At 39.0% G+C, this 141,019-nt stretch overlaps 15 protein-coding genes, 2 non-coding genes and 1 pseudogene across 17 annotated transcripts in view; 7 read left to right on the top strand and 11 right to left on the bottom strand.

Moving 5' to 3' along the window:
* The window catches only part of LOC103437969 (histone deacetylase 15-like), a 7,104-nt gene extending 1,883 nt beyond the window's left edge, over window positions 1-5,221 (bottom strand). Inside the window, exons 1-10 of the mRNA XM_008376503.4 lie at window positions 3,105-5,221; window positions 2,515-2,773; window positions 2,215-2,385; window positions 1,995-2,103; window positions 1,311-1,381; window positions 892-967; window positions 676-740; window positions 341-396; window positions 130-253; window positions 1-19 (exon numbers count right to left, since the gene is read on the bottom strand). The exon at window positions 1-19 is cut by the window's left edge and continues 107 nt beyond it. Of these exons, the coding sequence (XP_008374725.3) occupies window positions 1-19; window positions 130-253; window positions 341-396; window positions 676-740; window positions 892-967; window positions 1,311-1,381; window positions 1,995-2,103; window positions 2,215-2,385; window positions 2,515-2,709 (886 nt within the window). The 5' untranslated portion in view covers window positions 2,710-2,773; window positions 3,105-5,221. The remainder of the gene's footprint in view (window positions 20-129; window positions 254-340; window positions 397-675; window positions 741-891; window positions 968-1,310; window positions 1,382-1,994; window positions 2,104-2,214; window positions 2,386-2,514; window positions 2,774-3,104) is intronic.
* Window positions 5,222-11,342: 6,121 nt separating this feature from the next.
* Window positions 11,343-17,453, top strand: LOC103437982 (uncharacterized). Its single transcript, XM_008376515.4, has 22 exons — window positions 11,343-11,484; window positions 11,605-11,712; window positions 11,848-11,924; window positions 12,008-12,085; window positions 12,200-12,331; window positions 12,467-12,517; window positions 12,598-12,738; window positions 12,850-12,972; window positions 13,125-13,202; window positions 13,357-13,449; window positions 13,521-13,643; window positions 13,793-13,876; window positions 14,251-14,349; window positions 14,470-14,658; window positions 15,322-15,397; window positions 15,535-15,638; window positions 15,722-15,981; window positions 16,069-16,155; window positions 16,231-16,464; window positions 16,566-16,644; window positions 16,750-16,813; window positions 16,989-17,453. Exons 2-22 carry the CDS (start codon window positions 11,628-11,630, stop codon window positions 17,105-17,107), a joined length of 2,376 nt encoding a protein of 791 aa, XP_008374737.1. The 5' UTR covers window positions 11,343-11,484; window positions 11,605-11,627; the 3' UTR covers window positions 17,108-17,453.
* Window positions 17,454-18,219: 766 nt separating this feature from the next.
* On the bottom strand, window positions 18,220-19,363 carry LOC103437980 (uncharacterized). The gene is made up of 2 exons (XR_003774176.2): window positions 18,640-19,363; window positions 18,220-18,476 (listed from the first exon to the last, which is right to left on the bottom strand). It is a non-coding gene; the product is annotated as an uncharacterized protein (transcript).
* Window positions 19,364-23,384: 4,021 nt separating this feature from the next.
* On the bottom strand, window positions 23,385-27,500 carry LOC103437979 (uncharacterized). The gene is made up of 9 exons (XM_008376514.4): window positions 27,091-27,500; window positions 26,790-26,963; window positions 25,848-26,253; window positions 25,475-25,758; window positions 25,308-25,376; window positions 25,155-25,211; window positions 24,995-25,047; window positions 24,829-24,904; window positions 23,385-24,640 (listed from the first exon to the last, which is right to left on the bottom strand). The coding sequence occupies exons 1-9, from the start codon at window positions 27,132-27,134 to the stop codon at window positions 23,704-23,706; spliced, it is 2,100 nt and encodes a 699-aa protein (XP_008374736.1). The 5' UTR covers window positions 27,135-27,500; the 3' UTR covers window positions 23,385-23,703.
* A 2,375-nt stretch (window positions 27,501-29,875) lies between these two features.
* LOC103437978 (carbon catabolite repressor protein 4 homolog 3) lies at window positions 29,876-34,107 on the bottom strand. Its single transcript, XM_008376513.4, has 13 exons — window positions 33,728-34,107; window positions 32,543-32,706; window positions 32,361-32,426; window positions 32,203-32,255; window positions 32,030-32,111; window positions 31,772-31,858; window positions 31,527-31,619; window positions 31,391-31,423; window positions 31,177-31,289; window positions 30,853-30,964; window positions 30,693-30,778; window positions 30,506-30,590; window positions 29,876-30,257 (listed from the first exon to the last, which is right to left on the bottom strand). Exons 1-13 carry the CDS (start codon window positions 34,002-34,004, stop codon window positions 30,141-30,143), a joined length of 1,368 nt encoding a protein of 455 aa, XP_008374735.1. The 5' UTR covers window positions 34,005-34,107; the 3' UTR covers window positions 29,876-30,140.
* A 2,932-nt stretch (window positions 34,108-37,039) lies between these two features.
* Window positions 37,040-38,789, bottom strand: LOC103437977 (cytochrome P450 CYP94D108-like). The gene has a single exon (XM_008376512.4). It carries the CDS (start codon window positions 38,642-38,644, stop codon window positions 37,094-37,096), a length of 1,551 nt encoding a protein of 516 aa, XP_008374734.1. The 5' UTR covers window positions 38,645-38,789; the 3' UTR covers window positions 37,040-37,093.
* Window positions 38,790-40,637: 1,848 nt separating this feature from the next.
* Window positions 40,638-43,210, top strand: LOC139197232 (ATP-dependent Clp protease adapter protein CLPS1, chloroplastic-like). The gene is made up of 3 exons (XM_070824196.1): window positions 40,638-40,869; window positions 41,331-41,478; window positions 42,750-43,210. The coding sequence occupies exons 1-3, from the start codon at window positions 40,806-40,808 to the stop codon at window positions 43,009-43,011; spliced, it is 474 nt and encodes a 157-aa protein (XP_070680297.1). The 5' UTR covers window positions 40,638-40,805; the 3' UTR covers window positions 43,012-43,210.
* Window positions 43,211-43,836: 626 nt separating this feature from the next.
* TRNAA-CGC (transfer RNA alanine (anticodon CGC)) lies at window positions 43,837-43,909 on the bottom strand. The gene has a single exon. It is a non-coding gene; the product is annotated as a tRNA-Ala (tRNA).
* A 273-nt stretch (window positions 43,910-44,182) lies between these two features.
* LOC139197140 (putative pentatricopeptide repeat-containing protein At1g53330) lies at window positions 44,183-45,815 on the bottom strand. Its single transcript, XM_070823849.1, has one exon. It carries the CDS (start codon window positions 45,717-45,719, stop codon window positions 44,316-44,318), a length of 1,404 nt encoding a protein of 467 aa, XP_070679950.1. The 5' UTR covers window positions 45,720-45,815; the 3' UTR covers window positions 44,183-44,315.
* A 2,669-nt stretch (window positions 45,816-48,484) lies between these two features.
* LOC139197233 (protein ASPARTIC PROTEASE IN GUARD CELL 1-like) lies at window positions 48,485-50,380 on the top strand. Its single transcript, XM_070824197.1, has one exon. It carries the CDS (start codon window positions 48,777-48,779, stop codon window positions 50,238-50,240), a length of 1,464 nt encoding a protein of 487 aa, XP_070680298.1. The 5' UTR covers window positions 48,485-48,776; the 3' UTR covers window positions 50,241-50,380.
* A 3,737-nt stretch (window positions 50,381-54,117) lies between these two features.
* On the bottom strand, window positions 54,118-56,469 carry LOC103437973 (peptidyl-tRNA hydrolase, chloroplastic-like). The gene is made up of 8 exons (XM_008376507.4): window positions 56,098-56,469; window positions 55,861-55,945; window positions 55,432-55,499; window positions 55,297-55,347; window positions 55,082-55,155; window positions 54,878-54,936; window positions 54,690-54,766; window positions 54,118-54,605 (listed from the first exon to the last, which is right to left on the bottom strand). Exons 1-8 carry the CDS (start codon window positions 56,344-56,346, stop codon window positions 54,492-54,494), a joined length of 777 nt encoding a protein of 258 aa, XP_008374729.3. The 5' UTR covers window positions 56,347-56,469; the 3' UTR covers window positions 54,118-54,491.
* Window positions 56,470-56,952: 483 nt separating this feature from the next.
* On the bottom strand, window positions 56,953-59,178 carry LOC103437972 (uncharacterized). The gene has a single exon (XM_070823850.1). It carries the CDS (start codon window positions 59,113-59,115, stop codon window positions 57,070-57,072), a length of 2,046 nt encoding a protein of 681 aa, XP_070679951.1. The 5' UTR covers window positions 59,116-59,178; the 3' UTR covers window positions 56,953-57,069.
* A 3,479-nt stretch (window positions 59,179-62,657) lies between these two features.
* Window positions 62,658-64,965, top strand: LOC103438214 (uncharacterized). Its single transcript, XM_070823067.1, has one exon. It carries the CDS (start codon window positions 62,867-62,869, stop codon window positions 64,325-64,327), a length of 1,461 nt encoding a protein of 486 aa, XP_070679168.1. The 5' UTR covers window positions 62,658-62,866; the 3' UTR covers window positions 64,328-64,965.
* A 13,372-nt stretch (window positions 64,966-78,337) lies between these two features.
* Window positions 78,338-79,421, bottom strand: LOC103409776 (cell number regulator 2-like). Its single transcript, XM_008348567.4, has 4 exons — window positions 79,171-79,421; window positions 78,973-79,044; window positions 78,649-78,858; window positions 78,338-78,541 (listed from the first exon to the last, which is right to left on the bottom strand). The coding sequence occupies exons 1-4, from the start codon at window positions 79,331-79,333 to the stop codon at window positions 78,462-78,464; spliced, it is 525 nt and encodes a 174-aa protein (XP_008346789.1). The 5' UTR covers window positions 79,334-79,421; the 3' UTR covers window positions 78,338-78,461.
* Window positions 79,422-86,969: 7,548 nt separating this feature from the next.
* Window positions 86,970-89,032, top strand: LOC103409775 (uncharacterized). The gene is made up of 3 exons (XM_008348566.4): window positions 86,970-87,938; window positions 88,281-88,352; window positions 88,481-89,032. Exons 1-3 carry the CDS (start codon window positions 87,074-87,076, stop codon window positions 88,786-88,788), a joined length of 1,245 nt encoding a protein of 414 aa, XP_008346788.1. The 5' UTR covers window positions 86,970-87,073; the 3' UTR covers window positions 88,789-89,032.
* Window positions 89,033-89,775: 743 nt separating this feature from the next.
* On the top strand, window positions 89,776-91,703 carry LOC103409845 (uncharacterized). The gene is made up of 4 exons (XM_008348632.4): window positions 89,776-90,643; window positions 90,863-90,934; window positions 91,041-91,253; window positions 91,377-91,703. The coding sequence occupies exons 1-4, from the start codon at window positions 89,857-89,859 to the stop codon at window positions 91,469-91,471; spliced, it is 1,167 nt and encodes a 388-aa protein (XP_008346854.1). The 5' UTR covers window positions 89,776-89,856; the 3' UTR covers window positions 91,472-91,703.
* Window positions 91,704-92,085: 382 nt separating this feature from the next.
* Window positions 92,086-106,899, bottom strand: LOC103409844 (DENN domain and WD repeat-containing protein SCD1-like; annotated as a pseudogene).
* Window positions 106,900-123,244: 16,345 nt separating this feature from the next.
* Window positions 123,245-129,770, top strand: LOC103438216 (cytochrome P450 CYP736A12-like). Its single transcript, XM_029104061.2, has 2 exons — window positions 123,245-124,335; window positions 128,731-129,770. Exons 1-2 carry the CDS (start codon window positions 123,646-123,648, stop codon window positions 129,565-129,567), a joined length of 1,527 nt encoding a protein of 508 aa, XP_028959894.1. The 5' UTR covers window positions 123,245-123,645; the 3' UTR covers window positions 129,568-129,770.
* Window positions 129,771-141,019: the final 11,249 nt, after the last annotated feature.

Below are 141,019 nucleotides of genomic sequence, written 5' to 3' on the forward strand. Positions count from 1 at the left end.
GATGACCAGGAGGCCTAACCTGAGTCATTCAGTAATGGTGCGTAACTTTAATAAGAATGAGATTTTTAAAGAGTTCTCATTACATCGATAATTCCGAAACAGACGAAATAAGAGTAAAAGGTTATATACAAGGGCAAAACCATTTTTGGCACGTCCAGAAACAATTGCTTTAGCAAGATCAGCACATAAGCCTGCTGCAAGTCTAGCAGCACGTGCTGAATGTTCATTGGCATATGTGTCAGGAGTGAAATAACTGCCAACCATAAATAAATTAAAAGACAACATCGATAAATCATACTATTACAAATGCAGACAGAGAGAAATGCACAAATAAACTTACCTTGAATACATATGGCCTGTATGGTCAACTGTTTCAATATGCTCCATGGAATGGACCTTTATTTCACAAAAATAGAGACAACAATAAAAAATCAGAGGCCAAGGAAGACAATAGAAATTATAACGGCCATTTGTTTCCTTTTAAAAGACAAACTAGCCACACAAAATCTGTTCGTCATTAGCATCTTGACAGTGCAGAAAAAGGTTTGTTATGAAATGAATCACAAACCCCTTAAACTCCCAAAATCAGAACTCAACTTACAAAGATCCAATTTCCTTAGTCGTGTACATGCACAAAATAGTTACAGGTCAGATGTTTGATGAATGGTTACTTACCATCAGAAGTTCTTCGCGTGTAATTTCTCTAGCAGGAATTGGATGGCACCTTCCAGGAAATATTCCTGCATAGGATGAATTTTCCCATTTGCGTATCAGTCTAAAATAAAATAACACCAACAGCGATTACTAGACAAAGTACTAACAGCACACCAGAGTAAAAGCCCTCAATAATAACAATTGACATGCAAAAAGAACTTCAGTGAAGGTAAATACCGGCTGTAGCAAGGCTAGCAGAAATGGCTCGAATACGATCTGGTCTTTCTGGGTGAGGATGTGACTTCATTTGAACCTGCTCTAGCATAACAACCACCAGAAAAGAAAAAATAAAAGTATTACAAAAACAGAAGTGAGCAGTTTGCCAGTTTCCAACTTACCACATTAATGTCACAAAACATATGTATATTAAATGATTTAGAAAATTTATAGTACATCAAATTTAATACAGTTTGGGTTTTAAGACAAGAATTGACATGAAACTTCTTGGAAAACTGCTTTGTAGATCTCCGCTTAAGTTCTATGTAATGAAGAAAGAACACATATTTGCATCTAAACACAACATACAAACAAAAAAGAACAATAAATGAGAAAACTAAAAGAGTACGAGGAAGACATGTACTACAGCAACACCATACTTCTGAATGTAGCAACATTCTCTCATCGAATCCTACAACTGTGGAACTATTTGACGCTGAATCTTGTGAGCCTGCATTTACCAGAAAATACAAGTAAAAAACAAAACAACACTATTAACGACATATTGATACAAATTTGGCAGTCTACCAAAACTCAACATCAGTCTATTTGAAAGGAAATGCTCCACGTTTCCAAGAGTGACATACAATGCACGGCAACCAAAGCAAGCAAGAACTGGAATGGCAACATCAGTATCCAAATGGCGAAAAAAGAACACTACTGGCTGCTAATATAGCTTGATATTAGCTCTTTTATATTAAGATATTGCAAACATACTATGCTACCGCATTTGACTATGCAATGCACCGAGTCACGACAGACACAAACTTAGATTGATACTGAAACACATGAAGGGCCATAGAACATATCATACTAAACGACCCACCCGCAAACAAATATATTTGTAGGTCAGAATGATGAAATTTTGCTACTATATCTGGAAATGATACTCAAACTTAAGAGGCATAATAATCAAGATTCATCCCAAACAATAACATTAGCCACCAAAATAAGATAAGCAACAAGGCAATGAAAAATCTCATACAGTTTATTCTCGTGAGAATTTTTCAAACACTGCCACACCAACAATTTCAAATAAACTCAATATCCAATCGTGTACCGACCTTTGGGTCTTTCTCTAGTGTCAGACAGAGTCTCAGTGAGGCCAGAATCAAAGGCAGATGCAAAACACCCCTGCTTCAAGATACCAGATTCTTTATGTTCCTGACATACCTGCACAGTAATGATAGCACCATCTTAAACAACTACACCTCCTTACAATACAAAAAGATGATATATCAAGGGCAGAATAGTCCTAAAGAACTTAAGGAGGGCTGAACATACTTCGCAATGGTCAACATCACCAAGGTTGAGCATTGTACAATTGGTGCAGAACCACTTGATTACTTCTAAAGGCTGTTGGAAGGGATCCCAATCACTATCATCATCCTCATCGTCGAGGTCTTGGTTGTACATGTCTTCTAATGTCATTTCCTTTTGCTGTGCCGTCTTTTTCTACAAAACAATAAACTTTGATCTCTATTCTCTAAACACAATATTACATGCAATATAACGCACGGAAACTGGTTCAAGAAACTACATTCTTGAATGTGAGTCATAAATCGAAGTGCCAGAGCCACTTACATTTAAAACATCAGTTGGTCCATCTTTTCCGGACACTCCTATATCTCCTTCCCCACAATTTCCCTCATGACACGGTCTAGATTTGGTTCTGTGAGAACCCGAATTTCCACATCTCCCATGAGAACCCTGACATTGAGCTTGATTGTTTGGTTTGTCAAGACTTTTCTCAGCCTCCCCATTTGTTAAAGGACCCATTGAAAGTGATTCTGAGCTAAGTTGTTTTCACAGCGTACATGGGCACTTTCATCCACAATCAATCCTTCAAAAATTCCCAAAAAAGTTCAAAAATTTCATCTATTTTCCCATTTAACTAAGTTAAATTTCACATCTTGCATAATTTACTGTTTCAATTTTGAAAAATTTCTTTAATTGTATTATAAAAAGGAAAACCAAGTGAGCCTAAAGGTTCGGTTAGTAGCAGAGATACTTCAAGATTTGAACTTTCTATGCTATACAGTAAATTTTGAGTGTGGGTGTGCGAAAAACCCTAGATTGTACTGAACCCCTATATATAATACATACATGGCATATATGTATAGGTCTGAAATTTACGAACAGAAGGAGGAAGGAGGAGAGGGTGATAATGTTACCTTGGGTAGGACAAAGCGTGGGGATCTTACTGTATCAGCAAATTCCAAGGGAAAGCAAAAACTCAGGCCCAGAAGGTAGCGCCCTATGAACTATCTAAGTGACTGGTTTTTTTTGCAATTATACCCTTGTATTTTGTTGTTTTCGATTATATTTCTCATAAAAAGTTTTGATTTTTATTATATGCCCTAGTCCATGGTCTGCTGTCGGGTGGGCATTTTAGTGGGTCTACCGACCAATCTAACCAATATTAGTTGAGTTGGGTTGAGTTATAAACATTAGAAACTTATTTTTGGATAAATAAGATCACTCATTTTATAGGTGGATTGAGTTAGGGGTTGGGAAGACTCACATATGCATTTTAGCCTACCCATGGTCATCATCGTGCTATTCAACCACACCAAAAATCAAACCTAGGATGTGCTTTGTAAAATACGAGTTTGAATTTGTCTTCAATCACTGAGCCACCTAGTGGTGGTTAAGTTGAAATATTATTAACCCGATTGAAACTGACACACCCGAATGATTGTAATTGTTAAATATACATGTATATTGAATTGATATATATATATATATATATATATATATAAATTTAGTAACTTTTAAATTATTAATACTTTATTTGAATAGTGAAATTTATATATTAAGTAACATGTAGTAATTCTACAAACACCAAAATCACATGGTTTAGGCTAATTAACGTAAATATTGATCTATTTGTCACTAAAACTCATATTAGAAATAAAAAGAAACCAATTAATCCAAATCCATAGAACCTGCCCAACCCAAACCGCCTAACAATGGTTTGGATGGGTTGGTTTGCCTTTTTTCTTAGGTGACAATTGAGTGTGAAGAATTTCAACCCAAGCCTATTGAGTTGGCCACCCTAATTTCGAACTCTATTTCTAGGCATTTTGGTTGAGTTTTAAAAATTCGGAATCTATCCGATGGCCACACCTGTAAATGCAAGTATCTCTCTCTCTCTCTCTCTCTCTCTCTCTCTCTCTCTCTCTCTCTCTCTCTCTCTATATATATATATATATATATATATATATATATATTAAGGAAAGAGATTAGCCTACACCGGTCCGGACCAATCATGCAGTACAATGTATAAATGGCTAAATGCTACCAATGACATTACAGTGGCGTGTCGAGGTGTAGGTAAGTCCTTCTCCAGATTGAGAGGCCCTCCAAGCGTGTGACCAGACCCACATAGATCAAATGTGAACCTCGTGTCCTGATCGGAAGATGAACTGTCACAATCTTTACTGGCCGTTTTTTGACCGAAACAAGGTCACATGCACGAGTGCATGGTGGTGTCCCGACAATACATGCACAAGGCTAATGACTTACATGTAGTTTAAAATAAATTATTTCGTAAACTTAAAAACCTTTAACGTACTAAGTTTATTTGGCATGGATGATATTCCACATGGATGAAATGCAGCATTGACTGTATCGTGTTAGTTCAATTGATGATGCAAAACATAACTAGTATAACAAAATCACCCATAACTATGAGTTCATATCAGCAGAGAAAAAAAATGTCAGTACAGATAGTTCATTACTACACACATAAAGAGCGACCCAAGTCAACATGATTCTCCACTTTACGAAGATTAGAACGAGAATGTCTTTTATACGTAGTCTTACCTTTGCTCTGCAATAGATGCTGTTTTTACGACTTGAATCTGTGACCTTTAGATCACAAAGAAGCAACATTTCCGTTGCTCCAGGACCTTCCCTCATATAGTTAATTACTAAACACATAATACCTAATATTGAAATTGAAAAATGAAAGAAAAAAAAAACGAAGCGATTTTTGGAGGCGAATAGCTCGATTAATACACGAAACACTTTATCCTAAATTCCTAATCATGCCAACAAAGAAGCATAACAATACATCTTCTGAAAACGTAGAACCTTCCTCTTCCTTCTTTAAGAAACCCGCAAAATCCTTTACCCGAAAACCTTCTTTTCGAGGCTTCAACAGGATTACCACTCTTCATCTCCATCTCTCTATTTTCCACACAACTATTTGAACTAGTTCTCCGCTTCTTTCAATATTTTCACTCCTCTGTGTGAACTATTTTTGAATATACGGTTGGAGTTGCATGAGAATTAAGGAGGAGGGAGGAGGGTGGTTTCTTATAGGGAGAAGAAGATAGTGTGGGTTCCAGCCAGGCTCAAAAGGGGGCCCCAGAAAGAGACCAAACATGAAGGATCATCGAGGGATTAGTGAATAGATAATTAATCGCTCTATTACCTCACCGGTCAGCAGTCAATGGTCAAACACCTTGGTTTTTGGGGCCCTAGTCTCTGGGCATGCCAAGTGTCCAACCTAGAAATAGAAGGATGCACTAGGGCAACTAGGAACTACGATCATCTATACATACATATGTAGAGTGTCGATGTCAAGAAATAGATATGGCAAAATGCTGGAACGCGATTTATATGAAATGAGTTTTGTTGTTATTGTAGCGTTTTAGTCTAACAATATATTGTTATGTGGAAAGAAACTTACATAATGTAACACATTATTAAATCGGAGTGTCATGCGACATAAACTCGTCCATGCAAATCTCTCTTCGAAAAGAAGGCAAAATCTTGAGTGCGATAAGTGAGACATCCTCTCTAGTGATGAGAGATAGGGAGAAAGATACTTAGGCGATGATATAATAGAGATTAGAAAATATAGCATCTCAAACGAAAGATACTTCACTTTTTATATGTAAAGAATCATTCCACATAACAGATATAATAATTTGACTAGTGCATAAAATTTTCAGGCTATTATTTTGACGAGTGACATTTGCATGCGCACTAGAAGCTTCTTGGTTCTAAGGGGACCTAACTTAGTGTTAAGTACCATAACTAACCTCAATTATAAGTTCTTAATTGTCAACTTAAGCACTTATTGACATACTAAACTAAAACATGGATGAATTTGTGAACCAAACCCTACATGGCAAATTGACAAAGGACCCAGCTTCTCTTTTCTTTTCTGCTTTCCAATCATCAGAGGACCGGTGGAGCTTTATAAGTTGTGTGGCCACGACAATTGACAATACAGAAGAGAAGACTTACAACAACAATAATAAGTAACAATATAATCAGAATACAAAAACGACATAGCTGTATGGTACGGTCGGGGGCCAGGGCGCACGTGATATTCACCAGAGGGACATGGTCACTGTCCGTGACATGGAAGACAAACTCAAAGCTTTTATTTGGAGGTTTTGATTTGAACCACATTCACCTCTCTACGACTCTACTTCTGTTTTTGATATGAGAGCTTCGGAGCAATTTCCAATTTATAGTTCCCTATGCTTTTTCTAGCTTACCAACCAGATATGAGAAAAACTAGATACATAAATGAAAGCTGGACCCCTATCTAAAGTTGAAAGTGAGTGAACAATGGAAAATGTTCATGGTTGGATTTGAATACCGCCATAGTACTGTATAGTGGAGTTTTATATGGTTTGGGATACGTATACTGGGCACATCACTGTAGCGGTATTTCGAACGAATAACTCACTATCACATAAAAAAGTTCAAACACGTAATATGTTTTGTGTGTTTTGTGTGATTTGTTTGGGATATCAGTATTATGACGTATTACAGAGGTGAGGAAAATGTTTCTTAAGTATGTGAATTGGATGAGAGAAGAGGAAAATGTGATTCTCTAAAGGAGATGAAATTTAATTCTAGAACTTTTTAGCGAGAGATTCCCTTGTCCAACCAAGTTTTAGTTACAGTGGTGTTATCGTTCACTAAACGCTTTCTACGTGTTTAAAAGGTGTGCTGCTCGTCTAATGAACGATTACCACGTGGTGAATTAGTGACATGGAAGAAGAGAAAATCTTAGTTTGACAAGAATCCTAGCCAACTACATTCAAATAACAAATGCTGCATGCATGACCGCAAAAGCCTGATGCCAGAAACTATTCATGAAGAAAGGAGATTTCAGCAGTTCAAGTTAGGCCTACCAGTTTAATTGGATTCGGAGGGCACATTTTGTATGGCTAGACACAGAGGGTACACCTTCAACTTCCTGTCCAGTCCACGATCTTGCACCTGGTTCGAAACTGTAAATTGATGCGTGGGGTTACAAACTATGAATTCCAAGTCACTGTAAGCCGCTAAAACGGATTGAAGATGATGTGGGTATCACAGCTATCTGTTCATTTGTATATACTGTTACATGTACGGAAGATCACGACGCATCGATGCACCTTATCTTATTCTTCATACTTACTAAGACAAAGTAGCACGCCGGTTTCCGATCTAAGGAAAACAAACGCGCGACAAGCGTTACTACTTCAATATTCAAGTACTTACTTTTATACAGGGGGAGGTGAAAATTGTTAATCTTGTAAGAAAATACAAATGATTGTAGAGGGACTTCACTAGCTATGACTTTTTTTTTTTTTACTCAGAAATGAACACATCACCATTCCGAAATCTAAGATGACAGTCAAATCAATTATGTCACTCATTTAGATCATGTAAACGCTTACCAGTGTTACCACTGACATATCGATCGCTATAGTCGAAACTTGAAGGCAATATCCTTCACTAACTTCTCGTTCTCCCGACTTCCTCGCTGTGTATCAACTTGTAAAGCTGCATACCAACAGTTTGTATCAAACCACAGAGTTAGCGAAGCATTACTAGAACGGTACTATGATCCGGCTATAATAGTTACAGTGAATACCTTACTATCCAGAAATTAAATTAGCTACTTAGAAAGAACTGCTATTTTATCACGGTCCATTCAAGGGGCAACAGCTATTTACTATAACGAGTGGCGTAATTGAAAGTCTACTGCTGTATTACAACAAGCTGAATTGAAGTGAGAATTTTTCAGAAGCTGAATATGCTTCATACAAGAACTGAATCCTGACATGGGTTATAAATGGTAAAACTTGGCATGGCCTCACGTAACCAGTTATTTATATAAGAGAATCGCGCGATTTTCACGATATACTTGCAGTTTCAAGTGTGTATTTTATTATTGTTAAATACATCACCCAAGTTTGTTTCCGTAACATCCCACATCGTTCAGGTGAGTAGATCCTGTAAGCCTTATATGTATATTTTCATCTCTACCTAGGCCTTTTGGGAGCTCACTGGCTTCGAGTTCCGTAGGAACTCCGAAGTTAAGCAAGAACGGGGCCAGAGCATTCCCAAGATGGATGACCCACTGGGAAGTTCTGCTCGCATGAGTTCCTAGAAACAAAATTGTGAGGGCACATTCGAGTTCCCAGAAACAAAATCGTGAGGGCATGGTCGGGACCCAAAGCGAACAATATCGTGCTACGATCGAGCCCGGATGTGGTGGGAGCCTGGGCCGGGATGTGACAATTTAGGTATCAGAACCAATCCCTGGCCGAAAATATGCCGATGAGGACGTCGGGCCCCTAAGGGGGTGGATTGTAGCATCCCACATCGCCCAGGGGAGTGGATCCTGTAAGCCTTATATGTATATTCTCATCTCTTCCTAGCACGAGGTTTTTTGGGATCTCACTGGTTTCGGGTTCCGTAGGAACTCCGAAGTTCAGCGAGAATGGGACCAGAGCATTCCTATGATGGATGACCCACTGTGAAGTTTTGCTCCCATGAGTTCCCAGAAACAAAACCGTGAGGGGTTCAAAACGCATCCCAGGATGTGGTGGGGGCCCGGGCTGGGATGTGACAGGTTAAAAACGCATAGTATGAGATTTTCACACATCTCGTTTATCAACGAACATGAGTACTTCTGTCTAAAATGCCCGTTACACTTCCATCCCTATTTTCTTTATCTTTTGACATATTGACCTAAGGCAAAGTGCATGATAATGTTAGTGGCAGGATGATATTAAGGACTTCGGTGCATACGATTGGATTGGACCTCTCACTAAATTAAACAAAAAGAGTAATACGATTGGATTAGAACTTCCTAAACCCTAAACCCTACACACTATTGACACGAGAATTGCTCACATTTCACACTAAGGAGATTAAACACTCATAAACCGAAAAAGAACACGTTAAAATCTGCAAACGAGAGTAAGGTATTTGTACCAGAGTTGCAACTGTTAAGATCTTCGAGAGATATTGGGCCCTTATGGCGTCTCGTACACATTCCGACGATTGGCCGAGCGAATTCCTTCAACAAATGCCAGCCTTGAGTTCTTCAAACCATTGTTCTTCTCTTCTAATAAACGAATTTCATTTTCGAGGAACTGTCGTGTAGTTCGTTAGCGTTACCATTGTCAATGTCCTTCTGAAAATCTAAGCACGATGCGATAACGGAAAGCAGATGAGGTAATCGGAGAACTTACTGACGACGGTAAGCAGTCCGGTGAGTTCAAAGTGCGAGAAGTAGAGCGTCTTGGTGAGGTCGGATTCTTTGGCGGCCAGAGCGCGTTCGACATCGGAGCATTTGACGATCTCTGACTCGATCTCCCGCGTAATCTGAATATTCGCCTCGATTTCTTCGTTCACCTAATTTCACAATTGCAAGAAGTTTCTTTTTTCGATCGATGACGATTGGTACTAAAAAGGGGGAAATTGGGGGAAGTGAAGCGTTGGATGAGATCGGAAATGGAGGATGAGGAGGTAAATACCTGGTCTAGCATGTCCTTGTATGTTGAGATTTGGCAAAGGATCGCCCGGAATCCTCCATTTTTGTATCTTTTCCGGCGACTCTGCGACTCTGTGTGCGTGTTCTCAGTTCAACGACTCTCTGCTTCCAGGTTTCTCCCGCCTTTTTATATCTACAGTACGTTTAAAGTTTATCAAGCCACACGCACCGCTTTAGTATGGCCATGCACACGAAGTTTCTGGTTAACTCCTAATATTCGCTTGGATTAAAAAAAATATGCTATCCATATATCTATTTTTACTTATCACACATCCTTTTTAAGTTTCGACTGTATAGATTAAATGAACTGAAAAAGATTGATGGACAAAAATTAATAAAGTTGTGTTGGAATCCTTGGTGAATCGGTCTCCCATGGGACCTATCATTGAAGACCTATCATTGAAGACATCAAGTTCTTGCTGTCTTTGGTCGCCGAAGCTTTGGTTGCCCACATCCGCCGTCAAGCAAATTCGTTAGCCCATCGACTAGCTCGTTATGCCCTCCACACTGGAGGGGATTGTACTTGGTTCGTTGAACCTCCTCTTATCATTAGTGATCTTGTATTAGAGGATGTTTCCCTACCTTGTACTCTTTAGCCTTCTGCCTTTATGAAATATATATCGTCCTTCTTCACACACACAAAAAAAAAAAAGTTGTACAGAGGTAAAAGATAAGGTATGTGAATAACATTACTCTTATAAAATTACGTTTGTGTAGTGTTTTACACATAAAAAGGTCGATTTTTTTTTTGGTAAACTAAAAGGTCAATTTTTTACATGTGTTATTGACAAGGAAATATGTTGAAAAAACAAAAATTAAAGTTTTTTTTTTGAAATTGTTATAAATACGTAAAAGTTAGAGAGATAATCTTTTTAGTGAATGTAGCGAAGCATGTGTAAAATGTCACACTGAAACTATAGCACAAAAAGATAACAATTAAAAGGCGGAGGAATAGATGATGTTATTGATCTTTCTTTCTTTCTGTCTATATTTTTGAAAGTATACGGAGTGCTATATTTATAGAGCAACTCCAATACTGATGCATTAATTATACATTGAAAATTTACAGCACCCTTTTGGAAAATATGATCTCCTGCATCCCCAAAGTCAATTTCAATCTGTATGGGCATTGAAAATGTGTGTGTGTTTGGGCATTCTATTTCCTGCTTAAAGAATTCAGCAAGGAATGGCAGCTGGGAAGCTTTTCCTTTTATTGCAAAATGCAGTAGTTTGGGGGGGGGCTTTCAAGAGTGCCGCTGGTCTTGGGTTCCAAGATCGGCCAATTCGGCAGCGGATCTTTTGGCTTCGTGACGTTGTAAGGAAGTATGTGATCTTATTTGGGACGACACACCCCCATCTTCCCTTATTCATGTGTTGTGTAACGATGGTCTTTCATGTCTTCATTAGGTTTTTGTGGTAGTGTGAGGAGGGACGCTTTAGCACTTGGTGCGGCGTCCAGATTTCTTGTAACCTCCTTGCACTACTTTTTCTAGTCTGTGTTGTTGGCTGTTTGCCTTTGTGTAGGCCTTCTTGTAATCTTGGGCATCTTTGCCTTGATATTGCTATATCTTGTTTCCAAAAAAAAAAAAGTACATTAAGTAAAACGCAGCGTTTTGAGCTTCCCCAACCCTACGTCGAAAAAACTTGGAAGTCCGAAATTTCATACGCAGTCCCTCCTTTCTTCTTCTTCTCAACCATTCTCTCTGTTTTGGCGGCACCGCACTGAGTTATCGACTGCGGCGGCGAGTACGGTAAGCTTTTTCGACCCATCGCTTCATCTCTCTCTTTCTATATATATATATGTTTCCAACTCAGCCTTGCTGCTTACTCGGTATATTCCTAATCGTTACTGCACTCGCCGCCGCCTGCAGCGTTTCTCCCTGCAAGCGTTGCGATGGGAGGCTCGCGAGCTCAAGTAAACAAGCAGCACAAGACGCGCTTCGCTTCAAAGTCATCTCGCAATCTCCACAAAACTTCAGGTTCTCTCTCTCTCTCTCTCTCTACTTTCTCGCACTTCTTTTTTTTATTCAGCCTCCTTTTCGTCGAAAATTTGAGACGTAACGGCTATGAAATTCAATCTCTGTGTATACGTTGAGTGTTTTTTGGTGCTTCAGAGAAGAGTAGGATCGGTAAAACTGAGCGCAATGTTGCCAAGGGAGCTCGGGCGGCTCGCCTTCAGCGGAGCAAGATGGTAATTGATTTCGAAATTTCCAGTCTTTCTGTTGTTTTGGTTTTTGTTTTGTATGTCTAATTCGCAATTTCGATGCTTTGTAGCTTCGAGAGCAGAAGCGAGCGGCTCTTTTGAAAGAGAAGAGGGCTTCGAGTGGATCAGCAAGTCCTCCCCGTGTCATTGTGAGTGTTTTGTTTGCAGTTGGCATTGATAGAGAAAAGTGTTTCGAGTGGACTAATGCGCAATTAGGATGCTTTTATCAGCTGTATAATCGTTTGAAGTTCCGCTAATGGCAGGTTTTGTTCGGGCTTTCTGCTGATGCGAACCTAAATTCACTTGCTGAGGATCTTTTATCCTTGTTATCTCCACAAGGTTATGAACCCGCATTTCCAACAGTTGCTTCTCCTGAGTACAAGCTGAGAACGACGGTACCCTGCCTCTGCCGCTGTATTTTAAGTTTTTAGTCGAATGACTATCATATAAATGTTTTGTGTTGGTCGAGTAATTAACATCCATGACTGATGTGAATAATTTTAAGTATCTAATTCATGTTATCTTCTTAGGTACTGAAAGCACCTCATGGCGATCTTCCAACATGTATGGAAATGGCCAAGGTAAAAAAGTCTGTCACTTGTGTATTCTTCCTAAGTTTTTGCTTGTGTTGCTTCTGACATAAAAACTCTTTGAGTTGTAGGTTGCTGATCTCGTCGCCTTTGTGGCATCTGCGAGCTCTTCATGTGAAGGAAGCACGTCTGACTACATTGACTCGTTTGGAAGTCAATATCTTTCTGTTTTTAGGTCCCTTGGTTTACCAAGCACTGTGGTGCTAATTCGTGTATGTTTGTCTATCTGCTTTATATATTCCTGGAAATACTCGCAAAATAGGAAAATTAGGTGTGCGCAATTTGACATAGGATTTATTCTCCTTTTTGCTTCGTGCTTGTAGGATCTACCTGCTGACATGAAAAGAAGACATGATTCAAAGAAAATATGTACGTCTAGTCTCGCTTCTGAATTTCCTGAGGATTGTAAATATTATCCAGCTGATACAAAGGATGAGTTGCACAAGGTAACTGTTGACTCTAGATTCTTTATCTTAGGCTTATGCTTTCTATGACAAAACTCAGAGTGGGTTATAATTTTAATGAAGTTATTTTGTTTTGTATGTACATGATATCGTGCCTCTCATAGATTTCCTTTGTCATCTTACTATAATTGCAGTTCATGTGGCTCTTTAAGGAACAAAGGCTTTCAATTCCTCACTGGCGAAGTCAACGGGCTTACCTGATGGCCCAGAAGGTGCTCATTTTGAACCTATCTAAGTACTTCATTGTCATTCTTTGTTAGGTAGAGGTGGAAACCATTAGGAAATTATAGGGGAGAAGTTTTTCTAGTTTGGCGAGGCATGCGTGCCTTGTAGAAGAACAACTATTCACATTTTGTATTTTTATAGGTTGATATGGTAGCAGATGATTCCAATTTGGGAAAATGCACCCTTCTCCTTACTGGATATATACGTGCTCGCAGTCTTTCAGTGAACCAACTGGTAATTAGTTCATCCAAAGACATGTCCTTGGTCACATGATTTGGAAGTTGTCTTATTTTCCTTTATATCAGGTTCATGTTTCTGGTGCGGGGGATTTCCAGCTGTCCAAAATGGAAATTCTCAAGGATCCATTTCCTTTGAATGCAAGAAAAGAGCAAGATGCCATGGACTCGGATGAAGTGGGTGATGCAGAGGTATTAGCTGTTTTATTTGAATATAAGTACAATGTCTATAGAATAAGTTATTTCCTTTTTAATGATGAGATTTGATGCGATTAATTTATTTTGTGAAGTATTTTACATTTGAAATTTTGAAATATTATGTGCTCTTTTTCTTCTTCAAGGTCCTTCGTTCTTTGGTTCCCGATCCTTTGAAGCAGGAGGCTTTACTAGTTGAGAATGTTCCTGATCCCCTTGCAGGTGAACAGGTAACAAGATTACCTTTCTTCTATTAATTATTTGTCTTACTCATTTCCATTAACATAAATATGGGTTGATATTAAGAATATGGCTTGCATATTGCTAATCCAAGAATGAATAAAACAAAAGTAGGGGGATTTGAGTGGAATTGCATGAACTATAAAAGTAGAATGTCATGCTAGTAAAATTTTGCACCAGAGCATTAATTACTTCAGAGGTATGGTTTTGACATGCCAGTCAGCTTTTTCCAATGCTCCTATTTCGCTCGGCTAATGTGATATACTTTCAGATTTTCTTACTTTATTATGAAGTTTGGTGAATTATTGGACTGGTTGTGGGACAAGTTACAACTTCACACAAACCTAAATTCTTTTTTTGTCAGACATGGCCAACAGAAGCAGAAATGGCTGAGGCTGAACAAAGTCAGAAGCAAAAAAAGAAGAAAAAGAGGGCTCTTCCTCGAGGCACTTCAGAATACCAGGTCTGCATCTTTTCTTGTCAATTCCTTTAATTCTGAATGTTTCTTTCTTATATGTTGGTCACATATTTGTTTGTTGATGTTGAGAGGTGACGGACAGAGGCATGATTTCGGTTCTTGCAGGCTGCTTGGATTGTGGATGATACAGATGAAGAGGAGTCAAGTACTGATGATGAAGCTGATGGTATGATATTGGATGAGAGGGACGGTGGTTATCCTGGTCAAGATGACAATAATTATTCAGATGAGAGCGACGATCAAGCTTCAATAAGGGACTCTGATGGAGAAACTGATGTTGATTCAGTGATGATGGTGAGCTTAACACATATATTATTTGTGCATCAAGTGATCTTTATTGTATTACAAGAATTAGTCGGTCTATCTGTTCTCATTGAGAGGGTTTCTGATCTAACATGAAGACTCACCAATTAACATGGAATACTCACCAATTAACATGGAATACTATCATGTTGTTATTCATTTTCAAATGTAAGGAACATTAAGATTTAAGAATACCAAAATACCAACCACATCCTCTAATCATGGATCACAAAGGTAAATTGTGGTCAGTTGCTTTTGGTCAGATATTAATTCTCAATGGTCAGAATCCTAGTGTTTCTCTAGGGTAAGCTGAACCACTGACATAGTACTTCAGACAATAGGTTTTAAAAAAGGTGCATAAACCACTCACCTTAATGGTTTGAATTAGAATGCTGCATAGGAGGTTTCGCTCATGAGTATCTATTTGCAGCACTTTCATTAATAAGTAAAGAATTCATCTGCGAGCATTTAAGGTTTATGGGAATTTTTCAAAAAGGAAAAGGACCCAGTGTTTATTTCTCTGTAAGAATTCAATTGTCGCTGTACTTGTACTGGTCAGAATGGTAATATTTATGTGCTGTCATTAAGAATTTTATTTTGTTTGTTCAAGTTCTGTACATTATAAGAATTAACTTTTTAGTCTTTGTTTTACAGGAAGGTGAAAACTTGACCAAGGAACAGTTGGAGAATGAGATTCGAAAAATAAAGCAAGCACATGCTGATGATGAGGGTACTAGTCTTTTTAGCAATGTTCTTTCTGTCGCTATATGATTTATATTATAAAAACTATATATGTAGCACCTTTCAGTCAATGTATTGGTGCTGCATTACCTAGTTGGCTTATAATGGTTATTTGTTATGTTTCAGAATTTCCGGATGAAGTCGATACACCATTAGATATTCCAGCAAGAAAACGTTTTGCAAAGTATAGGGGACTGAAGTCCTTCAGGACCTCTTCATGGGATCCCAAAGTAATATTCATGTAATTGTGCAATAGTCGTTCACTCTATTTGTATCAATTGTCAAACTGACGTATGTCTTTGATGAACTTCAGGAGTCTTTGCCTGCAGAGTACGCCAGAATCTTTGCATTCGATAATTTTAACAGAACACAGAAAAATGTTCTTGCTAAAGCTTTAGGAATGGACCAAGAAAACAGCGATGACTGCGCCACAGCGGGCTCATATGCAAGGCTGTATATCACAGAAGTGCCAGCTAGCGTTGCTTCTAAATTATGTATGCATGCGAAGACAATTCCTGTTGTAGCATGTGGTCTTTTGCAGCATGAGTCCAAGATGTCTGTACTTCATTTCAGGTATCTTCTAGTTGAGAAAAATTTGCATTTCTGTGGTCTTCTGAAGGGGAGGTTTTCTCATGATTGTTGGTGATCTATGTTTTGCAGCATAAAGAAGCACGACACGTTCAGTGCTCCTATCAAATCCAAGGACGAATTAATATTTCATGTTGGCTTTCGCCAATTCATTGCCAGGTAGTATCTCTGATGCCATCAACTCTTATACTTATTGAATTTTAGTGATTGACGCTTTTGCTCATCACTTTGCAGGCCAATATATTCAACTGACAACATGAACTCGAACAAGCATAAAATGGAGAGGTTTCTACATCCAGGACGTTTTTCCATGGCTTCTATTTATGCCCCAATCTCTTTTCCTCCACTTCCTTTGATAGCTTTGAAGAGTTCTGAAGGGGTAGCCGCTCCACCTACAGTAGCTGCTGTTGGTGCACTGAAATGCATTGACCCTGACAGAATTATACTAAAGAAGATTACTTTAACCGGGTACGATTCATTCTTTACTGTTGGGGGTGGCGACCTTTTGTAGTACAAATGTTTTCCTTCGAAAGTTTTGATTTATTAAACCACAAACATATTTGATGCAGTTACCCTCAACGAGTATCAAAACTGAAAGCTTCTGTAAGATACATGTTCCATAACCCAGAGGACGTTAAATGGTTCAAGGTGAGATAGCAGATAATCTTTTAATTTTTAAATTTGTTTTGTATTGTGTCGAGAAAATTCACTAGAATCATTACGGTATGTTTTTAATGTCCTTGGTGGTGGCAGCCTGTTGAAGTATGGACCAAATGTGGTCGTCGTGGTCGCATCAAGGAGCCTCTTGGTACACACGGTAAGATTACAGAGCAATTTATTCTCTTTTTCTTTCACCCCTTCCCGCTATATCGATTTTTCAAGTCACTGAAATCTCTGACGTACCCAAATAGTTCGAAACAGATCGTGCTTTGTTGTTGCATTTAGGTAGCTATTAAGTGCCTTTTTTTTTTTCCATATGATTTTTGTTTCAGGGGCATTGAAATGCATCTTCAATGGGGTCCTCCAGCAGAGTGACACCGTATGCATGAGTTTGTACAAGCGTGCGTATCCCAAGTGGCCGGAACACCGCTTCCCAATTCTCGATGCTTGATACCCCTGTGTGCGGGCGCGCGACACTCATCCTTAAGAGTGCTCCCCGATTCTTGATGCTTGATAAGATGGCGTCTTGGACGCGTGAAACTCTTTCTTCAGAGACGGCTTTCAAGCTCTGAAGAAAGTCACGCGTCTTGTATATGGGAATGAAGCTCTGGTTCAGATTGTTGATTCCAGTTTCCAGTTTTGCCTGCTCGGACACCCGAAGTCTAGTGTCGAGGACGTAGTTGTAGAATCGCTGCTACTTTCTCTTCTTTGGAGAACAGAGATTTGTTTGTGTTGTGTAAGTATTGATTCTCCATTCTAATTTTCTAAGTTATACCAGCTTGCCATTTTATGTTTAATGTCGGGGCTATGCAAGAAATCGCTTTTAAAATGATTGAAAGCGTTTTTGGTGAAATTGAATTTTAGTTTTACTTTTAAGTGCCTTTTGGAAGAAACATCAGATTTGTGTTTTTTTTTTTTTGCAAAAAGCACTTAAAAGTTTTTCTTTATAATTCACTTGAATTTTTATTAGGGAGTAGTTTTAAAAATATTCATAAAAGTGTTTTCAGTTATTTTAAGAACATTTTGAAATGAGTTCTTATTTTACTGAAAATGTATTTATTTCAAAAGAAAATTAATGAAAAGGGTTTGAAAATTTTGAGTTTTAACGATAATGACAAAATAAAGGGTAAAGTAAATAGTACTAAGATTGATTTTTTAGTGTAAAAATATGGTTTCTCGTTAAAGTGAATTGTACGGGAACTTTTCGTTAATGTTCTCTTATTTCAAAGCCAATTACGCATTCTCTTGCATTTTAATAGGATGGTGCTATCTACACACCCATTTTTACCTCACACACCATTCTCAATTTCCGGTCATCCGATTGAATGAATTGAAGAAGATCAATAGATCAAAAGTTAACAAAGGTATGTGAGAGGTAAAATAAGATGTGCGTATAGCACTACCCTTTTAATATTCTAATATGAGATTGATTTGAAATACTATTATAATGACATTTTGATGCATGAAAGTACGTATTGTAGTGTTATCACTCTCACTCTAAGGTCGATATTTCAAGTTAATTACGCATCGTATATCGTCAGAATACGGACACAAAACAAAAAATTTCTCATACAAACGTAACACCAACTCTTAAAAATGTGGTTCAAAATTTTCAATTTCTCAACAAAAAACAGGAGCAAAAATTAAAAAGAACAAAAACAGCGAAGCTAATCACCTTATCCTCAGGTTGTACGTATTTCAATCTTCGATGAATATAGCACTCCTTTCAAAAAAATCTACAGAGACTCTTCAACCTCGTCCAATTTCTCTCTCTTCTTCATTTCAATTTCATACTTTCTCAGCCTCTCCCGCACTTTCTCCTGCAATCACCCAAAAACCGACAAATAAATCAGAAATTCGAGTTCACGCTATTATTCCAGTGTTTGGCAGCTGAGAAAGTTGTAATTTTCTTTTCTGATGAATTTTTCCGGAAACCAAACAGAGACAAGAGAGCTAATTAAAGAATATGAATGTTCGACTGACCTTGTAGCTTTTCTCGGCGCGGTCCATGACGTAGAAGCCGAGAATGCCACCGAGAATGGTGCCGGAGATGATCCGGACGTAGGCCCAAGTATTCCCTGCCATTTTCCCTCTCTTTCTCTCGCTTTCTTTCCTTGATTTTCTCGGGAAAGTTTCAAGCGGCGCCCAGACGGTGGGCGTGGATCCATCGACTTGTAAATGCGTTGAGTCGGACGGGTCAGTGAACCGGTTAATAGATCCAATAGGCTTGCGATGGTTGCGGGCTTGGAAGAAGGTTTTCTTCTGTTGTGGATTTTGCTTCTTTGGGCTTTCTGCAAATTTTATGGGCTCTCATTTGAGTTAGCGGTGCCATTTCGGTATTTATGTCACGTGCTATTACAGCTACAAACAAAATGTTCCCTTGACAGTGCCACAAATCAGAAGTTTCATTACTTGTCTCTTGTATTCATAACATGACACCGGTATGTCATGCAAGCCATGAGCCATAGTTTGAGTGGATACTGACACCACTTCGGCATGCATGTCACGTGGTGTTGTAGTTATTATTAAAACATTTCTGTGTTAGGATTGTAAATCGTGCGTTCATTATTCGTTTCTTGTATTCATAACACGACATCAGCATGTCACGCAGGCCATGAGTTATAATTTCAGTGGACACTGACACCACTTAGGCATGTAAGCCACATGTTAATATGAGTATAAAAAGTTTCTTTGACAGTACTATAAATCGTAAGTTCATTATTCGTCTCTCACATATGGAAATCAACATAAAGGCTGTATCTCCTCATATTTGGTTTTCAATATTTCTATATTTCATTACCCAAAATGCTTCAAATCTTTTGATTCATTTTGTAATTCTCATGTATATTTCAGTATATAAACTAGGGGTGAGGATGTATGTTTCTAAACATCTCCTAGTTTCTTGCTCACAACACACCTACAAAGAAGTGTATAATCACAGTTTAATTCCTAGTATGGTAGAATTTCGAATTTCTCTTTCCTATGTCAAAAGAGATCTTAGGTTCGAATTATCTATCTCTGACTGATCAAAAGAAGAAAAAAAAGGCACTTCTTTTTCTAATGTTGAAAGAAACGTCAAATTTGAATTCTTCGTCCTCCTTGATAAAAAAGAAAATAAGATAATTTGATTTCTATAATGTAATTTCGTGCCATTATTTGATATAATGTGTTTGTACGTCTTATTGTATTTTTTCTATTTCTTTCACTAATTTAATTACTTACATATTTGGTATATAATTTACTCTCTACTTTTCTGAGAAAGCAATTGTCAACATGAAGTAATAACTTATGAGAACAGAAAACCCATGATTTCTTTCAAATAATGAGATAATTTGAAAAGCTAGAAACCTTGCTAATTTCTTTTTTTTTTTGTCATTTTTATTTATATAATTAAAAACTAATTAATGTACAAGTCGGGCTTCTTGTAGTTGAACTAAATTGTTAATTATGTGAGTATAAAATTGATGATAAATGCAGAATTGGAAGAGTGGAAGTATATATTCGAAGCTGTTTACTGCAAAGGGAGTGTTTTGCGGGATGAAGTTGAGAATATAGCAGACGAACTGCGGCAAGTGTAGTTTGGTCATGTACTAATCTGACAGAACTTGCTGATTAACACACAATCCGCTGAATACTCCCTACTTACGTACGTTACACTTAGTAATAATATACGCATGTACGAGTATTTGGCGGATCTGAGCAAGTTTTGTCAGATTTTTGCATGGCCACATGCCACTCGATCGGCGCAGTTCTTCTGCCATTCTCAACTTCCTCGAGCACTTCTTTTGCAGTAAATAGCTTCGAATACTTCTAGGCTTCCTCCAACTCTGCAGTTGATTCCAGAAGAGACCTCTTTAGCTTCTCCCGGTTCTTACACTACCATACCTACAGAATCCCCCAAAATTAAATTTCTGTCCAAATCCAAGTATCTGATATAAATTAGTCCACCTATGCATGTTCTTATGAAGACATTTTCGGTGTACCTAGAGCACGATCACATGAAGTTACTATTTTATTCAAACCATCACATGTGTATCTGGTTTAATTAATATAACCTTTATATAAGTGGAACTTTATATATCAACTATATCGTCCACCCTTATTATAACACGTGAAATGATACATCACGTGACTTGTGTTTTCGATACCTATATCTCGTCCTCTTGGTCATATATAGCCGTTACATTTACCTTGAAACATGCCTAATAACAAGAGTGAGGTGGCAAAGAGCCATCCACCAGGCCCCACCTAGTGAATAGTGCACTGCACAGAGGACGAGTATATAGTGAGAGAGTGAGAGCTTTGAAAACACAAACCAAAACCTCTACTTATCTCTCAGTAATGAGTCGGGAGTCACTGAGTCAGTACGCTTAGATCTGATCAGAAGAGAGATAGAGTAGTCAGGCTTGTCTTTCATATTTCTGTGCAGGTTTCTTCAGGTGATCAGAGAGAAGAATCAATGGCAGCACAAGCAGCAAGGTATCTAGTCATGGTGGTTCATGGAACAGCAGCCATGGGGCCCTAATGGAACACCGCTCTCTCAGACTACCTTGAAAAGATCTGTCAGGTTCTTCCGTTCCCATCAGCACGGACTAAATCTTGTTTTGAGTTTTGGAACCTAATCCTCAAGGAAAATCGCGAGGAGAAAGTCAAGGACACCAAACAATGCCTACCGGGAGACTCCATGAGAGCTAGCTATCACAAATATCAGCTCAGGAATACAAAACGCTGATGGCGGCTATAAATGCTGCAAGTCGCATCCAAACATGGAATACGTAAGCGTTCCGCAGCCCTTTTCAGGTACTCAGAAGACCAATAGGCCTTGGTCCCCTGTGCCCCTAGAGTGAGCCAAAGAAATTTCTCGGGACAGCGTGGGACAAACTTAATTGGTGCCTTTGTTGCAGGAACCGCAGTTGCAATAGTGCCTCACAGATTATATGGTGGGCTGGAGCTTGCAGCTAGTTCTACTTCTAACCAAACACCCCAAGACGAAACCTATGTTCCAGCATGGGAGGTAAAAGTACAGCTTCATGCATAGGATAATCAGTGTAATTTTGCCGCAGTTCAACAAAATTTATCATTTTTTGAGTTTCCTGATTAAGTATATGTGATCAGACTTGTATGTTAATTTACCTTTGCCTGCTTTCAGGGAACAATATCCTCTATGAATCACGATCAACTAATTCCGGTAAACCGAGCCAAGGTATGATTTAGTAATCATCTGAACTTGTTCATCTCACACACAGCCATAACAGATTATTTCGCTAAACATTTGATACGAGACTTTTTTCCTTACACTAACAGGCCTATAGGAAGGCCTCAACACCGCAACGGTAAGTCCAACATCCTCTCTCTGTGTTCCGTTTATCTGGCAACTTGAATCACTCTTTGAGGCTTACAGCGGATTGACCAGAGACACTGCAGATGGGCAATGTTCTGCGCAGTCCGCTTTCAACAGACTGCGAGTCTAACAACAAAAGCCACTCTTTCCTTGTTCATATCAATGTGTGAGTGTGTACGTATGCCTCATCTTAATACGTATTTATCTTCCGGTGTACCAGATCATGCCAAGGTCACACACATCCTCAGATTTGAAGTTATGAATCATCACCCAATATTTGATAATCTGAGAAATAATGAGCTGGTAAGCCGTCTCCTAATGAAAACAAATTTTCAGCGTTTTCTCTACTCTTTTGTGCTCATCTCAAGTCTATTAATTTGGATTTTCAGTGTTCTAGAATCGGCTTCCCATCTCAATGGATGATCTTCCCCCTGCCGAAAACCACACCTTCATCGAGACTGTTTTCCCTTCGGTGAGTGAGAAAAGATATATTTTACACCCCCAAGGGGCTATAATTGGAGATACTATTGTTTCTGGTGCAGAAGTTCCGATAAAAATGGGAAATGCCCTACCTTTGAGTGCTGTTTGAACTAATTGGAAAGGAACTTGACTGCAAGACCCACCCGTCGAGCAGGGATGAAAGTCGGCCTTAGTGATCCGACGGTGCCGAGTGGAAGGGCCGTCGTTCAATGGATAAAAATTACTCTAGGGATAACATGTTGATCTTCTCCAAGAGCTCACATCGAGGTGCACTCATTGGAGAGGAACTTGACTGCAAGACCCACCCGTCGAGCAGGGATGAAAGTCGGCCTTAGTGATCCGACGGTGCCGAGTGGAAGGGCCGTCGCTCAACGGATAAAAATTACTCTAGGGATAACATGCTGATCTTCTCCAAGAGCTCACATCGACGGGAAGGTTTGGCACCTCGATGTCGGCTCTTTGCCACCTGGGGCTGTAGTATGTTCCAAGGGTTCTTTTTTACAAATTCGCTATATGTATTTCATTCGAGGATACTAGGATTAAGTCAATCAACGTTTCAACTAAGCTACCTTTAACCACTTAGGAACCCTACCTTCCTCAACATATTGGCGAAACATCTGGCGGTTTGGAACGGCATCATCTGCTTCATCAACAACATCAACATGCCCAAACACATGGTCTGCAACAGCATCCTCTGTTGCATCACCTACAACAGTATGCTCCAACAGAAACAACGATTGGGAGGATACCGAATCCCTACTAGCTTTCGGGAACACAAAAACGGGTTCCGACAATGATTTGTACAATCTAGTCAGAAATAGTACTCAGTAGTACACCACACGAAATTATACCAAAACAATGTACACAACTTCTCATGGTACAAATATCAAAAGAAAAGAAAGTTCAGTTGATGAAACATACTACGCTGTTATTTAACGTTACATGATAGAGACATGATTCCCAGATCCATTACAACATATACACATCGGTTTTTGTACAAAGCTCAATCCAAGGTATATATATACAAGCCTTTGGACAGTTAACTTCCGGCGAAAAAATAGAGGGGGAAGAAAACGCAGCAGTAAATCTTCACAACTGATTGCCCAGGAGTAAAGACTTACCTGACATATTCAATCATCTACAACAATAATCTGCACCTGAGTATGTAGCACATGCCAAATCCTGAAGGAAAAAAGACGGAAATGCATGGGTTTTCTCGAACTCGATCAACTAGTAGCTGGGGTTCTCTTCTTCAACTTTACGGCCTTCTGACTGGATTGCTGCTTTGGAGTTGGCTCAACAAGCAGCAAGCGTGACATGACATATGCCAAGAGTTCTTCTCGGTGTGAAAATGTGAAGTCCAGATGGGCGTACTCAAACTCATTGTAGGATACGTCAACATCAGATTCCTTCATCAACTTATAATGTTTTCTGACCATCGATGGCCGTATAACCTTGTCCTTTCTTCCAGCAACCAGATCAACAGGAACATCAATAAGCCCATAGTACTCCCCCAAGTCGAATGGCTCTGGACATCCGTACACCTCCATATTAGCAGAAGCACTCCCATAATCAAACATTCTAAACTTCCCTGCACGCTTCATTTGTGCAAGATGGAGAGCCACTCGGAATGATACCCCCGGCATGTCATTCATGTTATAATGTGGTAACCCTAACACGCCGACCCAATTTGAGCTATCCCCACCAACAAAATAACTCATTAAGGTCTGAACCAGTCCCCCAACAGCGGGATAGTTATGGAAGTCTCGCGCCAACTTGTTCAGAAGCATGCGAAAGAACCTGGTTGGTATGTAAAAACCAGGCACAAGAGGAGCCAGAAGAGGAGCCAATAAAAGAAAAACATGCTCCATAATCGTAAACATAAAGGTGGAATCACCATGGAAGCCAGCAGGTGATAGTAAAACCAATCTGGAGAGTCTGTGTGGTTTCTCTTCTATTCTCTGTGTTATAACGTACATAAGTACTGCTGCTCCTCCCAAGCTATGGCAAATTGCACAGAGTTTGTAAGGTTGACCATCATTTGTTTCTTCATCAAGATCAGGTTGACTAAGTTTCAATTCAGCAGTTTTAACTTGGTGAATCTTCTCTATCATTGCAGGAATATCCTGAGTCCCGTGCTCATTAATGGAGTACTGCCAATACCTGCATTGGTTTCTATGTTCAGTAACTTTGTTCATACTAAGGTACTCTATGGAAACTGCTACTTTGTGCTTAGAAAATCCAAATATATTGCAACCTCATTCCACCCCCTTGATAATTTGAGTTCGAGAAGGAATCAAGGATGAATATTTCATATACAATATAGCATGCGGGTCACATAAGCAACTTACTGTCGTGAGGAAATATTTTTGTTAACATGTTCCCTAGAAACCAAGCCACGAAAGTTCCCAAGGAAAACATCATATCCTGCAAAAAAAAGTGCCATTAGCATATTTCTAAGCCAATACAGCTGTCTGTACTGCAAGCTGTATATGCTTTCAAAGGAAACATGCTAACCTTGATCGTAAGCTGCAAATGCTGGTGAACCAACCACCCCATTAGACACCCATCTGGAAAAAGGAAATAACCCATTAGAGATATTGTAGCAGGAAGGACAATGCATCACTCTGATAACCAGTTCTAGAGCACTTGAAAAAGGATAGAAGAAATAACTTACCCCATAGATGAATCAAATACTCCATGTTGAAGATAAACAGCTTTCCGGGAATCACGTCTGCAGCATCACAATACAATATTAGACACCGCAATTTTTAAACAAAGTTATTCACCAGGGAAGGAAAAAAAAAAAGCCAATACATCGATTATATACCTCGGGAGTCTTTCCAAGAGAAGAACATAGCCATCATTGGTGATCACATGAATAGCTTCATATGGGTACCTAATAGAGAAAAAAAGAATGAGCAATTTGCAGATCACGAAATATTCAAACAAAAAGTGAAAGGTTCTTCAATCAAGTAAGCAGTACCAAAGCCTTACCCAAGCTCTGTTATGACATCCTGACAAGTACGAGCATCGGTATTTAGCGAATGCTGAAAAGAAGTATTCCTTTCTTTAAGAGCTGGATCATTCTCTCCAAGTGAAGCTGTGGGAACAGTAACTTCTGAATCATTACCATGACTATATTGAACACCACCGCTGCTCAGTGAACACCATCCTGATAGTGTTTTAAAAGCCACCGAAGGTGAAAGAACAAAATGTGCCGCCTTGTGAACAACATCAAAAATAGCTTCTATGAATATCTCGATTGCTAGGTGAAGATCCTGTTAGAACAAGTTAAAGATGAGAAAAATGGAAGAGAAAACAAATGTTGCATGTTATTTTAAATGGCATAATTAGCCTGTGAACAGACCTCAATGACTCCACGCCTCCTATCAGTGGTTCGGTGAACAATGTGATCCTTGAGAATCTGTACTTTACTTATCGTTTGTGAAGCCTCATTGCTTCCTGGTGCAGCAGAGGCTTTTGATGATCTAGAATAAGACAACTGCAAAATGCGAACTGGAATCCCGAGCAAAAACCTCGCGGGAAACAGAATCCAGAAAAATATGTATCTGATCCACATCCACCACGACCAGCGCCTATCGTGCTTGCTGAAACTAGAAGCCCGCGAGGCTCTTGAACATTGAGAGGATGGTGATGCAGGAGATATGTCGTAATCACTATCTTCATCTCCGTATGCATAATCAAGGTTCGAACCATCAGAATCGGAATCCACAGAAAGCTCGTGTACAAAATGATTGAAAGAGGACACCCCACTACAAACATCAAGGAAAATGGACATGTCAATCAGCAACTAATATTGATGCATCAAACGTTACAGTCTTACAAGAAGGTAGATAGATATTACATAAAAGGAACTAACTTTACATACAAAATAACTACTTCCCACCAGAATATACACACATTGATTTGAATAATCCCAATTCCAACAATCACAGAACAAACTGCCAAGTGATGGAAAAATTCCAAAATTCTGAATTAAGTCAAAATTTTCGTACAAAATAGCTACTGCCCACGAAAGAATTACACCCTATCCATTCATGTATGATGAACAATCCCAATTCCACAAATAAAAAATAAATTGCCAAGTAACATAAAAAATTTAAAATTTCTGAATTCAGTCAATTATACATTCAAAATAACTACTGCCCACCAAAAAATTACACTCATTCATCACGAACAATCCCAATTCCCACAATCACAAAACAAATTTACCGAACGATAGAAAATTCTCAAAATTTTGAATTCAACGAGCTTCCATATCTTTCCATGATCAAAACCCAAAACTTACTTCTCCATCCAGCGAGGAAATCTGGGTCCCCGAAACGTTGGCCTGAGCTCCCATCCATGAATGCCTTCGAGAATGTTCGCCTTCCCCGGCAGAAACGTCAGCAACAGAGCCGAAATTCCATTGATCAGCCGCACGACATTGTTCAGCGATTCGTACGTGAACGTCTTCACAGACCTGCAACCCACCAAAATAAAACCAAAACCCAATTTCAAAAACGATTCCAAAAAACCAAATTCGAAATCTTTTTCCAAAAACAATTCGAACTCGAATCGATTGGTAAAAAGAGAAGGAAGACTCTCACTCTTTGGTGACGGCGATGACGTTGTCAACGAACCGTTGAATCATCAGTAAAATCAAATTAAAAAAAAATTGAATTAAATTTCTGGAAAATTCGAATTCGGAAACTACAGAGTCCAAACCAAAGAGCAACGCTTCTCAAAATCTCAGAAGGAAAGCTGCTCAGTTGGAATCCCTAAACGCAAAAAATCCGACCGTCAATTGGGAAGAAAAATCGAGAGAAAATTTTGGGGACCCCGATATTTGAGGGAGTCGAAGACGGCGAAGAGAGGGAAGGTAGCGGGAGATCCTTTGCCGTACAAGGCGGAGGGGCAATACACGCGGCGGGCCCTGATTGGTGGAGTCAAACGCGTGTCGCTTTCTCCTTTTTTCTGGATTTTGTGTTGTGTTTCGCGAGAACACGTAATGGTACCAAATAGGGGCTCGTTGTACACGTGATTCCGGATAAAATAATCAGGTGGGGCCAGCATGAAATTAACGGACAGGATTTTACGACGGTCAAAGGGGTTATGCGGTTTATGCCGTGTGGCTTGCGAGTTTAGAGCAGTGTGGGACCACTTGAGCTTTACGGTGTCACGCAGCCACGGAAACACGAACGCGGCGGGTGGCGTTGCTTGGAAGTTAGGAGAAATGATTACATCTTGCCGACAAACCACGAGTTGGTGACTCAGTGGTAAATGACAGGTTACGAAATTTTCTTAAAATTAAAAACTAGAGGTTTTGGGCTCGAAACTTGCTACTTGTGTGAAAGGCAGACTTGTGGCCAGGAGAAGGCTGAAATGCCTCTGTGAATCTTCTCAGATCCCGAAAATGGTGGATAACCTTACCACCAGTGGTCCTCCTTAAAAATAAAATAAAAAGGAATACATCTTGCCGACCATTAGTAGAAGAGTGTCTAATATTTAGATCATTGGCCGACTCTAACCAAATCGATTTTGTTTCAACTTAACCATCCATTATTAGATGTTAATTTTGTCACAAAAAGTTGTTAGCAATGGAACCATACATTTATATATTGTTTTTTTTTTATTTTCTCAACCTCCTGATATGGGACATATGTTCAACATTCCCCCTCACGTGGGACCACCACGGAGTAGTGGCCACACGTGCAACCAATTCCACATGGTTTTTTTTTGTGGGAAGTGGCAAGCGAGGGTTATTTATCCCTTTCGGGCCCAGAGAGGCTATGGAGAATTTCACCATACTTATGGCCACAGTCAAATAGACTTATCAGCTCGAAGCATCGAACCTGGGACTCCCACATTTTTTTTGTTTATTGTAGAGTCGCAATACGCGCCTTTACCACTAATCAACTTGATGTGGTTCACATCGGACTTTAAGAGCGGAAGCATTGTATTACATTAAACCTTAGTAATTCGGGCACGAGATGGACCCACAAGAGACATAATCAAATCCGCTTTAATATCATATCAGATAATAAGAGCAACAAACCACTAACACACTCCTAACCACACCAACATTGTCCCAACTTAATCACTTATTGCTGGATGTTGAGTTTTGTCACAAAAACCTTGATACTATCGGGAGTGGAACCATACACTTGTATATTGTACTCTCAATTTCCTGATGTAAAACTTATGTTAAACAAAGAAGAATGCTGGCTACATTTTCATTTTGTCTTTTCTTATTGGGACCGTGCTCGAACTCCAAAAAGCTGTTTCTGCACTTCCTAAGAAGGAAGTCGTTTTTTTGGTATTGCATCCTGATGCAGGCCAAAAACTAAAGGCGTTATTACATAAAATTACTGGCAGCTGGGGATTTAAGTTTTATAATATAATACATGCATTTTTTAGAGTTATAATGCATGTATCTAGCTTTAAATTTGTGGCTTATGGAATTCCTAGGTTAATGACATTTAATGAAATCATTTAGTTTTTTAGGAGTTATATTGTAAGCCTTTATTTTTTATGTCTTTTCATATTTTTCACTTTAAGTTGTAAGCCTATAAATACTTGTATTTGTATAGAAGGGGAGAAGTTGTTTGAATTATCATATTGATATTTGATTTGTAAACTCGTTTTTATGTGTCTTTCTCTTGTTTAAGAGTTTGTTGCTTTGTTCTTTCCAGTGTCTACGTTGTAGGCTGGTACTAGAACCAAAGTTTATAGGGTTTTCAGGCCTCTCCTCGCACTAGGAGATAATGGACCCTACCTATCTATCCTATTTTTTGTTTTATTTTGTTTCTATCTGCTGGGCCCTGCATCACATTTGCTCTTCTGTTAGCATGAACATGAATTTGACCTCAACCATGAACAATTTATGAAGAAAGTTAAGGTTTCATCATAAAACTAATTGGTAATATAAATTAACTCGGTAAGTCCTTGCATGGTTTAGTCCCATACCGATGTAGGACTTGGTCTTCACATTCTCACAGTTTGAACCCTAGAAGAAATCAAAGGGAACTAAGAGGTATGCGACTACTATACATTAAAAAAGGTCGTACCCAGTGCACAAGGCTCCCGCTTTACGCAGGGTCTGTGAGAGGTGAATGTCGGCTAGCCTTACCCCCATTTATGGAGAGACTGCTCCTAAGTCTCAAACCCGAGACCTACCGCATTTATGCGACTACTATACATTAATCATATAATTAGTTTAATTTTGATCTGATGGTTAAATTATTGGTGACGATGATGTTTGTTTGTGTTTGTTTTGGTTAGCATGCAGCAGCACCAGCTTCAAATGATCGATGCTCATACATTTTAATTTTTTTTCCCGTTTGTACACAAATTTTACTTTGTTTTACTGTGTATAAAACAATAAATCCATGCTTCGCTGCTGAAACTCAGTCACAAGAGGACATCATAGTTTTCGATGTCAATTATTCAAACACAAGTCCATTTATGGTCAGCTTTTCAGCAACACTTGCCGCTTTTAATTTCGCAGCCAAGCATGCTCAATACAATACATGTTGAGGGGAGCAACAATCTAGCTTTATGTTCCGTTTTACTTGCTATTCAAGATATAAAACATCCTTCTGCGGGCGCGAAGAATATTAAGTTTCCGGATGCAAGGTATGCCAACAAGTTTCCTTCTCTAAAGCTTGGAAAACGCTGTTCTGCTTGACGATGCAGCAGTTTCTTTGTTGTCTTCGTTTGTGCCCGGTTTGAAGGCGAACTCCGTAACTAAGGCCAAGTGATCGCTTCCCACTTTCTGTGTACAAGTATGAGAAAATAGAATCAGATTTGAAGACAACATTATTTACATGCACACGCACACTCTTGATCATACTGCGAACTGGACCTATGCCCTGAGAGAGAATCACACACGCGCGCATGCACACGCACACAGAACCTCCATCAACCCCACAAATGCATCTATATGTCACTATTGACGATTTAGAAGCTTCGTAAAGTTTTAGCTCGAATGCAATCAGGTAGCAGAATCACAAGTTGCCCTACCTTGCAAGGGAGGCTACCAATCTTTTGCAGAACATCAACTGGAACGGTGTCTATAACTCTAGTGGGCACAAGTCCATCAGAGTACCTATACCAAACACAAGAATTTCACATGATTCATCTGCATTTTCATTGTCATAACCAACTCCACCAACATTAGAATCGTTGTTACGGAATTTAAGAAAAGCACCATAAGTAGTCAACGGTTCCAAGAAATTTTGAGTGGTAGGTAGTAGCTGCAGGTTCACCATTGGGGTCCCGTGTTCTTGTAGAACCCTGAAAATATGATATACTACATAAAAAAACTGGAGTATTAAACATTCAGGTGGTAACGGAATAAAAATTTGTACCTGCACCGTGGCATAGGAACTGTTAAGCTTCATCGGATGCACAACTAAATGGCTATCGGCATCTCCGGTTGCAACTCTAATTTCTTCATCTGTCCAGCAGTGCTTCAGCAATCTAAAATAAGAACGTTTAGAGCAAAATAAGACAACCCGCCTCAGTCATCTTGTTTATAGCAAATAGCCCGAATCTGTTTAGCCAAATTCTTTAATATATGATTAGAATTTAGTTGTGATGAATGTATGCACGTCACATCTGTATTAGGACATAGGAATTAAATAAAAACAGAATCGAAAATATGTATCTGCGTTAACATATATGAGACATACCCGTCTATCATTGTAAGTGGACTGCTAATTTCTTGTTTGGCACCCAAAACTTTAGCAGGATGACAATCTCTCTGCCCAGATAACTCTCTTCTGTCATATAACATGATATTCAGCTGTAAAAAAATCATACAGATTTCAAAATGAATGTTGGATGTATCGCATCCATCAGTATCCGTGTGACCAAAAAATAATATTCAAGCGGATAGCAACTCACCTCAGATTTTGACAAGAACTTGTATATTGCACTCTGTCAATAAGCAGGGAAGTAGTTCAACTTAGTTTGTCACTGTTAAAAGTAGGGTGCAATGACGATGAAATTTGTATGAATTTTGGACTTAAGAATATCCAACCTTAGGAGTGATATTGAAATCGCCGCAAAGGACAACAGGGGCATTACCCCATCTCTCTGAGAGGATTTTCGCCCTTGATATGAGAAAACGTATCTGAAACACAACACGATTTAATTACTGATCAAGCAGTTTAGCATATTGCCCCAACATAAGGTATATAAGCCTTCTTTATCTCTGTTGGGAAGCAGACATTTTTTGCATTTTATTATGCACCAGAAAATGAGCATCAGTGTAAAAGAACTTACCTGGCCTAATTTTGCTTCCCCTCGGGTTGGGTTATAAAGCACGTGGATGTTACCGATCACTACATTTCTTGATTCAGCTTTTTGCGTCTGCCTGTATGAATGAAATTAGATGCGGAAAGGATGGATACCATCTAGTTAAACAGCAGAATTGTTAAATATTTCCGTACGAAAGGGTTGATAGGCTTGATCTGAGGCCAAGTAATCTCAGAACCATGACTGGTGTAGAAAAGTATTGGCAAATGTTTACAAATGATCTACCTCAAAAACCGAGAGTTGCGCAACGTTGTCACCAAGTCCATAGCCCTTGAATTCAATACTCTCTTCCTCCAACAACCGAAAACTGACATGACGAGGTGGAAAATTATTCGATTTATTGTGCCATCACAAGCACTATAAACTGTAGGAAATAGAATAAAACACAACTGTCTTACTTATCAGGTTTCCAGAAAATAGCGCAACCATCAACGGAACCTCCAGTGCGTCTCTGCCATTGCAAGCATAGTAAAATCAACTGAAGGGAATGGTATCTAAGGTACTAGTTTTCTTCAATCTCATGGACAAAAATGGTATAGAACACGGAAATATCAACCTTATATGATCCGACATATCCCACTTTCGCTAGAATCTCCGAGAGCTCAAAATACTTGTCTACTTCCTAATAAATCACACAAACAACAAGAAGTTCAAATCCCATTTTAAGTGATTTTTTCAATAAATTACAGAATCAAGTAGCAAAATGAAAACAACAAATTAAATAGGCTTACTACTTACTTGCAAACACATTATATCAGGGTTCCATTCCGCAAGTTCATCGCATATGACCCTCCTACGATGGTCCCATTTGAGATATTTGGAAGGCACATTCCGGTACATATCTCTATGCCAGAAAGCATTTCGATCCCCCAAAATGTTATATGATGCAACAGAAAATCTATCTGCAATACAGAAGTTTATATAGTTTTAATCGGCAAAATCTTATATTTTCATCACAAATATGTATGCTATGATATAAACTAATCAAGTATGTTTGGGACTGCTCCTCTTAGCGCTAAATGCGTCTTCTAACAACCAAAAAGCTTGTATCATAAAAGTACTTTTTCAGGAAATTACTTCTTTCAGACACTTCCCAATACATTTCAAAAAGCACTTCAATAGGTTTTTAATAAAAACATTTATTGCATAAATACTTATGAGCAAAAATAAACAATCCCTAACATGCATACACACATATTATACATATACGCTATGCATGTGTCGATATCATTATCACGAACTATATACCATTGATACATTTTATGAGTAAAATCCAGAGGTGGCGTTGAGGGGAAGCGAAAGGTGCAATTGCACAGGGCCCCCAAATTTAAAGGCCCCCCAAAATTTTTTGGTATCTTATATTATATGTAATAATGTTATATATTAAAAATACTTTTATTAGCACTTTAAAATCTTATAGTGTACTTTTTATAAGTGTAATTTTTTTTCTTTCTAAATAAAAAAAATTTGAGTGCGCAATGAGATAATAGGAGAGCCAATAACAACACCTTAAAAAATGATTTTCTTTTCAATTTTATTGTATAATAATATTATATATTCAAGTGAAACTTTAAAGTTAGAGTTTTTTAAGCTTTTTGTTTTCTTTATTTGGTTGCTTAAGATTGAACTATTTTTTATTATTTAGTGAAGATTATATTTGTAACTCTTTTTACTTATTTAATGATATTTGTAAATTTACGGTAAGTTCTAAAAGTTGTTTTGATTTATGTTATTATTTTCTAGTTGTCCTACTTTTAAAAAAATAAAAACTATCTTAAAAATGGATCATTTTATAAATCTCGGACAGGCCTTCCGAAATCTCAAAGACGGCTATGCTAAAACCAAATGTCATAATACAAAAACAATTATATTATGCCAACTGAAAAATCTCTCAGAAGGAAGATATAAGTAACATATACGGACCTCGAGAAGCGAGTGGTTGATTTTCTGCTTGGATCCAATGGCGTACGACGTCCGGCGGAGCATGACTGTACTGTTCCTGCTTGTACCACGGACGACTAGTCTCGTAACCAGTAGACGACGATGATGAGGAGGACGAGCCTTTAGGAGCGGCGGTGCAGCAAGAAACGGTGGTCTTGCAGAGAAAGGAGGAGGAGGGGCTAGCGGTGGTGGCAGTCGGTGCGGTTGTTGCGACGGAAACGTGGCCACCGCAGAGCCAAGAGGAAGCGTCGCACCGCATCGTTGAAGATGAGGTGGGTGTTGTGCGAACGTGTGAGTGTCTTACGGTTTCAGAGGGGATTTGAATTGGATTTGCCTATCTTCTCAACTTGTTGACATTTTAACTTCCAAATTCCAACTGCTTATGTAAACTTTGGCGCCACTGTTATTATCTTACAGGCTGATTTTACTGTGTTATTAATTCCTGGTATTTTTAACCTTTTGATTGATTAATTAAAAAAATCAGTGAATGGAAATAAAGAAAGGTGTAAGTGTGCGGATATCGTTTTTTTTAAGGCTAATTATATTAACATTCTACAAATTGTTGAATAAATCCTACAAACTTAATACATCCCATATTTGTTTTTTCACTTAAAAATTATCTTAATACACCCCACTTCTTTCCCATAATACCCCCACACCCCACACCCCACATTCTCAATATACATTTTATATTTTGTAACATCCCACATTTTCTTCACACCCCACATTTCTCAAATCTTATAACACTCATTTTTAATTTTCAGGGATTGAATCTAACCTTATGAACACTAAAAGATGAATATGAATATAGAAGTTTAAATAATGCAACAAACACAAGATTAAATAATTATCGATGTCATCGAAATCACTAAAACAATGAAAACTATGAAGTCTTACCTCATGTGAAGCTCCTGAAACATCGATTTCGTGTTCCATTCGTCAAAAACAATTTTTCTTAATCAACATGTTTGATAGTTGAGAAGATAAATAATACGCTAAAAGTGATTTGAAATGTATTTATAAATCTTTATTTTTTTTTAAACCTAATAAGATCAAAATTGTCATTACATAGTAGAGTAAATAAGTTATTTAATATTAAATTTTAATGTGGGGTGTATTAAATATTTTGTGGTGTGTTAATATAAAAACCCTTTTTTAATCATATTTGGTATTAATTATATTCTCAATTTCTCATGTTAGACAGATAAATTAACTCGTAATTAAGATTTCAAGATAACAGTATCCTCACGAATTATTTTCAGCGCTACTCTAATTCCATGTGAAAAAGCCAATTTCAACATCAGGCCTATGACAATGAATTGGAAATGGATCATAAGTTTGATACATCAAGGGGGAGTTAAATTTCTAAGTGAATTGTAATGGTACTCATGATTTTTTTTTAAATGGATCATAAGTTTGATACATCAAGGGGGAGATAAATTTCTGAGTGAATTATAATGGTACTCATGATTTTTTTTTTTTTGGATAAACTTGATATAAGTCTAATTTTTTTTTTAGCCAATAGCAAGAGTAGTCCAGTTTATTAAAATAAGTCTAATACCTTAAATTTAATTATTTTATTATCAATAATTATCTCTTCAATGGTAAGATTTATTATAAAAATAAAATTTCCTCCTAATTATCTTTTTGATTATTTATTTGTTATTTCTTGTTCTTCCTCTTGCTTTAAACCCCATTTATAGATTTTATTTTTAATTTTTATAATCAACTATATCATAGGTTAATTGTATTTATCTACCTATATGATAGATTCTTTTTTTATAATCAACCTGCCATAGATTAATGTGTCTTACTTGTAGATATATTATGTTTTTTTACCTTTTAGTTAGGTTTCATATCTCGCTTATAGGTATAATATACATTCTTATATTTGTTACTTAGTTAGGGTATAATGTTTTGCAGATAGATTTATGTTAGAATATTAGTTTTTTTGTTGTAAATATTAATTAGATCTTTTGGAATTGGAAAATGCATAACATTAGAAGATTTTAATTGATTTTTAATATTTTTAGAAAATATAAAATGAGTATAAAAGAAATAAAAACATGTAATTAGATAATTGAACTTACTCTTAAAAACAATCTATGTTTTTGGACTTGGATCTAAAACCCTTTTTTTTCTTCAAAAAAGGACTAGCTAGCTGGTGGCTTCGTCGCGTCAATTCACTTTTTGGGAGCCAAGAAGACTAATATAGACATTTCAACCTTCGTTTAACCACCATCGTGTGATTCACGAGCTGGTGTCATGAATTTGATTATTCCTGTAAAATATGACTCTTACAACTATTAAACTCGCACATGACACAACTGCAAAAACAGTGCTATAAATTATCAACAACCCGATGTCAATATAGGGAAACTAAACTCACACTAAAAACACCAAATTACTATAAGTATCAATTGTTCCATAAACTTTGGTTTGATGGTAAAAAGTCGCGTTCGAGCATAAAAAATTACAACATTATTATGTATTTTAACTTTCTCACATCAAGCTATACGTTGATTTCTTTACGTACATAGTTACACAAAGTTAAGGGCAAGGACCACAAATTCGAAAGTAATTCTGTTTTGATCCTTCGAGTTTCAGCACACACAAACAAAAACAGAGAGAGGGAGGTGGAAAGGGAGCCAGGGCTGCCGTCGAGCTCCTCTTTGGCCATGCCATGCATTCCTTTAGCTCCATCAAATTAAGAAGCAAACAAAAACTCCAAAAGTAAAAATTAATTAATACTCTAATTAGGTGCACCACACTATAACTTTTCATCTAATTAGGTGCACAACAAAGAACGATTAGTTGTCTGGTGATGGGGAGATTTTTTAATGTGCCGAAAGCACAGTACGTCAAATGTCATAATACAAATGATTTGATATTTTAAAAAAAAAAAAATTTGCAATTACTTGTATTATGACGTTTGGTGCACCGGCCGTCTTCCGGACACAATGAAATCGGTTTCTGTAGATGTAGATTACCGATTGATTAAACTAATTCAACCAATTGATTAAAGGTAGCATTTTGTAAATTAATTAGATCTTAAGTAGCTTTATTAAATCCAAAATGGGTTTCTTTATATGTAGATTAAACCAATTGATTAAAGGTAGCATTCTTTTTTTTTTCTTTAAAAATAATGAACCAACTAGTGACTTTGTTACCATAGTTTACTTTTTCGAAAACCGAAAAGACTCTTCACGTAGATGAATAGGTTACATATTATGTAGTAATCACAGTGAAACTTTCAATTTTGACAACAAAATAGAAACACAGTGAAACTTTCAATTACACAAATGCAATTAAGATCTTATTAATTTTGTCCAATAAAACATCACATAATCAACGATCATCAGCAACACATCTCCTCCTCCTCACACTCACTGGCAGTCCACCTTTCATCCTGAGAGTCAATGACAACAGGTGCTCAGGACACGTGTCCCTATCCTGAACGTCGATCTCAAACCCCTCCATCACGGACGCAGCAATCGACTTCATCTGAATGTACGCCAAATCCTTCCCGAGACACATCCTTGGCCCGGCATGAAATATCGGATACCGAAAAACATTCTCCTGCCGACACGTGCCGTCCTCCGTCAGCCACCGCTCCGGCAGATACTCACGGCAGTTCTTCCCCCATATCTTCTCCATCCTCCCCATTGCGTAGGCATGGTACGTCACGAACCATCCCTTCCCCACGAACGTACCGTCCGGCAGGACGTCGTCGTTTAGACAAGCCTTCGTGTCGACCGGTACTGGAGGGTACAGCCGCATCGCCTCAGAAATCGCCGCGTGCAAATAGTGCATGTCTCGGAGCTCGTCCAAATCGTAAATATCGCCGATACGTTTCCCGTTTCGGACCCGAATCGTTTCGAGCTCCTTTAAAATGGCGCGCTCCACGTGAGGTCTGGACGACAGGAGCCAGAAAAACCATGTCAGAGCCGATGATGTCGTGTCTCGGCCCGCCAGAATGATGCTTATCACGATATCGCGGAGAAACTCGGGCGAGCTGTTGTTTTCGGGAATACCGATAAACAGGGACAACAAATCGGGACGATCCTCCGACCGTTCGTCGCTAATTCTTGACTTTATTATGTTATCCGCGAAATTATGGACGGTCGATATTGAATCTTTTAGCCTCCTCTCTGATCCAACGTTCAAAAAGCTCTTAATCTGTTGCATAATCCGAAGCGCATACAAAAATCTCCCAGAACTAAGCGTGGCTGCTTCTTCAAATGCCTGCATGAACTGATCTGAATTGGAATCGATATCGGCGGACTCAGATTTTCCGCCGATTGCGAGACAATTCGGGTCGACGTTAAAAGCCAACTTGCAAACGTTGTCGAACGCAAAGCGCTCCAAAACGTCTTGCAAGTCCAAACCACGTCCCGTTTCAGCGGCTGTGTCCAAACACGGGATTAGCCTCAACCCAATCTCAAACCTAACGTTTTCCATCACGAAGTTCCGGAGCGATTTCGTGCTGAAGGCGTAGCTGGCGGTCTTCCTCTGGACCATCCAGAGCTCGCCGTCGGAGTTGAAGATTCCGCCGCCGAGAAAGCCTTGAAGGAGGGATATGACCCTTTCGCCTTTCGGGTAGTTTTTGAAGTTGGTTTTCAGCATGTGCTCGACGTTGGCAGGGTTGGCGGTGATGATGCCACGGATTTTGACTGGGCGGCTGAAGATGGCGGTGCTGGTGGGGCAGTTGATGAGGATTTCGGTTGTCCATTCGAGAAACCGGTGGCGGTTTTTTAGGAATTCCGGTAGGGTTCCGATAATCGGGTAGTATTTGAAGCCGGTGTGTTTGTATTTCTTCGGCGAAGCGAAGAAGTGGAAGTAAAGGTAGATAGAGGGGAAGAGGAAGAGGAGGAAGGACTGTAGAGAGAGGAGTTCCATGGCAAACTGGGAATATTGTCAGCGTGGAGTGACACGAGCTGTTAATATAGATAGTGGCAGACATGCATACATTATCTTATTCAATATTTTGTCATACGATTAATATTTTTATTATTTAAGTAAAGTTTTTGTGAGATTTTAAATGAAAGTTAATTATTAAGTTGGAAGATTAGAAGCTGATAAATTATTAGGAAATATTGTAGTACAAGGTTGCAGAATTGCGTGGTGGTACTGATCTATTAAAAATTTGCTATATGTACAGTTAAAACACATCAGCTTTTGTCGTTAATGCTCAGTTACATATGAAAGGTCTATGTTAAATTTTTATGATCCAACGGTTAAAATTAAAGAATGATATGTAGAAAATAATCTCTTTATTTATTTATTTGTGTGTAGGTAGTTGTTGCTTTCGACTGCTAGGATGATTTGGAGAACTTCTTGTCATTGAGTCACTCTCACTCTTAGGGTGATTTCGTATTTTTAAACTTCTTTTGACTTTTAATTTGTTTGTTAGAAGCAAGATTTAAAATATCGATGATATGTAAATATCAGTAGTTCAAAAATATGAAAATTTCGATGGAAATATTGAGATATTATCGATATCGATAAAATTTGAATAAAAACCACGGAAATTGTAAGAAAATCTTGGAAATTTTTATTGAAACTTTGCACGATATTTATTTAGTCAATTATCTATTAGTTTATCACAAAAAATTGGAAGGAAATGCATTACCTGATGGATTTAACTGATTTAAGTTGATTATATAGTGAGCTGGCAAACATTGTAGTGTAGAAAATATGTAGTAATTAATGAAAGAAGTTTAAACACACCATAATCATTTATATATAATGAATTAGCACTTTATACATTGCATAGTAAGATACATGAGTGACTTAGTACCACATAGAGTTCCTATCAAGATCTAAAATATCGATAATATCGGAAATATCGGTAGTTAAAAAATACGGAAATTTCAATGAAAATATCGAGATAATATCGATATTTTAGACCTTGGTTAGAAGATAGTGTGGATGCAAATTTCTTCCTCCTTGATCTTGGACAATTTTGCACCTACAAAACAATTAACACCTTAGGTTAAGGCCAAGAGCCTCATGCGCCCACGATGAATGGGGGGGCTTTGGCTGAAGAACCTCCGATGCCAAAGTTAGAATTTAGAGAGAAAGAGTGTTTAGAGAATTTTGGGATTTTTGCCAAAGTGTTGGAATTGGCTTTTTTGGTGAGAATGAGAGTATATTTATAGGGATAGGAGGTGGCTAGGGTTTTTGTGTTTGATTTAGGTTTAATTAGCCAATTTATTTGGCTATTAAACATAAAATGAATGTTTTGGTGGTTTTTGGAATTAATTGGCTAGTTAATTAGGGTAATTAAAAAGGGAAAATAGTGGAAAAGGTGGAGAATAAGATGGTTTACTTTTCTTGATGGGATTGGCCGGCCATTTTAGTAGTTTTAGGTTTGGATGGGTGTTTCAATTGATAATTAAGGGATTGATTAGATAATTAATCCCTTAATTAGTCAATTATTATGATTTTAGGAAATATGAAAGGAATAAGTATATTATTTAGCTAATTGATTAGCTAAATAATGAAATGGGAAATATATGAATAAATTAGGTTTTAAGTTGATACCTATTTTGGGCACTTTTGACTTGGTTGAGGGATAATTGCATGCTGCTTGCGCGTAGGAATCCCGGTATACCTCAAGGGTAATTTTATCTTTTTTGTCAAAAATCCACGTATCGTTTTGTGATTATTTTTTGCTCCAGAGATAGTTCGTAGAGTTGGCTGATTCGATCAAATTAATACTCTCAAACGGATAGTCGTGTTAAAGTTTTTCTCCTTAGTTTTGGCTTAAAAACACAGTTGCTTTCTTACCGAGGTCAATAATTTACTGCTAATCCTGGCAACAGAGAGGTTAAACATCGCTTTCCATGATCATCACACACATACTTTGTCTCTCCTCCTAGAGACTTTCGGTACCACACAAAGCCCAGAACGGGATTTTTTCCACAGAATATGATTCTCATACGACGTGTCGTTAACTAACACCACCACTTACCACACAATCTGCACATGCCCCACCTTCTCTCTTCTAGTCTTTTGTGGCACAAGCACTGAGTTTGAGAGAGAGAGAGAGAGGCTCATGGCTGCCATCTGCGGTCGAGTCCCTCTTTCGACAAACCATGGATTCAATCTCACCAAATCAGGTAAGTCTTGTTTCTGAGTTCTTTCGTTTTTGAGCAAAAAGTTGAATCTTTTAGGCACAAATTTTGTATTTTGTATCAAGTTTGCATCCATTTTGTGGGGATGGATGGTTGAAACTATTTTATGCATTTGCTTAGGTTTGACGGCTGAAAGCCTGCAACTGTTTTATGCATTTTCTTAGGAGAAATATATAGGTTTTCTGCAAGTTGAGTTGTGCTATAAATTTTGAACTCTTAGCGGTGAACATTAAGAAAACTTTCATGCACATGGTGTTGCGGGAAGTGGTATCTCAAATTAATTATGCATTGTCATGTATGAAAAATAAAATATGTGGTAGTACGTGATTAACTAGAAGTACATGTTATTCGGCATACTACTATAGATAATTTTATCTCTTTAATACTCCTATGTTGCTCAGTAAACATTTGATTAACTCAAGGTTTAATTATTGATTATGTAACAGGTGATAAACATTATTTTCATAGACAAAGTCCAAATCGGAGCATCATGATGACAACATCAAGCACCAGACTTGGCACAGGTGGTGGGGTGTTGGACAAGCCAACCATAGAGAAAACAACTCCTAGTCGTGACTCCGAGTTTGACGTGAGGTAAATAAACTAGAAATCTATGGTGCGTTTAGACGAGAGATTTTAAAGTTTTATAGAATTTATGTTAAATTTGTTAGGAATGTACTACAAAAATAAAATAGAAGTTTTGAAATGATTAGATGCAATATATTTGTGATAACTTTCCAATAACACCTTGGAAAGTTTTTTGTTTAGTGTCTGTAGTGCGTAGTGTTTTAGAACTAACTTTGTCGTGTTTGAGTAGCTCATTTGTAATGTTCAAGCATTGCGTTTTTAATAATTGAGTCTAAAGTTTCTTGGTAATTTGAAGCCCCTTGTCCAAACATACTAGAGTAAAATTTGTGCGTGGAACGAAAATTCTTGAAACCCCAACATCATATCTAGCATTTTGAAGGGTGTTAAAAGTAGGACTCATCTCCGTACAATTAAGTGAATGATGTTCTCTTGCCTTGAAATTTGAATAGAAGCATGTAAGTGAAACAGTGAAGGAGGAAGAAATTTTGTTAAGGAGGGGTCAATTTTAAGTAACTATAAAATTATGATAATTTGAGTTTACATATGAAAGGTACATAAGAAATGATCATAAGTATCAACTTATTTAGCATAAAATATATTCTTAATTAGTTTACAACCTTGATATTGTTATGATTTAATTAATTACATTACAACAGGGGACGTTTTACAACGATGGCGAAAAACAATCATGCCTATACATCTTGATGAGTATTCGAATAAAAATAATTGGATATAAGTGTGAGGACACGAAGTTATGTATCTTTGATTTGATAAAGAGGCAAAGAATAAAATTATGAAATTAAGTGTTGAACTCTCAATTATGAGCAATTATATTTGTGAGGAGGGTCAACAATAAATATAGAAGCCAAGCTACACCAATATATAAATACATCATTTCCAAATTGTGAGAAGGGTCATAAGACCATCCTAGGCCTTAACTGGCTCCGCTGAGCTCCGCCAGTGAAGTGAAACACGTAAATTAAGTAGAAGTTTAAGGTCAAATTTGTATTTGGGATTGAAATTCTTCATCCCCAACCTTAACTCAGCTTAGTACAAATTAAGTAATTGAAGTTTAAAGCTTTCAAAGAAAGGAAGAAACATATCAAGTTCCAAAGGAAGAGTCGAAGGCAATTGAGCTACAAGTCTCTTGTTAGTAAATCAATATTTGAAGGTTAGAAACTGTTTTAGCAACCTTTTTCTCTATTGCATGTATAAATCATGTGATTAACATTAGAAAGTTTAATTTACTAAGCTTTGCCTTGATCAATTTTCTTCAGGAAATCAAGGAAAATGTCTCCGCCGTACCGAGTGATGCTGCACAATGACAACTATAACAAGAGGGAGTACGTTGTGCAAGTTCTGATGAAGGTCATCCCGGGAATGACGGTTGACATTGCGGTGAACGTCATGCAGGAGGCGCATCACAACGGCCTGGCGGTCGTAATTGTGTGTGCTCAGGTGGATGCAGAAGATCACTGCATGCAGCTCAGAGGCAACGGTCTTCTAAGCTCCGTTGAGCCCGCCAGTGATGGATGTTGAGGGCACTTAGAGTCGATTAGTATCATCGATCGTAATTAATAAACAAAATAATTACACAAGGAATTGCAGTTTTTAGATCACAAACCTATTAGTTATTCCATCTAGCTAAGAACAATACGATGTAGATAATGATACCAATCATTTATCAGTGAGCAGTTGATACAGGCGATATTCAATATACTATACATTAAAACTGCTAGGAGGAAGATTCAAACTTGAGTGCACAGATGGACGCAGACTGTTCTAGCAACTTGACACCAAAATCTAATTGACCAATATGTTGATATAGCTTATGTAGGGATAAGATGCTACATATAGTGTAAGGGTTGAACTTTAAATTCCGGGGACTTTGGTCCCAAAACTCCCCCTTCCCCGTCCCCGCCCCTTACTCGTCTTTTGAAACACAACATTCGAATAGAGGAGTATTTCTTATTAAAACGTGAGCATTCGACTAAATATTAATTGACAATAGAAGAGAGATCGCGGTCCAGTATCAATTAAAACTAACGCAAAGCTTCTTTTTTGACGTGGGACAACTTTCAACTCTGTATCAGTTTAACAGTGGTGGGTTAGTTGGGAATTATCAAAGAAAAAGGAGAAAAAGACTAACCAACTCGCAATAGTAGGTGAGGACATGTCTGCATTTGCAGCAGCAGCTCCACTCCCTTTCCAGCCAAAATTTGGTTCCAGAAAAGGAAGGTTCTTTGTCTTGTACGATTTTGAAAAACGTTTTTCAGATGAATATTGTGAAGGGCTCCATGAGATGTGCAGAGACAGAGAGTACCGTGAAAATATTATGTAGACAAAAAAAAAAAAAGAAACGAGTGGAGACGCGGGGAATCGAACCCCGTGCCTCTCGCATGCGAAGCGAGCGCTCTACCATATGAGCTACGTCCCCCTTGTTGACAGCTAAACATAAATTTATTTATAAATTCAACTAATATTGTCCTTCAATCATTCATTGGATGGCTAAAGCAGCCACAGCACCGTAGTATTTCAAATGGGATATCATGTAATTAAAAACAAACATTATACATGTAAAATTTTCTAATCCATATAAACACATAAAATTTTAGGTCAGACACCTAATCAGTTGGCTAGTCCGACCATACAATATCGATAACCATATCAACAACTATCAATACATCGTTCATATTAGTGATAGTATCAATGCTTCAAATACATGATTATTAATATATTTGTCGATGAATGTCTACGTGACAAGTAACTTATGATGTGACATTATATAAGAATGCCTTCACTTGTCCAAACCCCAATTTTAACTTATTGGCATGGCCACAAAATCAATTGCAACATTGCTTCACTAAATTATCAACAAGCTCAGAGACATTTGAAAGCTTCTCCTTCTTGCAAACCATATCAACCAACATTCCCCATATATCCACATGAAGAAAATTCCCCTTTCCTTTTCCCAGACTAGTTAGAACTGTCCCTAACAACTCTGCATTAGCTGCCTCACACAACCCCTCAACAAGTTTTTGTGTACTTGCAAGCCGAGGCGCGAAGCCCTTGAAGATCATCTCGTCTAAAACGAGGGATGCTTCATTGAACTGCCTCCAATCACAAAGTCCATCGAACATTGTTCGGTATGAAACCACATCGGGAGTGCACCCTCGTCGTGGTAAATCTTCGAGCAAATCATTTGCTTCCCTCCATTTCCCATCCTTGCATAATCCACCAATAATTACATTGTAACTAATAACATCTGGCTCACAATCCTTCTCCGTCATCTCATCCAAAACTCTATATGCTGCTTCAAAATTCTTCTCTTTACACAACCCGTGAATCATTGCATTAAAAGTCACAGTATCTGGTTTGCACCCATACTCACTCATTTCCTCCAAAAGCCCGGAAACCAGTTCTTTCCGACCAGCATTGAATAGCCCGCTGATTAAAGTCGAATAAACAGCTGAATCAGGTTTGATTTTCTTCATTACCATCTCCTCTTTCAGCTCAAAAGCTGAAGTCATTTCACCAATCTTACAAAGCCCTTTGATCAAAGAGGTATACACGTATTGATCAGGCACAACACCATGAATCACCACCATATCGTATTTCAACTTAAAAGCTTCTTTTAACCTGAAATTTGAACAAAGCCAGTAAATCAAAGTTCCAAACGTCACCGTAGTCGGACGAACACCCTTCCTAGACATTTCATCGAACACCTTCCACGCATCATCCAAGCATTCATTCGCACAACAAGCTTTGATCAATATATTATAAGTACACGCATCTGGAGTCGCGTAATTCTCAAAACCCACAAAAAGTCTGCTCATTTTCTCAAACTCCCCGCATTTGAAAAGCACATCCAGCAGCGAATTCAACGATTTCACCGTCCGTTGGCAACGGAAAGCGGGAATTTCATCGAACACTTGGAGTGCACGGTCGGGAAGACGAGCCCGACCGTAGAACGAAATGACATTGCAGAAGATTATTTCCGGTGGAGCGAAACGGGTTTCTTGCTTCATTTGATGGAGCATTTGCTCCATCTGGTCGAACATTTTGGCGCGGCCGAGCTTGGTGATGATGAGGTCGTAGGAAAGGAGAGAGTAGCGAAAGAGCTTTCCGGGCGGAGGATTCAAATCGGGGTTTGGGTTTCGGAAGATTTGGAGAGCGAGATTCGGGTTCTTCTCTCGACGGAGGAGGGAGCAGAGCCTGAAGGGAGATATTGGTTTTGAAGCTTTCATTTTGGTTTGCTTACTTTGTTTTAAATTCCCTCCCTTGTAGAAGAATCAAGGTAACGGCTATATTTGCAGGAAGAGGACGGAATTGATCAGCGGGCCGCAGGCCCATTACAAATTCTTAAATTAATGGATCAAGTATGTTACTGCAATCACGGCCCATTGCAACTTATAAAAATGAAACTTAGATACTCAGGTGCGGGGGTAGAACGACTTATCAACTGAGCTACAAGCCCCTTAAACTCATTATTATTTTTAAATAGTAAAACGGTTTACACTCTGGGTTTATATTGGTTTTTAAAATGGGCACATGGTTTCAGGTTTCTCACATTATCCAGTACGCTTTAATGTTTTGGACTTACGTCACTCTATGCTTTTTAATTATTTGACATCATAATCTTTAGTTAAATTGATGACATGAAAACCATAGGAGGGGTTTCTGAGTAGACATGGAAACCATTCTTACAACACAATAACCAGAATAACCATATGCATGCCACCTAACAAATGATGATAAGAGAAACTATTAAACCACCTTATTTAATGTAATACAAAAAAAAATTAATCTCAAATACATGGAAAAGAAAGGTTGCTCATTTGTGATCGAAAGGTCATGTGTTAAAATCGTGGAAACGACATTTTTGCAAAGTATGGGTTAGGCTGCATAGAATAGACGTTCCCCCCCTCTACCCGTGCCACGATTCTCACAAAGCGTGTCTTTTTTTGCTTGGGATCACCCTTTTGTAAAGATAGTAGCATTTAAGAAGGTTAGAGATCATAAGATTGAACAAAAACTGTCAAGTTCGATTTTATCATTTGGTTGTTTTTTGGTTTGTGATTTTGTTCACACGAAAGATTATGAATCGACTCGAAACAGTTCGAGCTTGTATTAAGTTCAACATGTATTTAACTCGTCAAAACTCGTGAAAGAAACAAACCAAACTTATGTTGAGCTACTAAAATCTAAAATCTTGTAATCTTGCTACCACGCCAATCATCCAAATCAACGGTGCAAACTTGCTTTGCTAATCAGTGGTCGTGCTTCATTCGCTTGAAAATATTTGTTATATATCCCTATCTGATGTGATACTGATATCCACGTCCCAGTTGCATGATTCTGCTGCATCGACTAAAATGCTTTTACATGTAATGTAATCAGTGAGTAGGACAAAGTTATTTTATGCAGAGTCTTAGAAGCATCTAGCTTAATAAACAATAATTAAGATTCGAAAATTGACCTATGATTTGATGTGATTCACAAATGAGAATGGAGTTCGATTCTCTCTCGTCCCTTTTTCATTCCCTCCCTCTCATTCTCACTCAGTTTTCTCTTCTTATTTCTTTCTCTACAAAAAGGGTAAAACAAGATGACGATGTGACTTAATCTTGAGTGTTCAAAAATGAGGGGAGAAGAAAATGGGAAGTGAGAGAATCCAAATCCAATAAGAATATGGAGTTATTAAGCTTGATGCCAATGCGCATCCATTCTTTCCTTTAAACGAAACATTTGCTCAATGAGAAGGATATTAATTTACTCTTAAGAGGCGGAAAACAAAGTTAGGCGACATAATAGGTTAGCCATTAGCTAGGTATAACACGACATAAATATATATAATACTTCATTGTGTTCATGTGAGTCAAATTTGAAATATCTTACTTACTAATAAAGTAGAATATCGTTAGACCGTACTACTAGTTTATAATAAAATGTGTGCAATTGTGTATTGATAATTATTATAACTAATAGATAATGATAAATAAGAAGATGATATATGCAAAAGTCAAGTAAAATTGAGTATTCTTCAATTAGGTTTTTACAAAATGACATCGTGTTCTTCCCTATATCACCTGTCATCGATAGGTAATTGAGACTTTATTTGCATGCAGAATCACGTAATGAGAGGTTTATGCATGTAACTAAATTTATACAATAAAATTACGTGATGAAAGATATAAGGCGAGAAAAGATTACTTCTAGTAACGCAAAGATTTATGCATGTAACTAGAGACTTATGTACATAAATAAATTATGTAATGAAAGATATACGACGGGAAAAGATTATTTCTTACGCAAAATTATTTCTTTAGCTGTATGTCTTTTGAAAAAGCAGTAGATCTTGACTTCAATTATTAATACCACCTTTAATCTCATCATCAGCTGAAACCAACCACCAGACTTTAACCTTTGCCCAAAAAGGAGGAGAAAAGAAATGCAAAACGCAACAGAAGGAAACAAAAGACTCCCGACCCTTCTGCCACTAAAAAGTAATTTTGAAAAAGACTATTTTCATTTTCCATTTCTGCAAAATAAATTAACAGATTCATAAGTAAACTCCTCCTTACCGGTAAGTCTTCAATATTCTAAACTACTGAATAGTTCGACTTTAAATATATTGAATTTACAAGTAAGTAAAAATATTATTTTCTTATTAACGACATTTGGCTCAATTGATAAAATCCGTGCCTTGTGTATCGCCTCATCAAGGTTCAAGTCTATTTGCTAGTAGTCTTCGATGGTGTGTGATTTGTAAATTTTAACGTAAATTCATACATGTGCAGCTGATAATTAGGTGGCACGTGTAAGTCATTCCGACTCAAAGTTATAAATATGTCTTGACTCTAATGAGGAGAGTAATAAGATAACGTCACGTCATAAGTTACCATGTACGTTGTCCGGAAACATGAACACATCAATACTATTGATGGTATGTTCATTAGTGTTAGTAATGTGAACAACATACTCAAAGCCGATGATGTAACCACATACTTATCGACATTCAATGATCGGACAAGCCAACTTATTAGACGCCGTGAAATTTCTATCCATTTTCACCCATGAATTAAGTAAAATTAGAGATGGACACCAGAATCCAAATAAGGTTGGCTCCTACTTTATTGCTCTTCAATCTTTACGTGAGCACACACCTCTCTCTCTCTCTCTCTCTCTCTCTCTCTCTCTCTCATACTTTCTCTCTCTAGATCTGCTGCTAAATAAAATCCAACTCCCACTCTCACTTCCCACTCATATCTCTGAGCAGCCTCAGCTCTCCGCTTTCTGCAAAAATGGCTCAGAAGACGTTTTTCTACTTGGCCTTCTTCTCAGCATTCTTCACGCTCACTTCACTCTCCCGCACCCTACCCGAATCCGAAACCGCCACCTTCCTCGACGTCTCCGCCTCCCTCCGCCAAGCCCACGCCGTTCTCTCCTTCGACCCCGAATTCCTCAAGCCCCTGGAGTCCCAATCCCAGGAATCCCGACCCCTCAACTCCTCCGCCTTCTCCCTCCAGCTCCACCCCCGCGACGCCCTCTTCAATTCCCAGCACAAGGACTACAAATCCCTCACCCTCACCAGACTTGACCGCGACTCTGCCCGAGTCAACTCGCTCCACACCAAGCTCCAGCTGGCACTCCAGGGGATCAAAAAATCGGATCTCGAGCCCATGCACGCCGAGATCCTACCCCAGGACCTCTCCACACCCGTCGTCTCCGGCGTCAGCCAGGGCAGCGGAGAGTACTTCTCCCGGATTGGCGTCGGGACACCGGCGAAGTCGTTCTACATGGTTCTGGACACCGGCAGCGACGTCAACTGGCTCCAGTGCAACCCCTGCTCCGACTGCTACCAGCAATCCGACCCTGTTTTCAGCCCCGCCGGATCCTCCACCTACAGCCAGCTCACGTGCGACGCGCCGCAATGCCAGGCCCTCCATGTGTCCGCCTGCCGCGCCAATAAGTGTCTCTATCAGGTGTCGTACGGCGATGGGTCCTACACCGTCGGCAATTACGTCACCGAAACGCTGTCGTTTGGTAACTCGGGCTCGATCAACAAAATCGCGCTGGGATGTGGACACGATAATGAGGGATTATTTGTCGGGGCTGCCGGATTACTCGGCCTCGGCGGTGGGCCCCTCTCACTTACCTCCCAGTTCAAAGCGTCGTCGTTCTCGTACTGTTTGGTGAACCGCGACTCGTCCGCGTCGTCGACTCTGGAGTTCAACTCCGCCCCACCGGCGGACTCGGTCACGGCGCCGTTAGTTCAGAACGGAAAAGTCGACACGTTTTACTACGTGGGCCTCACCGGATTCAGCGTCGGCGGTCAGCCGGTCTCCGTCCCGCCGTCGCTCTTCGCAGTGGACCAGTCCGGAAACGGCGGGATCATCGTCGACTCGGGAACAGCCATAACTCGGTTGCAGACTCAGGCGTACAACTCGCTCCGCGACGCGTTCAAGAGATTTACCAGTGACCTGCCGACCGCGAGCAGCTTCGCGCTGTTCGACACGTGCTACGACCTGTCGTCGCGGACCAGGGTGCAGGTCCCAACGGTGGCGTTTCAGTTTTCCGGCGGGAAGTCTTTGAGCCTTCCCGCGAAGAACTACTTGATTCCTGTGGACTCCGCGGGGACGTTTTGCTTCGCTTTCGCGCCGACGTCGTCGTCGCTGTCTATCATTGGGAACGTCCAGCAGCAAGGGATACGTGTCAGCTACGATTTGGCGAACAAGCGCGTGGGATTCTCGCCAAATAAGTGTTAAGAAAAGTTTAAAAACGTAGGGACGGACTCGGGTTGTTTAGGTATTAGGTTCGGATCGTGACATGAAATTATTGTGCAACTAGTTATTTATCCCTCGTAAATGTGATAAATGATAAAGAAAGTGATCGTAAAGTTGTTGCAGTATTGTGTGATACTGAAATACGAATGCACTATAACTAGTTCAGATCATGATATAAAATATCGATGACATCGGAAATATCGGTAGTTTAAAAATATGAAAATTTCAATGGAAATATCGGGATATTATCAATATCGATACCAATTGAATAAAAACCACGGAAATTATAAGCTGACAAACACTATGAGTGTAGAAAATATGTAGTAAATAATGAAAAAAAGATTAAACACACCATAATCATTTATATATAATGATTTACTACAATATTTTATACTTTATACATTGCATGGTAAGATACATGAGTGATTTAGTACCACATAAAGTTCCTATGAGGTTCAAAATTTTCACTATCTTTATCATCTCTATGTGTAGAGTAAATTTATTGCGAAGAGTATTCATCAAATGATAAATCCCTAAAATAGTTTTGCATGTAATTGTTAACATGTCACTCATATAAATATAAATATTTTAGCATATTATCACTAAAACATAAGTGATATATGGTGGTTACGGTGTTGGAGGAGTAAAATGGGAGGGGTTCAAATCTCCTTTGTGTTTTTTTTTCCTTTTTTTTCCTTTTTTTTTCCTTCCTTTACATCGATATTTTCGTTATTTTAGCGATATTACATCGATATTTTGACAAAATATTGCTGAAGTGTGAGCGAAATTATTGACATCGATATTTTCCGATTTTATCGTCGATATTGTCGTTATTTATACGATATGTACATAGATATGTTCCGAAATATCCGTGATTCAAAAAAACCGAAATATCCTCGATATTTCGTCGATATTATCGATATTTCAGACTATGGTTCAGATGTCATAAAGTTGCATCTACTTCCATATCATAATAAGCGACACTACCAATTCACGGATGTGATATAATTAGTTTACGTAATATAATATGAACGACAAATTAATTCATAGACAAAGTTTTAGTACAACTAGTCTATCTATAACAGCATGAGTAGGTCACGTGACTGTACGTAGTACTAACAAATAGAAAACATTAAACCGAGATTGTGTTTAGTACTACTAATAAGAAACATTAACGAAGTTGTTGATTAGTTATATCATCTGACTGATTAGTGTCACGCAGCAGTGTGATACGTATTATTTGGTCTCGAAAATAACATATACAGAGGACAGGTGGGATAGTTAATGTATGTATACGTATAGGTGAGAGGTGGATGATCATGAGAGTGGGGGACATCGATCCACTATACATAAATTTTGAGTAGTGTCTTTTTCTTAGGGTTTTAGTCGAGAAATATGGTTGAATTGTTGGTGTGGGTCTTAAATGAGTTCATAAAACATATTTGAGCATAAAAAATACGATTCGATATACCAAATGTTTTAATACAATTAGTTAATTTTTTTTTTAAGTCCGATCAATTATATTGTTACGTTTAGTGTTCCAAACTGTACTTACGGGAAGTTGATAAATCTCCCATATTTAAGAGCTATTAATAGGCCATACAATAATACCAAAAGTGGGGATACGTCGTAACTGGCCTGCATGTGTGCCACGTGGAATTGTTTTGGTTTGATATTTTGGTGGCGTCGTGTCCCTCTCTGACTGTGTGTTTTTGCATGTGATTTTTGGAGCGTTAGCTAATAAACGATCACACTGACAAGAAATTGTTAGTACGCCAGAAACAGGTTCAGTATATAAAGTGTTATAATATAATTAGTTGAATTTTGTTCAAAAGTGACAGATGAAGGATAGGAAAAAGCTAATCGTTTGTAAGAAAAGATTTTTTAGTGCATTGAAAATACGATTTGATATACCAAGTGTAATAATACAATTGGTTGAATTTATTTCTCTTCAAATTTCTAAACAATTATATTATTACATTTGGTGCACTAAATCTTGTTTCCAACGCACGATGCACTAAAAAATCCCTTCTTACAAATGATTAGCTTTTTTTTATCCTTCGTCTGTGACTTCTGGTGGGGTTATAGATCACATGGATCGTAGGCTCCACTTTCGCAAGTGGACGACAACGTAGGTAGATAAGCTCCTATGGAAGTAGTGGAAGACAACGTCCTCTTGGCTCCTGTGGAAGTAGTGGAAGACAACGTCCTCCGATAGAAACCTCACGCTACTAATTTACGTGTTACAATGTTCATTAACGACAGAATTGATTAGTGATGCTTCGTGCTAGTTTAGCATTTCTTGGAGACTTGGAACGTGTCGTGTGATTGGCAGGGAAAATGTGCATATGACATCATGATATTGAACGAGAACGTCACAAAAATAATGCATCTATTTTATGTAAGTTGTTCCCGTAATGTCGGCAAGCTGGTCTTTATCTAGTTGGGGCCTCCGGCTTTTGTTCAGACGAATAGGAATGCATCTTGTTGATACATGCCCAACCCAGCTTTAGTGTCCTGATTTCGAACAAAATTTAAACTAAATTAGATGATCAAAATTTTTTATTCTTTTTTTTTTTTTTGTCAATCAACTTAGATTATGTTAATCACGGTTGAACAGGTCATATGTAATATTATTGAATTAGGGTTCGTTTGGAAGTATTTTTAAAATGACAAAATGTTTCGGGTTTTAAAAGCACTTAAAGTGCTTCTTGTAAAAAACACCAGTTATGCGCTTTTTCCAAGATTCAGTTGTACATTTACTAAAAATTGGTTTCAAAAATATTTTTACAAAAAAAAAAAAAACGTTTTCTGCCATTTTAAAAACTGTTCAAACGAAACCTTATTTTTCAATTTAGAAGTTAGAAGTTGGAAAATTAAATACTTTTTGCAAGAAAAATAACTATTTCTTAATTAGTATTATTTTGATGATTAATTAGTGAAATAGAGATCAAGGAACCAGTCAAAGTACCCAGATATTTTGAAAGAATCAGGATTAAAACCCTATAGAAATTTGGTAACCTTACCTACCTTTTGATAATAGCCATCTAAACGCCATAAAATTTAGCTCAAATACAATTATATGAAGGTCCCAAGACCCCAGCAGAGAAAACCCTAGTATGGAGACGTTTTATTTGAGCAATATTCTAATTTAATTAAAACTATAAGAATGCTTTTCGAACTTAATTACAAAGAAAAAACATAGTGTTATACTCAACGAAATGAGATTCAGCCTGAATCTCTATGTCCAAAGTCAGCGGATGAAAGATCCGAACTGTTTAAAAAAGAGACATGCGGACCGTTCAATGTTTCGGTGTTTTTGTAAATTGGTTCAATTGGAATGGAATAATGATGGCCGTAAGACTAAAATGAAGTCTTCCAGGTCTCTCCGTCTGCAAAGTCCAAACACAGAGATCCGAAGTATATCTCAATCCATATTCAACTTTCTTACATTCAGGTACGGAAGCATCTATATGTTAAAAAAGCACAGTAGTTTGCATCATGAGATTCATGACAAACTTTTCATAAGTAGATGTTGGAACCCAGCACATAGATTTGAAGGGGATGAAGTTGAAAACATAGGTCAAACCACAAGACTTACCTACGGTAGGTGAGCGTTCAAAAGACTAATGAAATTACTTGGACCTCTTCCCATAAGAATAATTTAAGTAGAAAGGGTTCACTTTTAACGTAACGTCTCAGTCAAATAATGCATTGCTATGAGTAAATTTTCTTCACACATCATTACATTATTGGACAGGAATGCTGCTGTGAACCTGTTCTACGTAAATTTCTCCACCTAAACCCTTCAATGTCATGGCCTTAATTGAGGTGAAAACCCAAAACGTTGGAAAAAGCATTTGAAAAGCTAAATTTTATTTGATAAGAAAAGAATCAAAAGATTTAGACTATATAAATTGCATAGATCCAAGATATGTAAAACAAAAAAAAATGGGAAAAATAAAACAGCAACAATGAACTTCTGATAAAATTACAAGTATGCTAATTCTCAAAGTATGATAGTTCTTATCAAATGTATAGCTGCAGCTGCACTTTCAGCGAAAGGACGTTGGAACCACTCTGGACTGCATAATTCCTATGGAGGCTCTGTATAAATCTTCAGCTAGCGTTTGTGAGTTGGCGTCACCACCAGAAAACAATGAATGCAATGATTGTTCGCCAAATTGAGAAACCTTGAAATAATATGATTCTCAAGATAACAAACGAAGCAATTTAACCGCATTGTTCCAAGGGTTTGGCACTGTTAACAAAAGTTGCGCTTTTGTTGAACCCCTCAAGCAAAAGAATACGCACCGCTTCTACACCTTCTTGAAACGTAAAATTCAGCTGAAAAGTATTTCTAGTAGTTAGAATCACCAATGCAATCTATACATAAGCCTCTCTAGAGGTTGCATTAGAAACTTTACAAACCTCCTGTTGTTCTTGTTTAGTGAACGGACGAAGAACAAAGTTGATAGGATCCATTTTCCCAGGAGGGCGTCCAATGCCTATACAAATTTCACCAATTTAATGACAAAAGTAACATATGAGGTTCTTTTTCCTTAATGCGTAATATATAAAGTACTAGAGAAACACTTTTGGTGGTCTAGGGGAAGTACCGATTCTTAAACGAGGAAAATCTCGACTCCCTTTAAAGTGATCAATGACACTCCTCATCCTGCAAGAGAAAGCAGATGACAGGAACCAATCAAGAATCATTATGCCATTTTGAATTCTATTTCCCTTTACTTATTGAGTTAAATCTAACAGAAAAACTACTATATTAGCAACAACAGACTGCTATGGTGGCATTGTATAATTACCCATTGTGTCCTCCATGTCCACCTTTCGGCAACATCCGCAGTTTTCCAAAGGGAAGATCTAGATCATCAAATATCTGAAAACGGGAACCACAAACTTAGAGCATGATAGAGAAACAGGACACTCTGACTCGGGGAAGGAAAATGAGAGAGAGAGAGAGAGAGAGAGAGAGAGAGAGAGAAAATAATAGTGATTAAGTAAAGGAGAGAAACTGCACCACAAGTACTTGCTTCAATGGAATCTTGTAATACGAAACAATGGATCCAACCTTCAACAGAAGAGTCCAATTGTCAACCAATTATCACCGAAACACATCAAAGCATCAAGACAAATTTTGAGATAGTTTACTTACAGACTCACCGCTTTTATTCATGTAAGTTTGTGGTTTGGCAAATATAACCGGAACATCCCCAATAAGACCTGGAGAACATGAAAACGAAGCTCAATGAAGATTATAACTTTCCCTAACAACTGGGAATCTTGAAAACAAAGTAAAGAAATATTCATCCGTAAGCTCCATAAAGCAGCCATAAAACTCATAACAAAATGAGATTGTAAATGGTATTAAATGGTTAGAGACATACGAAAAATATATGCAGAACATTATGCGAAGGTGAACGCGTAGAACAATGTTAGCGAATTCAGTTGCGGGTTTGGTTAAGTACATCCACAATCAATCAAACAATATTTTGTCAAGTGCAGATAATCATACAATCAACATAACAAAACTTCTCCATATGCAATCTTTTGAAAATGATAACTAAATTTAAAGCAAACAAACCTTTTCCAACAAGGGCTTTGAAAGAAACACTGCTCAAAGGTATCCCTTCAGCTTCAGCAATGGCATCCACCATCTCAAAACCCACCTGCGAAAACATCACCACCATAAATTGCAAGCTTTAGATTCAAAAATTACGAAATATGAGCAATTGGGTTATCAAACAACAAGATTTAACACAAGTATGAGGATCAAAGTATTGAACTTTGTGTGTCAATTCGAAAGAGGGGCCGTACGGACATTGTGGCGGGTGCTGTTGTACTTCTTCCCGGGGTTTCCGAGGCCGACGATGAGCCACGGCTGCTTGGGCGGCGTCTTGGCTTCCACAACCGCCGTTTCCGGCGCGGCGGAGGGAGATTGCGATGACGAGAATTGGGCCATTATCCAAAGCGACGGAGATTGAATTAGGGGTTTTGAGAAGCCGAAGCAGCGGTGGCAATTGGGGAAGCGGACGGTGGCGATGGATGATAGGGAAGCAGCAACGTTCATATTTCTTGTTTAATTTGCTGAGGGTTTTGAGGAATAGAGGTATTAAACCCTACTGCTGAACGGCGAGGACGAAGATGAGGGAAAAGCCGCTCAGCCGCGGGCTTTTAGATTTTAGAATTTACCAATTGAAAATTGGGGAAATTAATTAAATAAATAAAAGTATCGATTTAATTTTTTGACAAAATAAAAAATGTAGATATAGTTTTACACTTACGAGAAAAATAGCAATCCGTTTTACGCTTTGATCCCTTAAACTTATTTCTTTTTTTCCGAACGATATTGAAATGGGGATTTGAAAAAAAAAATTCGGGTCTAAAGATAAACGGTTCTTATCACTCCTACAATGTCATATAAATTCATATAAATTTCTAGTTCATAAAAATGCACATCTTCCCTAATAATGAATGAAAAATAAAGGTCTAAACCGGTTTAATCTTCATTCATCATTAAGGTTGATACGGAATGCATTATCTTCCTAAAATCATTAGACTGGACGTGAGACGCTTCAAGAAGACTCATTATCTTTTGTAACTTTGTTGAAGCCATAAAAGATGAAATTAGAGGTCTTGCGATTTTAAGAACCAAAGATGTTATATAGAAAAAAAATCAATGTAATTTGGAATTCATATGATGGAGCCTAGAAATACAACTTTTTTCTTTGTTTTCAATTTTGCTTTTTTGGGTAAATTTTTACAATGGGAAGAGGAACATCAGATGAACTGATCAATCCAGCACAACAAGCTTCTGATATTCTTCTCCAGAGATGGCTGCTTCCATGACAAGGTCCGGGCGAACTTCCCCATCGTTGTCCAAGAACAACTTCATCAAATTCTTGGAGAAGCCACTCAACAATGCCACTCCTGGTTGGTTGCTCGGCATTGGCGTAGACTTCGAATGCCTCAGATTCCAAAAGATAATCTGCGGCACCGCATTCCCGTACCCCTTCTCAGTAAACTTCCTCTGTATAGCCTGGTAATCAGTCTCCCAATGCCTGCTACTTGAAGCCTGATCAAACTCCATGTCGCTAAACACGAAGATCCTGTTTATCATTTGCTCCGGCTTCAACTTCCCGTCCACCGCCACTCGGAGAATCAAATCAAACACCTTTTGGAAATTCGTGTTGCGTCCCCATTCCATTGTCCTTATAAAGTTGCACTTGGAGCTTAGATCATGGCCTTGTATCTGATGCAGCTGAGGGTTGTGACTGAAAGTGATGACCTTCCCCTTCCATGGCTCATCAATCAGCTCGGACACCAACAATCCCAAAGCCACGGAAACCTCCATTGGGGTCCCATTCATGCTGCCAGAGACGTCACACACAGCCAAACAGTTCTTCATCTTCCCTTGCTTCAACAGATCATCCACCATTCTCTTCCATTGAAGCTCGGCCACCTGACCGCCATCTCCATGATTCAGAGACTCTATGATCTCGTGCGGAAGCAGAGCACCTGCAGCAATGGTGGACTTTCCGGCCTTAACATCCGCCAAATACTTCTTAAACCTCTCCTCATCGTGCTTCAAGAATTTCTCCTTGTAAAACTTCATGGCCACAGAGGCCACTCGGTTGTAAGGAATCAAACCCCACTGATTAGCACCGATATAAACCTCTGGCAACTCCAACACCTTCCTCAGCGGCACCAACACCTCCTTCCTCAGCCGATCTCTCACTCTGTACGCATAATGTGCCTCTTCAACCCCTTCGTACTCCAGGTACGATTCTCTTGGGAAAACCTTATTGGCAATGCTTTCGCACAACAGAGTGGCCTTATCGAAGGAGGAATCGATTGAAGGGCACCATTTGGCTGCCAGGCTGATATTCTTGTACTGATTGGCCTTGAAATTTTCCATATCGGACTTCAAACACTCTGCGAAAAGGTCTGAAACCCTCTCATACAGAAATCGGAAATCAGGGTCGCGCTGATACCTCACAATGGCTTTCTTGGCCATGGCAGCCTTCTTCTCATTCCTCAAAAGGCTTGCCTTTTCCTTCTCCGATTGTGCCCTTTCCTTTGCCAGTTGTATCCTGGCCTCTTTAGATTGCTCATCCCCTCGACCATATTTTTTATTACTTGACTTGCGGCCGCGGCCGCCGCTGAATGGGGGTTTCAGACCCCACGGGTGCTGATGCGATGCTGAATAGAATGGTGAATTGTCGTAGGTTGATGGTGGCGGTTTGTAGCGTAAAGGCCGAGTGCGGCCTCGCATCCTCCTATCCCTCCTAGTTCGACCCGACCCGCTTTTCCTGATATTCCACTCTGCCTTTTGCTTCTTCCTCACGTCTTCGCCTTCTAGAAGGCGGTACAGGATCTCTGGCAAGTCCTTAAAGTACCCGAACTCGGCGAAGGATGCGACGTTGCAGGCGAGGGTTTTGGGGTGGTGTTTGTGGAGCCAGAACGCCGCCGTGTAGAACCCCTCCTTGTCGGACTTTCCGGTTCCCCGCACGCCGCGGAGGTTGCAGATGAGCTTGAGGGTGGTCAGGTCGTCGTGTGCCCAGGCAAGCGGGAGCTGGGTGTTGAAATAGGAGGCAGGGGTGGTGGGTACGATGTGGAAGAAGAAATCGACGCAGGGGTTGCCGGAGTTGAGGAACGTGGAGGCGCCGTTCTCGGTGTATCCCATCGGAGGTGCGATCACCGGAACCTTGGCTGCGTCGTTGTAATTTGCGACCATGAGGTCGACGAATGGGTTGCCAGAGGGGGCTGCGGGTTGGGGTTGGGGTGGTGGGGTCGGGGTCCTGAGCTCCGGAGGACCGAGGAGACTTGGAGGAGCCATTGGTGGTATGGGATTGTACGAAATTGGGGTTTGGGATGTGATCTGATCGATGGGTGGATCGATTGATGGGTTCTGGGGTTGGTGATGTGAGTTTATATAGAGAGAGCGTTACTTGGTCTCCAAGAATTTTTGAAGATCAACAACGAAACCGACCGACTTTGTACTTTTCTAAGGAAAGTAAACGCATTCAAAGATTTAAAATTCGTACAAATAAAAGATAAGGTGGAGAGGGTGGCCTCGTTAATATTTTATTTTAATCATTACGTGTAACCCTCAAAATTGTATTGTATCTTGTCGTTGCCAGCAGTATTTTACTAATTTGTGCACAAATTTATTTGCCCCTACATGAGCGTGGTTCAATTTGACTTGGCAAATCGACTTTAAAAAGTGAAACATCATTATAGCTAAATATACTTTTATAGGTTTATTACAGTTGTTCAACCTAGTTAATAAGAATTTTCTTTACAAAAGTATAAACATGACTAAGAATAGTATTATGGAACCAAGTAAAAACTAGGAATTATATTATTTGACCAAAACAAACTAAGAATTGTAATCGTAGTTGACTTGATCGATTTTTATTTAATTACAAAAAAGTTGGATATGTTGAATGTGATTTTGAGTTTTGTAATGGTTTTTGTTTTTTATTCACACCCTGCAGTTTGTTTAAAACACTCTACAATTAAAATTTCTCGGAACAAAATTTCAGCTTTACCTTTTTTTTGTTGTTGAATTCACCCCACCTCGCCTTCCAAAAACAAAAAAATCTTAGAGCCACCCATCCACTCCCATCCTTCTTCGATGACTCCATTCAATCTACCCAAAACATAATTGAAATTCATGCAGTTAGCTATACAACTAGGTTTTGTGGTTAAGAGAGACCACGATTGAATGGAGTCACCGATGACTTGTGGTAGTGGGCGGGTAGCTGTGGAATTTCATTTGTTTGTGGAAGGTGAGGTGGATTCAACAAAATGAAGGGCAAGCTAGAATTGTAATTAAGAAAGAATATTTTGAATGTGGAGTGTTTCAACAAATTGTGAGATTTGAATAATTTCTTTTGACCACATTTCTTGTTAATCCTTTGCTCATCATTTAACTTGTTTGTGGGTTTGTTTTTCCCTTTCTTTCTTGTCAAGCAATTACTAAGGAGCGGAGAAATTAAACTTATAATTTTGAGTTCAGAGGTGAATGCTCTTGACCACTTGGTTTACTTAGTCTTGTAACGACCCCAATAATTCCAAAAAGTCTCCCACTCTCCCTTATAACTGTAATACAACTTTGCTCTAATGCTTGTCTAGTCTAATTCTAATTAAACATGGAACAGCAGGATTTCTGTTTAATTGCAACATGTATAGAATCTATAGATAAAGTACAAACTTCCCTTTTTTCATATGATGATGCACCATCTTGTTCAGCAGGTTAGCTTCTGACGTCGATAGGTTTTCCTCCTAAGTTGTATGTTTGTGCTTGGAGAGTGCATCTGTAGTTTTAGGTTGCTATTTATGATTGCTTGTTTTAGTCTTTACTCGAGGATTTTACTGAGTTAAGAGGAACAGGTAATTCACTCATGCTCAAGGACCTAGCAGTCTGGTGGATTTATGCATCAACAATACGCTACTCGTTGTTCGGACCTGATTTTGCACCCATTGGGCCTATATATTTTAAGCTTTTGGATGAGAGGAATATTAATGATCAAGATTGGTTTCCAAATAAAGGTTGAATCAATTGCGTACACAATCTAGGTTTAGAGTCTTAGTAAAAAACGGTAAGACTTGGCGACAATAGAGTTTCAGCCGAGAATAATTCCGAGTATATTCAGAGAATTGCCGAAGAATTGAAATATTATCAGAATTATACCATTCGGTAGACTTGGCCATCACAGAGAGCCCATTCAACTCAACAAGCAACTCAATATGCTCTACGCGAAAAAACCTCGCTCTATGCGAAACCTTCTCACAACCCTAAGAAAAATACTAATTATTCTAACCCTCTCATCAACACATCTTCAGTTTGGATAAACAACAATATGTTGACAACGGGCAACATCTTCAGTTTGAATTAACAACATTGGAGCCATAGAATTAGGCGATTTAGGAGCATCTACGACAATGCTTTTGGTTTGTTGATTATCTATATAAGTCTTAGTTGGCGAAGAGTTTTCAATTCTTTCGCTGAAAAAGTTTACTTGATTAGCTTCCCAGCAAAGTGAGGTGTTATATTTCGGTTACTTCCAAATGAACTTCATAGTTCAGTATTCAGACTGCCTGAACCATGTTCACTATAAAAATACTCATCTTCTTTGAGTATCTTTGCCCATATGGTCAAATACCAATTTGGCGCACTTACATTCTTACGAATATAGTTGAAGCAGCCAAATCTAGTGCACAAGATCTTGAAATTCGCAATGAATTAAGTAATTTTATCTCTAGGTTTTAGAACCTTAGGCCAAGAGGTGTTATTTCATTGGTCGTAGTCGCTCAAGTGCAGAAATCAACATCACATTGACACCATCACCATCAAATCTATTATGCTCACCTGACTGAGCTCGATCATGAGTTAGCATCCCTACATTCACAAGAAGAACATAGTTAATTCAATAGTTCCACTTATTACGCACCATAAAAGTTTTGTAATTTTTAAAGTCAACACTCAACAAAGAGAGAATGCAAGTATTATCCAAATTAAATTGAACCTCCATCTTGTAAATCACATTTATCACTTTCAACATGAGATCAATTCGAGGCATGTACAGAGGTGAGAATTTGCACCTTTTAAAACATTAGTATGGATCAGATACTTGGGTTGGAGAGAACTGTTCATGATATGAAATGCTTGGCTCACAACTGAAGACCGTGGTGTTTAAAATTTGTTCCGCGTTTGTGTAACAAAGCAGCACCTCTTTCACATAAATTTGTTTTGTTAGTTTAATGAAGTTGTGAACCTTACAAAAAAAAAAAAAAAAAAAAAAAAGCAGCACCCTTTTTTTTTGTCTGCCCTTTTCGGTTGCCTCTCTTTTGTTTCTTATTTAATATAGGTAGAATTTCTAGGAACAGATTTTATTATTTAATATAAATATATTAGCAATGATGGAAATGTTACTATTCGTTTAATACATATCCTGTCATTTGGAAAATAAAAAATAAAGAACAAATTTGCATTTGAATGCTAATTAATACTCACACTTCACATTAAAAAAATTTGTGATTGAAACTAATCAATTTTATAATTTTCATTTAAGGTCATCTATATAAAAACTAATTTGAAACATACATATTGTCATTCAAATTATCAAGTAAGTTTAGTGATCCAAATGTATTAAATAAATCTCTGTCTCGAATAAACATTTGAATAACTAAACAACCTTCGTTTCAAATGATTTTTTTTCAAATCCCTCATTTGTTAATTTTAACAGGGAAACATGCATGAAGAAATAGAAATGGAGCAAAATCACATCTTAATTATGAGTCTTGGAGCCCAAGTAACCTAGCTCCTATAAAAGAGGGGTAAATATCATGAAGAGTACTCTCATGTCACCTCCTCCTCAAAACACAGACGATGGGAATACTATCAGTTATTAGGGCAAAACATACCCAAGCCGCCATTTCGCAACTCACAATCAGCAGCGGCTGCTCCTCCAACCCTTCTTCTTGGTCCTCCAGAGCTCCGATCCCCCGCCACCAGTTCCACCCCAGAATCCGTAACCGACCTACCACAATGCACCCGACCCAGCGACCCCTTCGTAGACCTCATGGTCAACAATTTCAACGACACTGTAATCACGCTAAACTCTCTTCCTTTGGGAAGGACAGAGAACAATTCGCCCACCTATCTCTCCTCCGGCAATCCCTGCCTCGATTTCTTCTTCCACGTCGTACCCGACACCCCAGCCTCGTACATCTGCCAACAGCTTCCCATGGCTTGGTCCCACGATCCCCTAACAACCCTCAAGCTCATTTGCAACCTCCGTGGGGTCCGCGGCACAGGGAAGTCCGATAGGGAAGGTTTCTACACGGCAGCCTATTGGCTCTTCCACAACCACCCAAAAACCCTAGGTTGTAACGTTGCATCCTTTGCCGAGTTCGGGTATTTCAAAGACGTCCTCGAGATTATGTACAGGGTTTTGGAAGGCCCCGACGTGAGGGAGGTCCAAAAGGCCAAGTGGTTGCGGTGGAAAGAGCGGTCGGAGTTGCAGCCGCATCGGCAGCGGCGCGGTTGGAATACTAGGACTAATTACACGATGACATCAGCTCCCTCTCCCGCTCAATCAGAAATGGAAATGATTGCAATGGAGAGAGAGAAATTGAGAAAGGAAAAAGCAAAAGAGAAGACCGTCGCCATGGCGAAGAAGGCTATCGAGACTTACGAGCGAGACCCAGAGTTTCAGTTCCTACACGAGCGGGTTTCAGATCTCTTTGTGGAGTGCTTGAAGACTGATATTGATTCCCTGAAAGATACGTCATCCCCTTCAAAGTACAAGGAGATAACCCTAGCGGCGAAGTGGTGCCCTTCCCTCAACGCTTCCTTCGACCGCTCCACGCTGCTCTGTGAGAGCATTGCAAGGAAGCTTTTCCCGAGAGAATCATACCCTGAATACCAAGGAATGGAGGAGGAAGAGTACTTGCACAAAGTCAGGCACCGGCTGAGGAAGGAGATTTTGGTGCTTTTGAGGAAGGCCATGGATTTTCCCAAGATTTACATAGCTGCCAAACAGTGGGACTCAATTCCTTACAACCGAGTGGCATCCGTGGCCATGAAGCGTTACAAGGGTAAGTTTTTGGAACATGACGGAGAGCGGTTCAGGAAGTATTTAGAGGACGTGAAAGCCGGCAAGGCCAAGATTGCCGCGGGTGCATTGCTGCCTCATGAGATCATAGCCCAGCTCAATATTGGCAACTATTATGGTCAAGCTTGTGCGGAAGAGGATTATGAAGTGGCTTCACTTCAATGGCAGAGAATGGTTGATGATTTGCTAAAGCAGGGCAAGATGAAGAACTGCTTAGCTGTGTGTGACGTGTCTGGAAGTATGCTTGGATGGTCTGGAAGTATGGGTGGATGGTCCGGAACCGGAAGTACGTATGGGATCTTGACCCATCTAGACACATCCCGTGACAATGTGAGTCCGATAGACGTGTCGGTGGCGCTGGGACTTTTGGTGTCTGAATTGAACGAGGAGCCATGGAAAGGAAAGGTTATCACTTTCAGTCGGTAGCCTCAACTGCATTTGATAAAAGGGGATGATCTTCGGTCCAAGTGCAGGTTTATTAAGGAGATGGAATGGGGCGCGAACACGGATTTCCAGAAGGTGTTTGATTTGATTCTTCAAGTGGCTGTGAATGGGAGATTGAAGCCAGAGCATATGATCAAAAGGATCTTCGTGTTCAGCGACATGGAGTTCGATCAGGCTTCGAGTAATAACTGGGAAACTGATTATGAGGCAATACAAAGAAAGTTTAAGGAAAAAGGGTACGAGGATGCGGTGCCACAGATTGTGTTTTGGAATCTGAGGCACTCGAGTTCTACACCGGTGTCTAATACACAACGAGGGGTGGCTTTGTTGAGTGGCTACTCCAAGAATTTGATGAAGCTGTTCTTGAATTACGAGGGGGAAGTTCACCCGGAGCTTATCATGGAACTAGCCATCTCCGGCGAAGAGTATCAGAGTCTGACTGTGGTAGATTGATATTTGAAGGCATAACAGGTTTCGGTCATCATTTGTCTGAAGACTGTTTTCAATTTGAAAATAAAAATGTATATGAAGATAATGAATCAAGAAAATTCCTAGTTAGGCCTTCAAGTTAGTTAATTTCCATTTTCAACTATATATGGTGTTATTTGGTCTTCTCCTTATTTTCTGTGAATTTCAGGATCATCAAAGTGCCAAAAACCCATAAGTACCGCAAACACTCCTAACCACTTGGCTTACACGCAAACACCCCCTTATATTGTAGCTGTTGATCAAGTTATACTTCTCTTGTTATGTGCATTGGCAGAGTGGTTATCAATAATTCTATTTCCAAGGCTTTGATCAGTCTCGAACAGATGTAGAATTCAAGTAAATTATCATATGAACTCAACAACTTAAGCAATGAAATTCCACTTGCAGGTCGTGACTCGTGATTAGAGAATGGACAATTGAAGAACCTAGAAGGAAGCCGGAGCTAGTTCTCTTACTCTAACGGGTCAGTGGTGCCCTGCGTGACGTATGGAGGTGCAGGATTTCAATTTGTTCATTTTCTGAGCATTGGAGATATCACCTGTGCAACATACACACACACACACACACACACATATATATATTTGTTATAAACTTTTTATTTAAGTGTGATTATGTGAATCCTACAACCACATCTCTCTCTACATTTTCTCTGTGCCGCCAGCCCCCTCTCCTTGTCACCTGTTAGTTAAATATAGGCCACCCTCTCCCTGTCACCTGTCAATTAAATATAGGCCACAACACGTTATCAGCACGCTCCTACCGCGCTTAGAAATCTGAAATTTTTCATTCGTACCAACAAAACCAAGCATATTATGTTGAGGCTAAATATAAGCGTGCTTCGATGATTGAGATTCAGTTTCATTAAGGGAAAAACACCACACTAGGGTGAATTGAGGAGATGGCAAATTCATGACTGATATTGAGGAATTGGAGAAATTTTTAATTGTGATGGATGGGAACACAAACGGTACACCGTATGTTTTAATAGAAATGGTGGGAAATTTTATTTTATTTGGAAAAATTAGTATCCGGTCCCTAGTTTTTACTGTTCATTGACTAAGACCTTATTAGTTCTTAAATTTTGATTCAAGTCCCTAGCAATAATGTGATAATGAATTTACATGTTTATTATATAATTTTTTAATATACAAATTAGTAATTAATTTAGGGTTTAATACTCACACCTCTATTAAACTTCTAATTAATTTTCAATTCAAACATTTCCAAAATAATAAAAAATTAAATTAAATTAAGTTTGTACCTATTAGTTTTTTTTATATATATAAAAAATTCTCAATTTTTTAATCTTAAATGTACCCAGTCATATTATTTTTCAATTTTTTTAAACTTAAATGTACCCATTCTCAAATATATCAATTTGTTATATGTAAAATGTACCCTTTTTTTTAATATAAAATCCATTCAAATTTTTTAATCCATGTTTAAACTTATATGGGTACATTCATTTTCGTTGATTTGAGAATGTATCCATGTTTTGGTACAATAACTTTTTTTGTTAATTTTGGTTAATGTACCCATACATATATGTATACACACACACACACACACACACACACACACACACACACAATATAATAGAGAGTATAATTTTTATTTTATTATTTTTAATCCCATAAATTATGGGTTTTATTTAAAATCTCATTAATATAAACAATTACAAATTTCAATTTTTAATTTTTAATTTAAAAAATATAGTAACTTACATTATTACATTAATGTTAGGGACATTAATCAAAAACTAAAAACTAACAAAGTTTCAATCAAAGAATATTGATAGTTAGGGACCGCATCCAAAGTGTCCCTTTATTTTTTAAGTTATTAACTTTTAGCACACATATCCCATCATTTGTATAACGACACGTGATGTACCACTCCATGTACCAGTCACACTGAAAAATCTCTCAAGGAATTGGGCTCCAAGATGTTGACTTGTGTTTTCCGAAGCCAACCCAAAACTTATGAGAGATTTTTTAGTGTGACTAACAAACGAGATGATACATTGCGTGTTACTATACAAATGGTGGGATATGTGTATTAAAAAGTTAATAACTTAAAAAATAAATTTCCCACCACTTACATAAAACACGTAGTGTCCCTGTGAACACGAAATTTTCCTGAAACGAAAGAGACAAGAACAACGTGCACAAAATAATATTTGTGTTTGATGATTTTGGGTTACAATCTCTCTCTATTTTGATCCTCTGATTCGATCTCCGTAAGTTGTGTATTTGTAGATGTGCGATTGATCCAAGGGCCGTCGATGCTTGATCTTGGATGAACTGTTGGAATTTTCTTCAAAGGGCCGTGGGCTTGATCTTTGAAGGTGGATTTGAGCGGATCTTCAAGGAGCCGTTGGGGCTTGATCTTGAGGATGAGTGTTTCTTCAAGGGCCGTTAATGCTTGATCTTGAATAACGGTGATGAACGGATCTTCAAGGGCTTTTGGGCTTGATCTTGAAGAACAGTGATGAACGGATCTTCAAGGGCTTTTGGGCTTGATCTTGACGAACGGTTGGATGTGTGGATTTGTTGATGTTGTTGATCCAAGGGCCGTCGGGGCTTGATCTTGGAAGAACGGATGATGAACGATGGTGCTTTCTTCAAGGGTCGTCGGGGCTTGATCTTGGATTGGTGGAAGTTCTTCAAGGGCCTTTGGGGCTTGATCTTGAATTGGTGGATGGTTGATCCAAGGGCCGTCGGGGCTTGATCTTGGAAGAACGATGAACGAGGAACGAAGAACACTTTCTTCAAGGGCCGTCGGGGCTTGATCTTGAATTGGTGGATGATTGTTGATCCAAAGGGCCGTTGGGGCTTGATCTTGGATGAACGGATGATGAACGATGAATACTTTCTTCAAGGGCCGTCGGGGCTTGATCTTGGAAGAACGATGAACGAAGAACGAAGAAGGCTTTCTTGATTCTTCGGGAACCTGGATGCTTGAGAGCTTCGGAGTTTCAGAGCTTCAGAGCTTCAAGGTGTAATATGAATTGGTTCCCAAATGAATGAAATTGGCTTCTATTTATAGAATTTTCCAAGGCCTAATTTTGAATATAATATTCCAGATGAAAATAAGTCGTTTCTGCCAGGTGTTGACACGTGTCCTGTTTGATGACTTTTCCGATGATTCTCGATTTTTTGTTTAGACACACGCTACGTGTAAAATTTATGTAATACATGAGCGCTGAAACTTTGATTTATCGGTTAACATTTATTTACCGAAATTTCGATGTCTACAGTCCCACCCATGTTCCCATCACAATCAAAAATTTCTTCCCGTCAGAATAAAAAATTTCTCTAGAACTTATAAGTGAATTTGGGTGTAAGGGTAAACGCTTTTAACCACATGATACAAGTGATATTGGGGGGAAGAAGATTCGTACACAGAACTTTAGGTTCAACAATAAACTTTCTTAACAAACTGAGCTATCAGCTGCTTATTTAATTTCAACTTGTTGATCAAGTTATACTATACTCTTGTTTTGTGAATTGACAGTCTTAATCAAAAATGTATCTCCAAGGGTTCGATCAGTCTCAGACAGAAATCACATTAAATCATTTATTATTGAATACGAAGTCAACGGACTTTTTATCGTTAGGTAATACTGTCGACTGTTACACATATATAAGATAGCATATCTGTAGACATCGAAATTTCGGTAAATAAATGTTGACCGATAAATTAAAGTGTCAACGCTCATGTATTACATAAATTTTACACGTAGCGTGTGACTCAACGAAAATTGAAATGAGTTGGAAAAGTCATCAAATAGGACACGTGTCAACACCTGGCAGAAACGACTTATTTCATCTGGGATATTATATTCAAAATTAGGCCTTGGAAAATTCTATAAATACAAGCCTATTTCATTCATTTTAAAGAGACCAAAAAAAATCATTAGGCAAAACTCTTGAAGCTCTGAAGCTCTGAAACTCCGAAGCTCTCAAGCATCCAGGTTCCCGAAGAATCAAGAAAGCGTTCTTCGTTCATCGTTCATCCTAAGATCAAGCCCCAACGGCCCTTTGGATCAACAATCATCCACCAATTCAAGATCAAGCCCCGACGGCCCTTGAAGAAAGTGTTCTTCGTTCTTCGTTCTTCGTTCATTGTTCTTCCAAGATCAAGCCCCGACGGCCCTTGGATCAACCATCCACCAATTCAAGATCAAGCCCCGACGGCCCTTGAAGAAAGCACCATCGTTCATCATCCGTTCATCCAAGATCAAGCCCCAACGGCCCTTTGGATCAACAACGTCGACAAATCCACACATCCAACCGTTCTTCAAGATCAAGCCCAAAAGCCCTTAAAGATCCGTTCATCACTGTTCTTCAAGATCAAGCCCAAAAGCCCTTGGAGATCCGTTCGTCACTGTTCTTCAAAGATCAAGCCCAAAAGCCCCTTTGAAGATCCGCTCAAATCCACCTTCAAAGATCAAGCCCACGGCCCCTTGAAGAAACTTCCAACTGTTCATCCAAGATCAAGCCTCGACGGCCCTTGGATCAACGAAACACCAACCAATCAACACCTTACGGAGATCGAATCAGAGGATCAAAATAGAGAGAGATTGTAACCCAAAATCATCAAATACAAAATATTTGTTTGTGCACGTCGTTGTTCTTGTCTCTTTCGTTTCAGGAATTTTCCGTGTTCACAAATTGGCACGCCCGGTGGGACAATCTCTACCTCTCATCTCTTTCTCCGTTCAAGGAATCCAAGCACACCTCAAAGTCAATGGCATCAAGCAAGGAACAAGCCGTTCTTGCAACCACTGAGGGAATGATCCTAAGCACTTCTGCCGCAAACGGACAATCCATTGGCGCCACGACCGCTCCTCAACATGCCACTTCAAAATTGGTGCCGCTAAAAGAGCAATGGGAGCATCCAAGGTGTGAGTATGTCATCAACCTGACCTCGCTGGGGGCACCGAAGCACGATGTTGGGGCACACAAGATGACATCCCAAAGCAGCCAACGACGTTCTTCATCAGCATCCTGGATGTCTAAAGGAAAGTCACGTCTATTGGTCGCACAAGTCATGACTATCGGCGTTATCTCCGTTGAAGAACAACTGGCTCAAATGAATGAAGCAATCGCAAGGCTAACCCGAATTGTGGAAGAAAAAGACTTGCAAATTGCAACACTCGTCAATCGACTAGAGGCGCAGGACGACGATAAACCCGACCCAGAGAATGATCCACTAAAGAGAAGAGATGACGAAGAAGATGAGCCTCAGGTGGAGAAAAACGATGTGAAGCCGAACCCAGACCAAGCAGCGGCACTCATGGGATCTCTTTCTATCCAGCAGCTGCAAGAGATGATCACCAACACCATCAAGGCACAGTACGAAGGGAGCTCATATACCTCCGGGTTGTACTCAAAGCCGTATTCAAAGAAGATCGACGCCTTAAGGATGCCGAGGGGTTATCAACCACCAAAGTTCATGCAATTTGATGGAAAGGGAAACCCGAAACAGCACGTTGCCCACTTCGTTGAAACTTGCAACAACGTAGGAACCGAAGGGGATTACCTCGCCAAGCAGTTTGTGCGCTCGCTTAAAGGAAACGCCTTTGAGTGGTACACGGATCTGGAGCCTGAGTCTATCAACAGTTGGGAGCAATTGGAGCGGGAATTCCTCAATCGCTTCTATAGCACCCGCCGCACTGTGAGCATGCTAGAGCTAACAAGCACAAAGCAGTGGAAGGACGAGCCAGTCATTGACTACATCAACAGATGGCGCACTCTAAGCCTCGACTGTAAAGACAGGCTCTCGGAAACCTCTTCAATCGAGATGTGCATCCAAGGCATGCAATGGGGTTTGCAATACATTCTTCAAGGCATTAAACCACGGACCTTCGAGGAATTGGCCACTCGCGCCCATGACATGGAGTTAAGCATCGCCCATCATGGGAAGAAAGAGTCGATCGCCGACTACAAGAACGACAAAGTTCTTGGGACAAAGGTGGAAAAGGCTGCATGGAAACCCACCAAGGAAGCGATGACGGTCAACACAGCTCCCGTCAAAATCTCCACACGAGGCAAGGCAATTCAAACCGAAGCTTTTCGTGATCAAGAGATGCGTAGACGCACTTTGAAGGAGCTTGAGGAGAAGATTTATCCATTCCCCGACTCTGATGTAGTTGCCATGCTGGATGACCTGTTGGACAAAAAGGTGATCAGTTTGCCTGAGTGCAGACGGCCGGAAGAGATGAATCGTACCGACAGTCTAAGGTACTGCAAATTCCACCGCTTCATCAGTCATCCGACAGAAAAATGTTTTGTGCTGAAAGATCTCATCATGAAGCTGGCTCAGAAAGGAATCATCGAGCTAGATCTTGACGATGTGGTGAAGTCAAACTATACCACCTTTACTTCTGGCTCTTCCGACTCAAAGTTTTCACCTCAACCACTGGGGGCATCCTCCAAGACAAGCAAAGTTGAAGGATGGACTCAAGTCACTCCTAAGAAATTGTACAAGAAGCATACGTCTCCTCCACAAGTTCGCCAATCGGAAAGGGGGCAAAGTAGCTCTTGTCAACCTTCGAAGCAACGTGAACGTGTTAAAGATGATGAAATTTCAACATATAGATCGTCCATCCCCATCACGATGCGTGATTTCTTGCCCGAAGACTTCTTCAATCACTCGGTCAAGGCTCCTTGCTATGAAGATTGTGAGGAATGCCTCTCCAAAATTGTTTGACAAATTCACCAAAGCTCCTTGTCTGTAAGAGCCTAAACTGCAAGACACAACGCTCATTGTCCGCACGAGCCTAAACTGTAGGACACAAAGCTCCTTGTCTGTAAGAGCCTAAACTGCAAGACACAACGCTCCTTGTCCGCACGAGCCTAAACTGTATGACACAAAGCTCCTTGTCTGTAAGAGCCTAAACTGCAAGACACAAAGCTCATCGCCTGCATGAGCCTAAACTGCATGGCACAACGCTCCTGGTCTGCACGAGCATAAAAGGCAACACCAACGCTCCTTGCCTGCACGAGCTGAAACTGCAACACATGCTCCTTGTCTGCACGAGTTGAAACTGCGAACGACACCAACGCTCCTTGCCTGCACAAGCTGAAACTGCAACACGGCACCAAATGCTCCTTGTCTGCACGAGTTGAAACTGCGAACGACACCAAAGCTCCTTGCCTGCACGAGCTGAAACTGCAACACGGCACCAAATGCTCATTGTCTGCACGAGTTGAAACTGCAAACGACACCAACGCTCCTTGCCTGCACGAGTTGAAACTGCAAACGGCACCACCAAAAGAAAATACAAAAAAAAAAATATATCTATGTATTTGAACTACGTTACGACTTGATCTCTTCTTTAGAGGGGTACGTAGGCAGCTTGAATATTCGAAATTTCGAGTTCAGTCACATCAAAGTATAAATAAATGTTTTATTAAGGAAAGTCAATTTTATTAAAAAAAAAATGATGAATACATATGTTTATGTATTTACAAAAAAAAAATATATATATATATATATATATAATATATTTTTTTTTATATTATATATGTTGAAATGTCCACTTAAAAGCCGCAATGATGGAGCAAAACAATATCAATCAAATTCTACAGCAGGCCCAGGTCCAGCTCTCGCCAAGCTCACCAAAAGCCATGGGCCGGCCCAATGCCATATCATCTTCATCTCAATCGATGCAGCACGGGTCACACCATCAACAAGTCCACCAAACGTTGGGCCCATCTCCTGTGGCCCAGTTCTTCACCTCCAGCTTGTCTTCTTCCCCTACGCCTCTCCAAAATGCGGAATCTGCTTACAGAGTGTAAAAAAAGCGGTCAGGGCACCGCCATTTTTACAGCGGAGTGCTCCCATTCCTTCCACTTCGCCTGCATCTCCGCCCACGTCAAGAAGAACAGCCTCATCCTGTGCCCCGTCTGCAGTACCGCCTGGAAGGAGATGCCGTTAATTTCCGTCCACAAACCACAAACCCCAACAGAACCACCTCCCGTGTTACGACACCAGCTTCCTAGTCGTCATCGGCATCGGCCTCAATACCAGGCCTGATCTTACCATCGAGACTTGGGCTGACCAGAAAGCCCTCGAACGGCTCTAGATCGAGCAGGTCGGCCTCTCTGTTGCCGGATCGAGCAAATCTGACTGAAATGCGATCTGGGTATTCCGAGACGGAGGGGGCACGGAAGACAAGCGTCAGCTTAGGGTTTTCATTCTCTTTCACCGGCTTTACCGCGCCCGCTGAGGATATCGCCATCCTCTTCTCCCTCTTCACCTCCGTCGCCTTGCTCGGACTCGGCACCAAGCTCCCCGACCTCCCTATGACTATGGCGCCTGCAATCAGCGGCGAGATCTCGCAGATCCACCTCCAAAAGTTCCTTCTAATGTCTTCGCCATGACAGGACCTGAGAAACAAGGCGGTTCAGATGGGTGTAGATGCTAGTGTTCAACGAATCGCCGCGCTAGAGAAGGTCGTCGACGTCAAACGACAGAGACGGAGAAGAAGCACTTGAGCAGCTAATCTTCAACCCTCACCGGTACGTTTTTTTCAGACTGACACAAACATGGGGTTCGCTTCCGACCGCTCGTCCGTTTCCTCCGCCACCAAATGGCTCTGATTCGTCACCGCCGTCTGGGTTCAAGCTATTTCCGGCAACAATTACTCTTTCTCCGTCTCCTCTGCTCCTCCCGGTAATCGCTGGATCGTTGTGTGACGTTGAAAAACAGATCGAGACAGGGGTCGCCGTACGCCTTAAAAACCTTGTTATTCTTGTTATTTTTCTTCTCCAGAATCTCCATATCCAGGTCGACAACAGCAACCGCCGAAACCGAATCGGGAGCAGCCATTGCTCTTCTTCCTTTTCTTGTCCACGTCGGGATTATTGGGAGAACCGAATGTCGGGATTGACGAGCCATTGAAATAGTTGTTAGAATTGTTGTTGACCTTGTGGGTGTAGTAAGGACAAAGAGGTTTCGGGCTGCTCTTGTCGGAATAGCAGCCGTCGTCAAACACCCTGGCGTACAAGGACTTTAGGGTACAAACCCACCACGGATTTGGGCCAGCGGGCTGAGGAAGTTCGTCAAGTGGTACGTCAGTTATTGGGAAGGAATCGGGGTCCGGGTAGAATCCCATTGGATTGGACTACAAGGATCAGCTTGGTGTTGGGTGCGGCTTGTGGCCTTGCCAGGATTCATGAGGTGTTGAGCTCTGCAAAAGTACCGCATGGCAATATCAAAACTTCCGACGTCCTTCTGGACAAGAAAGGCGTCGCTTGCATTTCCTCCCTGCACCATGTGGGGAATATATATAAAAAAATGAAAGGGGACAAACCAGTCTGGAAAGAAGAAGAAATGGTGGAATATTGGTGGATCAGCACCACCATGAGCAAGAAAAGAAAAGAAAATATAAAAAAAAAAAAAATGGATGGTGCATCAGGCACCATGTGCAAAGAAAATAAAAAAAATTAAAAAAATATAATATATATATATATATATATATATATATATATATATATATATATATATATGGACATCGCACCATGTGCCAGCAAAAAAAAAAAAAAAAAAAAAAAAAAGTATATAATAAATTAAAAAAGAGGAGAATGGAATGGTGGTGTCGGCATGGGCATCATGTGAATATATATATATATAGTGAATCCTTGGTGGCTAGCACCATGCAAAAAAAAAAAAAAAAAAAAAAAAAAAACAAAAAACAAATGCATCGAGAGAAATAAAGTCCGTTTTTTATTTATTTTTTCTGGAAATTTTACATAAATTTGCATTATACACACTTAAAAAAAAAAATCAAATTTACAAGAGGGGATCTTCAAGGACGATTAGGTGCCGCCTCACCACTCGGCAGAGCTCCAGAAATGAGAGGCGTCGGAGGTTGACTATTTGAAGCCACACCACTCAGCGGAACTCCAGGAAGAAGAGGAGCCGGAGGTTGATCATGAGGAGCTTCATTACGCGGTACAACCCCAGAAGACGAAGGCAAATGCTGCTGGAACAAACCCACAAACCTCTGATGATCAAGTAAAATCTCACCATCAGATTCCTGCATCTGGTCAATCTTCCTCTTCATGTTTGTCGCATAGCTATGTGCGAGCTTATGCAACTGTTTGTTTTCCTGCTTGAGCCCTCTAATCTCCTGTTTGAGACTCATCACTTCAGCCGCCAATGATTCAACTTGACGGGTTCGAGCAAATAGGCGTTGGGCCATATTAGACACAGAACCTGCACACTGCACACTGAGAGCCAGAGAATCCTTAACAGCCAACTCATCAGACCGTTTGGAAAGTAGTCTGTTATCTCTGGGAGTGACAAGGTTCCGGGCCACCACCGCAGCGGTCATATCATTCTTCACCACTGAATCCCCAACGGTAAGAGGACCAGTGGGGGATATGAAGGATGGGCGCCATATGTTGTCTGGAGAAGAAGGGACTGCCTCTTCACCAAGATTCAAGTCAAAACGACGATCGGAGGGGCCAGACATTTTCAAAGGTGTTAAAGAAAGAAGAGGTCGGACAAATCGAGATCTTAGAAGTGCAAGAAGGTACAAGCAAAAAATTCAAGTGTGCTTTGAAATGAACTGCCTGCCTCTATAAAAGATCAGCACTCGACGGGATTTCAGAGATCGAAGAGGCAAGCTCAGAATTCGAAGAGGCCATTCAAAAATCGAAGAGGCAAGCTCAGAAATCGGAGAAGCATCTTGCTTTTCCAGACACGTCGGCACCCGTCACACGCAAACTCAGCTTTGCGGAAATCACGGGTAATTTGTCGAAGCGCCGATCCCAGATATCGAAGAGGCGCCAGTCTTTTTCAGCCGCGTCATCACCTATCATATGCACACTTAACTTTGCGCAAATCACGGGCAATTTGTCGAAGATTTTCGGTGAAGGAGAAAGCACGTGAAAGTTTACTGTTCAATCACGCGTTAGTTGCCGACACAAGTGAAAGAATAGTACCTCTACAGGTATTAAGGGACCTCCTATAACTGTCCACCTTCACCTTCCATAGCGAGGCAGACATACAGAGCCTTTCTTCATCTCCAAAAAAATGTTTTCCCAACGAAGCCTCTCGAGTCATTCAATGTTCCTTATTCCTTGGGGTACCTCTGCAAGCCAATGACTCCAAAGCAAAAGTATCTCATATCACCAGGGTAGAAAGCAAGAGTATCTCATATCATGCGTTCTCCCTGTCCTTTCCTTTGTCCTTGTTCTTACTTACAAAGACAAGGATAAAGAAAACAATATGCCGGAACCTCCACTCAAACTCGGGTAAGGAACCGACTGCTTGGAACCCTTCCCTGATTGCCTGCCTAGCACTGCTCTCAAGTACTCGTCTCCCACTGCTGCTGTACTTCCATAGAAGCTGTCACATCTGTCTGGAGAACAGATAAGGCAAGTGAAAATGATACCTTGCAGCATGTGGAGACAACGTGCTGAAGAAACAAGCTGAGAAGACTGCGGCCTGCACAGTCAACTCAGCAGAAGGAGTCCGAGCTGAAGAACTCGAGAAGATGCCACATTCTGCCAGAAGAATAGATAAGGCAAGGGAAATGATACATTGAAGCATGTGGAGACAAGCACAAAGCACGTGCCGATTCATCCGCTACTTCTTCAAAATCAAAAGTATCTCATATCATCAAAGTTGCAATCACTCTGTGTGGAGGACTCGTTTTGACCCTCAAATTCTTGGGTCGACTTACTAGACGTTGTGAGCTGCACGGGTCGATTCACCACCCTTGAATCAAATCCTTAAAGATCAAGTCACCGACTGGAAGAAAAGCCCATCAATCTTGAAGATCATACCGTTGACCAAACTGCTCAGGTGTGAATTAGAAAGATTGAACAAAGAAACAGGTTGCCACCTTTACCTCGTGCCTGCTTGCCATGTGTTCGAGTCAACCTTCAAAGAATCAAGCCTCAACGGCCCTTGAAGAAGTTTCCAACCAAATTCAACACCAAGCCTCGACGACCCTTGAGGAAATCACAAGTCCGATTCAAGATTAAGTGTCTACCACCCTTGAATCAAAACCTAGTTCAAGAATAAGCTGTGGAAAATCAACAATTGGAGGAATCCAGAAAATCCTCCAACCCAGTTCAAGATCAAAGCTGTGGAAAGTCAACAAGCGCAACAAAATACGTGCCGATTCACCCACTACCAAAGCCAAAGATCATCTACCACATGAAGCTCCTTGTGGTCCAATTTCAACCTTCAAGATCAAGCCTCGACGGCCCTTGAAGAAATTTCAAACAAAAGTTCAAGAACAAGCCTCAACGGCCCTTGAAGAAATCTCAAGCCCAATTCAAGATCAAGCCTCAACGGCCCTTGAAGAAATCTCCAGCCCAATTCAAGATCAAGCCTCGACGGCCCTTGGATCGACATCTACAGTAGGGGACTTCAAAACGCATCTCCTACACATGACAAGCACATGTATACGACGCGCCTTGAAGTGGGGGCATTTGTAGACATCGAAATTTCGGTAAATAAATGTTGACCGATAAATTAAAGTGTCAACGCTCATGTATTACATAAATTTTACACGTAGCGTGTGACTCAACGAAAATTGAAATGAGTTGGAAAAGTCATCAAATAGGACACGTGTCAACACCTGGCAGAAACGACTTATTTCATCTGGGATATTATATTCAAAATTAGGCCTTGGAAAATTCTATAAATACAAGCCTATTTCATTCATTTTAAAGAGACCAAAAAAAATCATTAGGCAAAACTCTTGAAGCTCTGAAGCTCTGAAACTCCGAAGCTCTCAAGCATCCAGGTTCCCGAAGAATCAAGAAAGCGTTCTTCGTTCATCGTTCATCCTAAGATCAAGCCCCAACGGCCCTTTGGATCAACAATCATCCACCAATTCAAGATCAAGCCCCGACGGCCCTTGAAGAAAGTGTTCTTCGTTCTTCGTTCTTCGTTCATTGTTCTTCCAAGATCAAGCCCCGACGGCCCTTGGATCAACCATCCACCAATTCAAGATCAAGCCCCGACGGCCCTTGAAGAAAGCACCATCGTTCATCATCCGTTCATCCAAGATCAAGCCCCAACGGCCCTTTGGATCAACAACGTCGACAAATCCACACATCCAACCGTTCTTCAAGATCAAGCCCAAAAGCCCTTAAAGATCCGTTCATCACTGTTCTTCAAGATCAAGCCCAAAAGCCCTTGGAGATCCGTTCGTCACTGTTCTTCAAAGATCAAGCCCAAAAGCCCCTTTGAAGATCCGCTCAAATCCACCTTCAAAGATCAAGCCCACGGCCCCTTGAAGAAACTTCCAACTGTTCATCCAAGATCAAGCCTCGACGGCCCTTGGATCAACGAAACACCAACCAATCAACACCTTACGGAGATCGAATCAGAGGATCAAAATAGAGAGAGATTGTAACCCAAAATCATCAAATACAAATATTTGTTTGTGCACGTCGTTGTTCTTGTCTCTTTCGTTTCAGGAATTTTCCGTGTTCACAATATCATATGAAATTCCAGTTGCAGGTTGCGTCTGAGAAATTAATTCAAATTCAAAGAAATTCATGAACTGGAAATGAAACTAGACAATCAATCACACTCTTGATCATAGAACGAAACAAAGACGAAGAAGAACCAATATGGCAAGTCGGGAACTCTAACGGTACATTCCCGGTGTGACGTATGGAGGTGCAGGGTTTCCACCTTGGTTCATTTTCTGAGCATTGGCGATCCAACCTGTGTATATTAATATTCCAAAGAAAACAAATTGACATTGAAGATCAATATATTATAAGCAAAATAATCATGCATAATCGAAGCTACGAATATGAGGTTTAGGTTACCTATGGAGGGGTCTAATCCGCGGTTTTTGAGCTCCCGGTACTCCTGGGAAATAGCACAACAAGGAAGCAAGCAATGGACACAACAGTCCGCACATGGATCTTCAGGCAATGCATAGAGACCTCTCAGTTTGGATCTAAAGGAGAACGAGTACAAACAAGCACACCCCACATAGGCAAGAGCAAAGTAGATTAAACCCCCGAAAGCGCACGCTGCAATACATAGTATGTAACAAATTAATAAAATTAAGGCATGCATCATCAAATTATATTGCTAAATTACCATATGATTAATTCAACTCATTTAAGAAGTCAGGGTTGACTTACATGTTGTTCCTTTATCTATAATCTCAGCATTTTGCCCAAAGGTTATGCAGGGACAGCAGCATGTCATCATGCCTAATTAATCACAATCATATTAACATGGAAAAATTAATTAAATCAATAAGAATTAAATTGAGATTCCTAACATATTAGCAGAGATGACATTATAGATAAAAGGGTCAATTAATTATTGGGACTTACAACTGCCAGGATCTTCAAAGCAACCACAAAGACCTGTTGTCCATTGTGGCGGCCCCTGTTGTTGGTAGCCGTAAGTTGCTGCCTGTGGAGGCGCCGCCTGCTGATAACCATATGCTCCTCCTTGTGGAGCTTGTTTAGGATCACTGTTGTAATTAGGATGCATTTTGATCTTTTTGTTTAATTAAACTAAAGGAAACAAGAAGGCCCAAGTGTGAAATGAGTTGAGAGAGGGGTGGCCTTCTGCAAGGATGAGTTTAGTTCATATATAGAAAATTGCTCAACCTAGGAAGTTATTAGTGGTTGAATAACGCAGCATACGTAATTTGCTTAGGTCAATGATTAAGCAAGTTCATAGAAATAGTCGACGTACTAATATTATTGACCTTTTCAAAATACAAATCTGGATTGCGCTAGCTGCCAGCATTTTTCTGCGTTTGCAAGAATCTAATGACATTGAAGGAAAGATGAGAGAAAACCGGTTACGGTGGTTTGGACATGTGCAAAGAAGGCTTACTGACGCTCCAGTTCGAATATGTGACTACGGGACAAAGGTTCAGGGCTGAAGGGGTAGATGAAGATCTAGGAAAACTTTGGAAGAGACCTTAAGAAAAGACTTAGAGTACTTGGATCTAACGGAGGACATGACATAGAACCGAGCGCAATGACGTTCTAAGATTCATATAGCCGACCTCACTTAGTAGGAAAAAGCTTTGTTGTTGTTGTTGCAAGAGTCTAATGACATTCTGGTCAAAGTAAACTCTTATGCAATTCCATGCACTACATTATTATCCACCAGACACTAGACAGTGATCAACAGAAAGGATACAAAGAGAGTGTTTGAAAGGAACGGAATCACCAAAACCATGTATTGGTCGACCAGACATGGCCTAAGAGTAATTAAAGTAATAAATGACTTCAAATCTATATATAAAGCCAACACTAAAATGAATAGTGTTTTTTGGTGTCACAAGCTTCAACAAAAATGCCCCTCAAACAAAAAACTTCAAAGGCAACCCAAAATAATGCATCAAATGTGACAGAGGTATTTTCGTCATTTTAACAGTGTTTTTTAATAATAATTTTTTTTGTACTTTTTTAAAAATTAATTCCTCACAATGTGTTAGCAATTGTGTGATTCAATCAGCTGTTCAATTAATATTATTTTCTTTATTTTTAAACACATTCAAAACATTTTAAGAGGCCTGTAATGCCAATTATAAAAAATGTTTTTCACACGCAAATAATAATATGATTAAATTAGTTGTCAAGTGATTTTTTTTAACAAACGATATTATCTACACTAAGGGAGAGGGGGTGGGCTTAACCTTACAATGAACTAGCAATAATGTGATTCAATCAGTTGTTTATTAAATATTATTTTCTTTATTCTTAATGTAAATTTTATAAAGACCGATTTTATTATGTGGATTCAGTGCTTTAATTGGTTTATGAGGGGTTTCTTCTAGCATAATCTAAGATTATTCATTTACTTCAAATATTTGACTTTCCTTTTGTCAATTTACGCATATAAATACATTTAAAACGCTGCATGCGCTCACATTAAAGGTGAATAGTACTTTTTGGTGTCACAAGCTTCAACAAAAAATATATGGACGAAAATGCCCCTCAAATAAAAAACTTCAAAGGCAACCCAAAATGATGCATCAAATGTGGCAGGTGTATTTTTGTCATTTTAACATTGTTTTTTTAATAATTAATTTTTTTGTACTTTTTTTAATTAGTACCTCACAATAGGCTAGCAATAATGTGATTCAATCAGCTATTCATTTATTATTATTTTCTCTATTTTTTCAATTTATCAAAGCGTCATATACTGAATTGCGTTCATTTGAAACGACTTGTTAAGTAATTGAAAGTGCTTTTGTAAAATTGATTTTGGTTGCCAAAAGCCCTTCAATTGTTTGTTTAGGAAGCACCATATTTGTGCTTCTTGCAGGCTGCACTTTAAGTGTTTTTTTAGGATCTACTTGGATTTTGTACTGAGATTGGTTTCAGATTTATTTTCACTAAGAAACATTTTCAGTCATTTTAAAAGTATTTCTAAACGATCCCTAGCTTCTCCTTACGTACGTCAAAAATGAAAAATGAACCATTGACTCCAGCTCCTAGGTTTATGCCTAGGTGATGGTGACTTGAGCGAAAGGTAGATTAAAAAAAAAACCCACAAAATAGAAAATATGAACAATCAACAATAGGATAGACGGCATTGCTAATTTAGGTCATAAATTTGATCATGCAAATATTTGGTTATATAGTTTTTCTATGAAAGTTATAAATATAGTTAAGAGTATGTTTGAATATGTTTTTAATATTTGAATGAATTTTTTTTATAAAGGTGCAAAAAGTCACATCACATGTCATCTTTGATCACTTGAGTCTGATAAAAGAGAAAAATTTTAGTATACTCAAGAACACAGCCTGCACCAAATGTTACAAAATAATTGGTTAAAAGTTTTTATTTTTTAAGTATTGAACCAATTGTTTTGTGACACTCGTATTCTTAGTACACTGGAAGGCCTTTGGTTTGAAAATAAAAAATTGCTCTGTTTTTAATTATAGAGGATGAGATGAACTATAGTTTCGTAAGTTGGGTTATATTTAATTCTTTAATTATATACATAAGCACTTTAGAAGCTTTGACTTTAACAAACCCCTTATATACACAAAAATATGTGTTCTTAGTACTTACACATTTGAACATCAACGATCATTGATCAAGCTGATTAACTATTTTATTAATTTTTTTTAATTATATTCATTGCATGACTATGAACATCAACATCAATCATTGATCAAGCTGATTAACTATTTTATTAATTATATTCATTGCATGACTATGAACATCAACATCAATCATTGATCAAGCTGATTAACTATTTTATTAATTTTTAATTATATTCATTGCATGAGAATTCAACCCAAATAATGCATCAAATGTGGCAAGGATATTTTTGTTATTTTAACTGTTTTTTAATAATTAATTTTTTTTGTTATTTTTTTTAATAAAATTACTACCTCACAATAGGCTAGCAATAATGTGATTCAATTAGTTGTTCATTCAATATTATTTTCATTATTTTTAAACACGTTCAAAACATCTTAAGAGGCGTATAATGCTTGTCATAAAAAAGGTTTTTCGCACGCAGAAAATAATGTGATTAAATTAGTTATCAAGTGAATTTTTTTTAACAAACGATATTATACACTAAAGGGGAGGGGGATGAGCTTAGCCTCACAATGAGCTAGCAATAATGTGATTCAATTAGTTGTTTATTAAATATTATTTTCTCTATTCTTAATGTAAATTTTATATAGAGAGATTTTATTATGTGGTTTCAGTTGCTTTAATTAGTTTATGAGGGGTTTCTTCTAGCATGATATAATATTATTCATTTACTTCAAATATTTGACTTTCCTTTTGTCAATTTACGCATATAAATACATTTAAACCGTGTAAGTCGTGCGTAGCACACCGTGATTCAAAAAATACCTTCTGCACGCGCTCACGCGCGTGGATGAAGGCTATCTTCTATATATAAAACCAACAATAAAGTGAATAGTAGTTTTTGGTGTCACAAGCTTCAACAAAAAAATTTGGACAAAAATGCCCCTCAAACAAAAAACTTCAAAGGCAGCCTAATATAATGCATCAAATAATGCAGGGATCTTTTCGTCATTTTAACAGTGTTTTTTAATAATTATTTTTTTGTACAAATTTTTATTTTTATTTTTTATAATTAGTACCTTACAATAGGTTAGCAATAATGTGATTCAATCAGCTGTTCAGAGCCGTGTAATGCCGGTTATAAAAAATGTCTTTCGCACGCAGATAATAATGTGATTAAATTAGTTGCCAAATGATTGTTTTTTTTTTACCATACGATATTATCTATACTAAAGGGGAGGGGATGGGCCTAGCCTCACAATGGGCTAGCAATAAGTTGTTTATTAAATATTATTTTCTCTATTCTTAATATAAATTCTATAGATATCGATTTTATTATGTGGATTCAGCTACTTTAATTGGTTTATGAGGGGTTCTTCTAGCATGATCTAATATTATTCATTTACTTTAAATATTTGACTTTCCTTCTATCAATTTAGGCATATAAATACATTTAAAACGTGTAAGTCGAGCGTAGCATGTCGTGATTCAAAAACTGTCTTCTGCACGAGCATGAGCACATGCATAAATGCTAGTCTATATATAAAGAGAACACAAAAGGTGAATATTGTTTTTGGTGTCACCAAGCTTTAACAAAAGATTTGGACAAAAATGCCCCCAAGACAAAAAACTTAAAAGGTATCCCAAAATAATGCATCAAATAAAACAAGGGTATTTTCGTCATTTTAACAGTATTTTTTTAATAATTAATTATCATTAGGCACGGCTAGGATTTGTAGAGAATTCCATAAATTTTGCATGAATGAAATGTAAAATAAAACGTCAATTGCAGTTTTTAATTACCTCATTTCCATCACAAATTGAGAGGATTAAATTAATATCCATGACTTCTCTATCAAACCACTTGCATGTCTTATCACGACTTGGTATACACTTGTACTAAAAGATGTTCAAGTGGCCAACTTATAGAAACAATGAAGAAAAAAGAGTGTGAACGCTATCTTCAGTGGTAGAGAGGAATTTTTTATACTGTATATAGAATTGTTCACTCTTTGTGAATGCTATCTTCAGTGGTCAAAAGTGTGAATGCTATCTTCAGTGATAGAGAGGAAATTTTTATACTGTATACATAATTGTTCACTCTTTGTATACTCTTATCCTTACTATCTTGCGATTCCTCATTTCCTTTTGACCTTTTGCATTCCCCTGGTTAACTTTGTTCATTGATTTTTTTTTTTGAGGTCAAAAGGGGATACTCCATTAAAATAAATAAATAAATGAAAAAAAAAACCTAACTTACAACAATAAGTTCTATAGAGAAAAAAAAAAAAAAACACGCTTCAAGAGTTCAATTGGAGAAAAAAAAAAACTCATCACTTGTGCATGTTCAAATTGATAAAGGTTAACAAGAATTTTGTTTCAAAGTAGTGACTTCAAGTGTTTTTCTTTAACGTTTATTGATTTCAAAGACTTCTATAATGAGACATAGTTCAGAGCTTAAAGTCCATTGTCCCACCTCATGAAGCCACCCACACAACTGATCAAACCACCCCAGCTCCATCTAAACTCCAAACCTCTCCATTGACAACAAGACAAAGGCAGCAACGCATTGATAAGATTGAATGAGAAGTGTGCTACTTAGTACTACGGCTTAGTAGTATTTCTTTTCATTTGTAAGTAAGATGTTTTAGTTCGATTCCCGCCAAATGCGTAGTTAAACCACATTACTATGACGAGCTCATTGTAGGACTTAGCCCACTTCCCCACTCCTTAGCGAAGATATTATCGTTTGCTCCAAAAAAAAAAAGTTGAATGAGAAGAATATTCGTTAAGCATATGCTTCTAGGGTTACCAATTGTGGCTTAGTGTATAAAAAATAGGCCGTTTGTGCTCTTTTTCTTCGTTTTAGCTCGTAAACAAGTCTCTTTGACAAAAGCATAATGATCAATACAAACCTTTGAATCTGTTCAGAGACTACAAACCTAATTTTAAGTGTTCTCGTCACAGGATGTGCGAGCAGCGGACTGTTCTACGGGTTGATTGCAGCCTTGTTATATGTACCATTCATAATGCCATGCACGTACCGTACAAAGCTGTGCAGCAAGTACAAATCTAATCGAGTCCACTGCACCCGATTGGGTCACCATTTCTTCTGTGAGCCCTGCGCTATTTGCCAAGAATACAGGGAGCTCCAGTTCAGATGGATTGACTCTTCAATCGGATGGATATGAAATGTGCAAAGGAATCCAAGTTTACATCAGCAGCAGCCACCGTTTAATATGATGATGCCTCTAGGGAACCAGAATATGAATCAATGTTGATTCAAAACAAATTACTGTTTGTGATGAACTCTTCTCAACCGTTTGCAAACTTTTATGTACATCTACTGTCAGCTGGGCCGGGGTATGCATGCATGCTTGCCTCAAGGCCAACTTTTTTTGTGCTATATCGTGACACTGTTTTCCTATAGGAAAGAATAGTCTAAATCCTCATTTTTCAAAATTATCTTCTCGACTATAGGGAACTAAGAAGCATATATATTGGTTAATTAAAAGTTTTTATTTTTTTTATTTTTTTAGTTTTAGAATATTGAATATATAATGTAAGTCACGAAACATATGGATTTATTCTTTCCAGGATAGAAAACTAACCATTTGGAAATATTAATTATCCTTTTTTTTAATATTAATTAATTATCCTGACTGAAAAGAAAAGCATCCGCAACTGCAATTAATATTCGTCTGATATGCAGAACTCCAGAAATTATATATGCATTCATGAAATGTAGAATATAATGCAAATTGCAGTTATAAATTACCTCATTTCCATAAAAAAATTGAGAAAATTTAAATTAATATGTCGATGACTTCTCTATCAAACCACTTGTCTTATAAAAACCGACTTGGTACTTGGTATTAAAAGATATTTTTAGTGGCCAACTTATAGCAGCAACGGGGAAGAAAGTGTGAATGTAATACTCAGTTGTAGAGAGAAAATTGTTACTGTATGTGGAACCAATGAATATAGCGTGCACTCCTTTTTCTCCTTTGTTGCTATATATAATTTGGCCACTAGAACTCTCTTTTAATACAAGTACTATAAACATGTGTGTGTGGAAACTTCATATAAGAGGGATCTTGTTTTATTGTTCATGAAGTAGATACTCGATTCGTCATTCATTTTGTGGTTATCATGTCAATATTGTGTTCAATGATATCGATATGGACAATATATTTGGTGACAGTAATTGTAGTTTACTACACCAATGAATGTTGTTGTACCTATTGTCAATTGTCCTGATATGATATATTGTCGAGTATCCCTTTCCATTTACAGTGGAGCAGAATCCCTCTTCAAAAAATGTGCATATACATAATTATATTATAAATACATATTAGTTGAAACATTCAACTAAATTGGGTAGTTAACAAGGATCTCTTGAAGCAATATGATTTTCCCATTGATTTTAATTAGGATGTTTCGTGCGGTTGAAGAGGCCATGTGCTCAACGAATATATAAACCACTATTAAGGTCAACCTAGTTATGTTCTTCACTAGAGATTATAGTTTGGTGGGTCAACTCCTCCACTAGCAACCAAAATTTGTCTTACAATTTGTAGACACATTGCACTAGCTACCAGCATTTTTCTGCATTTTGCAAGAATCTAATGACATTCTGGTCAAAGTAAACTCTTCTGCAATTCCATGCACTGCATTATTATCCACCAGACACTATACAGCGAGCACCACGACTTTCCCACGATAAGTATTGAAGTTGAACAAATCCATATAATCTATCCCCTCTCTCACGTAAAGAAGGTATCTGTAGAAGAAAGTAAAGTCTCTATCAGAAATTTGACCAAGTAAACTTAACTTTCATTGAAGAGTTGTACTGTGTACATGTGATTAAGTTGGACATCCATGTTAAAATTATTTGTTTTGTTAGGCATTTCTTTTTTCTCGTAAGATCATTGACTTTCAATAGCTTTGTAAATAGCTGTTTGTATGTATGACTTTGATATATATCCCGATAGAAATCCGACAAGTAGGGTTTTGTTAATTAGTAAGAAGCTTCCTCCATTGCACAACATGTTCCTTTCATTAGTTGGAGTGGCACATATATTTATATACACATATATATATTAATGTACATCATGCAACTATTGTTTTCATCCGCAGCTCCCTGTCTCTATATATCTCTATTTCTCTGAGATCCCATCAAAAAGAAAATTAGAGAGGGAGTAGCTAGCTAGGCTAATGGGAAATCCAGAAGGAGAGCCGTCTGCGTTCGAGGGTGATTATGAACCCTACCAACCTCAGGTGGAGGTGGAGTATGAGTTACAAGCTGATCAACAATTTCAATACCAACAAGTGCCTGAAACCACCAGCCAAGACCAAAACCAACAAGATCAATACCAACCAACACCACAACCGCCACCCAGTGTACCTCAAAATAATTATGACCCCCAAGCACAAGCACAACCACAATCACAGCAAGGAGTCCTCCAGCAACTACCGCCATCCCAGCCTCAGCCGGTAGGGTTCCCACCACCACAAGGTCCTGCACAACAAAACCCCTACCAGACTCCAACGCCTCAGCCAGCGCAATTCCCTCCTCAAAGCCCGCAACAGTTCCCACCACAAAACCCACAATTCCACCAACAAGCAAACTATCAGCAGCCTAGGCCTGCACAGTTTCCACCCCAACCCCAGAATAATATGCAAACCAATCCAAACCCTAATCCCATGTATGCAAATGTGCCTAACCAACCTGGGGCGGCCTACCCTCCACAAGGACCACAACCAATGGGCATGGGGAACCAACGACCTCCAGCACAGTTTCCTCCCCAATCTCCAGCACAATTTCCTCCCCAATCTCCAGCACAATATCCTCCCCAGTCTCCAGCACTATATCCTCCCAAATCTCCAACGAATTATAATGAACAATATCAGAAGCCGGCAGTGCAATTTTCCACACAGAATCAACAATACCAACAACAGCAGCCTAATAATGGTTATGCTGCTCAAGGGGTTCCAATACAGCCGAGTCCTTACCAGCAGAATGTTGGCACTGAGCCCTGGAGTTCTAAGTTATTTGATTGCATGGATGATCCAATGAATGGTACGTACGTACGTACATACATACATACATATCTTAGAGCTTGTTTGTGACTGCTTTAATTTGTAAAAAACACTTTATTAGAAACACGCACGTTACTAAAAATTGAAGTTTTTTCGAGTGCTTCCCTAATGTTCTCCAGAAAGTGAAAGTGCTTTTATAACACAAAAGAAATTTTAACTTTATTTTTCCAAATGCGTCAAAAGTGTTTTATTGTCAAGCACTTTGAACTCAAAAACAGTCACACCCTTATTATTTCTCCTTCCACATCCAATGTATAGCTAGTTATCATATTTATGAAACTATGAATGCAGATTTATTAAAAACATTACTATGACATTTCAGCTCTCACAACGGCTTTCGTTCCATGCTTGACGTTTGGCCAGATAGCAGAGGTTGTGGATAACGGCACATCATGTAAGTTAAATTCCAAAACATATATCTAATATTCGAACTTCATATCATGTTACAAGATTTGACTTGATGTGAGAACTAACCCGAGTTGTGCTTGCGATATTGATGTACATATCCATATTAATGTGTAGCATGTGCGACCAGCGGATTGTTCTACGGATTGATTGCAGCGTTCATTGGGGTACCATTCATAATGTCATGCACGTATCGTACAAAGCTGCGCAGCAAATACAACCTAATCGAGTCCCCTGCACCCGATTGGGTCACCCATTTATTCTGCGAACCCTGCGCTCTTTGCCAAGAGTACAGGGAACTTCAAGTCAGAGGGATTGACCCTTCAATCGGATGGATAGGAAATGTGCAAAGGAATCCCAGCTTGCAGCAGCCGAAGGTTAATATGATGATGCCTCCAATGAACCAAAATATGAGTCAATATTGATTCAAACAAATTAATGTTTGTGATGAACTATCACAACCATTTGCAGACTTCTACTTGCGTTTACTACTTTACTTATGCATGCCTCAAGACTTTTGTTTTTCTTTCTTTCTTCTGTGTTATATTTACTTTCGTATATTGATAATTGTGGATACTATGAATATGTATGGCTTCCTTACTGCTGTAATATTGGACGATTTTCCATTTTCATGTATTGAAAATTCAAAAGAACGGCATTTTGTTTTGATGGTTGCTGGAGTCTTTTATTTGGGGAATTGAGATCCTCTCCAGATCTGTGTTTGGAGTCGATAGACTCGGAAATTCGGACCACTTAATTTAAATTTTGCAGCTCCCATTAGCCTATTCCACTGACCAATTCCACACAAAACCAAGCCTTTGAACGGCTCAAAACTCTCTCTCTCTTGAACGGTCCGAATTTCCGAGCCTGTTGACTCCAGACACACATAAATTCAGCCAGAATCACAACTTGTATTTGGGAATGTTAATAAGATTTGAATGCAACGTGTGCAGCCGCAAGCTAGGTCTAGTGGTAAGTTGACATATTCATTTTTATACAAGTTGGTAATTTCATTAGGTTAAATAAATAATTACTTGTAATTGATAAAGTATGACAACATTATGTGTCAATGATGTATAAAATTATCCAAATGAAATCTTTTATATCAAAGATGCATACGTGAATTAGACCAATTAATCAAAGCAATATGATCATCCCTTCCATATGAGTTTAATTCTCTCCATTCAAATTAGAACAAAAGGTAATTTTGTGTTTTATAATTTTCATTATCTCAGACAATTATGTATATTTAGAGGCTAGTTAGCTGGAGTCAATGCGTCTTTGCTGTCAACCGTGTTGATAATGTGTGCGTGTATGGATAGAAAAGTAAAGTGATAGGTTGTCCTTAGTTTTCTCGTCTGTATATAAAAGAGTACTTGTCGAAATTGTTTTGTCCATTGGGTACCATTGATGGTCAAACCCCTGTTCCCAGGACAAAGGGACGCCCTAGGTTGATCTCATATATAGGAAGTCCTTAAGAACAAAACGATCAAATGGAAGATCAACCAAATCAGGCGGCGCCGCTGGTATTCCACCCTCAAACGTCAAAATTAGCGGCACTACATGTACATGTACAAAAACTCCACCACCATCACCACCAACCTCAACAACTCCCCCCTCCAAATAACTCTAATATAAATTCCCACGTCAACATTATTAACATACGACCTAGTCCTGATCCCGACGCCGATAATCATCAGGCAAACCCCTCTTCCTCTTCCCATGAAAATGCCGGGACATCACGCTTTGATCATCAGGAATATCATGACCACGATCACGATCATCATCAACAAGCCCGACCATTACATGTAGTACAGTTCCCACCCTCAAACCTCAATAGTGCTAATCTCATCTTGCACCAGCAGATTAACAATTGGCCTCACCATAATTACAACGCGCACGTGCCTTCACGTTCATATTATCCTCCTCCTCATCACCACCGAGCTGCTTCGGCCGACGCATTTCACCATTATCATCATCGTCACCATCGAGATGCTTCTGCTGATGCAATTTATTATAGTTCACACCAAGTGCTTTTCCCTCCTCCCGCTGCCTACCAAATTGTTCCTCATCAGCAGCTGCAGCTGCAGCTGCAGTATTATAATCATGCTTCTACCGCAAGAAATCAACTCCTGCCGGCGTTGCATTGTAACAGTCATTTTGCTGAAACAGGAGTACCCATCCAAAACATTGAATACGTACCAGTGCTGCTGCCTCTGCCAGGCATCGATGGAACTTGGAAAACAGGGCTCTTCGAGTGCATGGAGGATCCCCCAAATGGTACTCCCAAGTCCCAATTTAATTCATCTTCATTTAGTTCCTACTACTTGTTTGAAGAATATAAACTATATATGAATTATATTAAATGGTTCCAATTCTACTTACAACGAGGTAAGATGAAAGTTTGGAGACAGTACCGGTGTGGTTAATCGTGGTCTGTTGGCCTTTCTATATGAAATTTTGACACCATCACTATATTTCTTATTGTGATTATTTCAGCTATCATGACGCTATTGTGCCCATGCTGGACGTTCGGTCAGATTGCAGAGATCGTCAATAATGGTCGAAGCTGTAAGTCGACTGAATCAATGTTCAACTTTCGTAATTAGCAATACTAACGTCTAGAATACTGGTCTGATTAACGGCTGGTGTGGTGTTTATGTTGTCATTCTTACAGCTTGTGCAGCCAATGCACTGATTTACATGTTGATCATGCTGTGCATCTTTGTGCCATGCTTGCTATCGTGCACATACCGGAAAAAGCTAAGGAACAAGTTCGACCTGCCCGAAAGCCCCGCTCCGGATTGCATCACTCACTTCTTATGCGAGTGGTGTGCTCTCTGCCAAGAACATAGGGAGCTCCAGCTCAGAGGCCTAGACCCTACTTTAGGTACCAGAGTTCAACATACTTACGAAGCAATATTCTAAACTTCTCTAGTATACGAAAATGAGATTCTAAAAGCAAACGAATTGAAATCAGGTGTTTCATATCTGAAATTTTTGTATGTTGTAGGATGGGTAGGAAACTTGGAGCAAATTCAGAGGATGCAGAAAAAGCGGCAAGCTGCTATGAGTCCGCCAACGACCCAAAGAATGACGGGCTATTGACCAAACCACGAAGTATGGCCTCATCGATCGTGCCTCATGCTCGTCGTGATTTTTGATCCACCGATGAAGAAGATGGTTCAGTTTCCTGTTTGACTTGCCTATAGAGGGGGGCAAAGAGGGATGGATCATCAATGTATATACCGATTCACACAACTGCTCCACCACAATCCAATCTCCGGCAAAATCAACAGGACATCATAATTAAAAAAAAAGTTGAGATTCCACCACAAAACCAATTGACAAAATGGAGAGTAGTACAATTATTTATAAGCACATGCAAGATCTCTTATTTCCCGGATGTGGAACCATACTTTCAACATACCCTCACATGTGGCGAATTTTCAAGCCTAATACTTGGACAACACAAATCAATTGACGTGCTGCAGGTGTGGCCGTTTGGCATTGCATATGAGACAACCTGCTCTGTCCATGAAAAAAGTGGGAGTTCCACCATAGAACTGATTGGCTATATGAGGATTAGATCAATTCCTTAGAAGTGCATGCAACGCCGCTTGCGAAAGTAATACTCAACAGTAATTTGGTGCTGGAAATGCGACTTAAAAGTACCAAACCAAGCAAACTTGCAAGCGCACAGCATCGAGCAAGAAATACTATTTTGTATAATGATGAAGAAATGGGGCAACAACAAAACACCCCCAACTTCTCTTCGTTTTTGTATTTAGCTTGAACGAGTAAATTTTACAGCTCAGAATATACGTAGGTAGGTACAACGTATAGCAACCGCAAAAGTATTTTTCTTTTTTTTTTTTGAAAAACAAAACCTATGAAATTTAATATTCGGCGTAAATACACAAATGCACAAAGAACTTGGATGTTTATGGTGGCTTCCCAAAGCCTAAGAAGTCCATTACGACCGCCACTGCATATCCTTTTCCGCTCGAGGTCCGTAGCAATACATCTTACCTGGATAGCACAAGAAAGGGATTAAAACTGGGGAAGCAATAGCCATCGACAATAAATCATCGAGACCTCTACCTAATCATTTACGATGATACGCTACACGCACAAGTAAAGGTAAAACCGAAAAAGAAAGGGATGTTTGCTTGCAGGAATAAAATGGCTCGGTGCAGGGAAAGTCAGAAATTCATACCACAGCAACTGTTCTTTGTGGTGTTCGATATAGTTGCCACCCGGCCATTTTTGATCCCGTGCCAGAGAAGCTACCAAGTCTCTCTTGAGGACGATGAAAAAGAGACATGGAATTATCAGCTGCTCCAATTCCTAACCAGTGTTCCGTAGCATTGATGGACAATACAGCAGCAGTGTGGACAGTAACATTTTTTACACATTTTATACCTCCTGCATACAAGCAACAGTAGCATTGAAAAAGGCTTTACTTTTAATTGGAATTTATGCATCTCAATCTGAAGGTAATTCGAAGGGAAACTTAATCGCTTCTACAAACTCTGACATAATTATGCGATTAAATTTACGATCTTGTAGAATCCAACCTACACCATTTTGTATTCCCTTGAACTTTTTCAATAATACAGTCGAACATGAAAGAATGAATGAAAATTCTCGAGTCCAGAGATCAAATGCTCTTACCCTCAACATTTTCCCAAAAGCGGAGTAGCCCATCAATTGAACCTGGAACAGAAATCACATGGTATAATTCCAGTAGCTCCTATTGGCACGAGTAAAAGCATTGCAACCAAAAATCTTTGGGGCAATCTAGGGAAATAACAATGCAAACAGAACAGGATGTAAAATGCCAACCTGTAATTATTCCTCTGTCAAGTGTGGAATACTCAACGCTTAATGTGGGGCCAGCATGGCATGCTAGAACCGCATCACATGTTCCTCGGGAAACAGACCACATTCTTGCGGTCCAGTCATCACTACCAGTAACAACTGTGTCTCCCACCATTCCAATCGACCTGCAAGGTTGACGTATAAAATACATTGCTACTCAAGAATCAACAATATTAACACATAATCTGGAAAAGTTATGCTACTTTAGCTTACCGAATCCATTTGGTGTGCCCTACAAGCTTGTGCATTGTCTTGCCCGCACGAATATCCCAGATGTTTGCAACGCTGATAATGCAAAAACTCAAAGGATTAAACTTTAGAAATTCATTGGATAAATTTTTAATTCATAATTTTATGAGCATGCTTAATCATCAGTGTTGATATACATACGCATCTCTACCACCAGCTGCTAAGATTCCTGTGGAGTCATCATATTCCATACATAAAACAGCACTAGAGCAACGACCAACAGTTGCCACGCAAGTGTCAGTTCTGACATCCCACATCTTTACAGTTCCATCATGAGCAGCAGTAAGTACACGTTCACCAGACAGCATGCGTGCACAGCTAACCTATGAGGATGGACCGTAGGAAGTAACTTTCAATAGGTAGTCTACATCAAGGACGAGATATTAATTTCGAAAATACTGGTCACTTTTCATGAACATCGCATCATAATGTAACAGAGTGCTTGATTTTTCATGCTCGGGAAGCTCACCGGTGCAACATGGCCTTTCAACTCTTCTAGAAGCTGAGTAGTTGGCTTATCCCATACTAAAACAGTTTGATCATCCGAACCTGATACTACCTTTCCTCGGTCAGAACTTATTGCACGGACAGCTCTGTAACAAGGCCCAGAAGGACATGACAGGAAGGACATTTAGATAAGCTGAATTGGTCATTACTAAAACGAATGGTTTTGACAAATGCACACTGCATGTGTGGGCATGCAAAAAAAGCCAACCAAACTGTAAAAAAAATTAGTAACACTAAAGTTGATTTTTAAAAGTTTAATAATAGAATATTAAACCAGAAACTGAACAAAAAACAAAACAAAATGATGTCATGATGATGTTAAGAAAAATAGAACAGTAGAAAACAACAAAACCTTGTGTGTCCTTTCAAGGTTGCCCGAAGTTCATTACCACGAAAACTAGGATCCCAGATCTTAACCTGAAAGATTGCTGAAACGAATTAATAATACCCCTTTACAGGACAGATTCCTGTGCAATGGAATTGTATGGTAAATATGTGGAGCTTACAGTGCAGTCTGTGCTTCCACTTATGAAGAAACCAGCATCTTCACGGTCACCCAAAAGATCCCAAACCTCTCTCTTAGTTACACAATGTAAAGCAGTAACGGAGCCACTATGACCTCTAAGTAAGCGAACATTGGTTTGAGTTTTCTTCTGGCCAGTGGCAGACAAATCTCGCTTACGAGGAGTCCCATTTTCATTTGCAGCTTAATGACAAGAAACTATGGTGACGTGCATGCAGATAATAAAACATCACATGCAAGCACATAATCTTAGCAACAAACATACCTGAAGAGCCACCATCAGAAGTCTATTTACGAACACGACTGAAAGAGGTGGATCTGGATGCAGGATCCCTGCTGAACATGCTCTGAACCCAGCTCCTTCCAACACCAGAAGCTTCAGCAGGCTGCTGATTCTCAACTGTAGCATCTTTTGAACGTGGAGATGCTAATCCATGAGAAAACATGGATTGACCCTTGAAATTAGTGATTCCCCAATAACCAATGAGTCGGTGCTCAATATGCGACAAGAACCCTCTCAGCTTTATCTGAAATATACAAAACCAAGGAACACCATCAGCAATGGATCGAAAAACCAAAGAAAACTTCAGGATTTGAGAGCTAAACCAATAGCCTGCATCACTGAAGACAGAACCAACAGAGAGCACCTAATATCATCTAGCCAACAGTGAGCACCTAATCTTGAGGAAATTATAATCCCATACAGAAAAATAGAAAAGGATACCAGTGCGACATTAAATAGAACTGGATAAACTGAAATAAAGAAAAAAAAATTACTTATATATTGTGTGCATCCAATGTTGTTCTTCTCTGCTATCGTTTCAATAATGTACCAAGCATCAGTATCAGGAATTCCCAACCCAGCCTTCATGTTGACATAAAAAAAACTCATAAACGAATGAAAAAGTTTGCAAGTGCTATAAAAAGTATAAATATAAAAGAAGAAACAGCACCATGTGTGATTCCACATATATTAAGTGCGCAGCCACCAAAGAGGCATAGTTGGCCGACCTGATGCAACAACAAAAAACAAACATTAAGTTGCAAAAGATTACAAATGACATGCTGCAATATAAGTTTCTTATTTCTTGTGCACCAAGTAGAAGACCAACTATATGCTACTTTGAAGTTTGTTTACTAGCTTCATTTAAGCTTATTATTTAAGTCCGAGGTACAAGGCTTGTACAAATAAAGTCATTAGCGAGTAAATCCAAAATGCATGATTAAGTAGATTTATCTACCAAGTAAAAAAATGATAAATGGAAGAAATCCATACTTGTTTGAAGACCTTTCCATTAGATAGTCAAAGTACCCTTCCCAAAAGCTGCAAAATCATAAAAATACATAATGTTACAATTGTGATTTTTGTTGGATAAAGAGCTTGCAAAATATAGATAGACAAATAATTAATACAGACAGAGAACCAACAATTCACTTGTAAGACAACTAGGTAGGACAAATGTAGTAATAAGTCAGTTTTTACAAAAAGAAATAAAAACTTGGGTGCTATAAACAACTAAACAAGACAAGAAAGCTACTATGTAGTGCAAAAGAATAGGAACTAAAATACAAATCTCAAGAATCTTATAAATTTACTTAAGGCGGCCAGGCCTATAAACAAGAGCAAGTAAAGCTTGTCAAGTACTGCAAGTATGTTACCATCAATAATGGCTTTCTTGTCATCTGGTTTATTTATTACTTTGGAATATCCACATTGTCATGATGTAAACAGTTTTACAGCTCTGAGCCTCAAGGAAGACTGGTAATTTAAGGCGTTATAACAATTCTGACTGACACATAGCGTAGACCCCTTACTTCCACTACTGAACAGAGACCTAAGTTAAAAATTGGACACAGATTATGGGAAAGCCTACAAGTGTGATAGATCAATGAGAAGAACCAACAACTTTTTGCTAAGGAAAAATAAACATCAGTATAATATATGCTCAAAATTGAGGGGCAAATGACTTGTAACCACCTACCGTAATTCCTCCCAGATGGACAAAGATATAAGATGACGCTCAATGTAGTCTGAAACATTATGTGCATCCTTCTTATACATGTCAGCGGATACTTCAAGGGCATCCCTGATGGTCGACATATCATTTCGGGAAGTTGCACAACTGATAGCTGTTTTGAGCTGAATTCAAATATGAGTTAATGTTGAAGATGATAAATTGAAAAAACAAATTATAAAAAAAAAAAAACATCTTATAAAGAGCATTAGCCTAATGACAATAGTGGGATAAAACACAGCATGCAAAACTGACTAAATAAATAGTCAACTATCTGTCTTCAGGTAAGCTTCTACAGAAATATGAATATAAAGGAGTGCTCATGTGTATGTGCGTTTTGGAAGGAAAGTAGGATATACTTGTGCCCTGAAACCGTGATCTAGTTTATAACTAAGAAAATGTTTTGTTTTATTGCTGGATTACAAAAACCATAGAAGTAAAGGTTTGGAAAAACAAAAGTTCAACAAAGGAGATTTTTATGTTACAAGATCTTCACGATTCACTATTATAACTAAATTAGACCCATCTTCTGAAAATAATGAGAGTTATTTGTATACCAATTCCTTAACAGCAAGAAATTGTTCTTCAGTCAACTGACAGTGCCATCCCTGATTTATGTGCTCCCTTATACATTCAACAAACCCACTGCCACCAATTCCCTCAGCATCAGATTCAATTAAAGCTGCAAAGCCAACATAGTAATGCTTGTTAATTAACGGGTCCATTGAACCACAAAGCAGATTGGAATTCCAAGAAATAGACATCAGAACTCTGCCTGGTCATAATACATGTTAGGGTTGAACACTCAGAGAATCATACCAAGGATTGTGCCATATTCAAATGAAGAAAGAGGATCATCAGTAGGTCCCAATTTCAGAAGACGCAGCCACAGACCCTGGTCGTCAAACACAATAAAATCATTTAACATTTAAAGTGAAAATGTCAAAAACTACATATCTGTAGAACTTAATAAATATTAATCAAGTATAAAGATTTTGTCCACCACTAATTGAATAACAGAAAAATTAAACAGGTACCTGCAGCTTAACTTTTATGTCCAAAACCATGCACTCCCTTTCCGCCTGAATGACCAGTAATTAATATAGTTAAGAAAGCTCTAAAGTAGAGTTACCACTACTACACATCATGTTGGAGTATAGAACTTACAGCCCTCTCCAGTGGAGTTAGGGTTTCTGATTTAGAGTCTTTACCACTAGAAACAGATTGTGAGCTGAGGGAGAAACATGAAAAGGACGCAAGATTAGAAGCCCCATTAAGATGTGTATAAGTTTTCAGTACTGACAAAGCAATACCCAACTTCAAATGACCAAGAATTGTTTGGTTTCATGGCCAGCCAAGATAAAAATAACTAGCCTCTAAAATCCCACTGCTCCACCGGTACTAAAGTTGCTAATCTCAAGAACAGTCATTGTTTCATGTGCAATAACATGCCATGTACATACCTAGAGGATAATCCACTTGCTACAGCCAGGATCTGCTTCCTCTTTTCTTTTTGCTCTTCTGTCCTAATGTTTGAGGGAAACCGTTCATATGTGTATTTGGCACCTGCTCCTGAAATCCAGAGAAAATGAGGAAAAAAGCAAAACCATATCAAACTTTTGTATTTTTTTTTTTTTGAACAAACGATATTATCTACACTAAGGGGGAGGTGGGGTAGGCTTAGCCTCACAATGGGCTAGCAATAACGTGGTTCAAATTTGCCCTTGGCAAGAATCAAACATAAGACCTCTCATTTACAAGTGAAGAGGAATACCACTAGACCGTAGTACTAAGTGGCCAACCATATCAAACTTAGAATCTTTAAAATCTTCTTCTGTTTAATAATTTTCAGTCTTAGATGAACAGAACATCAAATTCACCTGAATTTCTCACATCTATATCTGCAATCGTTATAATCTCAGGCTCTACTGAATTTGAAGGAAGAATTGAAACAGGATTTTGGCCCCGTCTAAGTGCATCTTGTAACTTGTCAAGTAGATTATTAGTGTTTTCTTCAGAACCCAAACCTCTCTCTAGATAATCCATGAAACCATGTGAATCCAGAAACTGTGTTAACTGTAAATACCAACACAGAAATAAGTATAACACTAGGAACCCAGTACAAGAAATGAAGACTAAAATGATACTGAAAGAAAAAATTTAGTTAACATAAACACATTGAATAAACGAACAGTACAAACAAACAATTGCCTGCTCTGCTAGAAATTCTGCAAACATGTTCAGTAGCACTAAGAATAAAAATCACAACAATTACAATAACGGTCATAACTATTGTAGTCACTGAGTACAGTACCAATACAACCAATGTCAGTTGGTATCTCGAAGACAAAGATGGGTTCAATGAAAATAAATACCATGGATTCTGGTGGTTGGCCAGTTGACCGAGAGCGCATCGTCAAGAATCCTTGAGTGTTGAAGAAATGAGTAGCAGAAATTTCCTTGGCAAAAAAAAAAAAAAAAAAAAACAAGTATACCAAATAAAATTTAAATGAATCCACAAATACAAATTATTAATTCCAAATCACGATCAAATTAGATAAAAGTTTCATACTATGAAGTTGTGGTAGCCACTTAAAAGCGATGCAAAGAACTTTAAGAACACTAATCTGCACAAGAAATCAAACACAAGGAATCTGCGTGAAAACTTAATAATCTCTGATCAGGCAGGCTTTAGAAGAACAAGTAGCCATAGCTCAGATGGAAGACATTGAGCATAACCACCGACTGGTTAACAGTTCTAAGGTGATTGCATAGCTTCAAGACCTCTCCAAAGTTTAAGTTAAAGTTTAAGAAAAAGCAAAAAGAATCAAGTGAACAACAATGACAGCAAGATGTTTGTTTGTAATCTGCAATGTTGGTCACAAAATTTAAAATCAATCGAGGCAGAATTGTGCACTTGGTCTTTTACTACAAAGGTGGAACCTCTGGAATAAGACATCAACATCTCATGTTTTACATGAATGAGAAAATGTTATTATCATTAGTACTTCATAATCATTTCCTTTGGAACCCAAGTATCACCTAAGTTGAAGGTCGTGATCCTCTCCCCAAGGTTTGTTGCCAGCTTTAGAAAATTGCTCAGATGAACTATATAAACCTTCCTTGATCTGATCTATCCCCACAACATTTGGATACAATAGTTTTGATATCTCTCCACGCAAATTGCCCAATTCTGGCTCTGGGATTGGAGGTATATCTTCTGTTGTTGTGATGCGATTACACGCAAGGTCAACAACAACTACCTAGAACCACATGAGGAAGGCAAGAAACAAATATTACATCAGTTTAACCTTCTTACATACAACAAAATTTCATCATGATTTTGTAAACTTTTGGAAGACGTGATAGAAGAAGTCACGGAAAAAGAAAATAAAGCTAACTCAAAAGAAAAAGGTAAAAAAAGAGAGCTGTAAGACAAATGTATGAAACCTAAATCAAATGGAATATGTTCCCAACATATTGTAATTGGCTATGCTGATTGGGAACCTAAGAACCATAGAATGTGTATAAGACCACGATACATATTGTTCAACCAGCACATGTAGATTATAATAACTATAAATTGACAAAAGTAGAATTTATGCAGAATGACTTACACCATCCATGGCCAAAGTAGATGTATCAACGCCTGAATGGAGACCCATCATATATGGTGTAGGCGTATCAATATAGTCTACTCCACTGAAAAAGAGTAACGGAATGTAGACTTGCTTCAGCACAATAAACATGCACAAAAGAGGCAAGAGTCAAATACAAGAAGCATAAACGATGCTACTACAGCATTAGTTATTCCATTGAACAAAAAATAAGTTTGGTAGAAACGTCGGAGCATAAGAAATCTTTCCACCACCATAATGACAAACTAAATGAAGCATATATAAAGGGAAGAGGAACATCTTTTTCTAGACCCATAAAAAGCATTGCCGGAAGATCAAAGTTTACCTGCCACCGAAATGGATAAAGTAAATGGCAAATGGCTTCCGATACAAGGGTCAAAAGTGAATATCTGCCAATAAAGGACAAGTTATCTAAAAGATGCACAACTGCACAGCATTAAATTGTCTTAAGTAAGATGCTTACTTGTTTGATCGGATCAATATTCTCCTTTCAAGCAATACAGCAGTGAAAAATTTAATCAAGTTGTCGACATCTAGGCACTGGACCAATGTGTTAAGAACCTGCTCAACCTGTACAGTGTAGCAAGGAAGATATGGAGTGGAAGAGGTAGAAGACGAGCAAGAAGCTCGTGTGAATTTCAATTAATAATACTCAAAATATTCGTCTGAGGAGCAATGAGGCCATTGCTCCATTTAAGTAGCCTTTCCACTCAGAAATACCAACTCAGCATTCCATTACATAACCAACTCACTAAAGGACAAACCCTTTTATTTAATAAATTGAAATTACAACAAAAGGAATAAAATGCATTTCCTAACATCACTCCCTCCTTAAAATCAACCTTGTCCACAAGGTTTCAGAGCTAAAATGTTGGGAATCTGGCATGAAAATCATCATAATCCTCCCAAGTAGCTGTGCTCTCTTCTTGTCCAACCCACTGTACTAGCAACTGAACACCTGCCTTGTCTTCCTTCTTGTAAATTCTCCTGGCAATGATTGCCAAAGGAGCATCTGATGGATGAGAATCCCGCATCTGAGCTTCATCTGTCAGTGTTGGCAGAGCTGTTATGGGTGAATCCACATTTCCCATGTGCCTCTTAAGGCAGCTGACATGAAAAACAGGATGGATTTTTGTTCCCTCAGGTAGTTTGAGTTTGTAAGCAACAGGTCCTACTCTCTCCAATACCTCATAAGGACCGTAGTATTGAGGGTGTAGCTTGTGATAAGCATGTGAAGCCAATGTTTGCAACTGATATGGCAGTAACTTGAGATAGACTAAGTCACCAACAGAAAACTCTCTCTCAGTCCTTTTCTTGTTTGCATGAACTGCCATTCGATTCTGAGCCATTGCTAAGTTAGACCTGAGTATGGTAAGCAACTTATCCCTCTCAATCAACTCTTGTTCCACCGAGTCCATTTTTGCAGTACTTAACTCATAAGAAGTAACATGAAGAGGAGGGTACCCATATACCAATTCAAATGGAGTAAATTTTGAAGAAGTATGATAGGAAGTATTATAGTTCCACTCTGCCCATGGTAACCATTTGACCCAATTCTTAGGTTTGTTTCCCACAAAGCACCTCAGATATGTTTCAACACACCTATTGACCACCTCAGTTTGTCCATCACTCTGAGGGTGGTACCCCGAGCTCATGCAAAGTTGTGATCCTTACAACTTAAAGAACTCCTTCCAAAAAGAGCTTAGGAACAACGGATCTCTGTCACTCACAATTGTAGATGGCATTCCATGCAGCTTGAATATGTTATCAACAAACAACTGAGCAACAGTCACGGCAGTATAGGGATGAGCTAAAGCTAAGAAGTGAGCATACTTAGTAAGCCTATCTACTACCACAAAAATGACAGTTTTGCCTTTGCAAGATGGTAATCCCACAATGAAATCCATGCTTATATCAGTCCAAATTTTTTGAGGAATTGGCAAAGGTTGAAGTAAACCAGGAGGAGATAGAGTTTCATACTTGTTTTGTTGGCAAGTATTACACTCTGAGATATATGTCTTTATGTCGCCCTTCATACCTGGCCAATAAAAACCCCTTTTTAGCCTATGATAGGTCTTCAATACACCTTGGTGCCCTGCTGCAGGTGTTGAATGATGCTCAGTTAAAAGCTTAAGCTTCCAAGTGGAATTGGGGCTGATTACTATCCTGGACTTGTACTTGAGTAAGCCATTATCAAGATGATAATGGGCTAACTTAGAACCATTGGCTGTTCCACTCCCCAAGGATGTAACCTCTGCCCTTTTCTGCTTGATCCAAGCATCTTCTTCATTGTATCTTCTTAATTCATCCAACCACCCAAAATAGGGGTAAGAGATAGCTTGACAACTCATGGATGAATGATTTACCCCATTAGAACACTGAGTGTCATGATCTGTGACTTGTCTTCTAGAGAGGGCATCAGCAACTACGTTATCAACACCCTTCTTAAAATGAATTTCATAATCGAATCCCATCAATTTGGAAACCCACTTCTGTTGGAATGTTGTATGAGCCCTTTGGTTTAGAAAATATTTCAAGCTGCAGTGATCAGTCTTGATTATAAAATGCCTACCCTGAAGATAGGACTGCCATTTCTTGACAGCATGTACAATTGCAATGAGTTCTCTCTCATAGGTGGAGAGAGCTTGATTCTTAGGTCCTCAGGCTCGACTAGTAAATGCAATTGGTCTCCCTTGTTGCTGTAGAACCGCATCAATGCCATTATTAGAGGCATCACATTCCAACTCAAATGGTAGTGTAAAATCAGGCAAAGCAAGGACCTGTGGAGAGGTCATAGTATCCTTGAGCTTCTGGAAAGCTACTTCAGCTGTTGGGGTCCACGAAAATCCATCCTTCTTAGTCATATGGTAAAGTGGTTGGCAGATTTTGCCAAAACCAAGCACAAATTTCATGTAATAACCTGTGAGACCAAGGAAACCTCTCAATTCTTTCACTGTAGTAGGCTTAGGCCAGTCCATGACAGCCTGAATCTTGGAGGGATCAGCCTCTACACCTTTGCTTGATATGACATGGCCCAAATATTCCACTCTACTTTGACCAAAAGCACATTTCTGCTTTTTAACATAAGGTTGGTGCTGCTGCAACACTTCAAAGGTCATTTTAAGATGTAACAAATAGTCTTCCCAAGTCTTACTGTAGACCAATATGTCATCGAAGAACACAAGGATGAAATGCCGCAAGTGGGGTCTGAATATATCATTCATAAGGCTTTGGAATGTCGCATGAGCATTAATGAGTCCAAAAGGCATCACTAATAACTCATAGTGACCTTCATGGGTTCTGAAAGCAGTTTTTTCAATGTCTTGAGGATGCATCAAAAGTTAATGATAACCGAACCGTAAATCAAGCTTAGAGAAAAACCGAGCACCATGTAGTTCATCTAAGAGATCATCAATCAGAGGAATAGGGTACTTATCCTTGATTGTTATGGCATTAAGCTCCCTGTAGTCCATACACATTCTCCAGGTTCTTTCTTTTTTCTTCACAAGGAGAACTGGACAAGAGAAATGACTGTGGCTTGGTCAGATAAAACCTGCCTTAAGTAGTTCTTGAACTACTTTCTCAATCTCAGTCTTTTGCAAGGGACCATAATGGTAGAGTCGTATATTAGGGGGCTTAGATCCAGGAATGAGTGGAATTTGATGATTGTGAACCCTACTAGGCGGTAGCTCAGTAGGTAAGACAAAAATGGTGTCAAACTGCCCCAACACTTCTTGTAGTTGCTTAAGTTGCAAGGGGTTTAAATCACAAGCTTCAATCATTTTATCTTCAATGGAGTAAAGGAACAAGCCTAAATTAGAGTTGAAAATCTCTTTGTCAAGCTGTTGAAGAGTCACCTCTTGAATCGGTGGAGCATGAGTGTCACTATGAATGAGTTTATACTGAGAACCATTCTTGGCAAATTCCATAGTTAGTAGCTGGAAATCCCAGAGAACCGGGCTAATTGAGGAAAGCCATTTGACCCCTAATACTATGTCACACCCTCCTACTGGCAAGGAGTATAGATCCACACCACATTCATAACCCCCAATTGATAAAGCAGCATCAGTGCAGCAACCTGAACTAATAACCTTACCCCCATCCGCAATCATCACTTCAAATGGTTTAGTGGGTTGAGTGTGCCAAGCAAATTTCTTAAGGAGTCTAGAATCCACAAAGTTATGGGTGCTTCCAGAATCTAAGAGAACTGTGACTTGTTGACCATTCACTGAACCAATTACTTTCATTGTTTTCACAGTGGTCCTAGCAAATGTGCCATAAAACGCACATTCACTAAGTTCCATTTGTAAAAATTCAGGTGGAGGTTCTTCTAACAGTGGGGTGGTGATCTCCTCTTCAGGGTAAGCTAGATCAAGCATGAGGAGTTGCTTATTAGCACAATTATGTCCCGTGCGCCACTTTTCATCACAAAACCAGCACTCACCCTTCTCCCTTTTGCGCTGAATTTCCGCAGGAGTTAACCACTTCACAGTGAAATTAGAAGGTTTAACACTAGGAGTGATGTGTGGTGTAGTAGGGGTGTGTAACACACGAGGCTGTGGAAAAGGCTTAGTATAGCCACTCTTCAAATCACACAATTTAGCATCAAGTTGTAAGGCAATTGAAATGGCATCATGCACATCAGAAGGGCGCAGAAGCTTAACATCATATTTAAGTTCACGTTTCAATCCACCCAAGAAACAACTCTTTAACAATATAGGCCCTAAATCATGGGTTCTATTTGCCAAACGCCTAAATTCAGTGATGTAATCTTTGAGAGTACCTGATTGTTTCAATTTGAAGAGCGCTTCGGCACTGTCTTCAAACTCAGAGGGCCCAAATTCTTTGCAAAATGCGTGTGTGAAATCCCCCCACCGAGGAGTGGTGCGCAAGCAATCGTGCCATCGAAACCACTGGAGTGTCTCTCCTTCCAAGTGAAACGAGACTGTTAAGACATTCTGAAGCTCAGGAATGGAATAGTAGGTGAAAAACTGTTCCGATTTATAAATCCAAGCAAGTGGGTCTTCACCCGGAGTGAATCGGGGAAAATCGATGCAAGGTTGCCAGTTATGGCGAGGCCGATGAGGATCAGGGTCGCCGGGATCGTGAGGATCGGCGATGAGTGGTTGGGGAGGAGGATCGGTATCAGAAGTGGAACCTCCGCTCCCACGAGCACAAGCTTGCTCCCGACGAAATTGTTCGAAGGAGATAGCCATTTTTGAATCGATGGATTCAGAGAGTGCAGTAACAGAAGATTCCAAAGCAGCAACTCGAGCGTCCATGTGAGATAATCGAGTGTTTGGCATACAAAGAGGGATCCAGGATCAAAATTGGGTGATACCAATGTTAAGAACCTGCTCAACCTGTACAGTGTAGCAAGGAAGATATGGAGTGGAAGAGGTAGAAGACGAGCAAGAAGCTCGTGTGAATTTCAATTAATAATACTCAAAATATTCGTCTGAGGAGCAATGAGGCCATTGCTCCATTTAAGTAGCCTTTCCACTCAGAAATGCCAACTCATCATTCCATTACATAACCAACTCACTAAAGGACAAACCCTTTTATTTAATAAACTGAAATTACAACAAAAGGAATAAAATGCATTTCCTAACACAATGGCTGAAACGATATCTGCATTAAAGAAATGCCATAGGGTTATTGAACAGCCAGGTCAAATCTTCAACAAAAGGAAGAAGCATACTCATAACGAAGCAGGAAAAAAAATGGAAACTGTACATCAACATGGGGGAGCCCATCCTTTCGTGTCATTATTCTAGTTTCTAAGCAACAACACTAACTTATGTACTAATGTTAAACAGAAAATAAACAGCTCTATATAAATTCTAAAGCTTTGTTTAAAGTTCAAACATACTAATCAGGAAAACCGCTAGCATAACGGCTCCAATGTCCTCTGAAACTTTGTGTTTCCACAAATTTCGCATAATCCTAAATGTATAAATTTGCGCATTACCTACGCGTCGTTGCTCAAGTTTAGAGACTACAACACTAAAACACTAACTTAAACTATGCAAAGCTCAATAATTTCTTCAATAAGTTTAATAACAACGAAGCGGATTCTCGAAGAATGCAGAGAGCAGAGAGCAGAGTGCAGAGCACAAAGCAAGCGTACCGGTGAGAACAATGGGGTAGCTCCGTGGAAAAGTGTACGCGTCATTGGAATCAAAACCTGACGAATAGAACAAAACACCAGCCGGCAACACACACTGCATCACAAAAAAATAATCATATCAATCACAAAAATTGGACGAGCAGAAATCGAAGCAGTGAAGATTGGGCCGTTGTGGCGGCGGAGTGGCACTTACGGTGGGGAGCTGAGGCGGCGGAGGAGGGTAGAGAGTGTGATTGGGCGGAGGGTACTGATCGAGAAGAGACGTCTGGTAATACGTGCGGAAGCCGTGGAATCCTTTGGCGCCGTCGAGGGTCCGAATCTCGGGTCCGATCCCGCACACCACGAAGTGCTCGAAGATCCGAGCCATTGGTCAACGATCGTCTCTCTCTCTCTCTACACACACAGATAGTATGAGAGAGAGAGAGAGAGAGAGAGAGAGAGAGAGAGAGAGTGAGAGAGAATGGGGAGCTGAGATCTGGTTCAATTGGATTCAATCTGTCAACAGCCGCTGAAGCTCGTGCCTTTGGATTTCAATCATTTTTTCCGGGTGAACTGAATCGTAATCATTAAATGTTACCAGAAAGAAATCCATTCTTTCTCGTGTTCCCATGCATTCAACTCTCAAATCCTCGTCTTCGTTACACTTATTTTGTGCATGGTTGTTACACTTATTTTGTGCATGGTTGATACTTGACCGCCCATCATTCCATGTCGTAAAACATTACTGATTTTATTGTTGTTCTATAAAAAATTTCTTTGAGGCATACGTACAACACATCCAATATACTTTTTCACTTCAGCCACTTTGTTTATATTCGAGTATTTATCATAAATAATCAGAATTAAGACTCTAATTTTATAAATGTCAGTTTTTTTTTAAAAACTTTCAAATATAACTAAAATCACATTTTAATAGTCTAATACCCTCCAAATTAAAAATAATACAACCCTGAAAATTCAAACCTTATATTTTTATTTTTTTTATCAAACGATAGATTTTGTTAGATTAGTCATGGATTTGAATACCGTCATGCAAACAATCATATGTATTCATCAAGAACTGAATTTCTTTTGTTTATCAATCACGGCCTCATCTCCACCTCTCCAAGAAATAAAAATGTTCTTTTATTCTTTTCTGTTTTGCAATTGAATTTTTCTTAACATACAATTTTGATGATTTTAAACAAAAGGTAAAGGTTGTGATTATCATATGATGGATGACTACCGTCGTCTCCTTCATATGATGCTCCACCCTCCTTTAACTTTGCTTCCCTTGATTTGTTAGGTTTTGAAGACAAACAGAAAGTATATAATTAATATAAGAACATAAATTATAATTTTTTTAATAAATTGAGCATTACACCATAAGAAGGACAGAGGATGGACACAGGGGGAGGGGTTGCCGCGGTGGGTGGTTCGGGATGGGGAGGAGGCAAACGTGGCTGCGATGGTGAGATTTCTGATAACCCAAGTCACTGTATTCTGGTATGTTATTGGGTTTAGAGTAATTGTGTATCAATTTTTAGGGCATTTATGTCACATCCCAATCTTGACTCTGCCGTAGCACGATATTGTCCGCTTTGGACCTCGGCCACGCCCTCACGGTTTTGTTTCTGGGAACTCACACGAGAACTTCCCGGTGGGTCATTCATCTTGGGAATGCTCTCGCCCGAACTTGCTTAACTTCGGAGTTCCGATGGAACCCGAAGCCAATGAGTTCCCAAAAGACCTCGTACTATAGGAGGTGGGCATGTACATATAAGGCATATCACCCCTTCTTCGTTGATCAATGTGAGATGTTACAATTTAGGTCTATTCATGTATTTTTTTTAACCATAATTGATAGTTTTTATAAAAACTAACATTTATGAAATTGGAGGATAAATTTTGGTTATATATGATAAATTCTCTTTATATTCTATAGTTCGGATATCAATCCAATTCTCCGTTACTTTGTAAAATATATCTAAGATAACAAAAGCCCTCACTCTTTGTAACTTTTTGATCTCTTGCCATATTAATTTCATAATTGTAAATATTTATTTTCCTATTATTTACAATTGTTTGTACAAAATAACCAATATAATTGGACATTATTTCGATTAATCTGTCAATAATTGTACCCTTTTACATGTGTCAGTTAATTATGAATGTTGTTTTTTTTTCATTTTTTTTTAAATGAGTGATAACTGGTGGCAAGCCACAGTTATCCACCATTTTCGAGGGCATGAAGACTCACAGAGACATTTCAGCCTCCCATGGCCACAAGTGTGGCTTCCACACCAGACCTCCAGTTTTTAATTTGAAGGAAGTCTCGCAATCTGTCATCTACCACTGGGTCACTAACTCGTGGTAATTATGAATGTTGTTGAACTATCTTAATTCGAGGATATATGTGGACCCATGGCCAAGATGTATTGTCAAAACGCTTTTAATGATCGAGTTGGAGGCAGATTGTCTGCCCTCCCATTATCATGCCCTTCCCATCCCCTCCTACATTGTGTGGTCACGGTTAAGCCATGTCAACATTTTATATTGATTTTTTTATAGAGATAATAAGATATGTTGACGTGGCTTAACCGTGACCACACAAATAGGAGGGGATGAGAAGGGCATGATAAAAGAATGGCAGACAATCTGCCTCCGATCGAGTTAGCGACAAATACACTTTGATTGAGTCGTGGTCCCATGATGCTGTGGATGGTTGGAAACTTGGGATGAGGGTGCCTTACTTTGTCGTTGTGGAGATGAGTCGACCGTGGTTTCCTTCTTGGCTTAGTTGTTATTGTGTATGTTTGTGCCGCATAGCAGTTTGTGTGGTCTTACTTTTAAGCAACAACTATGTGTGATCCTCAGATACGTCACTACTGATCTTTGCAATTTAATTAATTGTTTGCAATGAAGAATCAGTAGCGATTTTAAGAGAGACTACCGCGCTCCATGATTAGCGCCTATCATCTCTAGGCAAATTCTGACCTTAACTCTTTGTCATGATCTCTATATAGTTATTTGAGAAAAAAAGAAGTCTAACTATAACATTTGTATGGAGAAAATAAATCAATCATCACTAAATAAATAAGAAAGTGGACAACATGTATTTTCTCCAATTGTTTAAATGATTTAATAACAAGAACGAAACAGTTTGTATTTTGTATTATATGCCAAAAGTTGCATTTTAAGAAAAACCCGGTACCTTAATAACTCCATAAGATAACTCATTAGAAACAATGTTACCTACATTTTATTCTTCTTTTTTTTTTATATGAAATAAATAGCAATATTGGGTTTATTATTGAAAAAAATTATATATACATAATAACAAAATCATTTATATTGATAAAATACATGTAAGTATTGTAATCATATCTCATATTTACACTCAAGTATATCAATGTTACATAGGTGCAATATAAGATATTTACCCAAGTTTCATCGAAAATGTTACGCACATGCTTTAATTAGTTTTGGCAAAATTCTACGAAAATTTTACAAAACCACTTTTTTCGCAGAATTTTTTCCACACCACAAGCTTGTTAAAATTCTTGCTAAACAATGTAAAGAAGTTTGGAAACGATACTAATTAAGGTTTCCTTGCTGGCTTTACAAATTGCATTTTTCACCAACATTGTTGCTCACGTTTTTTAATCGTTTTTTTAAATAAAAAAACAATAATTCATTTTAGAACTAAGCCGATCTGTTTACACATGTGTATGTGTAAACTCCATATAGTCAGCACACAGACAATGTTTCATACGTTATCTTGAACTAGCATCTTGTCACACGCGTACGCATGCGACAATTTGCCTTTGTATGTTAAATTAAAGTTTTATTATGATTTTTTACATAATAAATTAAGAAATTCAATTTTTTTATTTATATATTTTTATTAATAATATTTTTGAAAATAAATTAGAAGTTAAACATAAACCACCCACTAACGTGGGGTTTTGCTATTTTTTTCTTTCTAAAGTTTAAAATTTTAAATTCGTTCAAAATTAATATTTGTTGAATTATTTTAACTTCTTTTAATTCAATAGTAATTTAAAAAAATTTAAAGACAATTTATGGTATTTTGAAATTAACCTGCTTGCATGCAGTTTGACTACTTTGGCCTCCCAGCCATTCGGTTCTTGTCCATTTTTTCCACCCTGTTATGAAAGTGAAATTTACCTGTACTAGCTTTCAAAAAAAAAAAAAATTTACCTGTACTGTACTACGAGAACATGAGACATGCAGTGTTACTTTCAACAGGTGGCACGCCTTGCTACCTCACACTAATCCTCCTCGAATCCATATCTACACATTCAATCAACTCTTGTGCAGTACGTACGTCGCTATGCTTTTTCAAAAGTCTCTCAATTTCATAAAAATTGCAGAGCTGGGTGTAGCTACATAAGCTGCAAAAGTACAAATCGAAATATTTATTGGTTATATAAAAGAATTCATATAACTTTGTTTGTTTATTTATTTATTTAATTTTTGTTTTTTTGCGACCATTCGGTTAAAGTTTGTTTTGCATGTATTAGGGTAAAGGGAGTATGATATTCTCTCCTTCTACTCTCTCTTCCCTTCCTTCCCATTCTATTTGAATAGTTACAATTAAGTCACATCAACATTTTATACTGATTTCTTTATAGAGAGAGAAAGACAAAGATAAAAGTGTGAGAAGAGGGGAGGAAAATGGGGAGGATTAGGGGGGAAAGAATCGTAGTCCAGGGTAAAAACTCATTCACATGCAAGATTTTACTCCATTATCAATCAGCCATTGGATCTTGAACTGTCTATAAGTATTAAACAAAATGAGTCCATCTATCTCACACAAAAATCAATAAAAAATGATTCCTTCAGAAATAGCTGTGGATGCAAATTTCTTCCTCCTCGATCTTGGACGATTTTGCACCTACAAAACAATTAACACCTTAGGTTAAGGCCAAGAGCCTCACGCGCCCACGATGAATGGGGGGGGCTTTGGCCGAAGAACCTCCGATGCCAAAGTTAGAATTTAGAGAGAAAGAGTGTTTAGAGAATTTTGGGATTTTTGCCAAAGTGTTGGAATTAGCTTTTTGGTGAGAATGGGAGTATATTTATAGGGATAGGAGGTGGCTAGGGTTTTTAGGTTTAATTAGCTAATTTATTTGGCTATTAAACATAAAATGAATGTTTTGGTGGTTTTTTGTATAATTGGCTAATAAAAAGGAAGAAATGGTGGGAAAAGGTAGAAAAAAGGTAATGGATTAGGTTTTTCAATGGGATAGCCGGCCCTCTTGTGTTTTTAGGTTTGAGTGGATGTTTCAAATTGACAATTAAGGGATTGATTAGGTAATTAATTCCTTAATTAGTCAATTATTATGATTTTATGAAATATGAAAGGAATAAGTATATTATTTAGCTAATTGATTAGCTAAATAATGAAATGGGAAATATATGAATAAATTAGGCTTTAAGTTGATACCTATTTTGGGCACTTTTGACTTGGTTGAAAAAATGATTCTCTACTGCTCGCGTGTAGGAAACCCGGTATGCCTCGAGGGTATTTTTGTCCTCTTTTGTCCAAAAGTCCACGTGTCGCCTAGTGAATATTTTTGGCTCCACAAATGCCCCCACACCTGTTGGGCTGCTCGCAAAAAAGGGCAGCAGGTGTAGAGATCTTCTTGCTTTAGGAAACTTAAGACTGCTTCCTATTTTGATGTTGATTCTCTCTTTAATAGGAAATTAGATCCTTCTAGGAAAGGGAAATAAATTTCTCTCAAAGCCTATTTAAGTCCACCTTAAGTGGGTTATTAAATCAACTTTGGAGAGCGATTTATTCTACCCTACAAGAGAGAGATAGCTTAGAGGATATTTGTTCCCCCTCCTCTAGCAATCTTCTACATCTTGCCCGTGCAAATGACCGTCTTTCGTTGCTTTCTTCGTCTTCTTCGTGCCGCACCGATGTAAGAAAAATTTAATTTTTCTTGCCTTATTCTTGGATAGTGCTATTGCAGGGCAGCCGTTGGGGTGGTGCGGCACATCGGCTGGCAGGGGCCAGGAGTTGGCTCGGCATGGGCCGAGGAGATGTTGTGGCAGGGACCACTGCTTGGGCAGCTTGGCTTGGCTTGAGCCAAAAGGCAGCTTGTGCAACTAGGGTCGCGGATTGTGGCGCTGGGGCGCAGTGCTAGGCGAGCCGCATGGCTCATGTCCTTTGGGCTCTTGGACCTGACTCGGGCCAGGCTGGTGATTGAGAGAAATAAGGAGATTGCGGGTCTCATGGGCTGCTGGAATGTTGGGCATGCAGGCCTCCTGCCTGTTGGAATGCTGGGTTGAGCTCCCCTGCTGAGTACCATGAATGTCGTTGGCTGCTTAGTCCTCTTTGCCGAAAGAAAGGTGGGCTGCTCCAGAAAGAGGAGGTAAAGAGGATCAAGGCGGATGCATTGGCTCGTCTGATCGCTGTCGTGGAGCTTACTATGAATGAAGATGGAAAGAAGAGATCTTCCCCGCCTGCTCATGAGATGCCAGTTAAGAAAAAACTGAAGACTTCTTCTGCTGCTCATGAGGGTCCGCTTGCTACCGAGAGGTATGTGATTGACATGATCTTCCAATGGGAAGAAATGTAAGGCTGCTAGATCTGAGCATGTGGCGTCTTCCATGTTGAGAATGGCTAGTACAATTGTGGATAAGATTACTCAGCGTAAAGGTTTTATCATGCCCTAAGTGCCGAAGTCTGTACCAGGACGTTCTTTGGGAGCCAAGTCCGGTTCACCTTTGTAGAGACTTGCTATTATGAAAAGTGGTAAGGTGGACTCTGCTGCTAAAGTGGCGCCAAAGCCTGCTCCCTTTGCTGCTGAGATTAATTCGCCTCAGATTCAAGATCTTAAGCTTGCAATTTCTGAGTTTCGTTTCGCTACTTATGCTAAGAAGAGAGTGGGGATGAGCTTCTCTATTTCTCCGGAAGACTTGCTTGCTTTTACTTTTAAGGCTTCCATTGGTGAAGTAGTTGGAGAAGTTAGTGCCCAGACTGGGGCAGCCGGGGGTGAAGCGCCGGATGATGCCGCTGCTAAGAGCGTTACGGCTGTTGAAGGTGTGGCGACCGAGTAGTCGTGGAATGTCCAGGCTGCTGTAGTGTAGTATTTTAGGTAGCCTTTAGGATTTTCTTTGTTTTTCCTTGTAGCTTTTGTTTTGCTTGAACTCCTTCAACCTTTGCTAGTTGTTTATAAACATGTTTTCCTTCGTTTTTCTTCATCTTCACTTCTTTTGTTCATGCCCTAACCTTTAGGCTTGATAGACCAGTGGCAGGCATGCTACTTTTTTATAAGCAGACAAACTCGCGTAGCCTATGCAGCCGTAGGTGTTGGTGTAGAACTTTTGCAAAGTTGTTAGCCATAGGGTTGGCAGCCGGATGCCTTACTTACAGAAGCAGACAAGTCCGCGTAACCACTAGGCTGTTAACTTTGACTTTCTTCAATTCCGTAGGTTGCGTAGCAAGTATCACAACACTTTAGGACTTGGTGTAGGTTGTTCCGCGCTTGGCAGAGGTGAAGCTTATCGACTACGTAACATGTCGGCAGTGGATAAAACTTCGTATATGCGCGCTAGCTTGTCTAACCTTTCACAAGAATGTGCGGTTGTATAAGTCTAGTGCGGCTTCACTGCTCGAAGGGCAAGCCGTAGGCAGTCTTCCGGAATCCGTAAGCTACCTTAGTGCACTCGGTAGCAGCTTTAGGATTCCAGGGCAGCCGTCCATCGGATGTACTGCGTAATGTGCCCTCTCCGTCTCTAGGGCCCGGTTCCCCACGGATTAGGCCAAGAGACCCAAAATCCTTCAGTTAGCTAAGCCTTGAAAAAGACCATTGCGGCTACTTCTAGGAATCCTGACGCAAGCCATCGTGCATCTAGTTATACTAGGACAGCCAGGCTCATCCACGTCTGGATATTCGGAGTGTAAAGTTTATACTCCCGTCTTGGAGAGCTGACCCATATGGGTGTCGGAGAATTGGTTTACCCTCTCGCACTGGAGAGCATGGTTGGTCCCTCGGGGGGCGCAATTCCTGCGATGAGTCCCTAAGAAGGGCGCAGTCTTCTTTTGAAGTGCAGGAGTGATTAGTTGTTGTAAGCATGCAGCCAAGCCAAGTTGTGATTACTTCTAAATTCCTCATTGAAAAACGAGTGAAACGAATGAGAACTTTAGCTGTAAGGTAGAAACTGCATAACAACTGGATAGTCCTCAGCTTGTGAGGTGGTGCCCGTCGAGCTTATTGAGTCTTTGGGTTTTGATGTAGCGGGAGGTCACACATGGTACTTCTTCAGATTGTAGGCCATCCATTTCTTTTCAATCTTTTTGCCGATTCATGGTGGTGAGGGTGTAATTACTCTTGCCCCCTACTCTGCTGATCTTGTACGGACCTTCCCAGATGGGATCCATCTTTTTGGAGCCTTCTCTGCTGGCAGTGATGAAGGCTTTTCTGCGTCGTCGACATGCAAATGCCAGAAGTCTCCATCGGGTGGAGTAGGCGCAGCTAGAGTGTGCTCGGCTACTTCTGAGGCATCGTTGGGCCGCTCTGTTGCGTCACCTAGGCTCGGCGTGAAGATGCAGTAGGGAGCTGTGGAGATGGGGCCATGTCATACGCAACAGGAGATGCTCAACTGCCGGTATTGGGCCACTCTAGAGTTGAATCATTGAGCAAGGGTCGGCTAGGGTCGTGTGATGCGCAGCAAGAAATAGTACTCAACTGCCGGTACATGTTGCTCCTATGTAGAATCTTTTAGGGTGAAGAGGACAAAACTTGCTTTCGAGTGTGTCCTTCCAGTGTTGCGTTCGTCAGAAAACTTTACATCCGCCAGGGTCTACGCCTTTATCGTCGCGCGTCTGGATTGGGCAGAATAGTACGTCATTAGAATGATTACATGCGTTTGAAAGTAAAACTTGTGCTTCTGGGTTGCAACAACTATCGCCAAAGTTAGCTTTTGAATTTTTAATAACATCGAGGAGAGCTTTTGAACTGTAGAATACAGGTAACTGTGGAATACAGGTAGTCGGGCCCCCATCTCTTCTCGCATGATGGTAGAGCTTATTGCTACTTTAGATACCGTCAAACATGTGAATAAGTCATCCGCTGTTTCTAGGGAGGTGATGTCGGGTACTTCTTCAAGTCCTTGAATGTGCATTGGCGAGCCTCATCCCAAAGTGCATACTTCTCTGCCAAAGCAAAAGAGTCTGCCAGAGTTAGATCTTCTTTCATGATAAATTTTCCGAATAGCGGGTGGTCTGCTGGAAGTCCTTTTTGGAAGGCTGCTCTAGCTATCGAGTCGTTGCATCCGACTATTTTTGCCTTCTCTACTTTGAACCTCCTCACATAGTCGCGAAGTGACTCCTTTGGGTTCTTCTTGACGTTGAACAAATGATCAGATTTCTTTTTGATCGAGCGATAGGATGAATATTCTTTGGTGAAAACCAAAGAAAGTTCGTAGAAATTCCGGATGGATTGTGGCGGCAGGGTGTAGAACCAATCTTGCGCCTCGCCTTGTAGAGTGGTGGCGAATATCTTGCACATAAGCTCATCGTTGTTTCGATAAAGGATCATTGCGCTTCGGTAGCGCTTTAAGTGTCTCTCCGGGTCTTCATCCCCTTTGAAAGATGTGAAATGTGGCATGCTAAACTCTCGTGGAGGCTCTGCCTGCTCGATCTCGTCCGTGAAGGGTGACCTGCTTATGTTGGTCATGTTCCGTCGTAGTTCTTCGTCGGTGACCTCGTTGCGTTGGAAATCAAGCAATCGCTTGGTCAATAGTCTCTCTACTTCTTCCTGAATTTACCTTTGTTGGGGTAGCGGAGCTCTCGACTGCCCCCAGCCATGACTTGCTGGTCTAGGCTGCTCTTCCATGTGTTTGGCTCGTCTACGCCGCAGATGCAGTGCATGTGGTGCGTTCCTAGCAGGCGAGCGAGTTCTTCGCAGGCTGCTGGTTGAACTTGAGCTGGATTGAGTGACTGCTTCTCTCCGTCCGTCGTGCTGCCTACTCTGATGTGAGGTGGATGATGCTTCTTGTGGGCTTAGCTGCGAATGAACACTTTGTCCGGAAGGTTGCTCATGTTGACTATCGGAGTGTGACCCCAACCGTGAATGTATGCTCATCCGTGGGCCTAGTCGAGAGTACACGCTCCTCCGCGCGCTAAGACGGGAGTATACGCTATCTCGGGGGCCCAATCGGGAATGTACACTGCCTGAACGTTCGGCTCGTGGCTGGTCGAATGGCTGCTTGCCGGGACGCTGCTGGAAAGGTTCGTCTGCCCTTGTCCTACTTCGGGATACCTCGTCCGGGGCACGTTGGATCCCGATGCGTTGCAAAAGTTGATTCACCAAAGTTGTCTGTTGTGCAAGGGCGTTCGTCAACTCTATGACTTGTCGAGACAAGTGTTGTTCGCCATTTGGATTGGAAGAGCTTGGAAGGAATACGCCTCCTTGGGCAGTGGAAATGTGGTAGACTTCGGGCGCGAGATTTGAATTGGGAAATGTCAAATCCGCGAAAAAATATGGTGAGAATGCCCCCGGCTCGATGGTAGGTCCGGATGGTTGAGATAGTCTTGGGTCGACTTGGGCTGCTTGGAAAGCCACGGGAGCAGTGTGGGCTGCTCGTCGGGAGTGGGCTGCTCGTTGGGAGCAGGCTGGGTCACGAGAGCAGGCTGCTTGGCAGGAGCAGGTTGCTTGGCGGGAGCAGGCTGGGCCACGGAAGCAGGCTGCTTGGCAGGAGCAGGTTGCTTGGCGGGAGCAGGCTGGGCCACGGAAGTAGGCTGCTTGGCAGGAGCAGGCTGGGCCACGGGAGTGGGCTGCTTGGCAGGAGCAGGCTGGGCCACGAGAGTGGGTTGCTCGACGGGAGCAAGCTGGATCACGGGAGCAGGCTGCTCAATGCGCGGTGCATGTGAATGCGAGGCTTGGGCTTGGGTCCACGTGAACTTGGATGGCACGGCTTGGATCGTGGTCTTGGTACCGTGAGCCTTGGATGGCACGGCTCGGGCCGTGGTGAAGGCTCCATGGACCTCGCCACGAGTGGCTACCGAAGTAGCCATCGTGGTGGTTCCCATGGTGGCCGTGGTGAAGGCATCATGGACCTCGCCGTGGGTGGCTACCGAGGTAGCCACCACGGTGGTTCCCATGGTGGAAGCTCGTGGTGATGATGCCGCTCCCCTTATTGTCGCATTTTGCCTTACGGATCTCCGGGTCGTGGTGAAGGCTCCATGGACCTCGCCACGAGTGGCTACCGAAGTAGCCACCGCGGTGGTTCCCATGGTGGCCGTGGTGAAGGCACCATGGACCTCGCCGCGGGTAGCTACCGAAGTAGCCACCACGGTGGTTCCCATGGTGGAAGCTCGTGATGATGATGCCGCTCCCCTTATTGTCGCATTTAGCCTCACGGATCTCCGCAATCCCGTTTCTTGAACATTAGAATTTTCACTTGTGGAATTTTCTAAATTTCTAGCCATTATATTTTGCTTATACGTTTTATCAAAGAACCTTTGCAAGTAAAAAATTCTAATAATAAGAACGTATGAAAAATATTCAAATGGACTAGAAAATAAAGAAAAAACCTTTTTTGTGCGAGAGTCTTCTACGAGTATGGATTTCAACTCTCAATGAAAGCACCAATTTGTGGATGCAAATTTCTTCCTCCTCGATCTTGGACGATTTTGCACCTACAAAACAATTAACACCTTAGGTTAAGGCCAAGAGCCTCACGCGCCCACGATGAATGGGGGGGCTTTGGCCGAAGAACCTCCGATGCCAAAGTTAGAATTTAGAGAGAAAGAGTGTTTAGAGAATTTTGGGATTTTTGCCAAAGTGTTGGAATTAGCTTTTTGGTGAGAATGGGAGTATATTTATAGGGATAGGAGGTGGCTAGGGTTTTTAGGTTTAATTAGCTAATTTATTTGGCTATTAAACATAAAATGAATGTTTTGGTGGTTTTTTGTATAATTGGCTAATAAAAAGGAAGAAATGGTGGGAAAAGGTAGAAAAAAGGTAATGGATTAGGTTTTTCAATGGGATAGCCGGCCCTCTTGTGTTTTTAGGTTTGAGTGGATGTTTCAAATTGACAATTAAGGGATTGATTAGGTAATTAATTCCTTAATTAGTCAATTATTATGATTTTATGAAATATGAAAGGAATAAGTATATTATTTAGCTAATTGATTAGCTAAATAATGAAATGGGAAATATATGAATAAATTAGGCTTTAAGTTGATACCTATTTTGGGCACTTTTGACTTGGTTGAAAAAATGATTCTCTACTGCTCGCGTGTAGGAAACCCGGTATGCCTCGAGGGTATTTTTGTCCTCTTTTGTCCAAAAGTCCACGTGTCGCCTAGTGAATATTTTTGGCTCCACAATAGCCATCCTAATCCTTGTATTCCTTACCTTCCTGTGGTCTCTCCTCTGCATCCTAATCAATGCCTTCTCAAGGCAAAGCCGAAAACTACCTCCTGGCCCTAGGGCACTACCAATCATTGGCAATCTTCAAGTTTTATTGTTTTTTACTCTCTTGATCATCAAGTTTTATTGCTATTCACTCTCAAGGTAAAGCCGAAAACTACCTCCTAGCCCTAGGGCACTAACAATTTTTTACTCTCCTCACTCTATAATAATTCAACAACGCCAAGTGATTCTCTTGTGTCCTTTCTAAAATCAACAAACACTAGCGAATCAAATTTTAGAATAACCTAGTTTAACAATAAATTATTGAAAAAAGAAAATTTAAATTCAAAGTTATGGTTACCTCAAATTACAATCTTCAGGACCAAGTGATAGTTGCTTAAACATTCAATAGAAATAGAAAGACTGGAAAGTTGAAAGAAAAATGATTACAAAATTATGATTATTTTGGTTTTTGTTATTTTTTTAGGTTATTTTCAAAAGCAAAAGAAAAAAAATGCATTTGGACAGATTGAGGCCATTAATTTCACTAGCTTCTTGTCACACACGTGGGTGTGTGACAATTGACCTTCGTATGTTTTTTATTTAAGAAACTCAAGTTTTTTCTATTTATACAATTTTTATTTAAAATATTTTTCAAAATAAATAAGAATTTAAACATAAACCACCCACTAACATGAGGTTTTGTTATTTTTTTTTTCTAAAGTTGAAAATTTTAAATTCATTCACAATTAATATTTATTGAATTATTTTAACTCCTTTTGATTCTTGTAATTTTAACAATCATATGTATTCATCAAGAACTGAATTTCTTTTGTTTATCAATCACGGCCTCATCGCCACCTCTCCAAGAAATAAAAATGTTCTTTTTTTCTTTTCTGTTTTGCAATTGAATTTTTTTAACATACAATTTTGATGATTTTTAACAAAAGGTAAAGGTTGTGATTATCAGATGATGGATGACTACCCGTCGTATCATATGATGCTCCACACTCCTTTAAAGTTGCATTTTAAGAAAAACCCGGTACCTTAATAACTCCATAAGATAACTCATTAGAAACAATGTCACCTACATTTTATTCTTCTTTTTTATATGAAATAAATTGCAATATTGGGTTTCTTATTGAAAAAACTTATATGTACATAAAAACAAAATCATTTATATTGACAAAATACATGTAAGTATTGTAATCATATCTCATATTTACACTAAAGTCTATCAATGTTACGTAGGTGCAATATAAGATATTTACCCAAGTTTCATCGAAAATGTTACGCACATGCTTTAATTAGTTTTGGCAAAATTCTATGAAAATTTTACAAAACCACTTTTTTCACAGAAATTTTTTTCCACACCACAAGCTTGTTAAAATTCTTGTTAAACAATGTAAAGAAGTTTGGAAACGATACTAATTAAGGTTTCTTTACTGGCTTTACAAATTGCATTTTTCACCAAAATTGTTGCTCACGTTTTTTAATCGGTTTTTCTAAATAAAAAAACAACAATTCATTTTAGAACTAAACCGATCTGTTTACACATGTGTATGTGTAAACTCCATATAGTCAGCACACAGACATTGTTTCATATGTTATCTTGAACTAGCATCTTGTCACAAGCGTACGCATGTGACAATTGGCATTTATATGCTAAATTAAAGTTTTATTATGATTTTTTACAAAATAAATTAAGAAACTCAATTTTTTTATATTTATATATTTTTATTAATAATATTTTTGAAAATAAATTAGAAGTTAAATGTGACAGCCCGTCCCGAATGTATATTATTTTATCCTTGATAGCGTGGAAATTCCTTTTATACCCTTGAGCGTTGTGTGATGTCGTGTGGTTTGAGTTTTGGATGTGGACCAAATAGGTTAAGTTCTAATTGTTTGGACCCAATTAGAACTAAGTTTTCTTTGTTTTTGATTGGTGACAAGCTAGACCACACCCTCACACACACACACCACTCACGTGTACCCTCTCTCGGATTTTCTCGCCATTTCTGTACAACCTGTATGGACAACCCTCAAAACCCTTTCAAACATCACGGATCGAGGTTGTGATTGGTGTTTTTGGACTCCTTGCAAGCTTAGGAGTCGAATGGTGGTGGTGGTTGGACGTGAAAACCTCGAAAACCCAAGAACCCAGAATCTTAGATTGTGAGTACTGTTTATGCAGTCTTGATTGTGGCATTTTCTTCGAGTTTTAAGGTTCTAGGGAGTTTTAGGACATCTTCACGAAGCTTGGGGAAGAAAGTTGGAGTGTTTTGGACCTCGGGAAGCTTAGTTTGGCGAGTTTCAAATTTTGGCCGGATTATCGAGGTTTCTCCGGCGAAATTCCGTGGATCGTAGGGCTTAAAATTGGTAAAGTTTTGTTCTACTCATTGTAAGCTTCATTTTGGTACAAATTTCATGAATTTTGGTTGAGAAATGAAGAAGATATTGAAGTTCTAAGATTTTTCCAGTTTCCGACGATCGCAGCGGCACCGGCGCCAGACTCCGGCAAACCAAGGAAGAAGGAGGAGAATATTTCGTCAAAGTTGACGGAATATTCTAACACCGTCAAGTAATTCTAACGGTATATGCTGTTTTTAACGAAATATTCCCTAACGCCGTTAGGGAATCCGTTTGGTGTGCCAGGCACGTGCCTGCTCGTGAGCAGCGCGTCTGGCCGGCGTGTGAAGGCGCGTGGGTGCTCGAAATTTTTTTCTAAAAATATAGGGATGTTCCTGAGGTTGAGTAGGTCATGGTGGTATATTCAAATACCCTATTTGAGCAATGTATAAGAAGTTATTTCCTAGTTTTGTGTATGTGCTTTAAATAACGTTTATTTAGTTATTTCGCATATAGGTGAGACCTATCCGAAGGACGAGTGCCATCAATCGAGGCTCGGGGGCTACGACCCTTCGACATACCAGTGAGTGGGCTTTTGGTTTTTTTCCGTATATACCTATATACTTGAGATTTTCCAGAAAATGAATTTGAATGATTATACGTTTTGAAATGCCATGCAAAGTATCTGCCTATTTTATTTATGCATTAGTAGTTGCATATGTTTATGATTGGTGCTGCGGACGCACAGGTAAGTGCCAGGTAAGTTCATAAATTAAAGATATGAGATTACTTCAGTTATGCGAGATATGATGTGTTATATTGAGAGCTCATAAACCTGCACCCCGGTGTTAGTGCTCCCGCCCAGAGTTAGGGCACAGTCCTTCACGTGATGTTCACCTCATGCACCATATGCTCACCTTGGATCCAAGTTAGGTGCACAAGCTTGTCGTACAGACCACTTTAGGTGGTTCCGACTTGTAGGTGACCCGCGATCATTTGCACAGTCTTCACGTGATCGTAGCACTAAAGCATATTTATTTTACATCCAGTCTTGTCATACAGACCACTTTAGGTGGTTCTGACTCGTGTGCAGGATTTGATATGGTTGAGATTGGTTATGAGCTATAGACTCAGCCGTGCAGATCAACTTAGGGGGATTTGGCTGATATGATATCTGGCATTGATATATTTTAACTGGATTACTTATAGCATTTCATTGAAATACTTTGGCATGGTATATTTCTATGGATTTCCATCCTAAGCATGATTTCTGATATAGCATTATTATATTTTTGGGAAATTATATAGGTTTTATGGCGAGGGGTTAGAACTTTGAGAAATGAAATGATTTTGAAAATCTTTGTTTTTGCCCACTCACACTTTCTGTTTTGCGTCCCTCCAGGTTTTAGGTAGAAGTGCTTTGGTGGCTCTCGGGGATTTCGACGGTGGTTCTGACAGAACATCATAAATGTAGGATCACCTTTAGGTGTTGTATAATTAATACTTGTCCAGTTGGACTGCACTTGGTCTATTTATGCTCTAATTGTGTATTTCACTCTTAATCTCGCACTAGCACCATATCTTAGCTAGTACTTTTAGTAGTTTGGTTTTTTATTCACTCGTATTTCTCTATATCATTATTGCTTCCGCACTGTGCACATGGTTACGTCACTCTCACGTGACGGCTAGCACGCCCTGATTTTGGTCGGGGTGTGTCATTAAACATAAACCACCCACTAATGTGGGGTTTTGTTATTTTTTTTCTTTTTAAAGTTTAAAATTTTAAATTCATTCAAAATTAATATTTGTTGAATTATTTTAACTCCTTTTAATTCAATAATAATTTAAAAAAAATTAGGGGCAATTTATGGTATTTTGAAATTAACCTGCATGCATGCAGTTTGACTACTTTGGCCTCCCAGCCATTTGGTTCTTGTCCATTTTTTCCACCCTGTTATGAAAGTGAAATATACCTATACTGTATTACGAGAACATGACACATCCAGTGTTACTTTCAAACAGGTGCCACGCCTTGCTACCTCACACTTATCCTCTTTGAATCCATATCTACACATTCAATCAACTCTTGTGCATTACGTACGTCGCTATGCTACTTCAAAAGTCTCTCTCAATTTCATAAATATTGCAGAGCTGGGTGTAGCTACATAAGCTGCAAAACCACAAATGGAAATATTATTGCTTATATAAAAGAATTCATATAACTTTGTTTTGTTTTGTTTTTTTTTTTTTGCGATCATTCGGTTAAATTTCATTTTGCATGTATTAGGGTAAAGGGAGTATGATTTTCTCTCATTCTAATCTCTCTCCTCTTCCTTCCCATCCTATTTGAATAGTTACGATTAAGTCACATCTTATACTGATTTCTTTATAGAGAGAGAAAGACAAAAGATGAAAGTGTGAGAGGAGGGGAGGAAAATGGGGAGGATTACCCCCACCCCGGGGGGGGGGGCGGTCCAGGGTAAAGAACTCATTCACATGCAAGATTTGACTCCATTTGGCAATGTATCAACCAGCCTTTGGATCTTGAACTCTCTATAAGTATTAAACAAAATGAGTCCATCTATCTCACCCAGAAATCAATAAAAAATGATTCCTTCAGAAATATCCATTCTAATCCTTGTATTCCTTACCTTCCTGTGGTCTCTCCTCCGCATCCTAATCAATGCCTTCTCAAGGCAAAGCCGAAAATTACCTCCTGGCCCTAGGGCACTGCCAATCATTGGCAATCTTCATATGCTAGGTGACCTCCCACATCGCAGCCTCCAAAACCTGGCAAAAAAATATGGACCCATAATGTCCATGCGTCTAGGGTTCATACCAACCATAGTGGTCTCATCTCCCCAAGCAGCAGAGCTATTCCTCAAAACCCACGACACCATTTTTGCTAGCCGCCCCAAACTCCAAGCATTCGAGTACATGTCCTATGGCACGAAGGCCATGGCCTTTACTGAATATGGCCCATATTGGCGCTATATTCGGAAGCTCTGCACACTCCAACTTCTTTGTCCCTCGAAAATCGAGGCTTCTGCTCCACTAAGAAGGGAGGAGGTAGGGTTGTTGGTGCAATCCTTGAAAGTAGCCGCGGAGACGGACGAGGTGGTGGATCTTAGTGAGAAGGTCGGTGAGCTTGTTGAGGGAATCACGTATAGGATGGTGTTGGGGAGAAAAAAAGATGATATGTTTGATCTCAAGGGGATTATTGACGAAGGCATGTTCTTGATAGGAGCTTTCAACATTAGTGATTATGTGCCTTTCCTTAGTCCATTTGATCTTCAGGTATGTTACCCTTCATTGTTAATTACCAAACTTGTTACATGAATCAGTAAAATTTATCTAAGAGACGGGCCAATGCCCACTTCTAACAGCACTAATATTGTCTTTAACTTATTAATTACTAAATGCTCAGTCCGACAAGTGTGGAGTTTTATTACAAAAGACCTTAGTACTAGTTGAAATAGAGTTAAAATATTTAAACTCTTTTTTTTTCTTTGTCCTTTGTCCAATGTCAAATATTTAAACATGCCCCCTCACGTAAGACTCAATTAGTGGGTCACACTTGAGGTAGGCGTAGCTACATGAGTACAAGTCAAAATATTATTGCTGATATAAAGGAATTCATGTAAATTTGATTTTTTTTTCTTTTTTGGTGATCATTCGATTAAATTTTGTTTTGCATGTAGTAGGGTAAAGGAAGTAGAATTTTATCGCCCCTTTATCTCTCTCCCTTTCTCTCCTCTCCAATTTGAACGGTTTACAATTAAACCATATCAACATCTTTTATTGACTTCTTTAGATAGAGAAGGACAAAGAAAAAAGTGTGAGAGAATGGGAGAAAAGGGGGGAGAATTAAGAGTGGAGAGAATCCTAATGGAGGTTAAAGAACTCGTTTTTCACATGCTAGCATTTGGTAATATATCAATCAGCTGTTGGATCTTGAACTCTCTATAAATATCACACAAAATGAGTCTACATGTGTATATATATATATATGTGTGTGTGTGTGTGTGTGTGTGTGTCTAATGTCCCATTTATCGATCTCACCTAGAAATCATATAAAATGAGTCCTCCAGAAATAGCCATTCTCATCCTTGTATTCCTTACATTCCTATGGTCTCTCCTTCGCCTAATCAATGCCTCCTCAAGGCAAAGCCAAAAACTGCCTCATGGCCCTACGGCACTGCCAATCATTGGCAATCTTCATATGCTAGGTGACCTCTCACACCGTAGCCTCCAAAACCTGGCAAAAAAAAAAAAAAATATGGACCTATAATGTCCATGCATCTAGGGTTCATACCAACCATAGTGGTCTCATCTCCCAAAACAGCAAAGTTATTCCTCAAAACCCACGACACCATTTTCGCTAACCGCCCCAAACTCCAAGCCTCCGATTACATGGCCTACGGCACGAAGGCCATGGCCTTTACTGAATATGGCCCATACTGGCGTCATATTCGGAAACTCTGCATGCTTCAACTTCTTTGTCCCTCGAAAATCAAGGGTTTTGCTCCGCTAAGAAAAGAGGAGGTAGGGTTGTTGGTGCAGTCCCTGAAGGTAGCTGCGGATGCAGGCGACGTGGTGGATTTTAGTGAGAAGGTCGGCGAGCTTGTTGAGGGAATCACGTATAGGATGGTGTTGGGGAGAAAAAATGATGATATGTTTGATCTCAAGGGGATTATTGAGGAAGCCTTATTCTTGACATGAGCTATCAAATTAGTGATTATGTGCCTTTCCTTAGTCCACTTGATCTTCAGGTATGTTACCCTTCATTCTTACCTACCAAACTTGTTAGATGAATCAATAATAAAACTAGGGAAATGCTAGGAACACCGTAAAGTAGGGACATTTAGAATCATTGCATGCACGCTTTTGCTAAGCACAAATACAAAGTAGAGGCGCTACAAATAAGTGCACGCACGTATGTGCGACTGATCTTAGCATTACTCCTCTAAAAATATTTGAACTCTATTATTTAGATGACGTATTTCAATGGATCCATCAACAGGAACATAAGCAGTGTCAACAAATAAAGTGAACGAGATTAATTCATAGTTTAGGGAAACCGAGCTCGTTTGGATGTGCTTTTAAAATGACTGAAAATGTTTTTAGTAAAATTATTTTTAGAAACAATCCTTAATAAAAATGCTAGCAAATCTTGGAAAAGCACTTAAAGTGCTTTCTGGAATAAGCAAATATAACTAGTGCTTCATGTAGAAAGCACTTCAAATATTGTTTTTGGAATCCGAAAACATTTTTTCTAAAAGCGTTTTCAGTCATTTTAAAAACATATCCAAACTCAGCCAGTAACTAGTTCACATTCATACAAATTAATCTGAGAGGAATATCTGTTTACATTAGCCATCTCACTTATCGTCTTTTTGTTGGTGATATGATTCACAAAGTCAAAAGCATCGACAAATTATAAATGCAAAATCATATGATTCATATCGTATGGTCCATTCCATAGCCTGCTGACGATAAACTATCTCTCCTAATTCGAGATGTAAAAACATATTTACATCTCATTTTATAGTTTCAAGAGGGTAGATGGAAGTTCTATGCTAATGAGAGTGATGTAAATTTGAGCTTTTATTTAATTTTCTCTCTTGGAGTAGCGGAGTCCACCATAAAAAAAAATATACATCCATATATATATATATAAGTTCTTATTTATATTTTCCAATCAATATTTTACATCTTTCTGACCAACTTAAAGTATTAAATACAAATTGCTCCCTATCTTATGCATTTGGTTGCCAATGCCACCCGGGATATTATTACAATAGCAATGGATTTAATGCACAATTCATTATTTTAGGAACCTTAATTTCTGCAATCAACTATACAAATTTAAAATTTATTCAACAGGCTCTTTAAGGGAAGATCTCCATTAAAAAAAAAAAATAGTTGTAGGGCTCACTCCACATCAAACTTCAATAATAAGAATTGTCTATATTTTGTCTCTATTCATAAGTCATTCTTGCAAAAAATCAATTCAATCCGAAATCATTTGATCATTTGATTGTCACAATGAAATTTTAATGTTTCTTATAACATAATGTTCGTCAATGTCTTGGAGCTCAATTAGATTCATTGATGCCTCAAACATTTTGTATTTAGCTAATTTTGCAAGAATGATTTAAGACGTACAACTTGAAAATAGACAATTCGGATATCGTTAAAGTTCAATGTAGTATAGACTCTACAACTAATCTAAAAAAATGAGAATCCCTTCCCTTAGAACCATATGTTACATGTATGTGTTTTTTTTTTGGAGTAATTAGGTTTTCATCCTTATTTTTACTACTCTATTGATTAAAACCTTATTACTTTTCAATTTTTGATCAAGGTCCTTTGTATTAATAATATCATTAATTATTTCAATAATAAAATATTTTTTATTTCTAAATATATTCATTTAATATTAAAAATGTTACAATTAGTATATTTATACTTATGGCTAAATTTTTTATCATATATTTTTATTTTTAGTTTGTACCCATTTTTAATTTGCAACCCTTTTTTAATTTGTACCAATTTTCCTTTCAGTTTTAATTTGTACCCATATATTAAATTCTTTTTGTGCCCATATTTTTTAAAGTTTTATTTGTATTGTACCCATATTTTTTTATTTATTTGTACCCATTTTTATTTTTGCTAAATGTACCCATTTTGAAGAATGTACCCATGTTTTGATACAATAATTTTTTGGTTATTTTTATGAATGTACCCATGTTTACACACACGCACACACAATAGTATATTTATATTTTAATATTTTTAATCCCACAAATTATGGTTTTTTATTTAAAATCTCATTACTATAAACAACTATAAATTTTAATTTTTAATTTAAAAAATATAGTAACGTACATAGAAATAAATTATCAATTAATTTCAGGGACTTGGATCAAAAATTGAAAACCAATAAGGTTTCAGTCAAAGATTGTTCATAACTAGGGACCGCATCCAAAGTCTCCCTTTTTTTTTCTTATCCTTCATAAAGGATGTAAAACTAATAATAAGGATTTTATTTTACCATTGAAAATGAGGATTTTACAAAAATTCAAAAGATAAAATGCTAGTAAATATGTAGATATAGATTTTGAGGCCTTACGTAGTGGGTAAAATTGAGTTTAAGTCCAGTTTTATAAGAATCAAACTCCTAGGATGGAAAATTTGCATTTTACATGAGTGACTCTGATTATTGAGTTTAATAATTACTAATGACTTTATTTCCAATATATGATCAATCATTTGACAGAGAAAAATAGAGATTAATACATAAAATAAGGAAAAAAAAGTCCAATAATATTATAGGAATCAAACTCAATGTACATGATTATATATAGGAATGAAACTAAACAAAACTAACGTTTCTCTCTGTAATTGTTACTTTCATCTCAGAAAAAAGGTTGCACATGATCCCTTATACCCATGTGAGGGTGTCACCGTATGTGCACATGATCCCTTATACCCATGTGAGAGTGTCACCGGCCGTATTTGCCTATCCTCACCCAAAAGTTACTCCAAAAATACAAGATGTAATAGCTTTTATATATGCATGCATGTCTTGTCCATTTCATTGTCTAATAAAAATGATAGCTACAGTACTCAACTAGAAGTACATATGATGGATTGATTGTATGGAATCTTACTATTTCTTCCACTTAGGGATTGACCAAGCGCATGAAGAGAGTTAGCAAGACTGCCGACCAAGTACTCGAAAAGATAATTCAGGATCATGAACAAGTTTCCGGAAGTGAACAAGGCAATCATCATAAGGACTTTGTAGACGTGCTGCTTTCATCAATCCACCAACCATTAAACCCCAACGATGAGGAAGTCTACATGCTCGAGCGAACAAATGCCAAAGCCATTTTACTCGACATGATTGCGGGTGCCCTTGACACCTCAGCCACGGCGATTGTCTGGACCCTGGCCGAACTCTTGAGGCACCCGAAAGTAATGAAACGTCTCCAAGAAGAGCTCCAGAGTGTGATCGGGATGGATCGAATGGTGGAAGAAAGTGATTTGCCAAAGCTGGATTACTTGGGCATGGTGGTCAAGGAGAGCTTAAGGCTACACCCAGTTGCCCCATTACTAGTCCCTCATCAATCCATGGAGGACATTACAGTTGATGGATATCACATACCCAAAAAATCAAGAGTCTTTATCAATATTTGGACCATTGGGAGGGATCCAAGTGTATGGTCAGATAATGTGGAAGAATTCTACCCTGAAAGGTTTATGAATAGTAACGTTGACCTACGTGGACATGACTTCCAGCTCATACCATTTGGGTCTGGTCGAAGACGGTGCCCTGCTATGCAATTAGGGTTAACCACAGTTCGTCTTGCTCTGGGAAACTTGTTGCACTGCTTCAACTGGGAGCTCCCTAGTGGAATGCTACCTAAAGACTTGGACATGACTGAGAAATTCCGCTTATCGTTGTCGAAAGCCAAACACTTGCTTGCCATGCCGACGTGCCGCCTGTACAATCGACCTTAATATCTATAGTACGTCTAGGCATAAATTGGATTAATGCAAATATCTTGTAGCTCAGTTGATTAAGAATATTATTCCTTGCCTTTGAGGTAGTTTGTTCGATTTCCCTCTTGTAAAAAATAATTTGCTTGTCATAATGCCCACCTATGTACCGCCTACACGGTCAACCTTCACAAAGGGTTGAAATAAATGTTTTGTAGTTATAATAGTGTTTCTTTGAGTAATGCTAGGGAGACTGTTAAATTTGTAGACTAAACTTACAAACTAAATAATATGTTACAAATAAGAAATGAACACGTTTATCAACAATTAAATGATAATCCAATTATCAACTTTCATGTCATTTAATTTACAAAATTTAATCTCCCTAGCATTACTCGTGTTCCTTTTATGCCACCTCTGACTAGGAAAGATTAAAGTAGTTACATCGTAAAAGTATTAACCATAATACGTTTTTCATTCTCTTAATTAATGTTTAAAATTATCTTACAAAAAGCTAATACAATTGGAGCTGGTTTAGATTAATATTTCAATAATTGCGCCCTTTTTACTTACATATCTAAGTTTATCACTTTATGTGTACTAGTTTGTTTTGTTTTTGGGTTTTGCACTTAGGTTTCATTCATTCGTTCATTATTTATTTCTTTCCTTCTTTCCTCATTCTTCTTTTTTTTTTCCCATTTATATTTTCTCCACATCTCAAACACAAAATGTAAAAACTAAAAATCAAATAGCCATCAGACGAATTCTTAAATTTTACTCTCTTAAAATATACTTTTTCTCTGGAACTCTCTCATGTAGCACTCATCTCGCTATTTTTTCTTCTTATAATACAATGATATGTTTACACCAAAGGATGAGACAATAAACCGGTATCAAACTTGTCATTCATAAGATTCGAATCTAAAACCACTCACTTACAAGTGAAGGGTATTAAGGGTACAAGTGTAATACGGTTAGAAATATAGTTAGTAATATAGTTAGTAAGGTTGTTAGTATTTGGTTAAAAGTAGTTAGGATTTATCTTATAAAAACAGTGTGTAATCTTCATTTTAGTCAGTTAATCCAAATCCTATTTCTCTCTCTAAACTATCTATGTCGCTCTCTAAGATCTCTGTGTTCATTCTTCTTCATCTTCCTTCTTAATTTTCCTTTCAATTCTCAAACATTGCAATGTAGTTAACATGGTATCAGAGCCACCAGGCTCACGCCATAGATTCTGGTGGTTCCACTTCCCATTATTTTTCATATGTTTCTAGCTTAGTTCTTTCCAAATTTTCATTAGATGTTTGAATAAATTTCTGGGTGCTTCCGCGATCGTTGTTTTACTTATGGGTTGATTTTTCTGGATTGTGATTAGAGATTTCTCTACTGAACGTGATTGATTTTCACCGATCTTTACTTCTCATCGATTTTGGGGATTGAATTTCTTGTTCTGATGCAGAGTCGGCAAGTAAGTACCCTGAGTCATGTTCACAAGGTGTTCGAAGGAAGACCTGAGAGAAGAAGTGTGGTACCCGAATTTGTTTCTTGACGAACCGATTTCAATTCACGATGTTCTTGGCCCGTCCTCTGCTTTGGTTCCGAGCGATGTTAATCAGGGTTGGGATATTATCTTATCGCCGGCCTGCGATTCCAATTCCAACATGGTTTTTGATGTTTCTGATGCCAAGAACATGGTCGATTGGTCCCGGATCATCCTATTGCTGGGCTCGAAAGGGTTCGTTTCTTTCGTTGTCGGGCTGAACCCTATTCTTGATCGTTGTTCAGGCATTTCTTGTGCTGCAATGGCTTCTTGGGCTTGCAGGGCACCGTATAAGGCTGCAGGTTCTTGAAAGCTTGTGAATTGTGGGAGATTATAAGGGTTTGAAGTCTGTGACAATGGATACGCTTCAAGCTCCAAGCTTGGTGGAAGAAAGATTGTGAGATTCCATATTCTGCCTTAGATTGATGAGAGACTTCTGGTTTTCTCTCTCAGCATTCTTGGGTCAAGATTGAAGTTCTTATCAGGTTCTTGATTTCTGGGTTTTCACAGTGCACATAATCTGTTTGATTAAATGTTTCAGTAAGAAAATGTTCACTATTTTGTTCATCTTTGTTGTGAATCTCTTCTGGGATATTAGTGTAATATTTGGGATATTTAGATTCAAGAATATTGATCGTCGTGGTTAGTTTGAGTTTTCTTTGGGTATTCAATAAGGTGAATTGTAGTGATTTGTGGCTTGGTGCGATGGGTTTTGAAGATGGGTTATGTTTGCAGCTTATTTTATGTATCAAGTATCTTAGGTTTTGAAGATGAGTTTGTTAGCATTGTTTCCGGTTTTTGTGAGTGGATGATGTTGTTGCCTGTGTAGAGGATGAAAGTACTGGCTATATATTACCAAACAAATGGATCTGAACCCCTGTTACCTGGTCAGTTTGTCAGCAATTTGACTGATGGTGATGTATCTGTAGTTTCACCCAATCTTAGCAGTATAAAATGGAGTATAAGAGGATTGCATTTAGTGCCTCTGAACTTGTAAGAAATGGACAAGGAAACTCTCTTGAAACTGGCAGTCTCATTTCAGTGAATCTTGGCAGATCAGTGTGCCAGGGCAAAGCAGCGAAGCAAGCAGCAATGCCTGTTTATTAGATTCAGCAAAGGTTACTGGAGTGAGTGTTCAGGTGCTAACTGAGGAGTTGTGCAGTATATTTCTTATCACAGCCTGTAATTTCAGAGTCTAACCAACTCAGTTGTTAGCATGAATCTACAGTAAGTCCGGTTATACAATAAAGTTTGAAGAAGTTGTAAACGGTAAATCCCATGAAGGGTAATTCCATGATATGAATATGTAAATCCCACAAAGGGTAGAAGAAGTTAACGGTAAATCCCACGAAGGGTAATCCCGTGTTTTGAGTAGGTAAATCCCACGAAGGGTAATCCTACATAGATGTTGATTTTCAATTGTTGAAATTGTGAAGGCCGATGCCATTGTTCAAAGAAGTTGTTTTTTGGTAAAATCCATAAAGGGCGATCCCGTGGTTCTATAGTTAAGGCCAATACCACACTATAGTTTGTTAATTTTCTGTTTTTGTAAATATTAAAGGCCTAAGCCAAGTTGAATGAGATTGTTGACGGTGAATCCCACGAAGGGTAATCCCGTAAGAAGTTGTTATACCGGCATGAGGGTGTGCTATAACTACTTTATAGAAGGTTGTTCTTGTGTAAAACTCCTGATAGAGGCAGAGGAATACAGGGTGTCTTTATTTGTAAGGCAATGGAAGAAATTTGGACTGACAAACAGAGGTTTTTGGTCAACAGCTACAAAGAGGTCATGGGGTACACTTGTTTGATTCAGGGCTCTGGGAAAGCTATAAGCTTTGGTGATATGATTTGAGTATATGCGCTTACTCTCTGTCGTATGGCCGTACATCTGCTTCAAGTTGTAAGAGATTCATTTGGAAATAAACCAATGGATGAATCTTATGCCAAGTCTTTTGAGCATGCTTATCAAATGCTAACCGAACTACATGCACAATTAGTTCTATCCCTTTTATCCAATAATCCAGTTTTGCATAATTGTTTTGTAGTGGAGATGGTTGTTTGGCTCGTTTTCTGCATGGCTTGCTGTTGAAGTGTTTTTGAAGTTAGTATTCACTGTGATGATGTTTGAATAGTTGCCTTCTATCAGATAGTGTTAGAGAATCTATCTGTTGATCAATGGAAGAAAGATCGTTATTTCAAAAACCTGTGTGAGAGCAGGTCTAGTTTTTCCAGCAGAGTGAAGGATAATCAGGTCTTGTCTTTCTTGTTTGCAGCAGGCTAATCCAAAGTGTTGACTCTAGTTAAAGTGCTACATGTGGACAGATGTTTGGGTATCAATCCAATGGTGGTTTTCCTAAATCTACAGTTTCAGTGCTACCATGTCTCAATTCTTCCAATCTCAAACTGAGTTTCCCCAGTTGAGATTGAGGGGAAGTATTAAGGGTACAAGTGTAATACAGTTAGAAATATAGTTAGTAAGGTTGTTAGTATTTGGTTAAAAGTAGTTAGGATTTATCTTATAAAAACAGTGTGTAATCTTCATTTTAGTCAGTTAATCCAAATCATATTTCTCTCTCTAAACTATCTATGTTGCTCTCTAAGATCTCTGTGTTCATTCTTCTTCATCTTCCTTCTTAATTTTCCTTTCAATTCTCAAACATTGCAATGTAGTTAATAAAGGGTAGTAAAGGAGAATATTGTGGTAGCAAAAATATGTCGTTTTCTGCCTAGACGAATTTTTACCTACAAAACAAATAAACACATGTGATCAAAGACAAAGCCCCGCGCCCAAAGAGTGAAGGTGGGGGGTGTTTGGCCAATGAATCTTCAATGTCTAAGTCAGTTTCTCTGAAAAGAGAGAGGTTTAGGGCTTAATTGTGTAGCAAAAGTTTACTAAAATTTGGTGGAGAATGGGGTATTTATAGGAGCTAGGGTCACCATGGAGGAGAGAGATCTCGTGCTATGTATCGTCATCCAGTTGGCTAAGGTGTGTCATTCGTTGGATGGAGTAGGTAAAGAATTATCCCAATGATATTATTGAATAAATAATATCTTAGAATTATCTTGTGGGTCCCTGATTGGATTTGATGAAAATTTCTTGCTTGATTATGTATTGTAGTCAAATCTCATATTTGCACTCGAATATATCAATGTTACGCAAGTGCAATTAAGATATTTGCCCTAGTTTCATATAATCTGTTAGGCACTGATAGGAACATATTTATGCGACTTAGTTAGCTTGTTCTTGTGCATTTGTGTTGTTATTTCTTAGTTAATTATGTATTTTAAGCTATTTTCGTGTGTTTGTAGGTCATAATAGCAAAGTTGGCAAGAAAGTGCATTTTGGAGCATTTTAGAGCATTTTTGAGCCAAGATTGGATAGTGCAAGCATGGAGACATGAGGATGGACGTTTGTGAAGATTTGAAGGCTAGAAATTAGCATGTGTGTGTGCAAGTGTGTTGACCTACAACTCCAAACATCCATCCACTACACCCATTACATCCACTCATTACCAAACATCCACCCACTACACCCATTACATCCACTCATTACCACAACACTCACCCACTACACCCATTACATCCACTCATTACCAAACACTCACCCACTACCCATTACATCCACTCATTACCAAACACTCACCCACTACACCCAATACATCCACTCATTACCAAACACTCATCCACTACACCCATTACATCCACTCATTATCAAACATTTACCCACTACACCCATTACATCCACTCATTACCACAACACTCACCTACTACACCCATTACATCCACTCATTACCAAACACTCACCCACTACCCATTACATCCACTCATTACCAAACACTCACCCACTACACCCAATACATCCACTCATTACCAAACACTCATCCACTACACCCATTACATCCACTCATTATCAAACATTTACCCACTACACCCATTACATCCACTCATTACCACAACACTCACCTACTACACCCATTACATCCACTCATTACCACAACACTCACCCACTACACCCATTACATCCACTCATTACAACTCCATACACTCCTCTCCCTAGCCTATAAATACATCCACCCTTCACCATAATTAGGGGGCCATCATCCAAAGACACCACATCATGTACACAACTCTCCACCCTTCACCATAACTCACCTATATCCATCCACCACCACAAGAGACCATCCATTCACCACTCACACCTTGGTGCTGCATATTTGCAAGGAAAGAGGATTGCTTGGAGTTGTGCTAGTCATTCAATTTGGATTGCTGGAGCATTCTAGGTGTATTCTACTTTGGTTTTCAATGTTTAATTTCAATTGCTTCTGTTTAATTGCAAGTATGAGGAACTAAACCTCTTTTGGCTAGAGGAGAATTCGAAACCATGAATATATTTGCAATATGAATTTATTACTTCTAATTGTGATTTGATAAGTTGTGATTGCAATTCAATTATCTATTTTATTCATAACGGATTTGTGTATGTTTATTAAGGATGCATACTTAGTTTTCATGCATGAATTTGATGCTAGGATATAAATAAGTTTCACCTAATCGTTACAAGTTTATATTCATGAGTAGTGAAGGTTGCTTGTCACAATCGCGTTAATTGAATTCTTGGCAAACGTATCATGCATTCATAGTTACAATTGCCTCGTCAATGCTTATGATTTTCATGGAACGTAATGATCTTTAATTGTCGCATGCATTCATCCAATTCAATGAGTAAAGGAAAATCTGAGGGTTAATTTGTGCATCACGGTTAATCTGGGGTGTTGAGCATCATAGTTTATTGAAAAGCAATTGGAGATTGATTTGTATGCAAGTGTGTCATGTGTGGAGAAAGACCTTCTAGCTAGCCCATCATCCATCCAAAACAACCAATTTCGTGCAAATCTGTTTAGTTCTAGTTTCTGTTTTGTTTTACTTTATTTTCGTCCAAAACCCAATCCCCATTTACTTTAGTGTGTCTAATTAGTTAAAATCTGTTTTAGTTTGTGTTTTTAAGTGTTTTGAGTCTATAAAGTGTAGTTAAGTGTTTTTAAGTTTCTTTTTGTAAGTCAGTTTAGTTTAGATTAGCAATCCCTCCTAATCCCCGGTCCAGAACGATCCCTACTTATACATATACTACAATTGTCAAAAGAGGGTTTAATTTGAGTGCTTAACTTTCATCGCATCAGGCACATTCTTTAATTAGCTTTGGCAAAATTCTACGAAAATTTACGAAACCACTATTTTCAAAGAATTTTTTTCCACACAACAAGCTTTTTAAAATTCTTGCTAGACAATGTAAAGAAGTCTGGAAATGATAGTAAGGCCACTTTCAAAGGGCATTATGTTTTCCTTATTACTGGTGTTGATGCACAAAATCAGTGAGGACTTTGGTACAACAGAAAATGTCAAGTTTGTGACCTTCACTAGATTGCTCCGGTCACTAGTGTGGATAAATATGTAAATGGATAGAGACAGGGAAGTAAACACAAGATGTACGTGGTTCACTTAGATTGGCTACGTCCATGGAGTAGAGGAGTTCTCATTAATTGTGAAGGGTTTACACAAGTACATAGGTTCAAGCTCTCCTTTAGTGAGTACTCGTGAATGATTTAGTACAAATGACATTAGGAAATATTGTGGGAGAATGATCTCCTTTTATAGAAGAGAGTTTCTAGCTTTATTCTGACATTGACACGTGTCGTGTTGTGATTGGCTTCCGATGTTGACACGTGTCGCGTTATGATTGGCTTCTGATGTCGACACGTGTCGCACTGTGATTGGCCTCCTGGTTTGAGGGAAACTATTCTGGGTCCTTGATGGTATAACGTTGATCAGTGCTCGGTAGTTTCGGGATTGGTCAAGTATGGTACAAACAGTGCTCCCTTAAGTTCCCGAGTGAGGGAAGCTCCTCGGTTAGGGACTTGCAAGATCCAAGCCATTGAGTAATCACGAAACTTCTAAGTACCGAAGTGTGGTATCGTCTTCACTTGCCTTATTTGTCTTATAGGTAGATGTGGCATCTTCTCCGGAAGTACTTTTCCTCCATCCAGATGTGGTATCTTTAACCGGTGGAGATGCACTAGGTAATGTATCAATTTGACTTGAAGCTTACTTGTAATTTCAAGCTTGGTCAAGCGCGATACAAACCATGTAGTAGGAGTCCCCCAAGTCGCCGAGCTAGGAGATTTGCCTAAAGAGGTGACATACAAGGTAAGCAATCAGAGTTCCAAGCAATCAGAAGTTTGATTTCGAGTTCCGGCTGATTGTTCTCATTCTCCCTATCTTGCAGGCATGAAGAAGGATAAAGAGAAGAAAAATGAGAAGATATGATATGAGATACTTTTGCTTTTGAAGAAGTAACTTTCCACAGGCTTATTCTTGAACTGGGCTGGATGGTGGTTTCCTTAAGAGTATAAGGCCGACTCAAGAATTTGAGGGTCAAAATAAGTCTATCAAATCTAGAGTACATTCGACCCTGATGATATGGGGTACTTTTGTTGTTGACAAAGTAGTGGATGTATCGGCATGTGTTCTGTTATGCTTGTCTCCACATGCTTCCTTGTATCCTTCTCACTTGCCCTATCTGTTCCTTAGGCAGATATGGTATCTTTTTTGGAAGCATAAGATGTTGAAGATGAGTACTCGAGAGCAATGCCAGATAAGTAATCAAGCAAGGGGTTCCAGGCAGTCAGTTCCTGACTGGAAGCTTGATTCCAAGTGTTAACTGATTGCTCTATTTCTCCTTGTCTTGCAGGTAAGAACAAGGGCAAAGGAAAATACAGGGAAAAAGCATGATATAAGATACTCTTGCTTTTGACCCTGATGATATGAGATACTCTTGCTCTGGTGTGGTTGGTTTGCATAAGTATTATTGGGGGGAAGAAAGCTGAGTATTTCTAGAGGCTTTGTTGAGAGTGCCTTATCAGATATGAGGAAGGGTTGAGCATTTTTGTAGGTCTGCCTGTCCGTGGAGGATGGAAGTCGACATATATAGAAGTCTCCCTAATAACAAGTAGTAATGATATTCCTTTACCCTTCTTGGTCATAGCAATGTAGTGGAAGCTGCAAGCTTCACGTGTTTTAACTTTGTCAAAGCACTTTGAAAAAGTGGTCCGTGGTATCTGGAAAGCTGATGTTGCGTGTGAAAATTGCAGACAAATTTTATCCAAGGAAATCTGGCTCTCGAAGTTCGGATAACAGTGCTTCTTCGGTTTTTGAATAAGCAATCCTGTTGGGAATCTGGCTCTCAAGATTCGGAGAGCGTTGCCTCTTCGATTTTTGAACAAGCAATCCTATTGGGGATCTTGCTCTCGAGATTTAGAGAGCGATGCCTCTTCGATTTTTTAGAAAGCGATCCTGGTAGGAGTCTGGCTCTCAAGATTCGAATAGCGGTGCCTCTTCAATTTTTGAGAAAGTAATCCTGGTGGGAGTCTGGCTCTCGAGATTCAGATGGCGGTGCCTCTTCGATTTTTGAGAAAGCAATCCTGGTGAGAGTCTGGCTCTCGAGATTCGGGGAGCGGTGCCTCTTTGATTTTTGAGAAAGTAATCTTGTTGGGAGTGTTTTCTCGATGTGAGTAAAGGTTGGGCATTTTTGCCAGTCTGCCTTGCCACGGAGCACGAAGGTTGACACACATAGGGACTTTCCAGTTATCAAGCAGTGGTGCTGTTCCTTTACCCTTGTGGGTAATGGTAGGGTAGCTGAACTTTCAAAATTTATGTGTCTAAACTTTGTCAGAGATCTTTGGCAAAGTCATATGTGGTACACGAGGAGCTGATGTTGCATGTGAGGATTATAGACATATTTTACTCAGGAAAATCTGCTTCTCGAAATCCGAAGAGTGGTGCCTCTTTGATTTTTGAACAAACGGCCTTGCTGCCCTTTCTTTTATAGGGGCACCAATTGTGTGCAAGAAGTACGTTCAGAGAGTTATTGCTTGTAGGAATTTTCCCCTTATTTTCGTACTTCAGAGATTTATTGGACCTCATTTCTCCTTCATCATTTCTGAAAATGTCTGGCCCATCCGACCGTCGTTGTGACTTGAACTTTGGTGAAGAGGCAGCCATGCCTTCTCAAGACAACATATGGCCACCATCCTTCTTATCCCCTACCGGTCCTCTTACCGTTGGGGACTATGTGATGAAGAATGATATGATCGCTGCGGTGGTGGCTAGGAACCTTCTCACTCCCAAAGATAACAGACTATTTTCCAAACGATCTGATGAGTTGGCTGTTAAGGATTCTCTGGCTTTTAGTGTTCAGTGTGCAGGTTTTGTGTCTAATATGGCCCAACGCCTATTTGCTAGAACCCGTCAAGTTGAATCATTGGCGGCTGAAGTGATAAGTCTCAAACAGAAGATTAGAAAGCTCAAGCATGAGAATAAACAGTTGCACAGGCTCACACATGACTATGCTACAAACATGAAGAGGAAGCTTGACCAGATGCAGGAATTTGATGGTCAGATTTTACTTGATCATAAGAGGTTTATGGGTTTGTTCCAAAGACATTTATTGCCTTCTTTTTCTGAAGCTGTACCGCGTAATGAAGCTCCAAATGATCAACCTCCGATGCCTCCTCCTTCTGGGGTTCTGTCCAGCACTGAGGCACCGAATGATCACTCTCTGGTGCCTTCTCTTTCTGGGGCTCTGCCGACTGCTGAGACTTCTCCTGGGCAACCTTTGTGAAGGCTCCCTCTTGTTTGTTTATTTTGATTCATGTATATGTACATATTTGTAACTTATCGGAGATATCAATAAATAAGATTTGCTTCATTTCAACGTATTGTGTTAAATACACCAAAGCCTTCTTCACTAAGTTCTTTGAAGTTTTTTCTTTTGTTGAAGCTTGTATGTTGAAGCTTTGTGAGTGAAGCATGTATGTTGAGGTAGTGCTCCCTTAATTTCCCGAGTGAGGAAAACTTCTCGGTTGGAGACTTGAAAAATCCAAGTCACTGAGTGGTCGTGAGACTTCCGAGTATCAAGGTGCAGTAGTATATGGTAGGAGTCTCCCAAGTCTTCGATCGAGAGAGTTAACGAATGAGGCATTTCCTTTCTAAGTAATAGCCCAAAACTCCTCCTTCATATATATTTGTTATGAAAGTTGTTAGGACCAAAGAAGAGGAGGCCTAGGCAATTTTTTTTTTTTTTTTGAATTTTCGAATTTTCGAAAATATATATATAAGCTTTGTAGGTGAAGCTTTAAGGTTGAAGCTTTGTTGGGTACCATGAATTGATTTTGCTTCACATTATCTTGATCAAGAGTGTGTGAAGCTTTTGTAGGTGAAGCTTTTGTGTTGAAGCTTTGTAGGTGAAGCTTTTGTGGGTGAAGCTTTGTAGGTGAAGCTTTTGTGGGTGAAGCTTTTGTAGGTGAAGCTTTTGTGGGTGAAGCTTGTGTGGGTGAAGCTTTTGTAGGTGAGGCTTTTGTGGGTGAAGCTTTGGTGTTGAAGCTTTTGTAAGTGAAGCTTTTGTAGGTGAAACTTTTGTGGGTGAAGCTTGTGTGGGTGAGCTTTTGTAGGTGAAGCTTTGTTGGGTACCATGAATTGATTTTGCTTCACACTATCTTGATCAAGATAGTGTGAAGCTTTTGAGAATTTGTAGTTGCCCTCCATTTGTTGAAGCTTTTGTTGGTGAAGCTTTGTAGGTGAAGCTTTTGTTGGGTACCATGAATTGATTTTGCTTCACACTATCTTGATCAAGAGTGTGTGAAGCTTTTGAGAATTGTAGTTGCCCTCCATTTGTTGAAGTTGTTGAATTTCCCAATTTCCCTTCTTATTTTTTTTTTTTTTGGGAAAATTTGAAATTTGAAAATGTGGGAGAGACAACATATACAAATTTTGCTTCCACACTATTGAGCAAGAGATTGTGATGCAAGCCACACCTTGTAGTAGTCGAAGGTTTGGATGAACCATATAAATTGAATTTGCTTCAAACAGTCTTGATCA

The sequence above is a fragment of the Malus domestica genome, chromosome 06 (assembly GCF_042453785.1).
Source record: "Malus domestica chromosome 06, GDT2T_hap1".
NCBI lineage: Eukaryota > Viridiplantae > Streptophyta > Magnoliopsida > Rosales > Rosaceae > Malus > Malus domestica.

What these genes read in the sequence shown, in the direction of transcription:
- LOC103437982 (XM_008376515.4), top strand. Translation starts at nt 11,628, where the DNA reads ATGGGAGGCTCGCGAGCTCAAGTAAACAAGCAGCACAAGACGCGCTTC. An exon ending in GCCTTCAGCGGAGCAAGATG is followed by an intron (nt 11,925 to 12,007) that starts GTAATTGATTTC and finishes GATGCTTTGTAG; the next exon opens with CTTCGAGAGCAGAAGCGAGC. An exon ending in ATGTCTGTACTTCATTTCAG is followed by an intron (nt 15,982 to 16,068) that starts GTATCTTCTAGT and finishes TATGTTTTGCAG; the next exon opens with CATAAAGAAGCACGACACGT.
- LOC103437973 (XM_008376507.4), bottom strand. Translation starts at nt 56,346, where the DNA reads ATGAACGTTGCTGCTTCCCTATCATCCATCGCCACCGTCCGCTTCCCC. An exon ending in TGAATAAAAGCGGTGAGTCT is followed by an intron (nt 55,348 to 55,431) that starts GTAAGTAAACTA and finishes CTTCTGTTGAAG; the next exon opens with GTTGGATCCATTGTTTCGTA. An exon ending in GGACATGGAGGACACAATGG is followed by an intron (nt 54,937 to 55,081) that starts GTAATTATACAA and finishes TTTCTCTTGCAG; the next exon opens with GATGAGGAGTGTCATTGATC.
- LOC139197232 (XM_070824196.1), top strand. Translation starts at nt 40,806, where the DNA reads ATGGCTGCCATCTGCGGTCGAGTCCCTCTTTCGACAAACCATGGATTC. An exon ending in ATTCAATCTCACCAAATCAG is followed by an intron (nt 40,870 to 41,330) that starts GTAAGTCTTGTT and finishes ATTATGTAACAG; the next exon opens with GTGATAAACATTATTTTCAT. An exon ending in GACTCCGAGTTTGACGTGAG is followed by an intron (nt 41,479 to 42,749) that starts GTAAATAAACTA and finishes AATTTTCTTCAG; the next exon opens with GAAATCAAGGAAAATGTCTC.
- LOC103438214 (XM_070823067.1), top strand. Translation starts at nt 62,867, where the DNA reads ATGGTCAACAATTTCAACGACACTGTAATCACGCTAAACTCTCTTCCT.
- LOC103437979 (XM_008376514.4), bottom strand. Translation starts at nt 27,134, where the DNA reads ATGATTCAACGGTTCGTTGACAACGTCATCGCCGTCACCAAAGA. An exon ending in CTCTTGGAAAGACTCCCGAG is followed by an intron (nt 25,212 to 25,307) that starts GTATATAATCGA and finishes GTGATGCTGCAG; the next exon opens with ACGTGATTCCCGGAAAGCTG. An exon ending in GTATTTGATTCATCTATGGG is followed by an intron (nt 25,048 to 25,154) that starts GTAAGTTATTTC and finishes TCCTTTTTCCAG; the next exon opens with ATGGGTGTCTAATGGGGTGG.
- LOC103409845 (XM_008348632.4), top strand. Translation starts at nt 89,857, where the DNA reads ATGGAAGATCAACCAAATCAGGCGGCGCCGCTGGTATTCCACCCTCAA. An exon ending in CGTCAATAATGGTCGAAGCT is followed by an intron (nt 90,935 to 91,040) that starts GTAAGTCGACTG and finishes TCATTCTTACAG; the next exon opens with CTTGTGCAGCCAATGCACTG. An exon ending in AGGCCTAGACCCTACTTTAG is followed by an intron (nt 91,254 to 91,376) that starts GTACCAGAGTTC and finishes TGTATGTTGTAG; the next exon opens with GATGGGTAGGAAACTTGGAG.
- LOC139197140 (XM_070823849.1), bottom strand. Translation starts at nt 45,719, where the DNA reads ATGAAAGCTTCAAAACCAATATCTCCCTTCAGGCTCTGCTCCCTCCTC.
- LOC103437978 (XM_008376513.4), bottom strand. Translation starts at nt 34,004, where the DNA reads ATGCGGTGCGACGCTTCCTCTTGGCTCTGCGGTGGCCACGTTTCCGTC. An exon ending in ATTTCAATATCACTCCTAAG is followed by an intron (nt 31,424 to 31,526) that starts GTTGGATATTCT and finishes GCTTATTGACAG; the next exon opens with AGTGCAATATACAAGTTCTT. An exon ending in GTTCCTATGCCACGGTGCAG is followed by an intron (nt 30,779 to 30,852) that starts GTACAAATTTTT and finishes TCATATTTTCAG; the next exon opens with GGTTCTACAAGAACACGGGA.
- LOC103438216 (XM_029104061.2), top strand. Translation starts at nt 123,646, where the DNA reads ATGATTCCTTCAGAAATATCCATTCTAATCCTTGTATTCCTTACCTTC. An exon ending in TTAGTCCATTTGATCTTCAG is followed by an intron (nt 124,336 to 128,730) that starts GTATGTTACCCT and finishes TCTTCCACTTAG; the next exon opens with GGATTGACCAAGCGCATGAA.
- LOC103409776 (XM_008348567.4), bottom strand. Translation starts at nt 79,333, where the DNA reads ATGCATCCTAATTACAACAGTGATCCTAAACAAGCTCCACAAGGAGGA. An exon ending in CTTTGAAGATCCTGGCAGTT is followed by an intron (nt 79,045 to 79,170) that starts GTAAGTCCCAAT and finishes GTGATTAATTAG; the next exon opens with GCATGATGACATGCTGCTGT. An exon ending in CGGATTAGACCCCTCCATAG is followed by an intron (nt 78,542 to 78,648) that starts GTAACCTAAACC and finishes TAATATACACAG; the next exon opens with GTTGGATCGCCAATGCTCAG.
- LOC103409775 (XM_008348566.4), top strand. Translation starts at nt 87,074, where the DNA reads ATGGGAAATCCAGAAGGAGAGCCGTCTGCGTTCGAGGGTGATTATGAA. An exon ending in CATGGATGATCCAATGAATG is followed by an intron (nt 87,939 to 88,280) that starts GTACGTACGTAC and finishes ATGACATTTCAG; the next exon opens with CTCTCACAACGGCTTTCGTT. An exon ending in TGTGGATAACGGCACATCAT is followed by an intron (nt 88,353 to 88,480) that starts GTAAGTTAAATT and finishes ATTAATGTGTAG; the next exon opens with CATGTGCGACCAGCGGATTG.
- LOC139197233 (XM_070824197.1), top strand. Translation starts at nt 48,777, where the DNA reads ATGGCTCAGAAGACGTTTTTCTACTTGGCCTTCTTCTCAGCATTCTTC.
- LOC103437977 (XM_008376512.4), bottom strand. Translation starts at nt 38,644, where the DNA reads ATGGAACTCCTCTCTCTACAGTCCTTCCTCCTCTTCCTCTTCCCCTCT.
- LOC103437972 (XM_070823850.1), bottom strand. Translation starts at nt 59,115, where the DNA reads ATGGCTCCTCCAAGTCTCCTCGGTCCTCCGGAGCTCAGGACCCCGACC.